Below are 144,179 nucleotides of genomic sequence, written 5' to 3' on the forward strand. Positions count from 1 at the left end.
TGTGTGCATAAAGAGAGAGAGCGAGAGCGATAGAGCAAGAGTGAGTGAGCGAGCGAGCGAGTGAGAGAGAGAGAGAGAGAGAGAGAGGAGGTGCTATAGTAAATAACATATTGTAAGTCCTTCAAACTCATACATTTTGGTGATTGAGATAGATTACTATTGTGTGGTGTGGATTGGCTTTGCTGGTGTATAAGCACTCACATGGGAATTGCAGGAACACTAGAATCTATGACAGTACTTTCATCAATATGATCTTAAATAATACACTGAATATTGATTGGCAGACAGTAAGTTTTAATTTTCCTTTTGTGGAGGAAGACATAGGAAATATGCTAAATTCTTTAAATTAACATTATTGCTAAGTGTACATGAAATCCTCGCAACCCTATATAGGTGGTGTTACTGTAACACCTAAGTTAAAGATGAGGAAAATAAAGAAACTAAAATACAAAGATGAGGTTAAATATTTAGGTAACCTCTCGCAAGCTAAGGCACAATGTGTGCCATGTACACGTGCAGCAATTCACTCTAGTGTGGATATTCCAAGGGAGTCATTGTCTTTGGTACTGAATATAAATTGGAGAGGAGAAATGCCCACCTTCTAGTTAACACTCTCCCTTTTTATTAAAGCTAATAAGATAAGAGGGATTCAGAGTTTTTTCTGGTACCACTGAATGCACTGGGGGAGTTAAAGTACAGAAAAGACTCCTCTCCCCAACCATATGTTGGTTTATTCATGTTTCCTGATTTGAGACTCCCAGTATGATTCTCTTTTACATGGAGCAGGCTCATTATCAGAGGTGGTTAAAAAGTGGCCTGAAGTTTCACAGTTAAGCGGCAACCTGGGATTCAGAAGCCTGGCACATCCACAGCTGTGGGGAAGGATTTAGCTTGCCCAGGGTTAAAGGCCTCCTGAGTCCCAGGAACTGTGCTGTGTGGGGCACTTCAATACTGTCGTCATTTTTACACAGCCAGGCATGGAAGATGGCTCAGCAGTGAAAGCTATTTGCTTGCAAAGTCTATTGGCCTGGGTTCAATTCTCAAGTCACCCATGTTAGCCAGACTCAGAAAGTGGTGTAAGTGTCCGTCTGGTATTTGTTTGCAGTGCAAAAGGCCCTAGTGCACCCACTGAGACCAACACACACACACACACACACACACACACACACACACGCCAATAAATAAATAAAAACCTTTTTTAGAAATATAATTTTTATACAGCCACACATTCTTGAAAATTAACAGGGAGTTATTCAATGGTGGTGTTGCTAATAGTCACATATTCATGCAAAGCTACCAACTGATAAGTGGGGCTCATTTCTTAGCCTCACTCTCAGAGTTATGAACCTGACCACTTATTTCCTTCACTTTGCATGCTATAAACTTGTTACAGTCAAGTTCATCCTTACAAAGTTGTGATTGCTTTGAACCATACCCTCACCAAAGATTAGTCCTTTCTCAACATTCCTAGAGCACAGATAATGCACCACCCAAGAAATATGATATCCCTTTTCCTAGATAAAAAAAAAATTGCATTCCTGTTCCCCTCTGGCTTTTATAAAGTCCATACACACAACATACCACTGCTCTGGATTTTCTTTTCAATCCCGAAATTATAAGCCCCACATCACTACATAGAGAGAAATTCTGTATTCATGGGAAAGTACTTCAAAAATGCTGATATTAAACATTCTTTGCATTGCTAACTATACTACATGGCTATACTCCTAGAGGCCAAAGTAGTAACGTTACCAATACTGTTTTACTTAGGAGTAGGAAATGGTAAATACTCTTTGAGCAGCCCAGTTACCCTTTCCTATACTGTAGAAATGTACAGAGAGTTCCAGTCTTCAGTGAAAAGCAAAACAGTGTATAGTTACAATTCAGGAAATAGGGGTTCTAATGTAGGCAAACAGTAGGACCAGGCCAGGTGTGGTGCCACACACCTTTGATCCCAGCATTCAGAAGGATGAGGTAAGAAGACTGCTGTGAGTTTGAGACCACCCTAAGGCTACATTGTGAATTCCAGGTCACCCTGGGATAGAGCAAGGTCCTACCTCGAAAAACAAACTAATGCAATTAATAATAATCATACCAGCAACAGGTATGTTTCCTTCTTCTTACTGTGCACATGGAATGATGGCCTTACCTCACAGGCGCTTTCATGTAATAGCACCCCTGACACACACACACACACAACTGTGAGTCCAAAGGTGAGGCTCTGTTCTCTGCCCAACCAAGTCAAACTACTTCGTTTGAACTTGTGTCTGTTTTTCTAGGACTCCTTGTTACAAGATCCTATTTACAACACCTGCTAGCTTGTCACCACAACATTCACATGACCCTTATCTCTGCCCTGGACCCTTCCCCACGGTCTGTGGCAGCCTGTAAGAAGCTTTCATGTTAGCTTTATAGAGATGTTTTGGGGGATATTGACTGCTTGGAAGAATATCCGAGGGCAATATTTTTTCCACTACCCCTGACACATTGGAAAACACCTGACTCCTTTCAGATCACTAGGCTTTAGAGCCCACAAAGCTTAAGATTTTTTTTTAAAATTTTTATTTTTTGGTTTTTCGAGGTAGGATCTCACTCGAGCACAGGCTGACCTGGAATTCACTAGGTAGTCTCAGGGTGGCCTTGAACTCATGACAATCCTCCTACCTCTGCTTCCCGAGTGCTAGGATTAAAGGCGTGTGCCACCACTCCTGGAAAGGCTTAAGATATTAATAACATAGAACATACTAGCTGCCTTCAAGGTCTCACTGAATCATAGCATTTCTGAGCTCTTTGTAGGTGAGGATAATAATGTCCCTGCTTCATGGAGGCTATGGGTAAGCTGTTTTGAGTAAAACAGGTACCCACGAACTTAGTGACCTAAAACATTTATTATTTCTAAAAAAATTTATGGGTCCAAAATTAAGGCAGGGAAAAGGAATGAACTGCAAGTCATCTGTTCCATGTGATATCATCTTTGGTCACATGTAAAGTCATTTAGCAAGGTGCTTAGCTGAGACTACAATAAACAAGATGGTTGGCCATTCCCCAGAACTTCTTCCTAAGAGGCTGTTTTCATTAGTTTGTTTTGTGTTGCTACAATAGAATACCTGAGGCCAGATACTTCATAAATAAAAGAGGCTTTTTACCTTACAGTTCGGTAGGCATAAGACCATGGTGCTAGAAGTCTAGCCAGGGCTACCCTGTGATGCATCAAAAATCAAACAAAGGGAAAAGAAAAATTGTTTTGCAAAGAAGAGGCCAAGCTGGGGTTAATCTACTTCCTAAAAAAGCTGCTCTCAAAATGACTAGCTCATGAGCTGGAAAAATGGCCAGTGATTAAGAGTGTTTGGTGCTTAAGCATGAGAGCCTCTTGGATGAAAGACTACTCTGGTTTATCCCTCTAGAGACCAATTAAAAAGGTAGTCATGACCATGCATGCTATAAACCCAGTCTCTAAGGGGCAGAGACTGCAAAAATCACTGGGGGCTTCTGACATATAGCAGCCTCAAGTTGAGAGGAAGAGCTAGACTCAAGAAAACCCATGAATGTGTAATGAAAAGGACACCTGGTCTTCTCCTCTGGCCTCAACATGCACATACATGCATCTGTACACACATGCACATATACCATGCATCACACACATGACACTACATACATAACTAAGAAAGTTAAATAAGCAAATAAATGAAAGCTGTAGGAGAATGAATTCCTTCTATATGGGCAACGTATTACCTGATTACCTTCTACAAAGCTACTCCTCTGAAATGTTACATCACCTCAACACCAACACACTAGAAAACAAGTTTCTAGAGCTCAAAACTTTTAGGGAACACAGTAAATGTATCTCCAGTATATTGGATCTGTATTTATTCAGGTTACACCAAAAGCATGTCTCCACGACAGAACCTGTGTTTATTCAAGTTACAACATGGCAGCTAGTCTCTAAGATGGAGTGTTACATGCAAACAACAGAAGCTAACGTACCTCATATAAAATGTGTCCAACCTCCTATTGGTCGGAACAGGTCACAAAGCCAACCTAGTGTCAATTCTTAATGTGAGGAGTGTCAAGTGGATCTAACAGGGGGTCTGGGGAGAATGATTTGTGACCATATTTGGAAAGTTTTACAAAAATAAACAGACATCATGATTTCTTCCTCTATCCTTTCCCACTTCCTACTGTCTAAAAAGACACCATACCCACTGTCCTTTCAGGAAATTTCCTTCTGGGGTGTGTGTGTGCATGTGTTTCATTTCATGGAGTATTTAGGAGAGTATAAACGTAACCTGACTAAGGAGTTCACCAGTTGGGCCTCTGGGGGTAATTAAATAATGTGATCAAGGTGGAACATCCATGATTTAACATCAGTGGTTTTGTGAGAAGAAGAGAAACTAGAAGACACACACATGTATTATTTATCTTGAAATGCAATCCTCTATGTCATCTCAGGATTCTGCCAGCACAAAAGCCATCACCACTTGAAACACTGAACAGTGAGAAAAAAGAAATATACTTCTTAGAGTTTCTTGGCTTTGGGTATTTCACTGTAGTAATGCAAAACAGACTAAGATATTCATACATGAAGAACAGCAGAACAGTTCTATCATTGATGACTTCCATCTAGAAAGGAGGCAAGTTTAAAGATAGGGTTTAGACTAAAGTCTAAAATTGCCATTTCTCACCCCTAAATAAGAAATACTTAACAAAATAGATGGTTCATGGCTTGAGAATGAATCTAAGAAATTGTATTATGCTCAAAGTGAGTGAATGACTTTTGGTGACATATCAAATGAAGGCAACAGCCTTATTAATGGGCTCCTACTAACAAAAGAACAGATGGAAAAAATGGTACCTTTTACAGTGAATAAAATATCAAGTATTTTTTAAATGCATAACTTTATAATTAAACAAAGACCTCCATGATGACCACTAGAGGTGTTTAAGGTACCAATTTATTATTCTCAGAAGATGCCAGGGCTGGAGAGATGGCTTAACAGTCAAGGTGCTTTCCTGTGAAGCCTAAGGACCCATGTTTGACACTCCAGAGCCCATGTAAGCCAGAGGCACAAAGGTGAGGCAAGTGCAAGGTCGCACATGCCCACTAGGTGGCTCAAGCGCCTATAGTTTGTTGACAGTGGTGGAGGCCCTGACGTGCCAATATTCTCTGTATCTCTCTATGAATATAAAAATAAAAGGGCTAAAGAAAAGCTGAAGGAGGAGAAAGAATTCACAATTTATACTGACAGCTTTATGAGCTCTGTGTTATGGTAAAAAGAAAAAGTAGTTTTCACAGAGGAATTTGGAGGGAGGAGAAAGAAAAAGGAGAAGGAGGAGAAGCATATGATGGTTTGGATGTGAAATGGCCCCTAAAGGCTCATTGGGTGTGAGCACCTGGAGCTCAGCTGGTGGTGCTGTTTTGATAGATTGGGGCCTGTGGTAAGTGGGGCTTCATTGAAGGGCATGGATGTTTGGGAGCAGGACTAAGGGTTATATGCCTGTCTAGTTCTGGCCCAGATTCTGTTATGAGCATGTAAGGACCAGCATATGGTCCAGGGACAGTTTAGATAAATAAGTTTGTTTTTCTTTGTGTGTGAGAGTAAAAATGCAAAGTCAAACTTTGTAAGCAAAAACTAAGAGTAAGCTGAGTACAATGACATAGTAAGAGATTAGCAGAAGGTGTGTGTGGAACCCTAGATAAGTAGTGGAAAATACAAAAACCCCAGCTGCTCAGCAGCCGTTGTCCCAGTCCTCCCAACACTATGACTGACTGAACGGCTGCTCAGCAGTCCGGACTGAGACCTCCGCGAGACACATCACCGATCCGAATTCATCTGCCCGACACACTGTCTGAACGACCGAGACTCGCCTTGAAACACCGCGAACCGAGAGAAAAGTCGGAGCACGGACCCGCGCCACCAGGTTGTAAAAGTCGGAGCACGGACCCGCGCCACCAGGTTGTAAAACGTCAGAAATCTCGCAGACTGAGTCTCGCGTTGAGACCGAGTCTTGCGATACTGCGTCCCAAGTCTTGCGATATCAGGTTGTATACATGTTAGACTCGTTAGAAATATTCTTGTGTTAGTAGTGATGAATATAATTTGGTTATATATTATATTAGCTATAATATTAGTTGTGATAGTTTGGACTTGCTTGTGTGTGACTTTCATCCCAGTAAACTCCTTTGCGAGTACACCAGCGTCTGAGTATTATTGACCTTCGTGGGCGGAATCCTCTCAACCAATCATCTTTGAGAGTGCTCGTGACAGATTCCCACTCCACCTCCTATTTAGTCACTAAGATGTGAGCAGGCTGACTCTAGCTCTCAGTGCCTGGGGCTGGAGCCAATCCTGCCAACCATGAACACTACTGGCCTATCCCACCTTGAAACTGTAGGCTAAATCCTTCTTCCACAAAGTTAATTTTAAAACTTTTTTCTTTTCATTGACAACTTCCAATATTATAGACAACAAGCCATGATAATTCCATCCCCTCCCCCCACTTTCCCCTTCACAAATATATTCTCCAACATATCCCTCCCACTCTGTTAGTCTCTCTTTTATTTTGATGTCATCATCTTTTCCACCTCTTAGGAGGGTCTTGTGAAGGTAGTGCTAGGTACTGTGAGATCATGGATATTAAAGCCAATTTGTTTCCAACTGATTGCATTATAAGTCGTCCCAACCTTCTTTTGGCTGTTACATTTGCTCCGCCACCTCTTCCGCAATGGCCCCTGAGCCTTGGAAGGTATGCTAGAGATGTTTCAGTGCTGAATAGTCCTCTGTCACTTCTCAGCACTATTTTTGTCAGATAGATTCTCCCCCCACCAGGAATGAGAAAAGTCACTAATATAGAGGAGAAGGAAGAGAGAAGATGTGTCAGGTCCAAGAGGTGGGAATGACATGCTTTTTGAATGGCAGAGGGTTTCTGATGTCAGACATCCAGAGGCCTCTACAAGCTGGAGAAAAGAAGGAAACAGATCTTCCCCGGAGCCTCCAGAGGGAAGGAGGTGAATGCTGGGGCTCAGCCAGCTCTCTCCTTTTAACACTGCTAAGATTCCCTGCCCATGAAATGCTGCTGTCCATAGCTAAACTGGATCTTCTCCCCTTAGTTCACTTAGTCAAGATGATTTCTCATGGGCATGCCCAGAATTTGATTGCCCAGGTGATTCTAGTTCCTGCACAGTTGACAACCAATATGAAACCATCACTGGGTGGTTTAAATTTAAAATGTCCCCTGTAGCTGGTGGAGCCTTTGGGAAGTAAAGCTTGGTGGGAAGAGGTGTCCTTGGGGATGGGCCTTAGTATTTATCAGTCCAGTCCCACTGGGTGTTCACAGGGAGCTCCCTTCTTCTTCCCTGCTAATGGGTAGAGGTGTACCGCCTGGCTGACTGCATTTGACATGCTTTGCCCCATCATGGTAACACTTGCTGGAAGCCTGTCCTTTAAGATCACCAAGATCATAGGTTATTAAATGCAAATCCCAGCACCAGAGGTGGCCTACCTTTTTATAAGTTGGGTCAGGAAGGCTCCTCAAGTTCCCTAAAATATTACAGACTATTGTCACTGCTCTTGGTTGACCACTGAAACTAGATGGTAAGGCCTTGTTGCTAAAGATAGCATACTATACTGATGCAGCAACTAAAGATGCAAACAGGGTATCCCTGCTGCTGTAGCCTGCTGGCTGAAAGGATTCGAGCCTGATGGGGAGTGAGGATTAAGGAAAGACAGAAGAAAGAGTGAAAGCATGGATTCCAGTCCAGGGCTGAAGCCAGGACTGAAGACATGGTTTATTTCACGGCATTCCTTTTTATATCTCTTTACAAACAGTTTTTCCATGGACAAAGATTTTATGAGCTTTACAAGTTCCTATCAAAAAACCTTCCTGTTACAGAGTTTTTGCATTTCAATCATTTCTCAGTACAAAGGACCAGCCAAATGGCTGAAGATACCTAATCTTGCTTACAGATAGGCTGTTTATGGTTATGCTAATGTCTTGCTGCCAGAGCGCTTCCGACACTGAAGATACACATCTTACTTGCAGGAAGGCTGTTAAAGTTTTGCTAATGTCCTGCGGCCAGAAGCCCAGGGATATGGATACAAGTCCAGCCAGAATGGCTCCCGACACCCTGCTCTGTAGGAGCTAGCTATGAGTAGAAGCAGGCATATAACAGTTGCCTAAGTCATCTGGGTGCTAGGTTATGTTTCTCATTTAGAGTCCCAGTGGCCCCCACCTTGCGCCTTTTTGCTCTTTCATTTGCACCATACTTACTCCTCTGCCATGACTAACTTTAAGCAAAAATTCTAAGTTTTGTGGTAATAACACATTTCTTACAATGTCCTGATTGATAACAGCCCAGACACAAACAATGAATGGAATTGGGATATTTGTGAATCTCTGGAGGAAAAGCACTCTGGTACTGTGCACTTCTGGGGAGCCAAGTTTCCATTTGAGATGATTGCATATTGATAATCTCTGAATATAATAATAGGTTTGAATGTGAGAGATATATTAGGAGCTTTTACTTTTCCTTTTAATTACAAGGCTAAGATTTGCCTTTTCTTTTTTTAAAATATATTTTCTTTAAAAAAATTTTTGGTTTATTTTTATTTATTTATTTGACAGCAATAGACAGAGAAAGAGGCAGAGAGAGAGAGAGAGAGAGAGAGAGAGAGAGAGAGAGAGGAAGAGAATGGGTGTGCCAGGGCTTCCAGCCACTGCAGACAAATTCCAGATGTGTGCACCCCCTTGTGCATGTGGCTAACGTGGGTCCTGGGGAATAGAGCCTTGAACTAGGGTCCTTAGGCTTCATAGGTAAGTGCTTAACCACTAAGCCATCTCTCCAGCCCTTAAAATGTATTTTATTTATTCATTTATTTGAAATAAAGAGGCAGAAAGAAGAAGAGAGAGACAGAGAATAGGCAAGGCAGGGCCTCCAGCCACTGCAAACAAAGTCCAGATGAATGCATCCCCTTGTGCATCTGGCTAATGTGGATCCTGGGGAATTGAACCTGTGTCCTTTGGCTTTGTAAGCAAATGCCTTAACTGCTAAGCCATCTCTCCCACCCATTGCCTTTTCTTTTGTTGACTATTTTCCATCAATGATTTCTCATTGTTCCTTTCTCTTGTGCAACTGCTTTCTAACTACTAAAAAAGAATTTTTTTTTTTTTAAAAGCACTAGAGGCAAACTAGAAGGACAAAGGTTTTAAAACTTTTGCCTAAATCTTAATTTTCATTCATTTATTTTCTTCTCAGTCAGCCTTATAATTACAATCCAACTTCTTTTTCTGGAATGTCCTTGAGATGAAAGTCTATGAATTTCCCCAAATTCAGAAGAGAAACTGCCTGCAAAATAGTAGTCTCACAAGGGGCTAGAGTTACATGATTTGGTGACATTGCAAGGAACTCAAACCAAAGTGACATCTCTCAGTAACTGTCCACATAAGAACAGAACACAAGAATAAGGAAGTGAAAGAGAAGGTGTGGTAAAATGCATGCAGGTTATGTGGGAATTCTGTGAACACACCCGTTATCTATGACTCAACCCACACAAGCTCACATTATGAAAGTGCAATAAGAGCTTAAATTAAGCTATACATGAGTGGATATTTTTCTCCTTTTTGGTTCTGTACTTTGTGGTGAAGAGGATATATGATAATTACTTGGTGGATTGGTTCTCACTAGTCTAGCAAATTGAAAAATGCAAGGATAGGGTAGCTTCTGGATTGTCTAGCCTGCTTTCTCACACTAATCATAAATATTGATGAAATCTGAACCTCACTTTGGTGCTCTTTAAATGCAGCGTGAATTATTCAGATTATTTGTCTATACTGTAATAAATGGAAACGTCTCCTTGGACCTTATTTTTGGTATTAAAAATACAAGTAACATAGGTACGGTAATGCTTTGAGTATAAAAACAAAATAAGACAAAGACTTCTGCCTTCCCCTATTATGGAACCCCAGTAACCATGCTTGTATCTATGAAATGATCTGTTTATGTTAAAACACATATTTTATGAGAGAGAGAATTGGCATGACAGGGCCTCCAGCTACCGTAGCTCATACACCACCTTGTGCACAGACGCCACCTTGTGCATTCATCACCTTGTACATTTGGATTTAGATTACATGGGATCTGTGGAGTTGAACATGGGTCCTTAGGCTTTGCAAGCAAGTACCTTAACCACTAAGCAATCCCTCCAGCCCCATAACTATGTTTAAAAGGCCATTCTAGGGTTGGAGGGATGGTTTAGTTGTTAAGGTTTTGGCCTATAAAGCCAAAGGAACCAGGTTTGATTCCCCAGAACCCATGTTAGCTGGATGCACAAGGGGGCACATGCGTATTGAGTTCATTTACAGTGGCTGGAGGCCCTGGTGCACCCATCCTCTCTCTCTCTCTCTCTCTCTCTCTCTCTCTCTCTCTTTCTCTCTCTCCCTCTTTCTTTGTCAAATAAATAAATAAAAAGGCCATTTTACCTTTCTATCAAGTCAGCTATTTATGATGGTGTGAATGATGGTAAGTTCAGAAAATTCCACCATCCTGAGCACAGCTTTGCTTTGCCACAAGCTTCCACCATGATGTTACTTCTAACCCAATCCCCCCCACCAAAAAAAAAAAAAAAAAGCATCAAGACACACTGACTACGGACTGAGACCTTTGAAACCAAAAATACTAAATTTATATCTTCTGTTGTTGAGTGCCTTCTCTTAAGTATTCATCACAACGATTAGGAAAAAGTCTAACAGAGAAACATTTCATTTGTAGATTTTGGGAGGGTTTTTGAGGTAGGCACATGCCCAGTTTTTTAAATTTTTTAGACAGTTTCAATATCTGTATGAGGCTGAACTAATTTTTACTTGAAGTTTGATACTATCCTCTTCTTCAAAAACATTTTGTTATTTTAGAAGACTACTAACATTAATTCAGTTACAATTCAGTTAGTAAAAATTTTCTAGAAGTGACCGCTTATTCAAAGCTTTAAAATATTAAGAAAATACTTTACATGCACATATATCTATATCTATATCTATATCTATATCTATATCTATATCTATATCTATCTATCTATCATCTATCTATCTATCTATCTATCTATCTATCTAGTTAGCATTTACAAGAAAACTCCTTTTAATTTTTTCTGTTTGTTTGTATTTTTCTCTTTTATATTGTATTATTTTTTCCAATTGATATTTTTTTTTAAAATATTAGTTATATCTGAATGATACTTGGCTTAATAGGGCCTCCTTTTGTATCTGTTTTATATTTTTGTCATTTTTTACCTTCACCTTTTTAAAATTGTTGCTTCTTTTGTGTTCATTAACAGAAAAAAATTGAACTTTTAAAATTGGAACCTTACCTCACTAATATCTATGCTTTCATTTTCTAGCAAACCATTTAAGACTATCAAAGCGTATTACTGTATTTTGGCTGCTATAACAAAATACCAGCTTATAAATAGAAATCTATATTTTATAGTCCCTGAGAACTGAGAAATCCAAGATCAAGGTAACAGTATGCTTAGATCATCCTTCCCTTCTACAGGTGCTAGCCTCAGTCATAACTATTTTATTCTTTCACTTTGAAATCACCTTTTTACTTTCACATATGAGAGAGAATGCAATATTTGTCTTTCTGTGACTGGATTATTTCCCATAATACCACCCAGTTCCATTTTGCCACAATGACAGAATTTCATCCGTTTCATTGCGGAGCACTGTCTTTATCAATCCATGGACTCTGCATTAAAAGCTTTTCTCATTGCCGTGACAAAATGCCCCACTAAAGCAACTTAAGGAAGGGTTTATTATAGCTCACAATTGGAGGGTACAGGCCATCACAATAGGACGTCATGGCAGGAGATTGTGCTGGGCACATTTCATCCATTGGCGAGGAGAGAAAGAGGAATGTTTATGCTCAGCCTATTTTCTCCTATATATTCAGACCTGGACTCAAGCCCATGGAATGGTGCCACCTGTTGTAAGGGTGAATCCTCCCACATCAATTAGCATAATCAAGAAATGTGCTCACCGACTGAAAATTTGTCTCCTACATGATTATAAGTCCAACTAAGTTGTCAATGAAGATTAATCACCACAGACATCTAGGTTAATTCCATATGATGCTATCTATTCTCAATAGTGCTACAATAAACATAACAGGAAGGAATCTCTTACATATAGTCATTTCATTTTCTTTTGCAATGTACCCAGAAGAGGTTAACTGCAGAGTTGCATCATATAACAGATCTATTTCTAGTTGTTTGAGAATTCTCCACACTGTTCTCATAATATCTGTAATAATTTACATGCCAATCAGCATTATGCAGGGTTTCTTTTCCCTCACAACTTTTTTTCTCTGTTTTTTTTGTGATAACTCCAGAATGACTATTTACGAAGGAATTCTAATCTCATCATTTATTTCCCCTTTCAGTTTCAGAAGGTGCATATTTTGTATGGTATGTTAAGAAAAAGAGATATAAGTTACATTTTTGTTTTGTGTGACAAAGTCTCATTATGTAGACCAGGCTGGTCACAAATTTGCAAAAGTACTCCTGCGTCTGCCTCCTGAGTGCTGGTATAACAGGCATGTGCCAGCACAGTAGTTAAGAACTATAATTTTGTCTGGGTAGACTTTTTAGCCTTTGATCTCAAAATCATTAGTCAGTTTTCAAATTAATGTACATGTTTCTTCAAAGTTATTGCTTGCCAACTATTTAAAATCACAGTGAAATAAGCTCAACACACACACTCACACACACACAAACACACACACACACACACACACACACACACACACACAACCTCCAAACATAGTCCTTGAGATTTTATATTATGGAGTGACTTGAGGAGTAAATATTCTCATTTAAAATGCAGTATTGAAAATAATAAGCCATTTTCATGGTTCTCATTAAATAAGGTTCTGTAAACAAAGGATCCTTTACATACTGTTCTCTGTAGTGGCTGGAGACCTTAGATAAATTGCAAATAAACAATTGGTTCTGATATAAAGTACACAGGTCTCCAAATGTAAGAACAAAGAAAATCTGAATTAAACAAAAAAATCACCATGTGTTAAAATACATATCTGCATCAGAGTTCTCACCTGGGCTTCATCCTCACCTGGTTTGTGGAGGTCAGCAGTGGTGGCGAGGGGCATGCGTAGACATAGACATAAAAAGACACAGTACTCAAGAGATTCCCTGGTGTTCAATGTATGGAAGACTGGAGCAAAGACTTCCTCATCATTATAGGACTTCAGCTCACTTCATAGGCTGCCTGTGGAGGCCAACACAACACTCCTGACAAATTCCCAACAGTTTGTCAGACATTTTATTCGAATTGCCTCCTTCTCCTTGCAGAGCATGCAGAAGAACAGCAATATCCCATCCCCTCTGTACCTCCTAACTGCTGTTTTAAGGGATAATGAGCAAATTTAGATCTTCATTACAATGTTAGTTTGTACAGCTTGGCCTATTTATTTATTTTTTTCTCTACCTTGCTATTATAATCACAAGACTAGGAGACTGACTCTGGATAAAAGAATTTATTTAGAGCCAGTATTGTAAAGACATTCATTTGTTGAAACAGTGGGAGCTGCAAAGCATTGTCCTGTGGAGGAAGTTCTGAACACTTGTTCTGTCTCAGCCACATAGAGCTCCTGTAATTTTCCTCTACAAACAATATTTCAAATCATAACTTTTTCCTTGAATGACTTCAAATAGGCAATTCCAAATGCTTCTCTCTTTTTGGAGGTGAGTCTTATTTGATAATTCCCTTTCCTACACCTCAATATAAATCTTATTAATATAATGCTCTTTAAAATCCAATATATAATTTAATAGGAATACTCAGGTAATAAAGAAATACTGAGCAAAAAATCATGATAAGCTAGAGAGATGGCTTAGTGGTTAAAGTGCTTGCCTGTAAAGCCTAAGGATCCAGCTTTGATTCCCCAGTACCCACATGAGCCAGATCCACAAGGTGGCCCATGCATATGGACTTTATTTGCAGTGGCTAGAGGACTTGGCACACCCATTCTCTGTCACCTGCCTCTCTCTCAAATAAATAAATATATTTTTTAAAAAATTAAGAATTAATGAGGTTTGGTTTTCATTTCACAAGAATATGTAAGCACCGATAACAAAAGCTTTTGGTAGGGCTCAGTGGGAGGTGGTCAAAACAGATTCATAACCGGTCAAGGACTAAAAGTAATGAGAGCTTGACCCTAGACAAGAAATACACATTATCTTCTTCTAGGGCTTAGAAAACATCACAGAAGTTAGAACAGAAAGAATGTAAGAACCAGAGGATGTGGAGGAGTGCTGTGGAACTTTAATGTTCAGACATGACAAGATCATTGCACACATGAACTCACACAAGCTACAGTTACCTGAACTGCACATGATGAAATGAATCAATATTCTGCTCTAGAAAAGGCTTGGGAGGCCACTCCTTTCCATAATGAACTCATGACAATTAAATATTGCCTGAAATAGTAAGAGACAAGAAGGAGTGCAGTAGAAATGAGGGGTCAGGGAGAGTAAGGTGGCATACATATGACCAAAAAGGTAGTATCTACAGTTGAAAATGTCAAAAAGCAAGTAATGAATTGACCCCCCCCAAAAAAAAAAAAAGATCATATTTTGAAAGGATGAAAACTTTCTGAGGCAGAAATAAAAAAAAATTAGCAATCTACATTATTTCTATAGCAGCTTATATACTTTGCAATGCATTTTCCAAACTATGCAATATTAAAAAGGCTTAGTGGCTAAGGCACTTGCTAGCAAAGGCAAAGGACACACGTTTCATTTCCCAGACCCATGTTAGGCCAGATGCACAAAGTGGCGCATGAGACTGGAGTTTGTTTCAGTGGCTAGAGGCTCTGGTGGGCCTTCTCTCTCCCTCCCCCTGTCTCTCTCTTCTCAAATAAATAAATACAATGTTTTCTTTTTAATATTCTCCAATGTGGCCAGCTGTGATGACACACACCTCTAATCCCAGCACTTGGGAGGCCATAGATTTAGCTGTCAACGGTAGAAGGAAAATGAGAATGCACATGAATAAGAGGAGAAGCCAGATGCGTAAACCAAGAAGAATGCTTCCCTCAAAGCAGAGGAAAAGAGTTTGTTACAGGTGACAAGGCAAAAATATGCAAGAACTGATGCCTGGTAGAATTCTACCCCCCTATAATTTCCAAACCTCTTTCTGAACTATACAATGCTTGCTCACTTTTTAAAGAGTCTTTCATGGCTATGTCAGATAAAGAGGGGAACTGGTAGAAAATGGATCAAGGAGGGGTGTGGAGATGGCTCAGGTGCTAAAGGCATTTGCTTGCAAATCCTATCATTCTGAGCTCAATTCACTAGTCACCCACCTAAAGCCTAATGAAAAGAGTAGCACAAGTATCTGGCATTCCAGTTTGCTATGGCATTAGCACATGTACACAGGCACACACTTGCATGTACACACACACACACACACACACACACACACACACACATACACACACACATGAATAAATGAAAAGTGTTCTGTCTGCCAGTTCTGAATTGAAGATGGAGTCAGGGGGCCATGGGCTAAGTAATTCAGTAGCTTATAGGAAATGGAATCAGCCCCTCAGCTCACAACCAGGAAGAGAATGGAGGCCTCCATGCTATAAGTACAAGGTATTGAGTTCTAGTATCAACCTGCAAGAGCAGGAAGCAGAAAGGAAGCTGTGCATTGATGCTAAGATGTTAGCCCGGTAAGGCCCATGCTGGGTTTCTAACCATGGGTAATAAATTTGTATTGTTTTAGGCAATAAGACTTGACAATTTGTTATGGTCACAAATTAAAATCAATTAATACCCGGTGCTGGGGTGAAAAACAAGAAAAATATATAACATATCATATAAAATGTGATAATATATCATATATTTTATAAATGTATCAATTAAGGATATTTACATTCTAATTACCCTTTCTGAAATAGTCACCTGATAAATACTCCAAGAAAAAATATTTAAGAAAGACAAGAGCAACATGATAAGACAAGACTTGATAAACAGTGGGAATAACTTATCAGATGTAACTATCAGATATAAAAAAAATTAAAATCCAAGCAGGACATGGTGGCACACGCCTTTAATACCAGCACTTGGGAGCAGAGGTAAGAGGATCGCTGTTGAGTTCAAGGCCACCCTGAGACTACATAGTGAATTCAAGGCCAGTGTGGGCTAGAGTGAGACCCTACTTCAAGAAAAAAAAATTAAAATTCTTGGGCTGGAGAGATGGCATAGCGGTTAAATGCTTGCCTGTGAAGCCTATGGACCCCGATTGGAGGCTCGGTTCCCCAGGTCCCACGTTAGCCAGATGCACAAGGGGGCGCATGCGTCTGGAGTTTGTTTGCAGTGGCTGGAAGCCCTGGCATGCCCATTCTCTCTCTCATTCTCTATCTGCCTCTTTCTCTCTCCGTCACTCTCAAATAATCAAATAAATAAATAAAATCTTTAAAAAAATAAAAATTCTAGCAAGATTAATTATACAAGAAGTTTGGAAGCCACTGGGCCATATGCAATATTGACCGTAATTTACAAGACTATGTTAAGGAAAATTGAAATGTATTTACTGCAAATGAGAATAAATAACAAAACTGAAAATTTTAGTAAAAAGATTAAGAAATTATACATTTTTTTCCTTTGAAAATAAGCTAGGAATTCGGTAAGATAAGCATATAGCTCAGCTAGGTAAGGACTTGTTGTTGAGGTCAGGTCCTCAGTATCCACCGTAAGAAGCCAAACACGGTGGCACACACCTGTAATCCCAGCACTAGGTAGATGGAGATGGGAGGGTTCCTAAGGCTTGCTGGTTAGCTGGTCTAGCCCAGTCAGTGAGTTTCAGGTTCAGCTAGAGACCCCGCCTTCAATGCTAAGGAGGCGAGTGATTGAGAAAGACACCCAATGTCAGTCTTCAGCCAACCACACACACGTACACAGATATGCTGCCCACACATACACCTGCCAAAAGCAATTACAATTACTGAGAGGAAATTAGAAGCTATAAGGAAGCTCCATATAGCATGTTATAGTGCAGACTAGAAGTAAATCAGAATGTGACAGAATACTGAGAAATTTTAGAGTATATGGAAGGAAATCCACTCCACTTTGTTGGTGGCTTCCTTCGCTGTAGTGAAGGTAATTTAACATAATATTGTTCAATTATGTCTATAATTTATTTTCAACCTTTAGGATGAGGGACAGACTAGGAAATAGAGGACTGGTCTCCAAGGGAGTGCGATTGAGCTATTTGGTGGATATTTAGGAGGAGGCTGTGGGAGGTCCAAAGCTCTCTGGGAGCATACCTGGGAGGGGAATGGTGTGTCCTTAGCTTCTTTCTCTGAGCACCCTGTTAAAACACACGACTGCCTCAGAATAGGCCCAAAGCAACAGGACCATTTGATTTTGGACTGCCACCCCCAAAACTGTGAGACAAAGTTACCTTTTCTCTTTTAGAGTGAATTATCTCAAGTATTTGATAATATTGATGTAAAGCTGATACATCAAACATAAGAGATTTATTTATTTTTCATTTTTTAACATTTATAAAATAAATATACATATGATGAAGCTGAGAAGGTAGGGAAAGAAAAAGGAGGAAGGGCCAATTGATGATGAATGTCACATATTTTTTGTCAGTCTAGAGTCAATGAATAGCAAAGAAGGTATAAACATAAGAAATGTGGTAGTGAAAAAATAATTGAAGGCAGAAGTATTTAAGTAATTATGTCTACAAAATGTGATCAATGTTCAAACAAAATGAAAAGAAGCTTTATTTTCTCACAACTATCAGACCCTTTTCAATTTTTTGTTTATTTGGATTATACTTTTAAAAATATTTTATTTGGGCTGGAGAGATGGCTTAGCAGTTGAGCGCTTGCCTGTGAAGCCTAAGGACCCTGGTTCAAGGCTCTATTCCCCAGGACCCACGTTAGCCAGATGCACAAGGGGGCTCACGCGTCTGGAGTTTGTTTGCAGTGGCTGGAGGCCCTGGCGCACCCATTCTCTCTGTCTCTCTCTCTCTCTCTCTCTCTCTCTCTCTCTCTGCCTCTTTCTTCCTCTGCCTGTCACTCTCAAATAAATAAACAAACAAAATTAAAAAAAATATTTTATTTATTTATTTGAGGGAGAGAGAGAGAAAGGAAGAAAGAGAGAGAGAGGATGCGCAAACACTGTTAGCCACTATATACAAACTCCTGAGGCACAAACCACCTTGTGCATCTGGTTTTATATGGGTACTGGGGAATTGAACCCAAGTCCTTAGGCTTTGCAGGCAAGTGCCTTAATCTCCTGCCCTTTCATTTGTGTTATCTTATCTAGTATGTGTACTGTCTTCCAAATCACAAAGGAAAGCTCAGCCTACAGTCATCTACTCTGCAAGAAAGTAGCTAATGTTAATATTCATGCAAAAGTAAAAGACCTTAACATTTAGTGGAAATGACTTTCTTTCACAGAACATCATAGAATTGGTGAAGTGCACTTGCAAGTATTGTACAGAACAGCTAAAATTTCACTTATGTATAGCTTTGCCCCATTGATTAAAATCCTAGTTGACAGTTTCAACCTATGCCCCTAGTGGACAAACTGACATTCTAAGTCATAGCTTGTAATTCCATGATTTCAGTCGTGTACATATTGGACAAGTCTAAGAGAGCTATTAAAACATGATTCTTTGAACAAAAAGTATGAATGAAAAATGAAAATATCCCTAAAGTTCCTACAAGAAATCCCAAAATCTGGTCCCCTGTTCCATAATTACAAAACTTTCCTTTTATTATTGATGACTTTTTCATAAAAATAAATCTATTTTATAATTTTTTATGTATTGGCTTTATTTACTTAAAAGTGAAATAGAGAGATAAAAGCAGAGGGATAGAGAGAGAGAGTGAAAGAGAAAGACAGAGAGAGAATGGGCATATCAGGGCCTCCAGCTACTGCAAACAAACTGTGCATCTGGCTTACATGAGTCATGGGTAATTAAACTTGGGTCCTTTGGTTTGGAAGAAAGTGCCTTAACAATTATGCCATCTCTCAAGCCCAAAGTTATTTAAATTTTCATTTTACCCCATACATATTAACCAAGAGAGTCACTAGAATAACTACACAAAAATAAATATAGGCATGTATTTCTAGGAAGTCAACTGAAAAAAACTAAACTTATGAAAACAAATGGATAATATTTGTATTAATGACATTAATTATAGAAATATTATTCATTAAGATAGTGAATGGGCTGGAGAGATGGCTTAGCAGTTAAGCGCTTGGCTGTGAAGCCTAAGGACTCTGGTTCGAGGCTCAATTCCCCAGGATCCACGTTAGCCAAATGCACAAGGGGGCACACGCATCTGGAGTCGTTTGCAGTGGCTGAAGGCCCTGGTGCACCCATTCTCTCTCTCTCTCTCTTTCCCCCATCCCTGTCTTTCTCTCTCTGTCTGTTGCTCTCAAATAAATACACAAAAATTTTTTTTTAAAAAGATAGTGGAAAATATCACAACATGACACAAACAAAAACTAAATTACTGAGAGGACAAATCATTAACTATAAGCATAATTGTAAAACCAACAAAATACTTAAGGCTGAGGAGATTGCTTAGTGGTTAAGGCACTTGCCTGCAAAGTCAAAGGAGCCAGGTTTGCTTCCCCAGATCCCATGTAAGCCAGATACACAAGTTGGCAATTGCATCTAGAGTTTGTTTGCAGTGGCTTGAGACCCTAGAGTGCCCATTATCTCTCTCTTTCTCTCTCTCCTTTTTTCTCTTTCTCTCAAATAAATAAATAAAAATAAAATATTTTTAAAAACAAAATACTTAGCAAAATAGTTTTATTTTGTATACATTCATCAAAGATAGTCCAATTACATATTTTGTAGAGAGTGAAATCCTCTTAAGTTTCCCAGTTTTAAATCCTAGAAATTTCATTAAAAATGGGAAGTTGCTGAGCAGGTAGAAATAGCCTGAGGCTCAGATACACACTACCCCACAGGGATTGATTGAGGCCTTCTTAACTTCACAAAGTTTACATAAACACACTGAGGAGGCCTTCCAGGTAATGAAAGTTGGGGCCAAAGTCAAATAATACAAAACTTGTTGTAATGTATATATCATAATAAAAAATTTGAAAATTGGCAAAACTAAAGAAAATGGGAAGCTAAATATAGAATTTTTTGTTCTTTAGTATAATCATATTCTACATAATTATCAGCCAAGGTCAGTCTACAAGTAAAGATATTCAATGGCTTTGATGATGGTAGTCAGCTATTAGCTACTGTCAGAAAATATATAACCTATAACTTCATTTCACTCATTGTGCTGATATTTGACTAGGGACATGCACACACAACAGCAAAACCCCAGCTGTGAACCAATATACCCCCAATCACAAGCTCTCTGACTTGTGACCTGCAAATCTTTCAACCTCATGGAGCCTCAGTCTTTTATCCATAAATGTTTTTCATACAAAATTATGGGAGTGGAACAGCTGGAGCAGGCTAATGATAATTTTCACAAAGAGCAGAGAACTCCATTGGCACTTATGTTCTCCTGTGCCCAGTAAGAAGAGATCTTTCTTCTTTTGATTCCCTATGGTATTAACTACATCCACTTCTTTCCAGACACCCAGCTTTGCTTACAGAATAGCCCAATCAGAGAACTCAGGAATGAAAGGCCATCATTTCTAGGAGACTAAGAAGCAAGAGCATTCTCTTTAGCTACTGTAGAATTTGTTATCCTCAACGAACATTTCTTATGCATTCATCATTGTCTTTGATAGAGGAGATGAAACACAAAATAGGAGATGGCTAACAACAAATTTTCTGGCCTTAATTTTTGGATACACCTATCTAGAGGTCACTGTGGAGAACTATAAAATCCATCACTATAACAAAAACCTGAGAACAATGAAGTTATGAAGTGCAATGTTTATTTTGCCTCACAGTTTTAGAGATTCCAGTTAAAGGTCAAGTTGCCCTATTGCTTAGAGCCTGTGGAAAGCAATTTATAATAGGAATATGGGATAGAATATAACAACTGACCTTAGGGCCAGGATACAAAAACAGAGACAGAGAATGAGGGCTGAACATTCCTTTTGAAGGGCATGCATCCACTGATTTAAAAAGCTCTCACTAGGCCACACCTCTTAACAGTTCGACCACCTCTCAATCCCACCACACTGAAGACTGAGCCTTTAACACATGTGTCTTTGGGAGACTTTAAAGAGTCAAACAATAGCATCTACCAATCTCCACTGGCCAAAACACAATCTCTTCACAAACATCTGAAAATTTACTTTGTGGATATATTTCTCTGAGTCTTCCCCCAGTAGCGTAAGCAATTTTGTACTTATTGAATCCATCCCTAGATGAACCTTCCCAAATTCTAGTTACCTCCTGGGAATAGTTTATTATTTATTTTTTGTCTCTAAACTGTAAAGGCATGATACAAGCAATGATATAAAATGTTTGGTGAGTGAAATATCCAATCACTATCATTCAATTTATTTTTTTTTTTTTGAGATTGTTTTATTTTTAATGATGGGAAAAAAAACAAACATCTAAAACCGAAGCTTCTGGAAGAACCACAAAAATATGGAACGCTTCACGAATTTGTGTGTCATCCTTGCGCAGGGGCCATGCTAATCTTCTCTGTATCGTTCCAATTTTAGTATATGTGCTGCCGAAGCAAGCACTCAATTTATTTTTTTTAATTAATGGATTCTTAGTACTCAATATGACGTGATTATAAAAAGCAGAATTAGGGCTGGAGAGACCACTAGTGGGTTAAGGCATTTGTCTGAGAGGCCAAAGGACCCATGTTAGACTCTCCAGATCCCATGAAAGCCAGGCACACAAAGGCAAAGTAAGTGCAAGGTCGCTCTTGCCCACTAGGTGGCACAAGGGTCTGGAGTTCGACTTCAATGGCTGAGGCCCTGTCTTTCCCTCTGTCTCTCTTGCTCTCACTCTCTTGAAAATAAAAAAAAAAAAAAAAGCAGAATTAGCTTTTATTAATAACATCATTGATAATTGGGAAAATAGTACTTTGGAACATTTGTGAACTCTTTGTATATCACTCTTTAGATCAACTGCTGTGTCTACTTTGCTCACTAACAAAAGTTTTGTATCTGCTGAAGTGCCTGGAACTGTGCAAAGACTCAGTAGTAGTTAATTCAAATAACTCAGATGGGAGTTCTTATATCCTATGGATTACATGCTTATTACTAGCTTTCAGAAGTTTATAACCAAATACATACCTACACAAGCTAAAATGAACAGAATTAATTCAGCCTCCTGCTCTTGGGAGAAAGATGCTATCTGTCACTTTGACCTGTCAGTTGGATAGTTAATAGTGCTCAGTCAAACACTAAGCTAAATGTTGCCCTGAAGATATTTTATAGGTGTTATTGGTATTTAAATTAAATTTCACTTTACCTGTCTCTGCCAGCCTCATGCTGGTGGGATGAACTTCCAAACCAGACACAGTTATGGATGAAGGGATTTATTGAAGCTTATACATAGAGGGGAAGTTCTCTAATGGCAGAAGAAACTGGCCCACTTTCACAGGTCCACAGAGAGAGAGAGGGAGAAAAATAAAAAAGCAACCACCACCAGCACAAGCAAGTACACTTCAGCAACCAAGGGAGAGCTCAAGCAATCTGCATTATCTTTTGCTGGAATTCGGAACCACCCTCTCCCTCCTCCTGAAGCAAACAGCTTAGCACTAGACCTCAGGACCCACCCAGTGACACCTCCTCTAGCCAGACAGCTGGAGACCTAAATTACCAACTTTAATAAGCTCCTGAACCTGTTGGGAGACATCCATTCAAACAATCATATTACCTAAGGAGATTATTCTGGAAAATCAGAACAGGACAGGGAAGCTAGTGGAAAAGGCTTTTGGAAGACAATTGCAATTGAAGTTGCTCCCTGAATTTCCATGCTGCCCTTATAGTTGATCCTACCCACAGTTTTCCAGCATCCTTAGTTGGCCCATGAAATCATGTTACTCAATTTTTTGCAATAAATCAATTTACACATATATTCAATTCTGTTTCTTGTGTATTGATATGATTTTACAATTTTTCATTTTATCAGAATTTTATTCAGCTTAAATTAATATACCAATTCCACAGAGTCTTTCTCATTCTCAGATAATATGTTTTGCTTTCTCTCTTTTCCACCATTTTATGGAAAAAGCCCCTTCCTCAATTTGGTAATTAATAGAATACTTAAAAGTCTTTGGCAAGCCGGGCGTGGTGGCGCACGCCTTTAATCCCAGCACTCAGGAGGCAGAGGTGGGAGGATCGCCGAGAGTTTGAGGCCACCCTGAGACTACATAGTGAATTCCAGGTCAGCCTGAGCCACAGTGAGACCCTACCTCAAAAAACCAAAAAAAAAAAAAAAAAAAAAAAAAAAAAAAAGGCTTTGGCAAAGCTCTTTGCTGGTCTCCATGTGTTTTCTGCATATGAAAACATACACTTTCCTTGTTCAACATGATGCTACCAATAACTTTGATAGTTCCTATCTATAAACTTTCAGTTTGATTTAACCATTACATAAAGTCTATAATAGCAAAGTATTGTGGTGTACACAATAAACTTACAATAATTTTTTTTTTTAAACTTAAGACACCAAAATATTTTCAGAAAGCAAAACAGTTTAGAAATAAACTCCTATCAGGTCATTCTCTGAATTCTTAGTGTTGCTTGATAGTTGCTTTCAAAATCTTTTTTTTTTTTTTTTGAGCTGGAGAGATTTCTCAGTGGTTAAGATACTTGCCTGAAAAGCCTAAGGACCCAGGTTTGATTTCCCAGGACCCATGTAAGCCAGATGCACAAGGTGGAACATGCATCTGGAGTTGTTTTGCAGTAGCAAGAGGTCCTGGCATGCTCATTGTCTCTCTCTCAAGTAAATAGAATTTATTTTTAAAGTCTTTTATTAATCATGTCCAAGCACATTTGTTATTCTGAGCATTGGCTTTATTGTGGCTGGTTATTTCCCAAGCATTGCTGTTGCCATTGCTCAGTATTATTTAAGAGATATTTATTGTCACCAAGCCCTTATAGGGAACACCTGAGCCACAAGACACTGGAGAGGGTATGATGAAGACTGACATTAATCTTCTACAGCTTTCCTCCCTCTCTCTCTATCTCTCCCCCACCTCCCTCTTTTCTCTCTAACTCTTATATAATAGTTATCTTTTTCTTCCTTTTCTTAGTGGGCACTGACCTGTAACTCCCAGCACCAGCATATGGCTATCATCCACAATGAGCTTTTGATCAGAGAGACCTGCAAGGTTTCTTAAAAGAAAGAAAGATTTCTTTTGGAGTACTTGATGACCCACCAAAGGTTAGTGGTAAGACCCTACTGCTGAAGACACTGTATGTGGTCGACAAGTAAAATGGAATGGCATGGCTGCAAGCTGGAAGAGAGTCAGTCCCCAGACAGTCAGCACGTCTAGTGCCAGAAGGTGCTACATGGGCGACTCGGGGAAAAAGACCAATATCTATCCAAGCAACTCATGGTCTAACCTACTTAGCAGTAAATAACCTGTTGTGATGCCCACACAAGTGCAATAGTGGCGCACAGCCATGGTGGGGAACCAACTGCTCTTGACTCAGCTAACTGATCCCCTCAGTGGTATGGAACCCTTAGCTGGAACTGGGAAACAAGTCAGAACCATATACAGACATAAGCCCATTCTCCATTAACAAGCTACCATCAATCATGGGCTACAAGAGGACTATACCTATTAAATTCTCTACAAAAAGTAAGGGTTATTTCATTTGTCCTGGTGCTAACTTACTCTCTGTTAGAGAATCTGCTTCTCTTTTTCAGATTGATGTAGATCTTAAGGATCTCTCCCCATCATACCTCAAAAGGGCCCTGGCTGAAACTAAGAAAAATTGTTGAAACAAGCAAGGGTGCTGTTTTCTTGGTGAACCGGGTACCACCACAAGGGAAGGAGATCAACACAGAGAAAAATCAACTCCTACCAAATCAGAGAGCCAGAGCCTCAGAGGCCCCCAACACCTCAGCACTGAAGCAGACTAAAAATTAACCCAACATGGCTCAGGGAAATTTTGCGGAAGAGGGGGCAGAAAGAATGTCAGAGCCACATGTTGAGTCATGATATGCAGAGACATTTCTCCTACCCATAACTGTGGTCTAACTCCACAATGCATGACCCATATACCTCAACAAGGAGGGGCCAAGGGGAGGAGGTAGGTCACAGATGAGCCTAATAATGGTACCAAACTGTATTTGCTGAATACAAAACTAATTAATAAAAAAAATAATAAAATAGGTTTGTGGAGTTTTTTTTTGAATTTTTCAGGAGAAAAATTCTTCATGCCTCTCAATCTGACTGCCAAATACCAAGAGGAATAAAATATCAAAGCAAGCCTGGCTCAGAAACTACTTTCCTATGAAACTGTTCTCATTCTTCTATGGCACTGGTTTAGAAGCTGTGGATTCTTTTAAGAAATCCAATTTAAGTATAATTGTGAGACATGAGTAAACACATTATTCAAAACAATAATAATCAGCACATCAAAATGGCTTCATGGACTTTAATTATTATAGCACAGAACTGTACGATCTGTATTTGCTTTAGCCTCACCTTCATCCATCAGAAGCTGTGATTATTGCATTTGTGTTTTGCTTGTTTTCCTTTGCTTTGTAAATAAGTTTTGTTTTTGCTATAGGAGGTCATTCAATATTTATTAAGCATGTTAATATTTGAAGCCACTCATCACTTCACAAATTCTGGTGGGAGAATCTTGTTAAACTTGTTGAACATTAGAATGATTTATCATGCTTCATAGTGCCTGAAAACAATGGAGCCTGGTCACCCAGTTGTGGAGGTTGTAAGCACCATGGAGACCCACCCGTTAGGCACAAATTTGACTGACTGCACATTCCAATTGCTGCTTAATTGAACAGAAGTTATTTGATTTTTTATAAGTTTCATGTTTCCATGTTTTTTTTAAAAAAGAAAACGCATGGACCACCTCCCTATTTGAATAGCTTTGTTGCTATTTTGCTCTTTTCTACAGAAATATCCATATTATTCTAAGAAATATGTCACATTGGAAATGTGGCATCATGGATATAAAGCAAAGCTAAAGACCTTTGCACTACAAATGATAAGTGGGGGAGAGTAAATAGAATTTGGTCAGTTGGTCTGTTTAATAGCAGATCCTCAAGTGTTCTGGTGTAAGTCTCTAGGAAGGCAAGCGTTGGCAGATTTATTCCAAATTTTTGTAATCACAGACCTTTGATGTACAGAGAAACATTTTTTAAAAATATTTTTAATTTTTATTTATTTGAGAGCTACAGAGAGAGAAAGAGGCAGAGGAGAGAGAGAGAGAGAGAGAGAGAGAGAGAGAGAGAGAGAATGGGTGCACCACAGCTTCCAGCCATTGCATAAGTACTCCAGATGCGTGCGTCCCTTTGTGCATCTGGCTGACATGGGTCCTGGGGAACTGAGCCTTGAACTGGCGTCCTTAGGCTTCACAGGCAAGCACTTAACCGCTAAACCATCTCTCCAGCCCCAGAGAAACATTTTGAGAGTTATGATCTGTAGGTATTTAATACCCTTTGCCTCTTTTTGTGTACTTTTACCTTATATTGATTTCAATTACATTTTTTTGTTAGTCATGTACATACTCAGTGTGTAAACACCCATATTGATACCATCTTTAATATCCTCCCTGTACTCTCTCCTCTGAAGGGAACCTCTTCATTGAGATTGTGGGTCATGCATTGTGGGGGTAGCTATCAGTTATGGGGAAGAGGTGATGTCTCTGTGAATAATGTCCCAACATGTAGCTCTAATAATCTTTCTTTCCCCCTCTTCCATGAATTTCCCTGAGCCATGTTGGGTTCATTTTAGGTCTAGTTCAGTAATGAGGTCTTGGAGAGCCTCTGTGTCTCTGGATCTCTGGTTTGGTAGGAGTTGAGGTTCTCTGTGTCTATCTCCTTCACCCTTGTGCTGATATCAGGTTCTCCAAGAAAGAAGCACTCTTGCTCATTTCCCCAATTACTCTGTGGTTTCACCTGGGTGAAGTACAATGGGCTGAATCTCTCCTCAGGTTTTGCATCCATCTGAAAAAGAGAAGCAGATTCTTCAAAGGAGAGTGAAGTCAGCACTGGATAAATGAGATAACCATTATTATTTTAAAGGGAATTTAATAGGTATAGTCCCTCTAGTAGTCCAAGATTGGTGGGAAATTGATGATGGAGAGTGGACTAAATTTTTGGATATGGTTCTGACTTGTTTCTAGTTCCAGCTAAGGGTTCCATTCCAATGAGCAGATCCATTAGTAAATTCAAGAGCATTTGACTACCCACCATGGCTGTGTGTCACGATTGCACTTGGGTGAGCATGACGTCAGGTTGTTTGCTGCTGAGTAGCTTAGACCATGGGTTACTTGGACATATGTTGGTCATTTTCCCCCAGTTGCTCATGTAGCACATTTGGGCACTAGACAAGCTAACTGTCTGGGGACTGACACTTCCAGATTCCAGCCAGGTCTCTCCATGTTCCCTACCAACAGGATATGGCGTCTTTAGCAGTAGGGTCTTACCATTAACCTTTGGTGGGTAATCAAGTGCTCTGAAAGATATCTGTCTTCTTTTGAGAAACTTTGTAGGTCTCTCTGATCAACAGCTTGTTGTGGATGTAACCCACATGCTTGTACTAGGAGTTAGAGGCCAGTGTCAAGTGAAAAGAAGGAAGAAAAAGATAGGTAATATAAAAGAGAAAGAAAAAAGAGAGAGAGAAGAGAAGTTTAAGGTTATTCTTCATCATACCCTACTGAAACCAGACCGACACTTACAGCTCTTCAAACCTTGCTTAGCAGGTGTTTGGCTGACCCATTGTCTACACATAGGTACACTTCATCTCCTGGCTTCTACAAGATTCTACTCATCTCTCAAGATCCACCCACCTTGCAATATCCTCTAGTGATTATGGCATTTATGAAATTTGATTTTTTGTTTTTTTTGTTTTTTTTTTTGAGGTAGGGTCTCACTTTAGCTCAGGCTGACCTGGAATTCTCTATGTAATCTCAGGGTGGTCTCAAACTCACAGTGATCCTCCTGCCTCTGCCTCCTGAATACTGGGATTAAAGGTGTGTGCCACCATGCCTGGCTATGAAATTTGATTTTAATCATACCATGTTTGCTACTATGTTTGAACTTGCACACCTGTTTTCCTATTAATATACTTAAGTTTTTGAAGCCAAGTATATATTAGTAGCTAATACTTTCCTTTGTGCTCTACTTGGATTTTATATAGCATTTTATGGCTCTAGCCACTATTCATTTTGTTTGTAAGCAATAAAGTGAGCATTTTGGTGAATGATATACAGGCACTGCTCACATCTAGGAAGAAAAAAAATAAAACACAGTCTCCAGAGATAAAAGAAATCTGTGAGTCTGAGACTTGTGTCATAGTTTGAATTGTTTAAGTTACCTTGCCTTTGAAGCCTAAGGACCCAGGTTTAATTCTTCAGAACCCATGTAAGCCTGATGCACAGGGTGGCACATGTGTCTGGAGTTTGTGTGCAATGGCTGGAAGAACTGGTGCACCCATTCTCTCTCTTTCTTTCTCCTCTCTCTTTCTGTCCTCTCTCAAATAAATAAATAAAATATTAAAAATGAAAGCATAAAATAATAGGAAAAGGAGGAACTTGAAAGTTATTGAGGAAGAGTTAAGTCTACAACCACAAAATTCAATATGAAAAGAAAAGAAAATGTAATCATTTCATATTTCCTATATTTCATATTGTGTTTCAAATGGTCTTGTCTTGAAGTTTTATTCTCACAACTCCTCCAGTAGGAAATCTACCAGTACAGTGGAAAGTAGTTAGAATTGGGGGGGGGGGAGAAGAAAGGAATTCTATTTGTATAACTACAAGTCATAGTTAAATAACACTAACTTAATAACCTGCCAATAGTTTACTTGGATAGTGAATTTGTTAAAACATATAATAATACAGATTGGTATAGAAGAAAGTATGACACTGGTGTCAGGATTTGAATGTGACAGAAGCATCTCTTTCTTCCTGTGATCTTAGGCAAGCATCCTTGGCACTGACACCCAGATGCCCTCATGATCTCCAATATATTATCCAGTGATGGGTTCAGCTTAATGAGTAAAAGAAACTGTCAGTTTTATTCCTTATGGTTTTCATTCACCTATATTATCAATATTTTAACTGTTTGATCATTATAATGCAAAATATTTCATTATTTCTAAAATGACTTTACAGTGTGGTAAATAGATAAAATGGGTACATTTTTATGGCAGATTACATTTCTTCCCACCTCATGCCAATATTTACATGTGGCAAACCAATGATAACCTTGCGCACATCTGGCCAAATGGATATAAAAAGGGAAAACAACAACATATTTCACAACATACCCAAATATGTTTGAGGAGTTTGAATGTCATTAGTCATGCTGCTGTCTCCCCTTGTGAATTAATCCTAATTTAGTGCTGTTCTGGATTGCAAACATTATGAAACATTTACACGGACTCAAATGGACTATGGCTTTTTTTTTTCTTCATTTTCAAATAAACCTTTCATATATGTTTTTTAAAAATCAGCCTCTAGTGTGATCTCCAGATCAAGGCAAAACCTCACACTCCCCTCTGGTGATCAAAGTTTGATGACCTCCAAATAACAGAAAACACAATAAGTGGACTTTAGATCACAAGAACAGAAACAATGCCCAGAAGCTACCCACGTCACTGCTGGTGTTCTTTACTTAGGAGTCTTTTCATGAGGGGAGAATAAAGCGCAGGCTGTCAAGAGGCAGCAACTTCCAATTCCTTGGTCTGAAGCCTCGTCTGAGGAACCAGACAAATAGGTTATGTATATACTCAGGAGAAAAGATGTAAAACCACAGAGGGTGGGGTAAGCCTCAAGGAATAAGGTTTGAAGAACAAAATAAAACAACGGGTCAGAAGCCAGAAATTCAAACCTAGCATTAGTAATCATGAAGCCTGCTCAGCACCACACGTACTGAGGGATTATCACATTCCCCAGAAGAGGATTCCTTACCCAGTGATTTCTGCAGTGATGTGGAGGGAGTACTCTTGCAGATACACTGATTTTGTATTATGTTTGTTCTTTGTTCTCATATTTGGGAGGGAGGAAAGCTGTCATTTCCAGAACATTCTGATCACTAATTAAGACTTCCTGAGTTTATACAATGTTTGAACTGCAATGGATCTGTGCCTGAAAGATTTTTCCACAAAAAAGATAAGCTTCTAAAAAGCACCTTAAAATTGCTGTTGGTGAATAACAGAGCTGTGTTTCTTTTCATGAAAGTGCATTTACTTTGATGAAAATCTGCCTGCACTTCTTGTACATGGTTTTAGGTATAGTTTTTTTTTTTTCCTGCTACAACCATCACCGCCATCACTGCCTGTTCTATAAGGGCAAAACAAGAGTTCACAGTATTTAAGCCCAAGAAGTCAGAAAACATGGGCCCACTCAGGATGTTGGTTTGACCATTGACCTATCTTGCACTATTCTAACACGGTCACCACATTAAAGAGCAATTCATGCCATCTTGTATCCCAATTCATCTGTCTTCAACCTTCTATTCAGAATACGCCGGGAAGGCTCATTTTGTCACCTGACATACTTGTCTTCTAGCATTCCCAAAAAGCCAGTTAACTGGCTCATGTTTTCTCAATTTATCTGCATCATCTTGGTGAAGGTTAGAAATTTTGCTTTACACGAAAGTTAAAGCTGCTGTGTCACCTTTTTCTAGGGAATATCATCTCTCTGCTTTGTCCTAGTCATGTTGTGCATGCCCTTCTTCAAGGGCGCTTACCACACTTGGCTCATGGGTGATTTATCTACATACCTGTTGCCTTTGTGCATCATGAATGTCTTGGTGCAAGGCACTACCCTTTTTACTCCTCAGATACTTGGCTTATACTTTGATCACAGTGAACTCCAATATTGTTAATGAACCTTGACTAAATTAAAAAATATATATATATTTATTTTGTTGGCTTCAAAATACTTGGCTTATCTAAACTTCTATATTGATCATTTAAAGAATAATAGAATTGACAGAAAAACCAACTTTGTTCAAGTGCTAAAAGTTGAACAGAAGGGAAGAAAGAAACCAAACTTGAATCCCACTTTAGAGAAATCATTCAAATATGCAACACCTACCCAGTCAAAGAAGCAATATAACCTAAGTTATTAGTATTCCGTGTTTTTGTCAGAATTAAAAAAGAAACTTAAAAGCAGCTCAGATAAGTATGTGTTCTAGACTTGCTTTGGAAGCAGTTTAAGTGTTTTCTGGATAAGATTCAATATAAATCTGGCATTATTATGGTTATTTTATCCCCTTATGAACTTTCTTGTGCATACATTGAAATATTCAAGATGCTAATGGCATGCCACTAAAATGAAAAAGTACCCAGGGACCAACTCCTCATTCTATGCTCCTCTAACAGAAAGCTCCTCTGCTCTCACTGAATTATGGGTACCTCGAGTGTGGAGGTACAATACTGCCAACACTTAAGACTTCTTGACAGGGTTATAACGTGAGGCAACGTACAGCCAGAAGGGAGAGCTAGACAAATTTTCAGCTTTTGCTCTGCAATGTTATTTACAAAAATCCCTTGGGAATGAATAATGAGAATTACAGACATAAGCTCCTGAAAATACAAATTAATAATTAGTGCTGAACTGTGAAAATAGCACCCATCAATAATAGCATACAGGAACCAAATTGCTTATAAAGGTGAAGTGATAATTCTTCTTTTCAAATAAATCTCTGGCTTGCCATCAGACAAATGGGAATTGCTTGTATTGTATATTTTATGTTCATGGCTGATAGTTTTCTTTCTGAAGCATGGAACTATGTGCATGTGGATGTGGGGAAAATCAAAATGTACACTTAGGCTCATTTAAAATCAGCATACTTTTTGAAGTTAATTTTTTTATTGCTTGGTGTTTATATAGGATACTAGTTACCAATTAATGTCAGGAAACAAATACTACTTTAAAATCCAGTACCTCAGCTTGTATTCTCTACTAATTTTTGCCTCCCATCTCCTTACTTATGTGAACACAGACAGAGTACATCTTCGTCTGAAGGGAGGGTCCCATTAGCAAAATACTGAACTTTCAAGGGCAGAATTCTGTAGTGCTTCTTTCTTGGAGGGTACATATCTTTGCTAAAATCACATTATTATTCATAAAGCTTGGGTTTTAGCCATGCACATCACTGGGAATCAAGGAGGACTTCATGGGCATGCAGCAAACACAGTCACTCGACACTCTTCGGTTAGAAACTCAAGACTTAGTAAGAAGTATTTTGTATTGCACTAAGCACTCAAATTATGTAGCTAGTCCTATCCAAAAAAAGAAAAAAGAAAAATAGAAAATGGACATTTATTTTCTTTAAATGCCAGTCATTTTGCTCTTTTAATGACTTCACAAAATTACTTCAGTAGACATTTTTGTTATTTGAGAAATATGCATTGTGGTATCCCCAGAACAAACCCTACCGAGGAATAGTTAAGGCCAAGTATAATGTGACTAAGAGAGGGCAATGCTAATCAGACAGACTTGTGAGCCTATTGGGCCATCTCAGGGGTTAAGAAAGACCTCTTTGTCAGCCATAACCCTGAAATGTCAGGGATATCGCTGTTTTTCTTTCCTATTATCAAATTGACTAAAATTTTATTGTGTCAAATTGATAAAATAAAAAATTGTGTGTTTGATTTCACATGGTCTCTGTGACTATAAGAAATATAGGTATGTGCATCCTCTCCTTTTTTAGCAGGTACCTTAAATTTTCTTGGGCGTTCATAACCATGTTAAGACTGAAGAAAATTAGTAGATGCCACCAAAAATACCCTATATCTAGTAACCACTTTTCCATTCCACATTTTAGAAGAAGACACATTGCTAAATGTTAATGTCTTTTGATATGTCTCTTTGAATATCATGTTTTGATGCAGGCATTTTTTAAAATTTTTTTTCATTTTTTACTCTTCTGTTTCTGACAACTCAGTAGATAGAAACCTTATAATTCTTATAATGTGACGAACAAAAATGTTGATGTTACTTCTTATATTTATCATAATTTAAATTCACAAGTTCTTTATCTTCCTAAATGTAGCTTTCTACCAGGTTAACGAAAATACCAAGCTGATTCTGTTGGTTGGTGCACACCTGTAATCTAAGCACTTGCAAAGCTAGGCAGGAAGATTTTAAGCTTGAGGCCAGCTTGGACTATAGTGAAACTTGTCTCAAAATCAATCAATCAATCAATCAATCAATCAATCAATCAATCAATAGAAAACATCTGTCAGAGTCCAGGAGAAATTGCAGAGGAAGTGGCAACATGAACACTGCTCTTACTGCTAGCCTGACAACCAGCTCCAGGGTGATGGTGACAGGGTGATCAACCAAAACTCATCACAGCAGAATTCCAGAGGCTACAGAGAACTCAACAGTAAATTGGACTGGCAACAGGCCTTCCATGGCTCAGGGAACACTGTGAAAGATGGGTAAAGAAAGACTGCAAAAGCTACAGAATGGGTCAGAATACCCTGATGCATGGATCCCCCACTACCCCACAGGAACTGACTTAGGCATTCAGTATATCTCACAATGAATACCATAACCTCACTGAGGAAGACACCCAGGATAATGCGAGCAGGGGCAATGGGATAAGAGTAGAAGATATTAAATATATATATATATATATATATATATATATATATATATATATATATATACATACATATATATATATATACACACATACATATATATACATATATATGCATATATACAAAAAAATAAAAAGTGAAAAGAAAGCAAAACAAATAGTTTTTAAAAAAGCATAGTGGCATTAATGACTTCCAGGCCACTAAATAAAAGGCTCTGTTGTACATATACTTCTTTGGGTTTGATTCCTCTTCATTGTTCTGTACCATGACACCACAATCCCTCACCTTCTCCACTGACTTCTACATAGTATTCACATCTAGGCTCAGAATAGATGTCACTGATCCTAAGACATCTTTGACATCAAGTAGAGGGTAAGTAACCATAATAACTCTGTTTACTCTGTCATTGACCTTGCCACACTGTATTGTATGTTATCTTTATCTTTCCTCCTAATTTCATCACCCACCATTGAATTTCTTAAAATACTACTATTTTATTGTACTTAATAGTATGATGACTTCAAAACACATTTATTGAGCAGAAGAAAGAAAGGTGAAAGTATGAATAAATTAATGTTTGAAATATTGCCTTAGCTACCAGTCCACTGCTCATTGTGTGGTAATATCTACACAGAGTCAAAGAATCAACTCTACATTTCTTGAAAGTAGTTTTGACTTGAATTCTGAATCATTCTTTTATTATTTGATCCAATATAAATTTATCATCAGACGCTTACTATGTACTCTACATGTTGCTACACTAAATTAATTGGGCACTTAGAGTGAATTAATGTTCATTGCTAAATAATATACAAATCGTGTTCTGCCCTGTCAGTGAATAAATCAGGATAATTGATTGAAAAAAAAAATCTTTTTAAATCTTGCTTAGACTATGTATTTAAATATCAAGTGTATTCACCTAATGGCACCTTATATTTTTCAAATCATCAAGTTAATATATTATAATTTTGTTCCTTAAAATTAACTATCAATTCAAATACATGAAAGTTTACTACTCAGAAAGTATTATTAACATGGGAAGTTCTTTAGCTATTTGGGATGAAATGATAAGAAAATTAATTGGCCCTTATGTAAATAAATAAAATCTGAACCTTTGTTAGCTAATGTACAGTGGAGACTTTAGCGATCCACAAGTAGTATTACATGTGAACTTTGTTAATACCAGTCATGGATGATGCTAAAATTTCACTCATATGTATTAGAATCCTTTATAGACATTGGTGAGATAGACAGCATCTTATTAAACTTGTATGCAGACACAGCCTCCCATGCATACTTACTTTCAAGACTTACAGGTTGTCCTATTTGGAAACTTCTACTACCATATTTGTGGGGCATGCAACTCTCCTGGTGATTTCCCCCCTTATTTTCTTCTATGAGACCTAAACAAAACAATATGCACCCTATACTTTGGGGTGGTTTCTTTCAAGATAATAAGCAAACACACACTTTAGACAAAAAAAAAAAAAAGCTGAAGTTCTAGAGAGGTGGCCTGGTGGTTAAAGCCACTTGCTTTCAAAGCTTTCCAACCCAGGTTATATTCCTCAACACCCACATAAAGATGGATGTAAAAGTTGGTGATTGTGTCTTACATCCATTTTCAGTGGAAAGAGACCCTACCATGCTCCCCTCCACACACATAAATATATATATATATATATATATATTTTTACAAAAAATAGCCAAGGTGGTTTTAAACAAGTTCAAAGTAGCCAAGTAATTTGTAATTAAATTCTTTATAATCAATTACTTTTATGTAGATACTATATTATCCACAAAATCTTGCGCTTTAGACATAAGAAATGTGTGTATGTATCATATAACAATAAATGAAGTATGTTATAACAAGACATTGAGATTTACAATGAAAGAACATGGGCTTACTTTCAGTAGTTTATAAATAGCTTTTTTGATTATGATGAGTAAACATAAATAATATACTCTAAATGTCTGTACAGATTGTATTTCCTATTGACTAAGGTTATTTAAGCTCTCTTTTCTCTGACTAGATTACTCAATACTCAATATGTCCATAATCTTGCAGATTTACTTTCACCTTTCCTTAATCTATTATTAACTAATATGAGCCAATGGATCAATAAATAATGCCAGTCTTTTTATAGAAATCCTCTGGAATATTATCTGTGCAAAAATAATATAAGGAACTTATTCACTGCTTGATAGTAATATCAGAGGCATTCAAAAAGGGCAGCAATAAGTTATCTAAAACTCAAACCAATAGAGAAGAATGCCACATTTAAATGACATTGAAAAAGAATCCTGAAAGAAGGTAGTGACCCAAGTTGGAATGTTGATGAGGCATCACCACTCTTTAAAACATGCTTAGGCATTTTTAATAATTACAAGCTCAGTTTGTTTGAACATTTCACCTTAGTTTAGCATGTCCAACAGTGGAACCCACCCTGAAGGAAGTGGTCAGCACCTATGCCAGGGGGAAGAGCGCCACCTGCTGCAGCTTTGTCAAAGTCCTTTGTATACTGTGTGAAATTCCTTGATGGGCTGACCAACTGTGAATTGGCAAGGCTAAATCTGTCCTGTCCTTCCAACACAATTACTGGGGCTGCAGAGAAGGCATAATAGTTTCACATAACTAGTCAATGGGAAAAAATGACATAAAGTCTGTCAACAAAGTTTTTTACAATATAATATATATAATATACCTTGCAAGAAGCATGAGATTGTAGATGTGCGTGTATGTTTTTTCCTCCATAGAGCTCTCAGCTTCATCATCAGAGATTTCCACCATACTTGAATTTGTCTATATCATTTGAATATCTTGACTATGTGACTTTTGAAGGTTTTTTTTTTTTTTTTTGCCATCCTACCATAAAGTAAAAGATTATTCCTGAGCTGGTTTCAGTTTTAGATGTTGGGAACAAAGGTTTTTCAGATTTTGTGAATTAGAGTCCAGTGACTCTTAAAATAATGCATTCTTAGGAAATCAATAGGAGTACATTGTAAAGTGAACTCACATCACCTCCCCATCAGCTTTCTCCACTTAGAGACTTACATAGAAAATCTACCATCCCACAGCCTAAAGGAGAGTCTTCCTTTCAGAAGAGTTGCAGATGAAGGGAAAGGTTAATTGGGTATTAGTAGATACCTCAAATGATGTTTCTGCTTCAATTTGGGCCTCCAAAGGCTACTGAGGGAAGGGTCCGTGTGTCAAGTTCCTTTTGAGAAAGACTGATGTTGAGGTTAGGAGATATAGCATGTCAGTGGTATCTCATAATGAATAAGGTTTTCAAAATGAAATTAAACAGAAAAGTTAAATACCATTTGAACCCTAGTAAGAATAGTTGTATATTAGTGTCACCCATGACAGGAAAAAGAAAGAGTACAGAGGGATTTAAATCTTAGCTTTACTTTACATTGTGAGGATTATTCCTTAAAGAATTTGGATGCTTTTTGTTTAAGATAAGAAAATCAACCTTTACCAAGCAGAATGTGAACAGATTCATATAGAAGCTTGTTCGTTAGACCTCAAGTTGCAACTTCAGACTTACATTTCACCTCTTGATTTTTGTGACAAAATGTTTAAAAAAATATCTAAAGTGTATTGACAGCATTCATTTTATGCTGGTAACAGTTGCACAAAATATCTTTGTTTAGAAACCTAATAAAATTGGTCATATAAAGAGGAAATGAGATTTTTAATGCAAAATGAAGCTGACAGTGCTCTTCTATTACCAGGGTCTTATTAGGGAAAAATTCTCTGACATCTGTTTATCCCCTGCAGCCAACCTTGTATTCAGAATACAGTAATTGATTCTCAGCATCCACTGGGGATCTAACTGGCTCACTTTTCCACACCGCACTACACAGGTACCTCTGCAGCTAATTCTGAATGTACATCTACATCGTTATCTCCTGGTGAACTGTGACCCTAAACACTTTGGAGGCCCAGATGAAAGTGCTTCCTCCACCCTCCAGTGCTGGGGGTGTAGCGGATTCTGCAGCATGGCAATTCACACAGGACATCCAATCAGAACCATCCCCTTTGAAGCCCTTCTCAGCTGGGAGACCATGAATGATTCATAGCTCCTCTACACAGACTAAAGAGGGAAGAGCAAAGCTAGTGTGTATTATTCAGGACTGCATCCTCAATAAGTCTCCATGTTCAGCAAATTGCTACAATGTTTTTTTTTTCTTTCTTTTTTTTTTTTTGCTTAGTCCTTACTTCCGTACAACATCTTTTTTGTGTACAAGTTTTAACAAAGAAAGGTCTTCTGTTTAAGCATACTTGTTGATTGGGTTACCCCCTCACCTCCCGTAATGAATGTTAGCATAGTCACAGATTTAATGCAAAGGAAAGTACCTGGTAGGGACTGGGGTTTCCAAGGAAGATCCCTAGCTCCCAACTTCACAGCTAACTTACAAAGTGTATTTGGTGCCAGAATCCCATGTGTTTTTTTTTTGTTTTTTTTTTTGTTTTTTTTACTTTTAGGGTCAAATATTAATTTCAGCTTGTCCATGTGCAAAAGCTAGTTTTGACGCTGGGCATACAAAATATTTTAGCCCTGGAAAATACGTGTTTTTTTTTGTTGTTCCAGAACTTCTGTGTGTCTAACAGCCCCTTTCTTTCAGCAACCATACAGAGTGATCATTGGGATAATGATTGCTAAGCATCTTCCCAGTCCCAAGATTCTGCAGACACAATAACTAGATATTACCCCCAAAAGTAACATCACTTCTGGAAGCTTCATTATTAAGCAAGCAGAATTTTCCTTGTGTCATCATTCACAAAGGGTTTATCTTTCAGGCTGAAATATAGCTCCAGGAGCCCAGAAATACTCCCTGAAAGGGGCAATCAAAGTCCTAGAAGTTTTGTTCTAGAAATAATCACTTTTACTCAACAAATCAATAGATCTGATGTTGTCACTCATACCTGTCACCTCAGTATATCTAAGCATTTTACTGGAATCCCTGATGCTAAAAAATTTTATTAAATTCTCTATTTCTTCTGTCATGTATGTAAGAATATTTTCAGAAGTAAAATGAACCAAAAAAAATATCTTAGCATAGGACCACAAAGTATTATTGGAAGTCACTTCATAAATTTGAAGAAACTATGCAGAAAATTAAACAAAGGTTTTAACACTATATAAGTAAGAAACTTCATTAAAATTGGAAAGCTACTTTTAAAAAATATCCAATTGAATTGTTTTAACACAGTAGTGGTGTTTTTTTTCAAAATTTTTGCTTTATAAAACAAATACACAAGGGTTTCCTCCACCTTAGATCACCTTGCATTATATTTTCCTTTGGCCCAGGTTCCCAAGTGGGCTACCTGATTTTCTCATTGCTAGAGCTGATTGACAGGTGTGGTGACAAAAATGCAAATGATATGCAAATAGACATATTAGGGCCATTCTTTGTAAGTGCAATTGCTGCTTATATACACGTGGTGCTTTATAACAATGGACTTCTACCTTTGCAAACTCTAATGTGCACAATCTCACTTATATCATTTGAAACCAGAAAGCACCATAAATAGATACTTATATAAGATTAACATATAGATTTCAATATCCATAATTATATCTTCTTAAATATTCTTAAATATTCTCATCACATACTACATTTGTCTAACCTATACCTATTCACACTGTGTGTGTGTGTGTGTGTGTGTGTGTGTGTGTGTGTGTGTGTGTGTACATTGCTCAAGGTACTACCTTACATTGTAGTTATAAAGGTGGGACTCTTAAGATAAACATAGCTCAGTATATTCCATATAGCATCACTTAATTTTGAATAGATTACTTCTTAATTCTAAAATTTGCCATTGTTCCTTTATATTTTCTGTGTCCTTCATAAAACATTTTATATCTTGTTGATTTCAAGTGTTCATGATGGATTATAGCTGTCAGATAATTTTAATTTCTGTGTCATCTCAGATAACTTAATATGCTTCATTATGAAATATGATCTTTTTATGATTTGAGATTTTTGTGGTCTTAATATGCTGCAGACATCGGGACTGTGAACTGAATGACCAGATGATCTTGTGAGACTTTGAGTACTGTGTAGCATTATGGAGCATGTTAATAGTTTCATTTTAGAAGATGAGGATCTTGGTAGGTACAAATTGTGTGCAAATAGAAATATAAAACTAGGTTTGAGCTAGAAGTTCAACTTACCTTCTATGGTCTATTAGTTGTTTCAAGTCCTTTACAATACTATAAGGAGCTGGTCTGCTTGTAAATCCCAGCCTGTGATACAAGAGATAGTCTCTGTGTGAGTTCAAGTCTCAATGTCTTCACTATGATGAACAGGATCAGTTCTATGGATGTAATCTCAGAACTGAGTCCATGCCATCACAGACAACTTTATGGAACCACATTCCTAATTACTCTCTGTCCTGAGGCTCTTCCTGTTAGTCTTCTGCATCCCTCCCTGCATGGTTGTATACTGCTGCAAGCTGTCCACATCTGATGCCAAGTGACACCAAGGAAAAATGAGGTGGACTCATCCCAACCCTCCCTATGCCCACTGAATGTAAAGAAAGACTCCCATCTTTACATATAACCTAGAGTTATTCTTTTGCAGGATCCTCATACCAAGCTCTGCCATTCACACTGAATTGTTTAGGGGCTCAGAGATAGGAGATGCAGAAGAGAAAATGAAGAATAATTAGGAGTTTCTCAATTTCTTTTGGCAGCATTAAATTCTTTACAAGGAGGTCCTCCTCTTTGCATTCATGGCCCTTCTACATTAACTAATAAATGCTAGAAGAATAAATAATGGAAAACTCATGCTGGCTTGGTTAGACTTCAAAACTATTATCCAAATCTCCAAACCACCTACTACTGCTTAGTTTCAGAAAGATACCTCATGTCTAGATGCTGTAATTACATTCTCTAGAAATAGAAGGATGGAGTGTGCCTTCTCCATCTTACCTGGAACTACAAATCTTTAGATTTGATGTGTATGCATGTATAATAAGGTTTTGCTATGTATCTCAGGCTAGACTTGAACTTGCCAACTTCCTGCCTTCACATTCCCAGTGTTGCATTACCAGTGCCCTCCACCATATCCAATTTCATTAGTATTTACAATAGAGAACATCCCTGGTATTGATTTAAGAGAATAAATTGAATTTTCTTGTCTAGACTCTGAATTGAGAGGAAGCATGTTAATTCATTAGGTGCTTTGGAAATAACTCCACTTTTGATGTCACCCATAGAGAAGAAGTCAAGGAAGAAGTTGAAAGATGACTGTTTGAGAGACCATGCCCACTACATAACCTCAAATATGGAGTGAGGAATGATTTCTGCTATACTACCTGCCGTGATGGCCACAAAGCTGATGGAAGGGGTTCTCGGTTAAAGTCAGCTATGGGTGAAGAGAAGAAACAAATTAAAAGAGGTTAAGATTGCAATATGTATTTCATAAATCTCTCCCCTCAAACTTTTTGATACTTCATAAAATGAAATTCTCTGGAAGTTCCATTTCAACTTGACTTTGGGAAAACAACTCAAAGGAAGACCTGCATTAATATTCATTCCAAAAATATTTTCAAGCTGTCAGCAATCCTATTGGCAGAGGATAGAGTCAGAAGAAATTCAGTTTGTGATTTTGTAGCCCTTATGTTCTTGGAGTATCCTGGTTTCTTGTTTTTCAGATCCTTTGTGTCCATAACTTTGACAGCCAAAAGTGATAATGTGGTGGCATGAGCCTGGAGAGTGAGAAGATACCAAGGAAAATGTCAACTTTAAATGGCCAGAGTAGGCCACTGATTACCCTGAAATTTTCCTTTGCATTCTGGGCTAAATTGCGCCAGCTCTGAATTCTAATTCCAAATGAAAGGCCATAGTCTTGGGCTAAGGAGATGGCTTAATGGTTAAAGGTACTTGCTAACAAAACTGGGTTTAGTTCTGTACCTACATAAAGCCAGATGCATGAAGTGGCACATGCATCTAGAGTTTGCATGCAGAGGCAACAAGCTCTGCTGGGAGTACATTCTTTCCCTCTCTCCTTTCTCTCCCTCCCTCACTCATAAATATTTTTTGAGAAAGAAAAATAAACAATAGTCTTATTTTCCTAGAAAATTTATATTCACAAAGTGTTGACTTATTGATTACCTGCAGAAACTTGGGTAAGTGCTGGAAACACTAAACTTGACATATTTAAAATATGATTCTAGCGGTAGAAAAGAGTGCCACTAGCAAAAGAAAGAAAGAAAAGGGTGCCACTGAAAAAGAGAGACTGGGAATAGTGAACTATTTTTTAATGTAACATAAGTTAGGAAATTGTGGTGGGTTTTTTTTTTTTTTATTATTGAGCACTGAGTGCTATGTAGATGAGTCGAAACCTAAGTAGACTCTAGAAAAGATAATTGAAGAAATATGGAAAGAACATTTATTTCAGACCAAAGGGAAAACAAACAAACAAACAAAAATCCCTACAGAGTAGTGCAATTTCATATTTTGACATAAGCTTTGGTGGGGAGGAATTAAGCTTTGAATTCCAAGTTAGTCATTTATTTGTTTGCAAACATGCACAAAATATTTCCTTCAAGTCTAAGTATGTTCATCAAATGGCAAAAGAGCGTCTACTTCAAGGATTAGGAGGCGCCCAAAAGATGAGGAGCACAGTCCCCTGTGCAGAATGCAGAGCGTCAGGCAGATGCCACATTCATGTGTGTCTCTCTCTCCTAACTCTTCTCTCCCTCCTCCTCTGGGCTCTTTCATATTAGGATCACAATATAAATCATAATATTTTATCACTACTAATGTGTCTAATGTGAGATTGAAAGATGAGAGCAATAAAGATGGGAGATTTGTAACTAGGTCATGGTTGGTCCTGTATATTTTCTAAGGCGCATAGAATTTATCCTGTTGTTTCAGAGAGAAGTAGAAAGATTATTATAGGCAAATAAACTCACTCCAATCTTCAGCTTATGCAATGGTCTTAAGTATAAGAGGGAAGATGATGAAATGTGGAAGTAGGAAATACAGCAGAGAACTGACTAAAACAGTTCAACTAATGAAAACCTTAAATGGGATTAATTTGAGAAATATTTTAAAGTGAACTTGTTAGAAATTTATGACTGCATGTGGAGTGGGTGCGGGAGAGAAGAAAGAATAGGAAGGTTTCAGGGTTTCCATTTTATCTTTGCGGATGAGTGATAGTGTGTTAATTGAGAATTAGTGTGGCCGCCGGGCGTGGTGGCGCACGCCTTTAATCCCAGCACTCAGGAGGCAGAGGTAGGAGGATCGCCATGAGTTCAAGGCCACCCTGAGACTACAGAGTTAATTCCAGGTCAGCCTGGACCAGAGTGAGACCCTACCTCGAAAAACCAAAAAAAAAAAAAAAAAAGAGAATTAGTGTGCAAAGACAAAGCTATTTGTGGGCAACAGGTTGGGAGCATAAAACAGCAAAATGTGAATTTAAGGTCAACAGGAACACACACACTTCAAACATTTACTATCTAATCTGGACCTCATGAGAAAGATAAGAACTTGAACACATATGCAGAAAACATCAGAAGGTTTAGCATTCCCTTTTTGGGGTGAGACAGAATAGAAAGAAAAGGGTAGATGGACAAGAATTGAACCCCTGGATCACTTGACTTGGAGGAACAGAAGCAAAGTACACTCTATAAAATGCAGACATGTTTCAGGAATACCCACAAACACAAGACTGGTTGAGAGACTCACATGTCCATTGGGGCATAAGAAGTATGTATATATTCCCATATATTCCTTTATTCCATATATATATATATATATATATATATATATATATGACAAAACATAAAGGAATATATGGACCTGGAAATCTGGCAAACTTCCCATCAGTCCTTGTCTCTCCAGAGATTGAATAATAGTCACCCGACACAATTCTGTACATCATTTTGACTCCCTAAACCCTGGTTTATTGGTAGCTATACCACTCTGCTCATGTATCATTTTAAATATTTCAATTGCTGATGAAGAAAATAGTTGACTAAAGTGCTATTTTGGTTAATCAGATAAATTCATAGAGCTAGGTATTAGACAGAGTGATAGCCCCTTACCAAAGAGAGGGAAAATGACAAAATAGACTTCCCTGCAAAACTGGCCATAAGTTCAGATAAAATATCCATACTAAATGGTTATTTGCCCTTAAAAGGGTAATTAAAAGGGTAAAAAGCTCCATATCAGACAAGTAAAAATATAAAACAATAAAGAATTGTACAATTTGAACGTTTTTTTTGTGGAGACATACAACATTTTAGAATTAGAAAATAAGTCAAGATGATAGGAATATTTGATGGGATTCTGAGGTGTTCCTATGTCTTTTATACTTAAGAAATGAAAACATAATTATCTGTAGGAATTCAGATATTTGGATTCATTGTTTTTATAAAAATTTTTAAAATCTAAAATGAAAGCAGAATTTACATTGTAAATAAATTTTCAATACTTCCACAAATTAAGTAGTTCATAATTATATAAACAAACAAACACACACTAAAAGAACCATTACTAGTATTTTATCTATTAGTTGGTATAATAATATTGATATAATATATATTTGGAGCCTGTTTCAGTTTCTTCAGCAACTTACTGGATTAATAATCATTAAATGAACAGCCATTGTGAACAAAATGTTAAGGGCAGATATGGCTATTGAAGGTAAGAAGTGGATGCTGCTAAATGGATTTGTAAGCTAGTTGGGTAGACAAGATATAACAAAATAAAACTGTAAAACAAAATAAGAACAACAAAATCTACCTTTATGGAAGAGTTACAGATCACAGTGGAATAATTGCCACTGTCAATATTTGTCATCTGAATGCCACAGACAATTCTGTCCTGTTGCCATTCTGAGTATGGGGCTGTCATTCCAAGTGGAGCTGATATATAAAGCTGCAGGCATTTTCACTTGATTTAAAAGATGGATCAAATTTAGAGAGATGGAGAAGAGAGCACTGTAAGTTCAGGGGCACAGGGAGACAAAGTTCAAGTGCAGAAAGTATTTAGGGAATAACAAGTAAGTCACTGAGCTGAATTTCAGTTTTCCGTGTAGAGAAGAAATGGAACAGGATCATTTAAATTGAAATAGCTTCCTAAACATGAAGAGTTTCAAACTTTAGAGCAAGTGCTACACAGTACTCTGAAAAAAAAATTGAAGGAAATTTGATGACTGTTTTTTATTGAAGATTTATATAGAAATACTGGACACACAGTCATAATACCAAAATATACATGTGTGTATTACACAGAACTATAACAACAACATATACATTCATGGTGTACTTACTTGTACATGAATCCATGTCAAATGTTCTCAGATATTATCTCATTTTTCTTATGGGCCCTCATAGAATTTTAGTTGACATGAAAAGTGTCTCAGGTACTGAAGCTAAAATCTGACATCAGAAACACTGCCCATGGTGTAGGAGTTAGGGTATAGAAAAGGTTAAAAGGATAGGGGAGTTTGGGTTGGTAGATGAGAAGAAGGATACAAACAGACTTCTCAAAATTCTCATGACAGGGCTGGAGAGATGGCTTAGCGGTTAAGCGCTTGCCTGTGAAGCCTAAGGGCCCTGGTTCGAGGCTCGGTTCCCCAGGTCCCACGTTAGCCAGATGCACAAGGGGGCGCATGCGTCTGGAGTTCGTTTGCAGAGGCTGGAAGCCCTGGCGAGCCCATTCTCTCTCTCTCCCTCTATCTGTCTTTCTCTCTGTGTCTGTCGCTCTCAAATAAATAAATAAATTAATTAATTTAAAAAACATTCTCATGACAAAGATAATCCATAAAGTTATAGATGGGTTTGAGACATGTCAAGATACATTGTCCCAAATCTTCCCATAGTGCCTGGTTCATGAAAGAGTTTCAGTACAAATGAATGAATGAATACATCTTGGAGGTTATCGAAATACTAAAAAAGATAAAACCATTAACAACTACAATAGTAAAATAGGATAACATTCCTGTTGCAATTATTTAGGTGATTAGTTGAATTAGGCTGCAATTGGAGGTGCCCAGGTAAAACAAGTCAGGTAGTCTTGTGCAAAGCCCCATGAAATATAACTGAATCAATGTGAATTGTTAAAGATATAAAGATATTAACCAAGGAGTAACTATTTCCATTAGTACTTAATGACTTTTTGACAGGTATATTTAAGCCATTTGCTTTTGTTGATGTGTGGGAGAAAGTGACATGAGTTTGCCATGGAGAATTTATAAGCTAATGACATTGTCATTGGTGGAAAAGAAGCAAGAATAACAACACAACTTTTTTCTCCCTTTTTTTTTTTAAATTTTATTTATTTATTTGAGAGCGACAGACACAGAGAGAAAGAAAGAGAGAATGGGCGCGCCAGGGCTACCAGCCTCTGCCAACGAACTCCAGACGCGTGCGCCCCCTTGTGCATCTGGCTAACGTGGGACCTGGGGAACCGAGCCTAGAACCGGGGTCCTTAGGCTTCACAGGCAAGCGCTTAACCGCTAAGCCATCTCTCCAGCCCTTTTTTCTCCCTTTAAATGCTATTTTATGACAACAAACGCCCGGGAGGGTATGGGGAAAGAGAAACCCGCATCCCCTGCTGGTGGGAATGTGAAATTGTATGGTTACTATGAAAATCAGTATGAAAGCTCCTCCTAAGGATGAAAATAGATCTAACATTTGATCCAGCTATATCACTCTTGGGCATAGACCCCAAAGACTCCACTCTTTACTACAGAAATACTTGCTCAGCCTTGTTTGTCACTGCTCTATTCACAATAGCTAGGCACTGGAATCAGCCCAGTTTCCCATCAACTGAAGAATGGATAATGATGATGTGGTAATACACACAATAGAATTCTACTCAGTGGTAAAGAAAAACAAATAATGAACATGCACTGTTTGTCTTTCTGACCCCATATAGCCTCACCTAAAATTCTCTTTCATATGTGGTTCCTAACTTGGAACAGCTTGAGTTGATTGTAAGTATTAAGCATCGGAGTATTGACACAGAACTAAAATGAAGCTAGGAAAAGGTGGGAATATGGATGGAGATGATGGGATACTGGACAGGCCAGTTGAGGAACAGACTACAAAGGGTGTAGCAGGGATTGATGAAGGAAGGTTAAGGGGATAATCACATAAAAGTAATGACAGCATTAGTCAATACGATATAGCCAATCCTCCCGGATAGCAAACCAGTGATATAACCCTTAATAAGGACAGGGAGTGAGAGGGATTTGCCCATGCAGAAGTGCCCTTCTATAGAAGGTGGGGAAAGTTTAATCATAAAACCACGGGATGTAGCTGGCAAATTCCTGTGCCAGAGCTGATTTACCCTCCAGAGTGAGCTGTTAGCAAAGGAGACCCATGGGGTCTCCCAAACAAAGCAGGCCATTGCCAAAACACTTGATTACTAGCCAGAGCTAAATGATAAGATCCTATTGCTGAAGACACCATAGGTCAGCAACACAGGACCTCAAGAAATGATGCTGGAACATAGAAGCCAGCTCCATACTGGGTTGTCCTTTCAGTGATGGAAAGTACTACGTGAGCTGCTGGGGGATAATGGTCCAGCAGGACAAATTGTACACACCTGTAAAATAGTGACATATAGACTATGTGGATAATTCATGGCTCTCTGATTGGACTGAGGTATGGTCAGCAGGCAAGAACTCATAACTGGTACTGAAAGCCATGTCAGAATCCTATGGATAGGAAGGTCATAGATAAGTTCTAATATTCTAGTGAGAAGCACTCCCACCCCTGCTGACCACACACACTCATACCGTTCCCTGCCTAAGATGAGTGGATATTCCCATCCAGAAAGTTTCGTAAGGGCTGGAGATTTGACTCCCCAGAATCCACATAAGGCAGATGCACAAGGGCACACATGCACAAAAAGTAACATACACAAGGTGGCAAAAGGGTAAGCAGTTTGATTGTGGTGGCTTGAGGTCCTGCCATGCCAATTCTCTCTCTCTTTCTTTCTCTCATGAAATTTTTTTTTTAAAGGTTCTTAAATAACCTTTTACCCCCTTTAACCCATGTTGCTCTCACTTTTGCTTGGAGAATTGCTTTTCTTTACAGATGGCAGCAGATACCAGGGGGAACCAAGATTCATCCTCATAATCATATAGCTGACGGCCTAGCATGACATGAGCCACTTGCACAGGAGACATCACAGAGAAAGTGGTAATTTAAACATGAGTGCTTCTCTCACTACTAGCTTGACAACCTGCTGTAGCGAGATGGTGGAAGACAATGAGGACACTCAAAGTTCATCAAAGCAAAATTCCAAAGTTGAAGGGATCTTAATACTAGAGCGGACTTACAACATACCTGCTACTGCTCAGAGATCATTGTCGAAGAGGGGACAGAAAGACTGGAAGAACCACAGGGTGATAAGGAATACTCTAAGTCACCCCCTCCCCCGCCCCCAGAGACTGACTGATGCACATTGCACCAAACAGAATACCAATAATACCACATATTAGTAGGGTCCTCATTGGAATGGGGCCAGGGGAGAGGGGCAATACATGCATAACCAAATGGGAATATGACCAACTTGCAATATGCTCCTATAGTAAAATTCATAATTAATAAAAAATGCTATTTCATTTCTCTTTCTGATACAAACTGAAAAGACCAAAATTGTATCTACATCACTACATGACATTAGTTCATTGACCACAGGAAAACTCAACAGCATATACTCATAGAATGAAATAAACTAAAAAATAAGACCCTTCAAAATATCAAATGTGCCATAAAGACTTATCACACTGATGTTCCAGATATTTTGATAGGACCCATGATGAGGGAAATAACAAAATTCGCACAAATATCTGTACTCATATCATAAGCTTATTAAAAATCTCTTAGGTTTCATCAAGCCATAAGTATTTTCAATGATTTCCAAATATACATCAATGGTAATCTTTTGGCATATGCCAAGGCCAGTAAATTGTGACCTTCATAATACACTTAACTCAGTTAGGACAATAGATGAAATAAACAGCATTGCAACTGTTAAGTGTTTTTTTTTTTTTTTTTTTTTTTTACAAAATTTCAAATGTGCAGTTTCTTAGCTAAGGAAACTATCATAGAAATGGAACTTTTGTCCTTCCTATTTTTGGACAGTTGTACTTTAGAATTCCTTTCCTATAAACAGAAATCTCTGATTTTGATCTGAGGTGCTTGATAAAACCTGACTAGGGATCTGACCCCAGATGCAAGAAATGAGATACTTCAGGAAGTAGGGCAGGAATGTGCCTCACAGCATGTGTCCAAAGTAAGTGAAATGTACACTCCTGTTTGGGAATAGGGCAGTAGAAAATTCTCTATGCCCAAAGATAAAATCAAGAGTTTGCTTCATATTCATATTTCCTGGTTGGTCCTCCTATCCTTATTTGCTCGTAAGGGTTGTGAAAGCAAGTTTCCTAAAGTGGGTTAGCATTCAATATTTTTGTGCTGTAGATGAGAAATGATTGCGAATACTATAAATAAAAATGTATTGTGAAATATGACCTACAATAATGTTCTTAATGAGTTAAAATTCACTGTCAATGTTTCATTTCTCTTTGACACCAAGGAAACACAAATAACAGGTTGCTACGAGTGTAGTCTTGGATAGCACTGAGGCACATTGTGGAAGATCTCTTCAGCCATTCTGCAGGTCCCCACAGAAGAGCATTACCATTCATGTGACCATCACCAGTATCACATATATAAGTTCAGACTGCTTTTCACTAATTGGTGTTACAATTATCGACTTAGGGGTTGGAGAGATGGCTCAGAAGTTATGGCAACTGCATGCAAAGCCTAAGGACCTGGTTCAATTTCCTCATCCCCATGTAAAGCCAGATGCATAAGGTGGCACATGGATCAGGAGTTCATTTGCAGTGGCTGGAGGTGCTGGCACCTGCATTCTTTCTCTCTCTTTCCCTCTCTCATTCTCTCTCTCCCTCTCAAATAAATAAGTAAATATTTTTAAAAAAGAATCAACTTAGCTGATGTGTTCAAGTCTTGAGATGGATGTAAGTTTTGGCCAGAACAAATCCTTTCTATTTTTTTAATTATATAGTTTGTGTGTTTTATAGCTCATGCTTTCTCAACATATAGCGTTCATACTTCAGTCTCAGGCTTACAGATGAGATGACAGCTTCATCTGAATTATTTTTCTTCAATAAGATCTTCTCTCCTGGTAGTGACTCAATGATAAAACAATAGTATATTGAGTAGTCTATAATTTATTTGAAGTAAATAATTTACAACACATTTAAAAAGTTGCTGTTTTTTCCTGAATTAGGACTTTTATTATTGCCATTATGTAACACAGTTTACAGTCATCTAGTGTTCACTTTATAATTTAAAATTGTTTTTCATGGATCATTCATGTTTACATGATAGAAATGATTAAGAAGGTATTTTAACTGATGATAAGTACTTATATGTTCTATAAAATAATGCCCATTTCATTCAGCAAGCTTTTAAAATTAGAAGAAAAAAATTTGTTGATAATATAAAGAATGGAAAGAAAAAATAAGAATAATTCATTCATTTTAATAGTATCATATAATATCCTAAATATTAACTCTGAAAATGATGATTATTTTTCTTTGATATATAAGTAACTTTCTTATGGGTTTACATTGTAAAATAATTTTGTCTTCCAGGAAATTAAGTATAAAACATCTCAATAATAGAACATAATGATTTTAATCAATTCAAGCTATCATCAGGGTCCTGACCTTGGCTGAGTTCTTATATTTCATATCTCATGCAAACCACTATTCATACATTTTTCCAGGAACTTCTGCCCCAATTTATCAGGTGAGATGGAAATGACAATAAAATCTTTTCAAGAAGATATATAGAAGCAAGATTTTATGTACATTCAAAAAAATCCTAGACAGTTTGGAAATTTTACTGTCTAGATATTAGCATGCATAATACTTTTAAGTCTAGGTCAAACTAAAACAACAAATAATGTCTCATACAGTGATTTTTCAAACTCATTTTCATATGTCACTATTGAGGTTATCTCTATGGGTACCAGATGCTAGAAACTGACAGCATTTTAAAATTGGAAACTGATGTATATTGACATGTGCTGTTTCTTGCTGTTCTTTACAGATTACAATGAGAAAATTCTCAAGCAATATTACACATACTTGTTATTAGAATCATCACTGAAAGTAACAAATTCTCCACTATTTGATGAGACGTACTCGGAAATTAGAATTTTACTTCGCATGATAGGCTATTTTCTGTTTTGTGAATGGGTAGTGGAATTAAACTTGCGATGGCCTTGTTCTGCTTGCAAATACTATAATGTCTTGAGTCATTTACTGAGTTGTCAGCGATGGATGGAGGTGCTTCTCAATAATTAGCTGGTAAACAATGTTAACTGAGCAGTAACTCACACTAGCACTGGAAAGGTAACATAGCAAATGATTCATCGTCACCATCCTTGTAAAATGATGCTAACCACCTGGGATAAATCACACTTTTTCATTGGTACAAGAAACATAATAAGGTTATCATATTTATAATCTGCCAAAGAATATATTTCTCTACCAAATTTGTCCCGTTTACAGGAAAGGCGAACTCTTTTAAGCTGTTCAGATTTGCAATAAAAATTGGCATATTTTTTTCAACGTGGTTGGACAGTTGACAGTATTTTTATCACACTGATTCAATTGTCATAGTTGGCATGAAGGACATATGAGAACACAAAGTAATTTCCACGATCTAGATAGGCATTCAGAAAAACTCAAAAATAAAATTTCTGATTAAAACACTTTCTCTTTTTACTTTACCCAGTTAGTTTCCTTTCAACAATCACATGTCATATCCAGGTCTGGTTCATAAATATAACTTCTTAATATTTTCCTTATTTATCTCAATGATTTGGTAGTTGACAAGTCCTCTGGTGCAGAATGGTCAAATGGCAAACTGACAAAACAATAGGTACAGAGATAGTAATCTAGGTCTCTAATTATAAATTCAAAGGCACTGTTTATGAGAATGCGTGATGGACTTAAAATTATCCCCTCAATAAGACTACGATGCCTACATCTTTTAGTTGATTCTTGAATCTGATTTTTATAAACTGGATGAACGCTAAAATGTTCAGAACATCAGGCCCAGAGCTACAAATGGAAGGCACTACAAAGGATATGATTCCCTTCATTTGTGCATGAAGAAAACTGAAAGCAATAACTTTTTGCTTGCCTGAAGACAGGTAGCTGATGACAGAAACTGGACCAGGGGCACATGGTGGCCACTGAGCAGAATGCTCACTGAAGCTCCCAGCGTTCTAATAGCCCAGAGCCCACTGATTTGAAGCTTTACCTGATGTTTACTTTGTCTAACTATGGCTATAGTTACAGTCACCATTTTATCATTATCTCATAAACTATCTTCCCCTTTAAAGTCATGTGTTGTTTTCTTTTTCTCTCATACATCAATATTGTTGAGTAAAATCAATGTTTTCAAAGTAAATTTGGAAGGAACTAAAGAAGTCTCTTATTGAGGTACACTTTTTACAATACAACAGTTTTAATTCTATGCTATTATTTTTACCCTTTTAAATTTTATTTAATGGATCCTGCGAGCTTGCTGCAAAAGTGAGTAGGTCGATCTCTCAGTCGCCACCCCAGCCCACTCTTAGGTTCCCCTGCTAATGGCTTGGGGTTGCCAGGACCCTACAAGCTTGCTGAGGAAACAGGCCCCTTGCTGGGGCCCCTGAGTCCCGACTGACTCCCAGATCCCCTGCTCTGGAGGGTGGTGCAGAGTGAATTGGCTAGTGCTCATTGTCCCCACTCCACCTCCCAGTTTCCTGGTCCAGGTAAGTTACCCCCTGCTGGGTTGGGGCTGCATGGACCCTACAAGCTTGCGGCAGAAGCAGGTCCATTGTCTGCCTTCCTGATAGAAGGGTACCTGAGTCCCCAACTCCTAGATCCCTGCTCCAGAAGATGCACACGCTGAGTGAATAGGCCAGTTCTCCCTGTTCCCCCTCCCTGTTACCCCTGTTTCCCATTTCCCTGGTCCTGGTTCCCATGCTGCTGGATTGGGGCTACCTGGACCCTGTGAGATTGTGGAAGAAGCAAGCCCCTTGCTCTGCCTGATAGAAGGTCCTCTGAGATCCCAACTCCTGGATCCCTGCTCCAGAGAGTGCGCACACGGAGTAAGTAGGCCAGAGCTCCTGATTGGGTCCCCACCTCCTGGCTCCCTGGTCCCCATACTCCTGCAGCTGCCTTGGGGCAGCCTGGTCCTCGCAAGTGGCCTCCAGAAGCAGCCCTTTTGCTTTGGTTTCCTGATTTACTAGCCCCTAGGTATCCAAATCCCCATTCCTCTGAGGCAGTACAGGAAGCAGCGGGTGCAAGAGCCACTATTGGAGCTGGAGTCTTGCCTTGGCTCTGCAGCTTCCTGTATCCTGATTCCCCTACCCCTGATCCACAAATACTGAAAGTGGAATGAGTAGGCCAGAGTTCTCAGGTCCCCAGATACCTTTGATGTGCCTGGAATCTCCACAGTGTGCAACATCTGTGGTTTTTGTATACCAATCCAGTTCATATTTGAAACAGAATACCAAGAGAAGATCCTACAAGGACAAATACTGCTTCCCCCTCAGTAGAATAAAACATTTCCTCAAGATGGGAAAATCAGAGAAATCAACAGAAATTTAATCCCCAAATAAAAACAAAACAACCAATGTGACCATGATCAAAGAAATTACTGAGCTGGAAGCAAGCCATCAAAAATCCCCAATAATCGCAGAAAGGAAATCAAACAGAATCATATCTTAGAGCACTCATCTTTTGACAGTAGGCTTAACTTGATTGACGAAAATATTAGAAGACTCAAAAGAGTTATAAATGAACTGAAAGTGTGCCAACAAATGGGCGATCTCAATAACCATTTGATTAAGCTTAATGAAGACTTGATCAAATACAAGAATGAATTCCAGGAAGCATCAGGAAAATAAGACCTCAAACTGAAATCATGCCTCAAAAAAAAAAAAAAGAGACAGAGACAGAGACAGAGAGAGAGAGAGACAGAGAGAGATTGAGAGATGGACATGATGCAACATAATACAACAGAAAACAAAAATCAAGTAGAGCTTTAAAATCCTCTCTAGAACTTCTCATTAACAGTTATTCATGTGGAAGATAGAACCTGTGATCTGGAAGACAAGACAGAAGAAATTGACAGGGAGGCTAAAAACTAAGCCAAGTTCAAAAAAATCATATGAACAGAATTCGAAGGAACTGTGGGATGCCCTATAACGACCAAACAGTGGGATCATGGGTATACCAGAAGGAGAAAAAATTCAGGCCAGAAGTATAGAGAACATCTTCAACAAAATTATTGAAGAAATTGCCCCCAATCTCTCAAAAACGAGGCACATCCAGTTACAAGAAGCTCACAGAACACCAAACGGACAGGATCAAAGAAGAAACACTCCAAGGCACATCATAATTAAAGCTATTAACAGTGAACTCACTACATACAAAGGCAATCCCATTAGAATTACTTCATATTTCTCAGTGGAATCCCTGAAATCCAGAAGGGCCAGGAATAGGAAATTAAAGTAACTTCCTGCATCATATCAGATCACCATGCTTTGAAGCTACAAAATAACAACAAGAGACACTTCAGAAACTCCACCAGCTCCTGGAGACTGAGCAACACACTTTTAAAGAACGATTGGATTGTGGAAGAAATCAAAAAGGAAACTGTGAAATTCCTAGAATTGAATTATAATGAAAATACAACTTCCTGAAACTTATGGGAAACAATTTAGGTAGTCCTAAGGAGAAAATTCATAGCACTAAATTGCTTTCATAACAAAGACAAGAACTCCAAAATTAGCAACCTAACTGTCAACCTAAAGGCATTGGTAAAACAAGAAAAATACAGCCCTAAAAGCTCCAGACAGAAAGAAGTCGTCAAAATCAGAGAAGTTAATGAATTGGAAACTAAGAAAACAATTTTAAAAATTGAGAAACTAACAGCTGGTTGTTTGAAAAAAAAATTAAGAAGATTGATAAATCCCTGGACAATTTGATCAAGTGAAAAAAAAAAAAAAAGAATGGTCTCAAGTTAACAAAATCAGAAGTGAAAATGGAAAAGTTACAACAGACATCAATGAAATTGGAAGAATCATCAAGGCATACTTCCAAAATCTCGACTATACAAAATTGGATAATCTGGAAGAATTAGATGAATTACTAGCCATATATCACATACTGAAATAAACTAAACTCAGAGAAGATTAATCTCCTAAACAAAACTATCATGTGCATGTAGATTGAAAAGATGATCAAAAACCTCCCCAAAAAGAAAAGTCCAGGACAGGATGGCTTCTCAGCCAAATTTTATCACATCTTCATTGTAAAATTCAAACCAACTTTTCTCAAATATTTTTGTATAATCAGAGAGCAGGGAGTCATCCCCAACTCTCTTTATGAAGCTAGCATCACCCTAATATCAAAATCAAATGCAACAAGAAAACTAGAGGCCTATATCCCAGAAGAATTTAGATGAAAAGTTCGGAATTAAATCCTCTCAAACTTAATTCAACAACATATCAAAAGTATTATCCAGCTTGATCAAGTAGCCTTCATCCTATGGGTACAGGAATGATTCACGTTTGGAAATCAGTCAACTCTGTACCCCACATAAATAAACTCAATTATGAGCACCGTATGATTATTTCAATAGATGTAAGAAGGCCTTTGACGAAATACAACACCATTTAAGACCCAGACCTTAGGTCAAATAACTTTAGCTACTTTATCTTTGACAAAGGTGCCAACAAAATAGATTGGAGAAAAGACAGCATCTTCAAAAAATGGTGCTGAATAAAATGGGTAACCGTATGTTGAAAAATGAAACTAGACCCATTCATCTCTTCATATGCGAAAATCAAGTCCAAATGGATTAAAGACCTCAACATAAGACCTGAAACTGTTCTCCTACTGGTAGAAAAAAAAAAAAAAATTAGAAGAAACTCTTCATGAATAGGAGTGGGGAAAGACTTCCCAAACAAAACCCCAGTAGCCAAGGAAATTAAACAATCCCTCCACAAATGGGATCTCATGAAGCTAAAAAACTTTTGCACAGACAAACATAGCATAAGCAGAGCCAATAGACTACCCACTAAGTGGGAAGAAAATCTTTGCCAGCTATACCACTGACAGAAGCCTGATACTTAGAGTCTACAAAGAACTAAAAATACTAAACAATAAAAAAATTCAGACAAGCCATTCCAAAAATGGGACAGAGAACTAAATAGGAAGCTCTCAGAGGAAGGCGGGCGTGTTGGTGCACACCTTTAATCCCAGCACTCGGGAGGAAGAGGTAGGCAGATCGCCATGAGTTTGAGGCCATCCTGAGAATACAGAGTGAGTTCCAGGTCAGCGTAGACTAGAGTGAAACCCTACCTCTAAACACAAAAAGAAAAAAAGGAAGAAAGAAAATATTCAACATCTCTAACCTTTAGGGAAACGCAAGTTACAATAACTATGTGATTCCACCTTATTCCAGCAAAATATCTGACAACAATAAATGTTAGTGAGGATGTGGGGAAAAAGAATCCCTCAGCCACTATCATGGGAATGTAAACTTGTACCACCACTATGGAAATCATTATGGAGATTCACAAAAAAGGATAAACATAGAGCTCTCAACAGACCCTGTTTTGCCTTTACTGGTCATTTATCCTAAATGACCCATGCTTCACTACAGAGCTATTTGTTCAACCACGTTTATAGCTGCTCAACTCATTATACCTAAGAACTGGAATCAACCCAGTACCCATCATTGGATGAATGGATAATGAAGTTGTGGTACATTTACAAAATGGAATTCTACTCAGCAGTATAAAAAAAAATGATACAATGAAATTTGTAGGAAAATGGATGACTTGGAAGAGATCATATTCGGAAACCTCATACAATCACAGGAAGGCAAACACTGCATGGCCTCATTTGTCTGTGGTTCCTAACCTGGACCAGCTTGAGTTACTGACATACCCGATAGGCAACTCAAGACCCAGACAACAACAATGGAAGGGTTTGGGGGGCAGAGGGCAAAGAGAGGGTGGGAAAAAACAAACACAAAAATAAATCCAAAATGAACTGGTACCATAGAAACCTTTAAATTGGAGACAGACTAAAAGATATAGCCCTCAAAAGGAGTGTAGGGGCAGCACCTGAGAAGAAGGCTCTGGGGGGGTGGGGGTGGGATGAAGCCCAGGCTTATTTTTCTTTCTTCTTTTCTTTTTTCATCTCTGGTCTGTAACTCTCAGTACCAGAAAGCAGTCGTTACCCACAATGAGGTATTTATCAGAGAGACCCACGAGCTTTCTAAGACAAGACAGTTTTCTGTCAAATCACTTGATTACCCACTTGAGGCAAAAGGTAAAGTCCTATTGCTGAAGACACCATATGCTGTTGATGCAGAGCACCTTGCTGGAATCTGGAAGGGAGTCAATTCCAGACAGCCCATCTAGTGCTGGAATGTGCAATATAAGGTACTGGGGAAAGTGGCCAACAATGGTCTGAGCAAGCCGAGGTCTACGCTACTCAGAAGCAAACACCCTGACAGGACATACATGCAATAGCAGTACACTGCCTCAGTGGGTGATCGCTGCTGGATTGGCTAAGAGATCCACTCAGTGTAAAGGAACCCATATCTGGAATTGGTAACTATATCAGAATCCTATGGAGCAAAAGATTATGCTGTCCAGTATCAAGCTTTTACTAATCTTTGGCTAAAAGAGGGGTCACATACATCAAATTCTCCCTAATTTAATAATGCTTATCCCATTTAACCTATGCTGACTTCACTCTCCATTGGAGAATCTGTTCTTCTTTTCCAGGAGGTAGCAAGGCCTGAGGAGATAAACTACCCCTTATACTTCAGCCAAGACACACCTGAAACCACAGAGTAATTGGGAGACTAGCCAGAATGCTGCTTCTATGCTGAACCTTATAATCAGCAACAGGGTGCAGAAGGCAGAACCTGAACATACTCAACACCTACCAAAGCAGAGATCCAGAGGCTCCTAAGAGCGTATCACTGAAGCAGACTTAAAACTCTCCCACCACGATTCAGGGAATCTTGTAGAAGAAGGGGCAGAAAGATTGTAATTGCTATAGGTTAAGACAGCATACCCAGAGGCATTGCCTCCCCTCCCCCCAATATAATTGACTGCTGCTACCACAACGCATAACCCACAGCCCCACAAGGGATACCTGCAACCTCATTGAGGATGATCTTCGGCAGGATGGGGGCAGGGATGAGGGAAAAGAGGGTACCAACAAATGATGTATCCATACAAGGTATGTTGCTAATATTAACAATAAAAAATAAAATATTTTTAAAAATTACTTACTTTATTAATAAAAATACATAATGTATGCATTTGTAAATGTGTAAGATTGTCAAAAGCTATCACTTCGCCTGCACATATTGCTCTTAAAACTCCTCTTCCACATTGCACCTCTTAAAATTGTCTTCCCTGTAACCACCTTCCTTCAGGTTCCATGATTGCTTTGCAGCATTGCTTCATTAATTTCTTCACTTTTTTCCTGGGGAGTTATAATAGTACTATTTTTTAATTTTTACTTTTTCTTTGTTAGTTATACACATACTCAGTGTGTATACAGCCATGTTGGTATCATTCTTAGCCTCCTTCCCTGTCCTCCCCTCTCTGAAGGGACTCTCCTCATTGGGGAATGTGGGTCATGCATTGTCGAGGTAGCCATCAGTTATGAGTAAGAGGCAATGTCTCTGTGCATAATATCCCAACTTGTGGCTCTAACAATCTTTCCGCCCCCTCTTCTATGAATTTCCCTGAGGCACGTTGGGTTCGTTTTAGGTCTATTTCAATGATGAGGTCTTGGGAGTCTCTGTGTCTCTGGATATATGGTTTTGTAGGAGTTGTGTGTTCTCTGTATCTATCTTCTTCAACGTTATGCTGGTACCAGGTTCACCAAGAAATCAGCACTCTTGTTCATTTCCCTAATTACTCTATGGTTTCAGCTTGGACCCTGATGAAGAACCATGGGCTGATTCTTTCCTCAGGTTCTGTGTCGATCTGAACAAAAGCATCAGATTATCCAATGAAGAGTGAAGTCAGCACTGGATAAATGGGATAACCATTATTATTTTTGAGGGAATTTAATAGATGTGGGCCCTCTTACAAGAGGTCTACAGACCAAGATTGGTAGGAGCTTGATATTGGATATGGTTCTGACTTGTTTCCCAGTTTCAGCTATGGGTTCTGTTCCACTAAGTGGTTCTTTTAGCCAATTCAAGAGCAGTTGGTTACCCACCATGGCTGTATGACATATTGCACTTGGGTGAGGTTGCTTGCTGCTGAGTAGCTTACACCATGAGTTGCTTGGACAGATGTTGGTCATTTTCCCCCTGGTGCTCATGTAGCACCTTCTGGAACTAGACAAACTAACTGTCTGGGGACTGACTCTCTTCCAGATGCCAGCCAGGTCTCTCCCATGTTCCATACCAACAGAGTATGGTGTCTTCTGCAGTAGGGGTCTTACCATTAACCTTTGGTGGGTAATCAAGTGCACTGACAGAAATCTGTCTTCTTTTGGAAAATCTAGTAGGCCTCTCTGGTAAACAGCTCATTGTAGATGTTAACTGCATCCTAGTTCTGGGAGTTACAGGCCAGTGCCAAGGGAAAAGAAGGAAGAAAAAGATAGGTAATATAAAAGTCAAAGAAAGAATATATAGAGAGAAACAGGAGAAGATTAAGGTTAGATTTCATCATACCCTCTGCAGGGCCCTTTGATTCAGTTCTTCCCTCTAAGGACATGATGAAGATTCAACCATTTAGTCTGTCTGTCAGGATATAGGATTTTATGGTATCATTTCCATTTGGGTCCAGTTTTGTGTCCCCCCCACTTTGCCTTCCCTTCCTGCTCCACCCTCCCTATTGTCTGTTCCTTGAGATGCCTATTATGTCAGGATCTCAGACAGATTCAGGTTAGCAGCCAGAAATGAGTGATGAGACCATGCAATGATTGTCTTTCTGTGATTGGTTGAATTCACTTTTAATTTCCAACATTTAATAGGGTGTCTGACTTGTACTATGTATTCAACAAAGGTTGGCCCACTAAAATTCAGGACTAGCATATGTCAAAATGGATAATAAAATGTGTTTATATATGTAGCCTTCTAGATCCAAGAACAGTATTCTCAAGTACCAAGAGACCTTTCTCATGAAAAAAAAGAGATGCCCATTTACATTTGACTTTTGATTGCCACTGGTATTCAGGGGCCATGCTTAAAGATACTTAAAAATTCAATTTATTTATGAAAAAATGTTCATTAAATTCAGTGGGGGAGAAACTTGACAATTACAGTGAGAATTGAAACTTAAAATTGATTTTTATAGAGATATATTCTCTTTTAGTATGTATGTAAGTGTCAGAGTTGCATGTCTTGTTTGGTCTCAGCTGTGGATTTGAAGGCCAATGTCTCTGGGGTTATAAGGGAGGATTATCTGTTAGTGTATTTTCTATTTCTAGAGTCATAATTTCAGGATGTAAATGTTGCTTTGTGCATTCAATTAAATTCACTTTCTGTATATAACATTAATTGAGATGGAAAGAGTAACTCTATGAGAGTTTTCATGTTAAATCCTTTAGGAAATGAAGGATAAGTATCTGAAAATCAGATGCAGTTATTGGGGCATTAGTCTTTGAACATAAGAAGGAAATTAGAAATTATTCATCCAACAGAAATCACATCATTTCCAAAAATTTCCTAGCTCTCTGCTGAGAGTAATTTAACATGTTTATAAAATCTTTTTTTTCATTTTCTTGTAAGCTGAGAGGAAACAAAATTCAAAATATTGTGGGGTTAGCTAAAATGAATATTTGCTTTAAATTGAGAATGCTGTTGGTCAGTATTTTGACCATGTTTTAAGATTTTAAGAGATTTTAAGATTTTAAGGATTTTAAGAGAGCAAGAACTCAAAATCAATATTGAATTACTGGGGTTATTATATTGCCTGCGTGAATACTTTTTATATAATGTTTTTGTAGAATGCAACTTTCACCTAGTAAAAGTCAAAAATCATAGTCAATGTGCTGTCATAAAATGAATATAATCAGTTAACTACCCCTGAGATGTAGAGACAGATTGTCATTGATAGTATGATTACTGTCCACTGATATATCCTCTTTTCTGAGATTTATGTTTTCTTTTCTTCTATTGTTGTCTTTCCTTTTTCTATTGCTTTGTAGCTTTTTAGAAAATTCACTTTCAGTATATTATAATTATAAATGCATCATTTATATTTGTTTCATAGATCATAACCATACTGCTTACATGCCTTTTAATGATAAACTATGATTTACAATATTTTGTCAATGGTGTGAGGGAAAGATCTTTTTTCCCTACATGTATATACAATTGAGTCTATGAGAAAAAATTCATAAATCAAATGTCCACATATTCATGAAAGTTGAAGTATTTTTCTTATAAAGGCTGTTTCTGGGATATAAAATCATCTTTCAGGGCTGGAGAGATGGCTTAGTGGTTAAGCACTTGCCTGTGAAGCCTAAGGAACCTGGTTGAGGCTTGATTCTCCCGGACCCACGTTAGCCAGATGCACAAGGGGGCACACACGTCTGGAGTTTGTTTGCAGTGGCCAGAGGCCCTGGCATGCCCAATTTATCTCTCTCTCTGTCTGCCTCTTTCTCTCTCTGTGTCCATCACTTTCAAATAAATAAAAATAAACAAAAAAATTAAACAAATCATCTTTTATCTGTAATCAGTGTGTTATAAGCTTCCAGAATTCTGTGCCAAGAGTGATTTGAAGGTCAGATATAGGCTATGCTCAGCAAGAGAGTATAGTGACTGATAAGCTGTACATACCACTCACTTAGGAAAAATGATAAAGAAACCAATGTTTTTTTTTCAGCTAAGCAATAATTAAGTATTGCATAGGTAAATAAAATCACATGAGGAATAAAAAGTAAATTAATATATAAGATATCTCCAATTTTCTGCCCTCCTTTTCTCAACTTCCATCTTGTGCTACAGGGTAAACAGAAAAGAACTGTTAAAGACTGGAAGTTATATGTTTTAACCACAAAAGTAGAAGGCTCATAGAGCATATATTTTTCTTCCTCTGCCAATGTCATCTTCTGATGTAGGTGGCCTCCATCTAAGAAGATCTACACAACACCCAGCATTCTGGATCTCATAGTATACCCACCTTAAGTGTGGAATAAATGTAATGACTCACTTTTGATGATCCACATATGAGAGAAGTTATGTGGTAATATACTCCTTAGTTTATATTGTAAAAAGTCCTAACTCTGTCATCATGTAATACCCCCTAAGAGAAGCCAGCTGCCCCTTCCTTAGGCTGTTCTGTGTAGAGACCCCAGTGACTAATCATTTATAAAGATCTTTTGAGGTCCTCATTCAAGCGTCCTCAGTTGATTAAGCCTTTAAAAGAGGATTAGTTCAACCAATAACAAACAACAGTCTTTAGAGCACCCAAAATCAAACCACACTGCTCAGTTAGTCCTAAACACCAGTGAAATTGAAAGATGATTATTGTTCCTAATTTTGTGTCAGAAATTTAAAGGTAATTTGTTATGTTGAACAGAGAAGATCAAATAGTTTAATTCTGTTTTATGTTAGCAGCACTTCTCTGTTTAACCATGAGAAGTTACCATGAGAAGTCTGCAACACAGCTTCACAAAACTTTATAAAAGGTGTTGCACTCCAACCACGTGTATTGTTTCATGTATGTGTGGATTGTACTTGTCTGTGTGTCTTTAGTACCTCCTGACTTTCGATACTCTTCCCCACTACCTAAAATGTTTTCAACATTACCCTCCACCTTCTATAAGTCTGTCATTCTCCAAGCTCTCCTTCAAGCATTGCCCTTTGCATGGAGACTCAATCCTACCAAATCTGTATTGCCAATTATCTCTAGATGTATGCCATAAGATATAATCTGAGATATACTCTTCACAGTACATTCTAGCAGGAAAATTATCCTGTGATGTTTGCTATGATCATGCATTTTTGGCTTTTCTTCATAGCTAAGCCATAAGCCCCTGAAGAATTATATGATGTAAGTTTTATACGTTTTAGAATTATCAAATATTATATTGAGTACACATTGAACATTTAAGTAATTTGCATTTGTTGACTTATTTCAAACAGTATCTAATTATTTTAAATTTTACCTTCTGTCTCTGGGGAGATGGCTCTGTGAGTAAAAGCAGTGCTGAACCTGTGTAATAACCCCAATTTGGGTCCCCAGAACTTACTGGATGTGGTGGCATGCATTTACAATCCCAGTGTCCTTATAGCCTGATTGAAATTAGAGAGAGACAGAAGAATGCCCAGAAGCTCATGCTCCAGCATGCACAGCAGTGAACAATAAGATACTCTGCTCAAAACAAGGTGGAAGATGAGGAGCAACACCTGTGGTTGTCCTCTGATCTTCATACATGTACTGTGGCATGTACTCATCCACACTCTTGCCTCTTGCACATGAACACACACACACACACACACACACACACACACACACAGAATTTTTAAAAATTAACTCCCGGCGAAGTTTTGTTAAATTATTATTTTCCCTTCATGATCCTCTTACCTGGTTCTGTTTGGGGAGTAACATTAATATAATGAATTCAACTAATATTTTATTAATCTAGAACATGTATGTATATACATATATAGTGGCACATGTTCATAATCCCAGCACTAGGGATGCTGAGTCTGGAGGACTGTCATGCATTTCAAGACAGCTTTGGCTATCTCATTCAATTATTTCTCAAAAGACAAACAAAATACATGTGATGTACAGATGTGAGTGTAATCAACATTCCAGCATTAGTCTTTAATTAAAAACTGAGTGCATGAGTGTGTGTGGATCATGGGCATTTAATCCAGTGATTTTAAGAGTAGGATGTGGGGAGAGAAATAAACCATGAATTACTATATATAATGTTCCAATTAGAAAGAGAAGTAATTTAATTTACAACTAAGATAGCAACAGTGAATACTCTAATGATTTATAAAATGCTATTTTTCTTCCTAATTTCCCATGGGCTGTACAGGTATTTTAGTCAAAGTTGAAGGAAGTAATGGACACTTCACTGTGGTATGGGTTTTTCTTGCTTCATGATTTTGCCTTACACTTATAAGGGCCAATTTTAGCCTATTTATGCATATGTGTACTATCTCCTTTATGAGAAACATTCAGTTCTATAGGAGCTCTATAAAGATTTCCAATTAGAGTATTTCTTAATTATTAGAAATATATTATATACCAAAGGACTAGTGGCTGATCTTACTGAGAAGTTGAAGATTATAAGTATCATTTGGGGAATGAATTAAGGGAAAAATATTACAAGACATGTTCTGTAGAGGTCAGTTTCCAGTTCAATAGTATTTAGTGGTTTTCCAACGATCAGTATGATAGAATATCCTACATGCTTGTTAACTCTGCTGATGACATGAGGTAGAAAAACAGCAGAAATATTTGAGAATATAGTTAAAACTAAAAATTACCATAGTAAGTGAACAGTAGTCAGAATAGACAGATAAGAGAGATTGAATGCATATGCTCTTCTCTTGCACATATAACATATATATAGGATATTTAAATGAAATAAAAGTGGATAAAGAAAATACAAACAAATAGGTAAATTTCCTTTTAAAGATCAGAGGAAGTAAATACAATAGAATGTTACTTCAATTTGAAGCCATCTGTTGTTTTTGAAAAATAAAAACAAACAAACAAAAAAAGGAGTGAATAACAACTTCAAAAATGGCATCAAAATCTTTGTGGTTTTTGCTAACCAATCCACTGACAAGGTAACTTTCAATTAAGAGAAGCTTATTGACATATGGTGCTGAGAAGTCCAAGATCTAGGGGCAAGTCACTTGGAGAAGATCATCTCACTGCATCCTAACATGATATGGAAGAAAGGGTGTAGCATGATCATCTTATGGAGACATAACACCTGACCAGAAGAAGCTTATAGAAGGAACAGATTTGCTGCTGCTTACAAGTTCAAGAAGGGTTTCCTTCTTTTTTATTGATAATTTCCATGATTGTAAACAATGTCGCATGGTAATTCCCCCACTTTCCCCTTTGAAACTCCACTCTCCATCATATTCCCTCCCTCTCTCAATCAGTCTCTCTTTTATTTTAATGTCGTAATCTTTTCCTTTTATTATGATGGTCTTGTGTAGGTAGTGTCAGGCACAGTGATGTCATGGATATCAATGCCAATTTCTGTCTGGAGGAGCAATTTGTACGGAGTCCTCCCTTCTTTTGGCTCTTACATTCTTTCGACCACCTCTTCTGCAATGGACCCTGAGCCTTAGAAGGTGTGATAGAGATATTTCAGTGCTAAGCACTCTTCTGTCACATCTTCTCAGCACCATGGTGCCTTCTGAGACATCCCAAGGTCACCGCCATCTGAAAAAAGAAGGTTATCTAACAAAAAGTGAGAGAAACATTAATATATGAGTATAAACATTAAGAGATGTACTTACTTGGCAGTTTGGTGAGCATGGTATATACTTTTAGCCAGATAACAGCAATGTTACACCCCTAGGGCTCATGACTACCCCACTGTAGGTCTTAGTATCAGGCATGTATTTCCTCCCATGGAGTGGGCCTCCAGTCAAATTAGAGGGCGGTTGGTTTCCCCATAGTAGATGTGCCACTATTTCACACAGCTCATTTGGCCTGGCTTGCAAAATATAAGTATTGCAGTGCCCACTGTTGGGTATCTTCACTGGTGATTTCCCTGACATTGAACTGCATGTAGCACAGCTTTTTCCAGCTTTCTGTCAGCTGGTCTACATGGAGGAGGTTTTCAGCTCAACTCCAGCAGGATTTCTCAGTGACCTGGCAGCCCAAGTATGTGGAGTCTTCAGCAATAGGGTCTTTCCATATATTCCTGGTGGGAAACCAAGGGCCTAAGCAATGCCCCGTTGTGGGAAGCCATGCTGGCTTTATCAGGCTTTGCTGTGTCAGCACTGTGGGAAGCCATGCTGGCTTTATCAGGCTTTGCTGTGTCAGCTTGTTTACTGCTTTTGTATCCTAATTGTCTGTGCATGAGCACATGATGTTATCCTAACATGGCTGCTCACCTATCCCGATTGGGTGATGCATAGTCAGCTGATGAGATTTAAGCCAATCAGACGACACTGCACAATCATCTGACCACTAGTATATAAGCTTGGGGCTCTGTAGGGTCAAGGTCCTTCTCTCTTTCAGTCTGGAGCTCCCAATAAAGTGTGCTTGAGAAGAATCCTGTTGTTGTTGTTCTTCCTGCTGGCGGGAGGGGCGCAACAAGTGGTGCCGAAACCCGGGAACTTGTCAACAAACGGCCAATTGAGAGGACCCCTGAGGATACTTCCGAGGGAGGATTCAGAACTCAACATACGGAGCGGCGGTACCGGTAAGTTCCCCTGGTGCTATATGATAAGTTTTGGCCTGTAACTGATCTCTAAGTAACATACATAAGGTTGCAAAATGGGACAACACCACTCCACCTTTTTGGAGCCACTTCAGGAAGTACTAACACAACGTAGACTTAAGATTTCAGATAAAACTCTTAAAGGGTTTTTGGAAGAAGTGGCTATGATAGCGCCTTGGTTTGAGCTGACTGGAGGTTTAAATTTGACCTGCTGGGATAAATTAGGCAGAGACATTGACCGTGAGTCAAAAACGCAAAAGTTGCGCGCAGGTACACAGCCCTTATGGCGTTTGGTGCGATCCTGTTTGGAGGACAAACATTGTGAAGAAGTGATCAGGGAAGGTCAATGCATATTAGCACATCATCAAGATAGTATGTCAGAGTCTAAAGAAAGTAAAAGGGGAAAACAAAAAAAGGTTAAAATAAAAGGAGAACCTAGGTTTCAAATAGAACAGAATAAAAGTGCGCAGAATAAAAATGAATCACAAAAGGAAGGGCCAAATTCAGGTCCTAAGTTATATCCAGATTTAATGGAACTTACAAATTTATATATAGAAAGTTCTAGTGAATCTGAGGGAGAAGAATTAACTCCAGAGGAAGAACAGGATTTTGAGGAAGTAGAGACTGAATGTGGTCGGAAGTGTTCTAGACCCAGACAAGATGGCGTCTTTGCTTCTCCTCCAGCTTATGCTTCTATGAGTAAAAAGTGTAAACAACAAGATGGCCGACTTCCGTTTGGGGCACGTCCTTCGTCCGGATGTAGTCTGATAAAACCAGATACTTGGAAAAAGCTGGCTAGTGCTTATCCAGTCTTTGAGGATCCTAATACCAATAATAGATATCATGAAGCTATAGGATATAAGGATGTACTTGAAAATGTCTGGAAAGGCCCGGATCCAGTTATAGCCAGATCCAGGGGAGCTGTTTATGTTTTTCCACAGGGCCAAGCTGATCCTATCTGGGTGCCAGAGCGGTTGACTCGAATCGTGCGTCATGAGACAACAAGGAATGACAACCTCCGTATTACTACTGATGATCCTGAGCCTGTTCCTGCCGATGATGATAAAGGGAATTAAGATGCAGTTTTGGGCTGTGGCCAGAACATGGCCTGTCCCTATGCCAGTTCATTCATATTCTAGTGTCTTACCTACTCTATTTTCCACATCTTGCCAAGGGGAAATGCCTTGCATCAGGGATCCTATACAAACACCAACAATTTATAATCAAACTTCTTTTCATCTGAATGGCACTTTGTGTTTTTTCCAGGGTAATAAGAACCTAGCTCCCCCATGTATTGTATTACAAAAACAAAATCTTAGTACTTGGCAGGACCCATTAGAAAAGTCTAAAGTTGATATGAGTATAATACTTACAACTTTAACTCAGATTACTAAGGAAAAACAAAATGGGTCAGGAGAGGGAGGTAATGTTACAAATGTTAATATTACCACATTATTGATACAGAGTAAAGTGACTGTCCCTTCTAGACAGCCCAATCTTAAGATAAATGCTAGTAATGTAAAAGGTGCTCCCTGGTGTGAACCTAATTATGCATTTCCTCCGATTTTTACTCCATGTCAGAGTTCAGATAAAATCCAGAAACAGATCTTACAGGGATTTCAAATGACCCCTCCATTAAGGCGTTACCAATTTAAAAGTAAAGGAGATGATACTCTTAGTAATAGTGCTGGTTGGCCCTGGTATAAATGGCTTCTGTCCAATGAGGCCGGTACAATGGCAGATGTGTCAGCTTTAGCAGGATTATTGGGAACTAAACATGCATTATGGAATGTTTCAGCAGTTAGAGTTAATATAAATGATAAAATTTATATTAAAGACATAAATAAAAATCACCAATGGATTAATAGTAGCTTTAATCCAGCCTCAATTTGTGTACAAGCTCCATTCTTTTTTCTGACAACAAATGTTAGCACTAACATCTCTTTGATAGATTGTAGAAATATCACATGTTGGCTTGCAGAGTGCTGGAATGCTAGAGTTAATCTAGCTTTAATAGTAAAATTACCTACTTTTGTCCCCATTCCAGTAGAGGCGGATCCAAATACCTTTCCTTTAGTAGGACTTATTCGTCATAAAAGAGATTTTGGTATTACTACAGCAATCATTTCCGCCATCATCATTTCAGCTGCAGCAGCAACTACTGCTGCTGTTGCCATGACATCTCAGGCCCAAACTGTAGAAGTTGTTAATAATATAGTAGAAAAGACTTCTACAGCATTAGAAACACAAGAAACAATTAATACACACCTTCTTGCTGGTATTCATCTAGTCAATCAAAGAGTAGATTTGATGCAGAATCAAGTAGAGGAATTATATAAAATAATACAACTTAGATGTGTGTCTCAGTATCAACATTTGTGTATTACTCCTTTGCAATTTAATTTTACTGCTTCTTTTAATCAGAGTCGCAAACTAGCTAAATTTTTGGCAGGAAACTGGACACGTAAAGGAGAGCAGCTATCTCGGAAGTTACTGTTCCAGATTGTACAGCTGAATGGAACTCATTTGGAGCCAATCTCTTTGGGAGATTTTACTTCTTGGTTATCTTCTGCATTTTCTTTCTTTAAGGAATGGGTGGAGATGGCTATGTTTGGAGCAGCCCTTTTGTGTGGTATGGTGTTCTGTCTCTGGCTTATCTGTCGAATCAGACGACAACGTCACCAGGATAACATAAGGATTGTTCAGGCACTTATAGCTTTGGATCAAGGAGCATCTCCACAAGTGTGGCTGGCAAGCCTACAAAATGATTAGTTCCACCCTGCTTACTGTAAGGCCTTTGCACACCAAGTGACCTTGTTGTCATTGCACCTTGGAAGGCTTACATTCCTGCATGAGCAGCCTTTACACCCTGAAGGGATTTTTCCATTGCACTCGGGAAGGTGCTGAAGCAGGCTTTTGGTCTTGGGCTCTACCCTTGATCGGACTGGCCATCATGAGGGCTGGTCCTGGATCGGGTATCCTGAGGTTCAAAACAATTTTTAAAGGGGGAACTGTGGGAAGCCATGCTGGCTTTATCAGGCTTTGCTGTGTCAGCACTGTGGGAAGCCATGCTGGCTTTATCAGGCTTTGCTGTGTCAGCTTGTTTACTGCTTTTGTATCCTAATTGTCTGTGCATGAGCACATGATGTTATCCTAACATGGCTGCTCACCTATCCCGATTGGGTGATGCATAGTCAGCTGATGAGACTTAAGCCAATCAGACGACACTGCACAATCATCTGACCACTAGTATATAAGCTTGGGGCTCTGTAGGGTCAAGGTCCTTCTCTCTTTCAGTCTGGAGCTCCCAATAAAGTGTGCTTGAGAAGAATCCTGTTGTTGTTGTTCTTCCTGCTGGCGGGAGGGGCGCAACACCCCGTAACTTGGTGGGCGTGGGGGGGGGGGGTCATCAGAGACTTCCCTGGCCAACAACTCACTAGAAGGTATCCCATCCCTGGCACTGAAAATTTTATAGTAACAATCTAAGGCTCCTGAGTGTTCCATTGTCCAAAAAAGTAGGTTTCCATAGGATTTATTTATATCCTCTTAGATTTTGATTAGCCCTCCCCCTATCTCTCCTTTACTCCCTCTCTTCCCCTGACCTCATTTAGGCCTTTTCACCCCCATTAATCTGTTCTTCTCCTTACATGTATACAACATCAAATGACAGGGAAGACATCACACATCATAGCCAGGTAAGCAACAGGAAGAAAGTAGTCTGAGCACTGGGCTTGTGATTGGGCAATATTACCCCAAAGCTCACCTCCAATGACACACCTCCTCCAGAAAGGCTCCATTTTCCCAACCCTCCATAGCTTTCCCAAATTACTACCATCTGGTGACCATATATTTAAAACACATGAGACTATGGGGGACCCTTTATATTCAAATCATCACAGAGGCACACCTTTTCATACAGACATGCCCCTCCTGCAACAATGGCATTCCTTTATTCATGAAGGTAGTACCACTGGTGGTACCACTAAGAAACAAATGTGTTGCCACTTCCCAAGACAGAACTCGCAGTGATGCTCATAATTTTGTCTCCCAAAATGTTGGGGTTAAAGGTGTGCACCACCATGCCCAGCTCTCTCTTAGCACTTTGGAGACAGAAGATTTGCTATTTTTTTTGTGTGAGCACTGTAGAAATTTGTTTCATTATGCCAACAGTTTTCAAGGTGTGGTGTAAGGACTTTTGGGGAACCATAAGAGTGGTACATGAGATTAGAATTGGTTTCCAAGATGTTATTTATATTTTTCATTTTCATTGTCATATAAGTGTACTATGAAACTTTTCACACACATGTTACTGTAATAGATTGAGGTAAAGCAAATACAAATGTCCAGCAGCCTCCCACTGAAGCAGAATGTGAAGGAATTTGCAAAATATATCCCTAATCTATTTCTCTTGTAAAATATAATTTTAAATACAAATATTTATGTTAGCCGGGCGTGGTGGTGCACGCCTTTAATCCCAGCACTCGGGAGACAGAGGTAGGAGTATTGCCCTGAGTTCAAGGCCACCCTGAGATGACAGAGTTAATTCCAGGTCAGCCTGGACCAGAGTGAGACCCTACCTCGAAAAACCAAAAAAAAAAAAAAAAAAAAAAAGAAAAAAATATATATGTTAGTCTATTTTGGCTGCCTGTCCATCACTCCTGATCCTCCTGGTTCTGGTAAGCCTTTGCTCCTCTCAGCCAACTGCAAGGAGATGAGAATCCCCTTGATCCCTCTCTACCCCCTCCTGCCCTCCATGTGGCAGGGGCTTTCTGTACTTTCATTTCTTTTCTCTCTAAATCTCTTTTCACATTTCTTCCAGGCCCACTGCATGGGCTCTCAGATCATATGGACATATCAATATTTCTTCCCTTGGTTTTGTGCTTCCCTAAATAGATTTATTAATTTAGGGCTGGAGAGATGGTTTAGCAGTTCAGGTGCCTGCCTGCAAATAATAAGGACTCAGGTTCAGTTCTCCAATACCTACATAAACCAGATACACATGGTGGCATATGCATCTGGAGTTCATCTGCAGTGGCTAGAGGCACTAGTGTTTCTATACTTTCTCTCTTTCTACCTCTCACTCTCTCTCTCTTTCCCTATATTCCTCTGCTTATAAATAAATAAAAATCATTTTTTCAAAATAAAAAAAACTGATAATTAAAAATATATATTTGTCAATGTATCCTGATTCTCTTTTGTTTTTAAGTTTTGTAATGATTGCCTTTGAATTTCTCTGTTGTATTTTCTAGTGTAGCAAATGTCATAGACATAAGCTGACTATATCAATACACTCTTCAATGTCCTTAGTCACTTTTAAGACTAAAAATAAGGCTTGAAAGCAAAATAGAAAGGAGAATGTATGAGTCCTACTGAATTATACTTTAATAATTTCTAGTAATTTGGGAAGTTCTAATTCCAAGAAACCATTTAATGCTATCTTGTAGATTGCCAGAAAGAGAGGAGAATTGGTAGAGATAATCACTCTCAATCTTGACTGCACATTGGTGGCACCAGAGACCTTGAAGGTAATCATTAATGTTTGGATGCCTTTTGGAGTTTTCTTCTGTCCTTCCCTGCTTGCTTTCTCTCTCTCTCTCTCTCTCTCTCTCTCTCTCTCTCTCTCTCTCTCTCTCTATTTCTTTCTGATTTGGGTTGCACTTAGGCATTTAGATTTTATAAACCTTCTTGCACGACTGAAATAGTTACGGGTATACCCATGCACACGTAGGGCATATACCACTGTGTGCATCTGGCTTATGTAGGTACTGGGCATTCCAAACTGGGTCCTTACGTTTTTACAGGCAAGTGCCTTAACAGCTAAGCCATCTCTCCAGTTCTGATATTTATGTTTTATTTAATTTTATTTATATTAATTATGGACACAGTGTGTATACAGCTATGTTGGTACCATCATTAGCCACCTCCCTGTCCTCTCTCCTCTGCAGGGACTATCCTTGATGGGGAATGTAGGTTGAGTATTGTGAGGTTAGCCATCAGTTATGGGTAATGTCTCTGTGCATAAGGTCCCAACTTGTGACTCTAACAATCTCCTCCCTCCTTCTGTGAATTTCCCTGAGCCATGTTGGGTTGTTTTAGGTCTACTTCAGTGATGAGCTCTTGGGAGCCTCTGTGTCTTGGGATATCTGGTTTGGTAGGAGTTGAGTGTTTTCTGTGTCTATCTCCCTTAACCTTGTGTTGGTACCAGAGTCACCAAGAAAGCAGCACTCTTTCTCATTTTCCCAACTACTCTTGGTTTCAACTAGGGCCCTGTTGAGGTGTTATGGGCTGATTCTCTCCTCAGAATCTGTGTTCATCTGAAAAAGAGAAGCAAATTCTCCAATGGAGAGTGAAGTCAGCACCAGACAAATGATATATAACCATTATTATTTTAGAGAGAATTTATCCTGTTAGTATGGAACATAGAGTGCTCTGGCTGGAGTCTGGAAGAGAATCAGTCACCAGACAATTAGCTTGTCTAGTGCCAGAAGGTGCTACATGAGCAAATGGTTGGGGGGGGGGGATGATCAACATCTGTCAAAGCAACTTGTGGTCTAAGCTACTCAGCAGCAAACAACCTGGCATGGTGCTCACAAAAGTGCAATAGTGGTGCACAGCCATGGTGGGTAACCAACTGCTATTGATCTGGCTAATCAATCCATTCAGTGGAACAGAACCCATATCCGGAGGTGGGAAACAAGTCAGATCCATATCCAAAAAATGAGCCTACTCTCCACTATCAAGCTCCCACCAATTGTGGGGTACAAGAGGGCCTATACTGATTAAATTCTCTCTGTCCTTTTAAATAAAACCATTTCAGATAGAATTTAGTGACTTTGTTACATTTAGATAGTAGCATGATGGGAATATTTTGGAGTTGTTATTGCACAGCAAAGTGACTATGGGAAATGCCAATGTCTAGGCACTGAGTTTTCTATCCTCTGCTTGCATTGGCTATACATTTAGACATATAGATGCTGCTTTAATTAATGCTAATTTCATTGTCATCAGTATTTAATAGAATAAACCATTTTAAAATAGAAACTATTGGATTTAAAAAATTGTTTATCATTTATCTATACAGTACTTGGTTCATTAAGATATTTATTACAAAATTGGTTTTGAAATTATTTCATAGTCTGATGTTTATTATTTGAACCATGCAAACAAATCCCTGTTGGTGTTGCTTAAATGCTGACAATACATGTAGCTTATGATAAAGTAGTTCTGAAAAGTTGAGGATTGCTTGTGAGATGTTATGTTCAGATCAAAACATTTTATTCCATGAAATGTTTTCCATCTGCATTGTAAATACAACTATACTAGTTGGTTAATTTTCCTATATTTATATTTAATTCCAAGTTTTTCAGTATTATGGAATGATTCCTGATGACTTTTGTCATTCCTTTACTTCCAGTTTGCTATTCAAAAGGCATCTTTTGCTAAAAGATTGGTAATAAAATATTAACTTGCCTATTAAGATACTTTAAATGATTTTTCTAGATATAAGCTGGTTTATGATGGAAATAGAAGAAAACTTCCTTAATATGCATAAAATTAACCATAATAGACTGCAGAGTAATATGTGCACAATTTATATCTATATATAAACATATGTTTTTATTAGATGTAATCTATGCACAATTTACATTTTATATCAATTTCTAGGCAATTAGTGAGATAAATTCTGGTTTGTTATTAAAACATGATATTATTTACAAGTATATCTTGATTTTAGTTCACTATTTTATTTTACTTTTTTTCTTCTTGGTTACTGTTTCCTTCCTTACTATAAAATATTTTATTCTCTGCAAAACAAAATAAATCCTTCATTCTTTCTTCTGCTAATTTAACTTACTGCTCACAATCACTTAATTTTTCTGTCCTTTAGAAAATGAGCATGAAATGCTCATTTTCAACAAGTGCAACTCATAAATTCTATTGTTCCCAATAATATAATAGCTGTATAGAAATAAACTTCATTTTATAGTAACTTTCCTTGGTACTAATATGAAAGTACTAATTAAGATATAATACTCTGGGCAAGATTAATGAGTGAAATTATATAAAGAAAACTGTATACTAAATACTTTAAGAATCAATACAAGCAGAATGCATTCATTAAATAAATGAACACAATTAAATAATTAAATAATGTGTACAAGTAAAATATGTTCATTGAATAAAGACTTTATTAATTTGTGGTTAGTCCAGATTCCATTTTTATTGTTATTCATTATTTACCTTTTCATGTGAATTGTTATTATTCATTACTCTACCTTATAATGCACAATGGTTTAAACATTGTAAAGGAAAAAGCATTGTCAATCTTGTATCTCCACCTTTTAATAGCATATATTTACATATCCACTTTTGGAGTTTCCCTAATTTTATATTGGCTTTTTTTGAATATTACCAACTGTGTTTTTCCCTTTTCATTTTTTAAGTAGGAAAGAATATGTTATGTTCCTCGTGGTTGCTTTTTCCTTACAGAATTCCCCTGACTCAACCCTGACAGATCTTGATATCCAAGAGGGAGTCAGCTCACAGGATTAAAGGCAAGAACCTCAATTAGACACTCTCTGATTTCTTCAGATGTTTTTTCTAATCTTTTAATATGGGATTATAGGCAGCTAGAACCTACACTGTAGTTATAAAAATAGTGAAGATGCTTTGTTCTAAATCATAATCACTCAGCTATTTAAAGCCTCCATTTTTCTTAATTTGAATTAATTCTGGTCTAGATGAGGATAATGAACTTTGTTCAGCTCTTAGCGATTCAGAGTACAAACTAGCAGGATGAGCACAGGGAAGCTCACACACTTTCCTCAATATCTGCTGGAAACTCCCTGAGAGACTGATTAGCTCACGCTTGTCACAAATAGGGGAGATAATTACAGGGCTTAACCATCTATGTGGTGGATCTTTTGAGAGGCAATGGGTAGATCTAAGACTGTCTTTGGATCAACCCTAATTCTTATTATTACACATATCTTGTGAGACTTTTTCTTTTTTAGCTCATCCCCAGAGACTAAACATTGTCTCCTTCCAGAAGATGACATCACATTTCTTTTCCAGAAGATAAAATTGTCCAAATTAGATTATCCTTAATTAGTCTAATCCTATGAGCCATTCCATAAAGTTTATTGCACCCGTGCCAACACTGTATCACAAATTCTTATTAAATGAACTAATCTTTTGCCATTGAAATGATGCTTAGGAACAATGTAGTTGATTCCTTTATTACAATAAAGATTTCTTTCTCTGAAGCTCCAGGTTTCAATAGCTATTTTATGGTTCTCAGTAATACCAGATGACATTATTTTAATGAGAATGTGGACTTACTCCAAATTTTTCTTGTTACTAAGTTTTTCTACTAAAAATGCCTTCATAGTGATAAAAACAAATAATTGAAGTTTCAGAAAATTTCATTTCCATAAAAAGTTATTGAGAGGCGTGCCATTTTCTCCTAGAACACAAGAACTGCCCACTTCAGTGAAGCTAGTTTCAACTTGCTCTCATGAGAAACTCTGGTGCTGAACTTCACAGCATGAAATAGCTCCATGTAGATTTTAGTAGAATAAATAATTCATTGGAAATTAATTTCTATTTTAACCCATCTTCCTGCCTTGTTTCCTGCTATCACTTTTTGACTATGTTTCACTAAAAACAAAAATGTTTATATTTTAAAAGTCAATTAAAAATTACATCTTTGGGGCTGGAGGGATGGCTTAGCGGTTAAGGCACATGCCTCCGAAGCCTAAGGATCATAGTTCGATTCTCCAGGTCCCACGTTAGCCAGATGCACAAGGGGGCACATGCGTCTGGAGTTCATTTGCAGTGGCTGGAGGCCCTGGCGCGCTCATTTTCCCTCCTTCCCTCTCTCTTTCTCTCCCTCTTCCTCTCTCTGTCTCTAATTAATAAATAAATAAAAGTAAAATCTTTAAAAACAATTACATCTTTAAATGAAAACTGTTAATAAGATGATCCTAATGACATCACAAATCACACTAAAATTGCAATGATTTAAACTTTTTTAAATGTATTGTTAATTTTTCTTATTTAAGTGAGTGAGAGAGAGAGAGAGAGAGAGAGAGAGAGAGAAAGAGAGAGATAATGGAAATAAGAGAGAATGGGTGCACCAGGGCCTCCAGCCACTGCAAAGGAACTCTAGACATATGTGTCACCTTGTGCATCTGACTTACGTGGGTATTTGGGAACTGAACCTGGGTCCTTGGGCTTTGTATGCAAGTGCTTTAACTACTAAGCCATCTCTACAGCACCAATTTAAACATTTTGTTCTTTAAGAATTTCAATTGACTTTTGACATTTACCAAATCCGTAACTTGGAAAGATGGGGGGACCTACCAGTTCTGTCCTCTATGTAAGCAGAAGGTTGCAAAGATGTTCTGAATTCTCTGAAATACTAATTCTATCAAAGTCAATGCTATTGTGCTCTGGAGAATGTCTCCTTCCCAGAATATGCTTCCCAGTCATTGAGAGTTGGTAAAATCTCTTTTGCTAAAGAATATTCACCTTCTCCTTGCCCACAGCACCTACCTTGCATAACTTCCCACTAAACACTTTCAACATCAGATTCAGCTGTTTAGACATGTATTTTTAAATATCAAATAATAGCCAGGAATGGGAGTACAAACCTTTAATCCCAGCACTCTGGAGATAGAAGTAGGAGGATCCCTGTGAGTCTGAGGCCACCCTGAGACTACATAGTGAATTCCAGGTCAGCCTGAGCCGGAGTGAGACCCTACCTCAAAAAAAAAAAAAAGAAAGAAAAAGAAAAAAAAAAAAAGACTGCTTCCTTGTCAAATACTTACCTCCCAAACAGAGTTATTTAGTTATTTCTTTCCCCCTACCTCTAAAATGCAGAATGGTGACCACTGGGGTTCTTCACTCACAGAGTAAACAGGGGAAAAAAATGCTTCTCGTTGTATCTCTTTCGAAGTACTTTTTGTAGATTGAAAAAATAAGAAAAGGCATAAACTTATTTTTCCATGATGACTTCCCTAGGAGGAAAAATATCTATATATTTGAATTTGAAAGTTTAGAATTAGTGTTTTATATCTGAAAAATAACATAGTACAACTAAGGGGGGAAATTCAAAGTGATAATAGCTGATAATTTTGAGTCTTATTTAAAATAAATGCAATTATCTCATTAGAGAACTTGAACAATAAAGAGATGCCACTCTAGTTCTTTGCTCACAGAGATCTCTTCACATTCTCTTTCCTCCATATTGATCGTATTACTATTTCTCTCATTTCCTCCTGAATATGTGGATTTAGAAGGAATAAATGCTTCCTGTATGCCTTAGTTTGCATAACGAGGGTATTGGCCAGCATTAAGCTTCTCCACCAGGCCAAGGAGACACAGTTAATCAGACTCATGAGTCACACTTTCATTGATTTTCGGATCTGAGCCACAGCAGTGCCTGTCACAGTGAGCCACCCTGGTGGAGCTGACCAAGGCTGCTAATCTTAAGCAGCAGTCAAGAAATTGAGATAAAAGCTGCCAATTCAATTTGTTCAAATAACAGATTTGACAAATTAGGAGGGTTCAACCCCATGATAAAAAAAAGTAATAATAATCCTGGTGGTTCATGTATGCTATGTCACAACAATATATAGATAAGATATAAATCAGAACATTACAAATGCATTGTTGGATGTAATTTAAGCAAAGGAATTCCCTTTATTTTGTGTCATGAAAAAGAAATGACTAGATAAGTGACTCCATAAGTGAAAGTCAATTCAAGGGAAGGAAATTCCTTGGGATACTAAAAGCAAAAACTAGATATAGCAAACTGACAAATTATTTTATATTATTTTATAGAAAAATATCATGAAAAAAATTAAAGTTCAAAGAAATTTTAAATTTCCATATCATGTACTTTGGACTGAATTATATCTCATTTATTTCTGTTAACAACAGCAACAACAACAAAACCAAAAACATAGTCAGCAGGGCACTTTCAGTGTCTGTGGTGGAAATGTTTATGATAAGTCTAATAAACTAACAAATCAGTCAAACCAACTGGTATACTGAACCAAATATCTTACTCAACAACTTTATGCAGCTTGCTAAATTACCATTCTATCCAGTGGAAAAAGTTGAGATTCATCGCATACTACATTTTGTTTTCATCTATATTTGAAAATAATTTTCACATTAACACAACTCATTAAGTACCTTAGAATATGCTTCCTACATATAGGAGGAAAAAAATCCTCATTGTCTAATAATAGTTCACATTTTATTTTCTTACTTACTTAAGAGTGAAAAATTGAGCAACACATGCGTACCACAAAAAGGCAAAAGGTTTTTATTTCTGTATTTCATAGTTGCTTGATTTCATGTGGACTCTTTACCTTTCCCAAACTAATATTTAAATATCTTTTACATTTGTTTCCCTCCCTCTCTTCCATTATTGCCTTTATTTTAATATACATAGAATTTAGAATAACAGCCAAAACAGAATTCCTTGATAATATCTTTCTTGTTCAGTGAATGAGGAAATAAATGAATTAAATCATGTACAACTACCTAGGCAAAATTTAGAAACAAAAATTGCAGTGGAGGGAATTCCACAGCACCCATTCCAGATCGACAATTATACGATTTCCTTGGCATAAATGAGGCTCAACACTGCACATATTTAAGGAATAAACTATTCTCTAAGAATGTGAAATTAACCATTTGTGAGCCTATCAAGTACTGTGATATGTGGAAACCTGAAATCATATGCTCCCTGTGACCAAGGAGTCAATCTACTTTTTGTACATATTTCTGGCACCTGGTATGCAGCAGCAACACAGTACTGTTCTTTTAAGCAGATGTGCTGAGTAGTAAGTAGTCTTGTGATACACTCAATATCCCAAAATAATGAGTATCCCATTATCAATGATCAGTATACCATTATCGAACTGCACTGAGAAAATGAGGTTATTTGGCCCAGGAGCCACCTGCATGCAAGAACAGGTTTAGGAAGTCAATGTTCATTCAATTTAATTTTCCAGGCATGTATTGAACAGATGTTCAGCAAGTGTTATTTTGTCCAGAATTCCATAGATGATAAATACCTAGACATAGATACCTAGAAAGATACCTAGATATAAGGAGTCTATGTATAATAAAAGGACAGTAAATGACAAAAGTTGTATTTAAGAATACATTAATCAGGGCTGGAGACATGGCTTAGCAGTTAAATGCTTGCTTGTGAAGCCAAAGGACTGTGGCTTGAGGCTTGATTCCCCAGGACCCACGTTAAGACAGAAGCACAAGATGGCACATGTATGTGGAGTTCTTTTGCAGTGTCTGGAGACCCTGGTGTGCCCACTACTCTCTCCCTCCCTCTCCCTCTCTCTGTCTGTCCCTCTCAAATAAATAAACAAACAAATTTTTAAAAAGAATATATTAGCCTGGCCTGGTGGTGCATGCCTTTAATCCCAGCACTAGGGAGGCAGAGGTAGGTAGGAGGATGGCTGTGAATTCGAGGCCACCCTGAACCTACATAGTTAATTCCAGGTCAGCCTGAGCTAGAGTGAAACCCTACCTAAAAAAAAAAAAAAAAAAAAAAAGAATATATTAATCAAAATTTCCTAAATGAGCCACCAGGAGTATACTACAAAATGATATGAAAAGAGGATCTGTGTAGAAGTTTTAGCTAGGCACTTGTCTACTTGGAGAGTTTTCACATAAAGCTGGCCTATCATTCTAATTTTCTACCATTGCTAACTTATTATTTTATTTGATCATAAATCCCTCCCATACACCTGTTTTCAAATGAAAATATTTTGAAAAGAAGTTAAATAAATCCCCAATACTTGTATGATTTTTTTTTAAGAATGATACTCAAAGAAATTTTGGGAGTTGGGATATGAATACTAATAACAGAATAAATAAGTTTAATAGAGGTGTTGGCATCAGTAGCTTACTTAGTTTCCAGGTAAAAGGCCCTAGTTGATATTGTAAGAGTATAATCTTGCCATCTAGAGCACCAAGCATGTTTGATCCAGCTCATAGCTTTCACAGAATAAGAATATCTCTGTCCTGAAGGGCATGGTGGTGCATACCTTTAATACCAGCACTCGGGAGGCACAGGTAGGAAGATTAACATGTGTTTGAGGCCACTCTGTTACAACACAGTGAATTCCAGGTCAACGTGCACTTCTTAGAGTGAAACCCTACTTAAAAAAAAAATATATATATATATATATATATATATATATATATTTATATATATATAAACAAACAAACAAAAAGCCTAAAGAATAACCCCACCCTGAGACACTGAAAATCTGTGGTAAATGAAAATAAGACAAATAAATTTTTGATGGCTATTTTTATGCACTCTCAAATTGAACAAAGTGACATAAACAATACTTATAGCCAGCACCTTTAATGTTGAAGTGGGAGACTTACACAAAATTGTGGCATTCTCTTTGCCTTTGTTAAGTAGGAAAGATTTGCTGAATCTGGTATTTTCATCACCTATTGAAGGCAATTCCAATAAATAGTTATCAAATATTCCCAGAGGAGATTGTTTTGGCTAAAGACATCAACATACTGATCAAATCAATACAAATAAGAGCAGCATAGCTGATTATAGCTCTTAGGGAAATATACATTCATAAAACATAATGAGAGAGCAGTGATTTGACCACAATAGAATCCCATTAACATAGCTCATTATTTGGAACCATTAACAAAATTGCATGGATCAAGGTTCTGCTGCTGGAATTGTAAACTGATCAGCATGCTGTCGAAACTAATCCTATATAACAGTATTGTAAGATGAGGAAAAACCCAAAGTAATGCCAAGTTACCACAATGAGTAAACATAGCAGGGTGCTATGATTCAGGAAAAGCAAAGCATATAACCTTATGCCTGGATCTGTGATGTAGTCATGCTGGAACTGTACGCTAAATAAAACACTTTTGCTGCCACAAGTTGCGTCTGGTCAGGTATGTTGTCCTAGCAATGGGAAAGTAACTATATAGTATTCCTCTTATTCAAAGTTTTTGCTTCAGTGCTGAGAACAGGGCTTGAATATTTGTTATTTTCTACTCTAGCAACAAGTCTAAACCACATCCTCTGTTACTCTAGCGGTCAAGCTCTGTACCATGCTGCTCTCCTTCCCTCTCACTTTGGTATCTTCACAGAGACCAGCCCTCTTGCATTTGCCATTGCTTGAAGATGAAGAAGGTTGATGTGTCTTTTAGTTCATGGTGAAGTTCTAATTAGCTCTAGCAGTTTTTTTTTTCCCCAAATAATGGCAAATCCTATTCCAGATCTTATACTTAGTTTAGAAGTATATTTAAAACTCCTCCCACAACCTACTAGATTCCTGAGGGTTTCTGAGAGATACAAATGATTTCTTCCTTGGGATCTCCTAGTTCTCATTCTCTTCTCCGTAACTAGTTGGAATATGATATTGATGCAGGGTTTGGGGTTTAGAAGGTATCCCACAGGTTTGCTAACCTCAATTTTGGGTCCTGTCTCATCTTTAGTTTTAAAATATTTTTATTTATTTATTTGATAGAGAGAGAGAAAGAGAGAGAGAGAGAGAATGGGCATACCAGGGCCTCCAGCCACTGCTGATGAACTCCAGACACATCTGTCCCCTTGTGCATCTGGCTAACATGGGTCCTAGGGAATTGAACCTGGGACCTTTGGTTTTGCAGTCACATGTCTTAACTGCTAAGCCATCTCTCCAGCCCCCACCTTTATTTTTTAGTTCATTTTTTATTAACAACTTCCGTAATTGTAAACAATATCCCATGGTAATTCCCTCCCTCCCTCTACTTTCTCCCTTGCAATTCTACCCTCCATCATACCTCTTCCCCTTCTCAATCAATCTCTCTTTTATTTTGATGTCAACATCTTTTTCTCCTATTATGATGGTCTTGTGTAGGTAATGTCAGGCACTGCGAGGTCATGCATATCCAGGCCATTTTGTGTCAGGAGAAGCATGTTATAAGGAGTCCTACTCGTCCTTTGGCTCTTACCTTATTTCTGCCACCTCTTCCACAATTGACTCTGAACCTTGGAAAATGTGATAGAGATGTTTCAGTACTGAGTACTCCTCTGTCACTTCTTCTTAGCACCATTGTGCCTTCTGAATAATCCCCTGAGAAGAGAAGCTTCTCTAACCAAAAGTGAGAGTAGAATTAATATATGGGTATGAACATTAAGAAAAGTGGTCACCTGGCAGTTTGGTGAGGATAGTACATACATTTAGCCAGACACTAGCAGACATTATACCCCTAGAGCACATGACTACCCTTGTCATAAGTTTTCAATATCAGGCATGTATTCCCTCCCATGGAGCAAGACTGCAGTCCAATTAGAGAGTGGTTGGTTTCCCCCATAACAGACATGCCACTGTTGTTTCTATTGGCTCAATTAGTCTGGCTGGCCAAATTTAAGGCTTGCAGTGTCCACTACTGAGTATCTCCACTGGTGATTTCTCTCTTTCCCATTGATCTGCATGCAGCCTAGCTTTTTCCAGCTTTCTGTCAGCTGGCCTACATGGAGTAGGTTTTCAGCTCAGCTTCAGGAGAATTTCTCAGTGACCTTGCAGCCCACATATGTGAATTCTTCAACATTTGGAATCACCATCTATTTCTTTGTGGGAAAACAAGAGCCTCTGCAATGGCCTGTAATGTTTGGTGGGGGGGGTATCAGGGATCTCTGTGGCTAACAACTCATTAGAAAGTATCTCATCCCTGAAACTGAAAATTTTCCAACAATCTATGGCTTCTGTATGTTCCATACTACAAAAATGTAGGTTACTATGTGACTTAGTCATACCCTATTAGATTTTGATTAGCTCTCCCTCCCCCTTCCTTTACTCAGTGTCTTCTGCTAACCTCACTTAGGCCTTTCCATCCCCATTAATCTGTTCTTCTACTTACATATATACAATACCATCCTCCTACTAAGTTGCCCCTTCCTCCCTTTCTATTCCCTTTATATCCCCCTTCTGGCTTACTGGCCTCTGCTATTGAGTTTTATCCCAACTCACATAGAATTCCAATCATTTGTAGCTAGGATCTGTTCCACCTTTAAAAAAGAATAATACTGACTCGAAAAGGATAAGTTATGAATTATTAAGTGCCAGGCTCCCCCGGCAGGCAGTGCTGAGAAAGGACCAGGCTGGCTGGTTCCTCCCAAGGGGTTGAGGAGGAGGATGAGTGTTGGCTAGGAACACACCACCAAGCCAGAAGTTTCGTTGAAGCAGGAACTCACTTTATTGTTACAGGCGGTTGCCTATATAGTGTTGAGAATGAGGGTGGGGATTCTAGGGTGCGGGGGAGAGGTAAGGGCCAATAGCATACCACAACTTTTGAGATGATTGGTTCTAAACGCTACATGGAAGTAACAGACCAGAGGCCATTAGGCATCTTGCTGAGTCATAGCTGGCCAGAGGCAGATGCCAAACTTTAGCGAGGCTCAGGAAGTTCCACTAGGCCTCACGTGCATGCCTCTCAAGGCCCAACAGTTAAGTTTACTTAGGGAGAATTAACAGGTTGTGGGCTTTAGTTAAAGGAAATTGTGATCTAGGAAGAAGGTGAGAGCAGTCATAAGTACATGGGAAGTTGGGAACACACTCGTGTGGAAAGAAAGGCATAGTCAGTGAGATTCATTTAAGAGAATTTGAAGATTTTAGGAAATAAACGCATGGAAGATAGAATCTAGGTGCTTATGAAGGGATATTTAGAAGCAATACCCATAGCATCAACCTTGAGTTTACCCATGGAAGAAAGTTAAGAGGGCACATAGTGGTAGTTTAAGGAAGAAAAGCAGAGAGAAAATATCAAAACAGAAACCAAAATATTTAGTGGAGTATCAAAAAGAATTACACTCATAGTTTAGAGAAATTATACAGGTTGTAGCCCTAGAGTTACAGGAAGCACTCATATGATAGACCTTTAGTTTTAAGGGAAATATGCACATGGTAGACTCAGAGACCAGGGGAAAATCACACATGTAATTAAAGTGAAAAGTTACCCCAAAGTATGAAGCAGAGGCAAGTAGAAAAACAACTCACACCATGAATTAGTTCTTTGCTCTATCTCCACCCAGCTAGGCTGGGAGGATGGGGATCAGACTCACAGGGTAAGGCCAGGAGGAACACAGGGAAGGAAAGAAAGTGTGGGAAAGCCTTTTTAGTTGATTGGAAATGTATTCTCTTGTCAGGTTCAGGGATGCAAAGGGAAGACCTGTTTAGTTTGTAGATTTGAAGGGACAGGCTTCAGGGCCAGCCCACCTGGGTAGCAGAGGCTGTAGCATGCTATACTGTGGGCAGCAGGGGGCGCTGCAGCTGTTGAAGATGAATCCGGATCCATCACAAGTTCTAGTCCCAAGTTCCATTTGTGCCAAGGTGGGTTGGCATGTGAGTGCCATCTTCTGCTTTTCTACTTTGGACTTCTGTTTATAACGTAAACTGCCCAAAAGAAGCTAGCTTTCTCCTATTTCTCCTTCAGTATTAGGTCTAATCTTGCACCATGGCTGCCATGAAGTAGAGGAGTTAGATTTGCCAAGGAACATATTGTCATATGGAGAACATCAATTACTTTCTTGTTACTATAAGCAAATACCTGACCAGAAGCAATTTAGTGTAGGAAAAGGTTTATTCTGGCTTCTGGTTTCAATGAGCTGTTTCATGGCAGAGAAGTCATGGTAGCTGGAATGAGAAACTGGCTCATCACATTGCACCACAGTCAGGAAACAGGAGAAACAGAGGGAACCATGCAAGAAGAACCTCAAGGCTGGTCCCCACTGACCCACTTCTTCCACGAAGGCCCCTCAACCCTAATAGTTCCACACCTTCCAAATGGCACAACCATTTGGAAACCAAGTGTTTAAACACACGGGGTGACAGCAGACATTCAAACCATAGCTCTAAACTTAAGAGTAAAACCAACTGTATGACAAACCGAATCTCTCTCATCACAGAGCTGGCAATCTACTGTGCATATATATTTGAGAACTGAGAAATGGAGAAATGGGTAGCATTCCTATCCATGATTCCAGGCTTTCTATTCCATGCTTATTCTATAAATTTCATAATAACCCCCATATACAATGTTTTAACTAATTTAATTTTATTCATGCTAATGACACTTGACAAACCACTCTCATGTACTAACTTGTACAACCACTGTTTAAAAAAAATCACTGGCTGGAGATCTGGCTTTACAGTTAAAGTGTTTGCTATGAGGCCAAAGGACTCAGTTTTGATTTTCCAGGACCCACGTAAGCCAGATACACAAGGTGGAGCATGCCTCTGGAGTTTGTTTGCAGCAGCAGCAGCTGAAGGCCCTAGTACATCCATTCTCTCTCTCTCTAGATGCCTCTTTCCCTCTCTCACACAAAATTAAAAAAAAATATTGTTGCATCTCCTTTGCTCATCAAATCAATGAATTAAATGAAGTTAATAGAATTAGACTAGTGGAATTAGCATACATCAAAATACCTTGTGTGATGTCCATCATTAGACAAATGGATAACCAAGATGTGGTACATCTACATGATGGAATTCTACACATCAGTAATGAAGAATGACACAATTAATTTTGAAGTAAAATAGGTGAACTTGGAACAGATCATTCTCAGCAAACACACCCAGTCACAGAAAGACAATCATCGCTTGGGCTCACTCATCTGTGCCTCCTAACCTGGATCTAGCTGAGATGCTGACATATCTTATTGGTATCTCAAAGACCTGACAATAGGGAGGGTGAGGTGGGAGGGGAGGGTAAGGGTAGGGATGGGAGAAACAAAACTGGACCCAGATGGCAATGGTATCATAAAATTTTATATCCTGAAAGACAGGCTAAAAGGTTGAACCTTCATCAAGTCCTTAGAGGGAACACCTGAACCATGGGGCCCTGGAGAGGGTATGATAAAGACTCACCTTAATCTTCCCCTGTTTCTCTCTCTCTCTCCCTCCTCTCTTTCTCTTTTATATTATCTATCTTTTTCTTCCTTCTCTTCCCTTGGTGCTGTCCTGTAACTACCAGTACCAGGATGTGGTTAACATCTACAGTGAGCTATTGATCAGAAAGACCTACAAGATTTCCCAAAAGAAGACAGATTTCTGTCAGAGCACTTGATTACTCACCAAAGGTTAATGGTAAGATCCTAATGCAGAAGACACCATATGCTGTTGGTATGGAACATGGAGAGACCTGGCTAGAATTTGGAAGAGAGTCAGTCTCCAGAAAGTTAGCTTGTCTAGTGCCAGAAGGTGCTCGATGAGCGACTGGGGGAAAATGGCAAACATCTGTCCAAGCAACTCATGGTCTAAGCTACTCAGCAACAAATAACATGACGTGATACTCACTCAAGTGCAATAGTAGCACACAGCCATGGTAGGTAACCAACTGTTCTTGAATTTTCTAACAGAACCACTCAGTAGAATGGAACCCATAGCTGGAACTGGAAAACAAGTCAGAATCATATCCAAAAAACAAGTTCACTCTCCAATATCAACATCCCACCAATCTTAGGCTATAAGATGGCCTACACCTATTAAATTATCTCTAAAGTAATAATGGTTATCCCATTATCTGTTGCTAACTTCACTCTGTGTTGGAGAATTTCCTTCACTTTTTCAGATGGACCCAGAACCTGAGGAGAATCAGCCCATCGCACCTCACCAGGGCTCCAGCTGAAACCATAGAGTAATTGAGGAAATGAGCAAGAGTTCTGCTTTCTTGGCGAACCTTCTACCAGCACAAGAGTGAAAGAAATAAAGAGAATGCTCAACTCCTACCAAACCAGATATCCAGAGACACAGAGGTTCCCAAGACCTCGCCACCGAAGTAGACCTAAAACGAATACAATGTACCTCAGGGAAATTCATGGAAGAGAGGGTGGAAAGATTGTTAGAGCCACAAGTTAAGACATTATGTGCAGAGACACTGGCTCTTCCCCATAACTGATGGCTACCCCCACACTGTATGGCCCACAATCCCCAACAAGGAGGGTCCCTTCAGAGGTAGGAGGACAGCAAAAAGGCTAAGGATGGTAACAACATGTGCTGTTTACACACTGAGTATGTTCATGACTATTACAGTCCGGTTCATATTGCTGGTAGAAATCACCCAATTAAGAGCAGCTTCTGGGAAAAATAAGTTTATTTTGGCTTACAGGCTCCAGGGTAAGCTCCACAATCACAGGGGAAAATGATGACATGAGCAGAGGGTGGACATCACCCCCGAGCCAACATAAGGTGGACAATAGCAACAGGAGAGTGTGCCAAACACTGCCATGGGGAAACTGGATATAACAGCCATAAGCCCACCCCCTAAAATACACTCCCTCCAGGAGGCCTTAATTCTCAAATCTCCATCACCTGAAAACCTAGCATTCAGAACACCTAAATTTATGGGGGACACCTGAATCAAACCACCACTATAACTAATAAAGAAGAAAAAATACCTGGTGTGATTTTCTAAACACAGAACTATTAGGGCTCCACCTAATATGCTTCTGATGGGAATAAGTGCTAAAATTTGTATTTCTAACAATTCTGTGTATTGCTGCCTCCAGTGCCATACTTTAAGAAGCACTATCCACATTTTCAAGGGCGAGGATATGTTTTCCAAAGATGAGAAACATCCTCTTTTATCACAACGATTGTCATGGAAATATTGTTCTTGTAGAGTAATATAGAAAATAGTCTGAAATAGATTATTAAGAAATGAAAATGTTTTTCTGGAACCAAAGAGGAAGATACTTCTAGAATAAAAGGAAGAAGCCTACTGTCCATTCTGGCAGCCAAAAGTGGCTGGGAGGACATGATTTCTGGTGTTTACTAAAACATAGACATAAAAAAAAAAAATAGGAAGGTGAATTTTCTAAAAAGTGTGCCTGTGAAATATTTAAAATGTAGATCTGCTCATCTTCTATTGAACTTTTGGGAGGTGTATGTGTGTGTGTGTGTGTGTGTGTGTGTGTGTGTGTGTGTGTGTGTGTATGCACACATGGCATGCCGAGGTCAGAGGATAACTTTCGGTACTGTTCTCCATCTTTCACATTGCTTGAGGCAGGGTCTTCCAGGCTGGCTGGTCTGTGAGCTTGTGGCCATTCACCTGTTGCCACCTCCCCTCCTTGCTGTACACACACTAGAATATGAAATCTGCTTGTGTTCAGCTTTGTACAAAGGTTCTGGGGATATGAACTCTTGTGTGTACGGTAAGAGTTTTATCCACAGAGCCATTCTCCAAGCCCCCCTACTCCACTTCCTTAAAAATATATTTTTAGCTATTCATGAGCAGAGGAAGGTGGGTAGTGAGAGAGCTAGACTATAGGCATGCTGGGACCTTCTCCTTCTCGTCACTACAAAAGAACTGCAGATGCATATGCCTCTTTGCACATCTGACTTTACATAGGTACTGAGGAACATAACCCAGGCCAGCAGGCTTTGCAAACACATGCCTATAACCACTGAGAAATCTCTCAGTTCTTCTTTCTTTTAAAAACTACACAAAGTAATGTTTGACCATTCTCAACTTAGATTGTCCATTATTGATTGAAATGCTATTAAAACATTAGGACTGAACTGGGAATTTTGGTTGTCAGCAACACTGATAAACTGATATGAAACACAGGCACGTGGAGGTTGCCAGCAACTGCTGTCGTGGAAGTGGGTGCTGTGTTTTTCAATAGCTCAACCTGGGTTTTAGCCACATGGAACCAACGACATAAAGGAGAAGAAAATGAAACTAGACAGGCATACTGGCACGTTTCCTGAATATTCTCAGCCATAGGAGGCTGAAGCAGGAGGAACCCAAGTCCATGGGCAGCCTGTATGAGCTTTCATGGTATTCTGTGTGGCAGAGAAATAAAACAAATTTTTTTTTTTTAAATCTTTTTAGATGAAGTACCTGAAACATATGTTTGGTTAAAAAGTCTTTGGGAGGAATTAAATTAAGAAATCTCATAAGGTCTTAATATTTAAATTTATTTAATAAATTTCAGTAATGATTCTGATACTTCAGAGATTAATAATTCACTTGAAAGTTGTTTCCTTAATTTGTATTACTTTAATGAAATATTGTTCATTAGGTGAATGAACAAGGAGACCACAATAAACCCCACCATATGAACATATTCTATTGGTTATGTTTCACTGCAGAACCTTGACTAATACCAACCATATATAAAATTCTTCCTTCATCTGACCTCTTACCATTTTACCATTCCTTAAATATCATTTCTAGAAATTCAACTCTTATAAAAAGAACAGGTGAGTTGAGTGGTCCTTCTTACTGTGGATTTAAACAAAACACTTCTGGGGAATGGAATCTCAAAGATTTAATTCTTTTGGTTTTGTTATATTTTGTTTTGAGGTAGGGTCTTGCTCTAGCCCAGGCTGATCTGGAATTCACTATGTAGTCTCAGGCTGGCCTCAAACTCATAGTGATCATACTACCTCTGCCTCCCCAGTGCTGGGATTAAAGGTGAGTGCTGCCATGCCTACCTATGAAAGATTGCATTCTTTATCAATCCTGATATACCTACTATCCTGTTATCTACAATCTACCAAACACAGGTTCAGCACTATAGACATAGTACTCTAAAATAAAGATCATTTTGAAATATACATTTTATATAAATGTAACAGAAGGAAACATAGCAAAACAAATAAGAAATTGTAGTTTTTGAAAGATATATAACCTGAAATCTCAATGAAACAATTTGATAAACCTTAGAAAAATGTAAAATCTATCAAATCCCTTGTTTCAAGAGAAAATACATGGGCCTACATAAATAAGAGACTAGTTTATTGCAGAACTAAAATGCTTCTGTGTGATTACTTCAGGTTATAGTGAAGGGGCAAGAGCCCATAAAGCTGTTGCACTAAATCTTTCCAAGATGACATTATAATTCAAGATGCTACATTTCCCACCCCCAGAGCCTTCAAGGGTGGTGGGAGAAAGAGCAAACAAATGCAGGCAAATATTTCTCTATGAGTATATATGCAAGCATGTATGTATATGCAGACATATATAAGTGATGGTTCGCAGCAAGGAGACCATAAGCCTGTGTACGCAGTGGTGGAAAACCAAGCTCATATTTCCAAAACAAAGACACACTGGGCAGCAGCAGGAGGCCTGACAGAGAAGCAGTATCACTTTAGAAACCAGAGGCACCTGTGCAATTGCCCCCTCGGCAGAAAGACGGTTCTGGCAAGAGACCACAGAGCAGAATATAAACCTTTGCAATAACCATGGGATTGATGGGCAAGCACTTTTTTTTTTTAAATTTGCTCTGGATATAAATATCTGCAAAGAATGGATGCACAGAACCAAAAACAGAAGCCTCAAGACATTCTAGGTCCCAGAGTTCAAGGGAATCTCAATATCTTCTATAATTTCTACCATCTGGACAGAAGACTATTTTATAATTATCTGTGATTATTTGGCTTTTAGAATAACTGCACTCAGCAAGAAATATAATTTCCCCTCATCTTATTAGTATTACTATTATTATTAGAGAATGGGAAACTAAAAGTGACTTTTATAGGAACTCTCTGGCAAACAACCTCTTCAGTTTAACAAGTGAGACATTGGTATCTAAGACAGATGGAGAAACTCTCTCCCTCTTAGGTGCAGAGTTAGGACCAAGGGCCCTTTTCTAGTTTCATTTTTCTAGATCACTGTTCTGTTTTCTGTACCACTTTATTGAAATACCTTATCATGCATTTACCTCTTTAAAATTTTATAGCTACTTGCTGTCACCTGTATTCTCATTGTACTATGGGTATTTTTTTAAGTCAAATTAATATCCCTCCCTTTTATGTTCTACAGTCAAAGTCACATAGTATGTGAAATTTAAGAAGCAAAAGGGTGGGTTTTGTCCTGATAATGCTTGAGAGTCTACTGACTTCTTTGAAGTCCAAGAGCAATGTAAAATTCCTTAAAGTTGACCCAGACAGAAAGCAGATCAACAAAGAACTTTGGGGGCTTTGGGTATCCAGATGGATTGTTCAATCTTGAGCGTGGTCACAACATTGTCCCTATGAAGGTACATCAAATATTTATCTTATGTTATGTTCTTTCTTAAAGTTACAAAAAACAGAGTTCTCCTACACAATGCCCAGCACTCACAGGTGACAATGGCCGAGGTAGAAACTGGACTCTGTAAAGATGAAGCTGAGGCTCAGAGTAGACGTTGCAGGTTTGCATACAAAATCAGAACAATGCTAAAAGAAAATGTGTAGCCCAGGGTTATGAGACGTCAGTGATTCATTTATCAAGAAAAAGAGAGGGAAAAAAGTAGAACTAGCTCATTGGGTATTATCGGTATCAAATTTTGCAATAGATTTATGACTTTATTTTAGCAAAAAGGGTCATAATAATGACACTTACCATGCCATATTTTATATGTGTAAGTATGCCTATAGTTAATAGAATTCATCAGGCAGTAGGACTGGGCACTATTTAAGACAAGGGTCAGAGGGGCATTAATTCTATTCAAAGTGCCCATCTGTTGCTGCCCAACGTGCACAGAGGGGTGCATAGCAACCCATAGTACTGTGTGGATGTGGTTGGCCTCCCTCTGTTGCTTTTGTTTGCCCTCTGAGAGAGTTGCCCTTGATGGAGAAACAGTAGGTGTTCTTTTATTTATATATTTATTTATTTATTTATTTTTGGCTGGAGCCTGGCCTCTGAGTGGGGGCTCATTATAACCCGCAGAGCAAGATAGCATTGTGAGGCAATATCTGACATATGAATGTAATTTATCTTCCTGATTCTTAGTTCCAAACTGATTCCCAAATTCTTAGGACTATGGAAGTATAACAATTAGAAAGATAATACCAGGAGCTTTTACCTGTATGGCCTGGAAAAGCAGCTGGAAGAAGTATTCTGGAAATTTTATTCAATTTTGAGGCATATAGTTGAAGAAATTACACTATTTAATTTCAGAGCACTTCTGGATACCTGAACATTTTAGCTCTACATACCATGAAATTTGTTAAATTATAGTATTCCTTAGGAAGTCAGCTATTCTTAAAGGCTTCTTTATAACATGTGTCAATTATAAGTACTTTTTTGATCATTACTACTTTCCTTTTGCTATTCAGTAGAATTTGCAATAAATTAGAGCACCTGTAATTTTACATAAAGAATGTATTTGCCTGAATCACTTTGGTTTTAGTATCAGGCAGTTTGAGGGTGATCAAAAACAGTTTCTGTGCATAACCTGGGTCTTCTAGATAAGACTATTGGCTGCTAATAGATAAAGAACCGTTTTAACAGATTATTGAGTCATGACTGACCAAATTGTTCTTGATAAAGTCAACTTTTAGAACTGAAAACACCATATTTTAGAGACTGTTATACTGCATCAATAAAATAATATAATCAGGACACCAGACTATTATCTGTTAACCAGTTATAACTTGACTTAGCTGTTAATAGTATTTTTAATGATATAATTTCAGAACTGTCTTTCTTCATCTCTAATAAATCAGTATAATTTGATTTCAAACAACTGTAATAGCTTGTTTATTCAGTTCATAGTCTTTAAACTAAGTTTTTATTTATTTATTTGTTTTGTTTTTAGTGTTTAGAAAGAGTATTGGGCTGGCTCATAATCACATATCACACTAATTTCAGTATCTATCTTTAGTGCTTTTGGTGAGAAGACTTTATAATTTACTTTCCCTGAAGATCCTAACCCTTTTGAGAATTAAAGAGGGGCTGTGATGATTTATACTAATTGTCAACTTAAAAGAACCTAAAATCACCTAGGAACCTAAACTCTGGGCAGACTTGTTAGGGATTTATCTACATTAGCTTTTGGGCATGTGTGTGAGGGATTGTTTAGATTAGGTTAATTGAGATGGGAAGACCCACATTAACAGTATACAGCAGCTTCCCATAGACTGGAATCCTGGACTGTATCAATAGGAGAAACCTGGCTGAGCATCACTACTCATCACTCCACTTCCTCACTCGGACTGAGTGTGACCATCTGCCTCAAGCTCCTGCCCCCGTGCTTCCCCTGTTATGTAGATGGTAACATTGAGCTACAAACCAAAACAATCCCTTCTTACCTTAAGTTGCACCTGGTCAGTTATTTGGTCACTGCAATGTGAAAAAGTAGAGGAGCTAACGAAACAATGTCCAGAACAATTGACACAAAATCATTTGGGGAAAGCAGAACCTAAATCAGATTCCATGTAAGGAAGAAGATATAGATGCTGTGATATAAGTAGACAGCAATAAATGTTATACATCAAGTTGAAACTTGGTGAATATAATGTTATGTGCTCTGTAGTCAATAGCTCAAGACTTACACCCACAGCTTCAGTTCAAATTCCTATTGTGAGTAAATGTCATCTTGAACAAATCATTTAGTTTCTCTGAGATTCTTCGTTGCTTGTTTTCTCTGTAAAATGCCATCATTATACGACCTCCATGTTGTTAAGCTAAATAGAAAAACTAATTTAAGGTGCTTAGTGAGAGACTTGGCTACAGTAATCTCTCAATAAATAATATCTACATTCAGGTAATTTTCTTCTATCTAAACATAAAAGACAGAAGAGGCCATGAGGATCAGAAAGGGAAGTGAAGTCTTTACTGGGCTGGGCCTGTCTTATTTATTTATTCATTTAATTTATTAGTCTTAAGTATCTTTGATGAGTCTTAAAAATGTGGCATCATTCTTTTGCTGTAGAATGGTGCTGCTCTTAGAGGTGACACTGTCACAATCAGCAACAATATCTCACTGTAAATAAGACAATGAGGACAGGATTCAATAAGTTGTCTTCTGGGCTGCAGGGATGGTTTAGTAGTTCAGGTGTTTGCCTGCAAAGCCACGGCACCCAGGTTCGATTCTCCAGGTCCCATATTATCCATATGCACAAAAGGGTCCATGCGTCTGGAGTTCATTTGCAGTGGCTGGAGGCCCTGGTGCACCCATTTTCTCTGTCTCTCTATCTTTCTCTGTTAAATAAATAAATAAATAAATAAATTTTAAAAGTAGGTACTTTCTTTATAAATTCTAGAGTGATTCTGGTGCTACTTAAACTTTCAACTCACATTATTCAATTATACAATAAAAAATCCTAATAGATAATCCACAATGTTTTTATAAGATTTAAGTAAAATACATACTCAAAAAAAAAAAATCCATAAGGATTAGATACTCACAGAAGAACAATTAGGAAGTGACATTTAGGGCTGTGGAAATGGTTCAGTAATTAAAGGTAGTTGCTCATTAAGCTTTCCCACCCAAGATCCCAGCACCCACTTAAAGCCAGATGCAAAATGGCACAGAACTCTGTAATCCCAATGTGTCAACAACTGTAGGTGGACCCCTTATAGTGGGGAGGGAGGGAGTAAGGGACGGTGGGGTAGGGGGAAGGAAAGATCTTGTCCACCACCAAGGTGGAAGAGAGAACCAACATCCCAATATTGATGCCCAAATGTGCCCATGTGCACTCCCATATTTACACATACATATGACTACACACACTCAAAAAAGTAAACACAAACAAAATAATAAATAAGCAAACATGAAAAAGAAGTGGCATTCCTGTTTGGTAAGTTTATCAACAATGTGTCACCCACTAACTAGCATTTAAACAGTTGTAGTGTTACTGCATTAAGGAAGTAATCCAATTCTCTGTTTTCTCTCTCATATTGTCTGAATTCTCAATATGTTAACATAAACAAATAGAGCCATGTTCACCAGTTATTACCATTGAAAAATGACCCCCAAACCTGATCTCAGTTGGCTGAGCTTTTCTTATTAACTGCCCTCCATTACTCACATTACAGACATAGGATTCAACCAGGAAGCCTTGTTTAATTTAACACAAATGATGTCCCAGCAGGGATCTGAGTTTCTGAAAGACAAGAATTATTTAACACTAAAGATTAAATGCTAGGGTAAGCCCCACATGCGTACTTCTAGCTCTTAATTACAGAGGAAGACTCTCCCTCAGATAGTTGTGTCACCTGACTCTAGACAGCAATGGAAACTCAAATTCATTTGTCTGATACAATTGCTACCCTAGAGGAGGCATAGTGGTCATTTAGATTAGGAATATATGCAAGACTCACTCAATATTGGCACAACTTCAGATTATCATAAAACACTAAAAGATCTCATTTAATCAGTAGGTAGATGGTGAAAATTCTGATCTTGTGCTTCTCAACCCTTTTAGTGAGGGTTTAGTATGTGCCGATACACGACTAAGAAAAATAGTATGTCTCTTTAATCAATCCTCTTAAAACTCTTACATGCCAATTTTATTGTCAATATTGTCTACACATGAGCAAATGAGAGTTTAGTCCATTGCTAAAAATTTTAAATCTTATACTTGTTAGTCATAATTTCAACCCAGGCAATCAACCTCCAGAATTCTAGCTTAATTTTTTTCTCATACTTTTTCCCCATGTATTACAGGCCAGTATCTGCATGATTGTAAATTCTGACCTTGATCTTTTAATACCCTGTGATATAGATGTTACAGAGTGAAAATTATCTTCACAATCAACTTAAGATCTAGCTAAGTAGGTTGTTCATCTAGACATTCACTTACAAAGTCAGATGTATTATTAAATATATTTTCTGTCCATGGGACATAGTTTTGCTTTATTAATTGCCAAGAACAGATAAATCATCTCACATTCAGGTTGGCTTATGAACTGGTATATATAAGATCAAAGCAAAATATCTAACCAGTGTTATTTAAACTACAGTAATGAAATAGGAGCACAAGAATACAGGAACATGTCGATTGGTTAATGTACTGTGTATGTGTGCAATTACATATGTCCCCTTTTTCTTTTGCTGTTTTTAATGTTTTTTCTTTATTACCAATTTTCAGTAATTTTGACTATTTAATACGACTTGGTGTGATTTTTTAAATTTTTTATTTTATTTTGTATTAGAGAGAGGGAGAGACAGGAGGAGACAATTGGCAAGTCAGGGCCCCAGCTACTGTAGTTGAACTCCAGACACTTGTACCACCTCGTGGGCCTGTGTTACCTTGGACTTGCCTCACATTTGTGTGTCTGGCTAAGGTGGGACCTGGAGAGTTGAGCATGGGTCCTTAGGCTTTGCAGGCAAAAGCCTTAACTGCTAAACCATCACTCCAGCCCATTGTGATAATCTTTAGTTCCCTGGTGGTGTTTTGTGGAGTTTGTTCACACTCTGAGTTTATAGTTTTCATAAAACATGGGCAACTTTAGATTATCCTTTAAAGATTCTCTCTTCCTCCATTGACATATTCAAAAATATACTTAGTCAGTCATCCACATAGTAGTTCCAAACTACTTTCTGGGGTCTGAAAATGCTCTTTAGATAGTATTCAGCCAATTCTTGCATTAACCTGACCAATACACACTGGTAATAAGAAAGACATAGAGGTGAGTATTTATATGGAAGATGTGAGAGTGATCAATAAGACCAACAAGGATCAATGGAGATGATTTATTTGCATTGACATTGACCAGTGATTCAAGAGTCAATATTCTGAGAAGAACATCCATGACCTGTTCTGTAGTCTATTTGTGCAGCTTCTAGAAGTTTGTATGCCATGATCGTACCTGGAAAATGAGTTACATATAAAGGAAAGAATAAAGAATAGAAATCTTGACCAGGTGTAGTGGAGCATTCCCATACTCCCAGTATTTGGGAGGCAGAGGCAGGAGGAGTACCACAAGTTCAAGAGCTGCCTGATCTACAAAGTAGTGAGTAGCAAGCCAGCCAAGGCAGCCAGGGATACATAGTAAGATATTGTCTTAAAAACAAAAAACAAAAAACAAACAAACAAAAAAAAGTTCAAAACTAATAAAGCATAGAAATATCAATGGGTAGTAGACTCAAGAGTGGAAATAGTTGTATCCATATTAGAACAGACAACGTACCAGCTGATAACTTTATGAAACACTAGTTTCTGCTACCTTTACAATTACATAAGATGTATCATAGTGAGACTGAGTAATACCAACTTCTTGAAATACCTTTACTTCTGCTTCTCATAGATTCATGCTAACTATATGAGACAAAATCTATTACCTGTGGTGATAATTTAATCTTGTAATGCAGAAGCTATGTGGTAGTACTTAAAAGTTGAAGGGAAGGGCTGGAGAGATGGTTTAATGGTTAAGATGCTTGCCTGTGAAGCCTAAGGACCCATGTTCAACTCTCCAGATCCCATGTAAGCCAGATACACAAAGGTGAGGCAAGCACAAGATCACATATTTCCACTGGGTGGTAGAAGTGCCTGGAGTTCAATCTCAATGACTGAGGCCCTGGCATGCCAATTCTCTTTCTCTGTTTTTCACTCTTTTTTTTCCACTACACCTGGTTAAGATTTCTATTCTTTAATCTTTCCTTTATATGTAACTCATTTTTTCACACACACATTCTCTCTCTAAAATAAGATAATTTTTAAAAAAAAGTTGGAGGGAAGTCTGATATAGTGTTGAGTTATTTGTAACCTCTGAATTTCTGCTTTTCTATGTTTTGATTAATCTCTGTCTCTGGGTTCATCACCCTGGAATAGGTTATGAGGCTAGCAGGAAGAGCAATCTTCATGACATTGCTTCCTCTGAAATTATCCCTGCCTGCCATGGCTCAGGGAACTTTGTGGAAGAGGGGGAGGGCGAGAGATTGTAAGAACCACAGAGTGGGTAAAAGTACTGCGAGGTACAGTTACCCACTACCTGTAGGGACTGACTGAGGCCTTCATAACCCCACAGTGATTACCACAACCCCACAGAAGAGGGCCCTCAGGGTAACAGAAGTTTGGGCAAGGGAATAAAAGTATATAGCCTGTTATGAATGCATACGTGTGTCAGAGGGAAGATAGACACACTTCTATACTTAATGATAAAGCCAGAATGACCTACCTGAAGAGTACTTTTACTCAGAGATATTTGTGGCTTAATTCAAGTATTATACAGAATCTAGGGACAAAATAATGAAACCACAGTGGCATGGTCAAAATATATGTTTAAAAATTGTCCCATAGAATATTAATAAGTAGAATATGATAAGAATATTAATGTCAAAGAGTGATACATGAATGTCCTAAATTTAAAATGAACTATGTAAAGCCTTAAGACCCTATTGAATTAATAAAATTTTTAGGGATTTGAGAGGCAAGTGAGGACAACTTCATGATATTGTTTATACATTTGGTATTTGGCCCTGTTTTCTGACACACATCTCTTAAAAATATTTATACTCTCCAGATAAATCACTGTGTTTTATATTGAAGTGAGATGACTGGTGACTGAAGGGTCTTAGATGTATCTTCAGAGCTTGATATCAGAAAGACTAAAACAGAGTTAAACGATCCAAACACCAGCCCCGCTGCCAAACCTCCAGGGATGAAAAAGAAGTCAAAGACTGAAATGGTTAGTAACGGCCCATGATGTGCCTTCACTCCATCATACTTACGCAAGGAAGACTCTATAAAACTCAAGAGAACAGAGCTCATCAGAAGGAGCAAGGATGCCGTGCCATGACCTATAGACCTCTTCTGTGTGGCTATTGTGGCTATTGTTCATCTGATCTTATGTCACATCATATATATGCCCAGCATACAGCGCTACTCTGAGTTCTGTAAGCCTCTCTCACTCACAAATGACTCAAGCCCCAGGAATGCAGTCATGAAGCAGTCTTATATCCTGCGGCTTAAATGCATGGATTACTATCTCGGACAAGTGATTGGCATCTGAAGTGAGAGGAGAGACTTGGGAAACTAAGCCCTCAGTTTTTTGTGTCCTGAAACATCTTCAGGTAGACACTGTCATGATTGAAGTAAAGGACATTCAGCTACTGTACAGCTCCCTAGGATGGAGGTGACAAGGCATTTTCACATAGGTACTAAGAATCAAGCTCAGCTTCTAATGCTTATAAGGCAAAAACTTTACCCACGGTGCTATTCCCCCACAGCTCTCCTTCAAGTATCGCTTTTTCAATGTTTTACCTTCTCTACTTGTTGAGTGAGGCATTTAGAGTAGATAGATTTTTTTTTTTCAGAGTCAAAAGACCTTTTCTGTTAGAACACTTCTTGTCTAATATGAGACACAGAACTTACTAACACAAATATCACGAGTGCCGTGGGAAAGCTATGACCAGGCTGCCAGAGGTGACAACGTGGTCCTGGGTATATGTGTCTATGACCCTTGCTCTATAAACTACAGCAAGATCGGAGCCTCACAGACAGGGATAATGATTCTCTGTAACAAGTAGGGTCAATAACAAAGAATGCATATGCATGATTTCAGCATGTCCTGATGCAAAAACTCCAAGATTTTGAGTGGAAAGTAGCTTTTAGCATTATTTCTTTTCTTTCTCTTCTGCAACCCCCCTTCCAAGGATGGGTCTCATTATAGCCCAGGCTGTCCTGGAATTCACTATGTAGTTTCAGGGTGGCCTCAAACTCATGGCAGTCCTCTTACCTCTGCCTCCCAAGTGCCGGGATTAAAGTTGTGCTTGCACCACCATGCTATTTTATTTTTTGAGGGAAGCCCAGCACACTGGCCATTATTTTTTTTATTTATTTATTTGTTTTTATTTATGAGCGACAGAAAAATAGGGAGAGAGAGAGAGACTGGGCACGCCAGGGCTTCCAGCCACTCAAAATGAACTCTAGGCACATGTACCCCCTTGTGCATCTGGCTAACGTGGGTCCTGGGGAATCGAGCCTCCAACCGGGGTCCTTAGGCTTCACAGGCAAGCGCTTAACCACTAAGCCATATCTCCTTCCAGAGCATTATTTTTATTTGTAGAAAAAGCTTTGCTAGCATTTGTTCTCCTTTTTGTTCTTTTCTAAGTCAGTAAAAAAAAAAAAGAAAAGAAAAGAAAAGAAAAAGAAAGAAAGAAAGAAAAAAAAAACCTCCTAGATGAGATGGAATTGTTTCCGTGCCCTATACAACTTTGTTATCCACATATTGGGTCATTTTTTTCTATTACATTTTAAAAACAGTCGTTTTCAGGTCTATAGTTTTAAGAAGTGGCTTCTTCTACTGGCATTTTATAAGTAAAGCCATATTTCTCTTTAAATTCAGCCCTTGAGATGAGATTATATCCTTTTAAACTCCCCCTACACTTTACCTTCAGAAAACATCCTCCTCTCTCATTACTAATTCTGTTTACTTAGTATCCTGTCCATGGAGTCTCCTGTGCTGTCCTATGTGGTAGGCTGCAGGCAGAGACCTCTATTCATCTGGACTCTTACCTATTTCTGTCCTTTCCTCCCAGGAGTAAGTGCACACATTATTAAGTCTTTAGACTTCTTTGAATTCTCTTTGATATTGAATGAGGTTGTTTACTTCACAGTTCTGGAGGTCCACACATGTAAAATTGAACAGTTCGTAGAGTGGGAAAACTGTATGTGGTTGTACTCTTAGCCCAGAGTACATTTGGACGGAAGGAGCATATGTCAGCTGCATGCAGGTAGCAATAAGCTTGCGTGGGCTGAAGACAGAAGAGCAAATTTGCCTCCTTACTTCCTGCTGAACACAGAGCCTCTTTTGTCTATGGTTTTCTTCTAGCAAACAAAGTCACTTGGCCACATATAGCTCACCATTTATTTGTTTAGCCCCATCCCCCACACCACCGTGGTGTTTTCAGACCAAGCTGCCCTACAGAGGGAAGGAATCATGTCTACTGATTGGCGAGGCCGGGCTGTTGCTTGGGAAGTTTCTTTGTGACCTCTGTCATGGATTGTTTGCATAAGAAATTCTCTTTTTAACCTTATGGTATTTCCATTTTTCTTCTCCAAATGGTAGAAAAGGAAAGAAGGAAAGTGTGTAACTCCCATTACAATAGTACTATTTGTGCAAATTAAAGTAATTCAGGAAAATTCCAGAAAACTACACACTGGTCAATGCAACGATTTTTCAGTCTTACTATTTCGTTTAAATTTTTCATTTCTTCTAATAAGAAATTTGTGGAAAATGTACTTTAACAATTCTTACTACTTCTGAATCATTTTAAAAGGATAAAAAATGATTTTATCCATGGCAGGTTGTTACTGAATATATATAACTCTACAAATGGAAAATAAATGTGAAGACCATAGCAATAGTTCATGTCAGAAATAAAAATGATGAATATAATTTTACAATGCCAAAGTCTGACTATGTATTACAGAATATACTAAACAGGAATGAGTACCAAACACTACAGGGAAAAAAAGAAGCAAATAAAACAATCCAGATTATCTATTGGTATGCTGGCCCAAAAAACTTGTTCATGATGCCTTTAAGGAAAAAACAAACAGAGACCTCTTTCTGCTAAATTTCCTTGATGCCATGAACCTTTTGACTGATATAATTGAAAAAAATGGCTTTAGGGCTAGAGAGATTGCTTAGTTAAGGCTTTTGCCTGCAAAGGCTAAGGACCCAGGTTCAATTCCCCAGAACCCACATAAGACAGGTGCACATGTTTATGCATGCATCTGGAGTTCGTTTGCTATGGTTAAAGACCTTGTACCCATTCTCACCCTCTGCCCTCTCTCTCTCCTCCTATCTCTCAATCATCTATCTATCTATCTATCTATCTATCTATCTATCTATCTATCTATGTATCCTCTTCTCTATCTCTCTCATTATAAAAAGTAAAAATAAAACATATGTTTTTAAAAAGTTTTAAAAAATGGGTTCATTTCCTATTCTTATATGACTATACATAGCACCCTTCAGGCTGCTTTGATATTCCATATGCCATGTTTAGAGTTACTCATGGTTGGAATCTTATGTTTCCAAACAGCATCATTTCATTTTCAGGTGTAAAAGGGTTAAGATGTCTATAAGGTACAGGAATTGGAAGAGACAGAAAATGACTATTAGCTTGGGATCTTCTTTTCTTATTTAAAAATATTTATTTATTTATTTGACAGAAAGAGACAGAGAAGCATTTATTGATGCTCATGCTGTAAAATACCTCATTTCATATATAATTATTTGGATAGAGTTTTAGTTAGTGATATAGAATCATCCTCTGTGTGTTTCTCCCAGTCCAGTAAGTCAGTACTTGAAGAATCTTGAAACCTGGAAACCTAATCCTGGCCGTATATAAAGGAACATTTTTTGTTGTTGTTGTTGTTAGTTAGGTCTCACTCTAGCCCAGGCTAACTTGAACTAACTGACCTGAACTAACTCTAGTTTCAGGCTGGCCTTTAACTCACAGCAACATATGCTCAGCTTAGATGAGCATCTTCTAAGTGGTCTTGTTTGCTTACAAATGTGAGATCTTGATTATCCAAGGAAGAATTGTATTGTCATACAGGAAATAGTAAAGGAAACAATATATTTGTTTATGGGTTTTAAAGGCCTCTTATCATTTAGATTTGTGCTGATATTATTGAATTTTAAAAGAAAAGTTTAAGAGAATAGTAGATATGAGAATTGCTATGAGTTTGAAACTAGTCAGAGACTACATAATGAATTCCAGGTCAGCTTGGACTAGAATGAGACCCTACCTCAAAAAAAAAAAAAAAAAGATTTTGTTCATAAAGAGCTGACCTCTTTAATTAAAAATGTAGATGGGAGATTAGAGAAGACATTGAGGGCATTGAGAAGATGAATACAAACAGAATACATCACACATTTCTGAAATGGTAAAAAATATAAACAGTTGTCAAAAATATGAACTTATAAAAGAAAAAACTATGGTGCCTGCCATGCTATTGCACAATATAAATGAACCCTATTATTGAAGACACCACAGGCTGCGGTCTCAGGACCCTGAGACATTATGCCAGTTAGCTGGCGTAATCTGGAAAGTATACACCTTAGGACTGGATTTAAGATCTGCCTCCACCCAGTAACTCACCTCTTCCTCAGCATGGCTTTGTCCATTGGACACTAAAGTTGCAAATGCTATTTTAATCAAACATATCTAGGGCTATGGGGGTGTCAAACATTTCCACTCAAACATCACAACAGTGGATACTGGGGAGACCCAAGACCTGCCAGAATGATGAGAAGAGAAAGCTAAGTGCCTAATGAAGATGACTCATCTTGATCATACACATCAAGGCTCAGGAAGCATTTCAGAGGAAATGATGGATTAAATATGGATGCTGTGCTCACTGCTAGCCAGAGAACCTTCTTCCAGGGAGGTGGGAATAGACACTGAAGAAACTCAAAGTTCATAAGAGGCTTTCAGGAGCTCAAAAACTAAGGAGACTTCTAACAAACCCTCCAAGGTTCACAGAGCATTGTGGAAAGGCGAGCAGAAAGAATCTCAAAGCCACAGGAAAAGAAGGCACACTATGAGGCTTTGTGCTTCCTATAGGAAAAAAATGGTGCAATTTTAATACATGGCACAGGTAGAAGTTTAATTTATTTGGAAAATTGTGATGATACAACTGACTTCTGATTTGAAAGACTATAAAACTATGTCATTATCTCATACTATATTCAAAAGCCAAACCACAAGTTAATGAAAGAACTAAAATGAAAAAACACATCTGCAATTCAGATGAAATGCAAAATGATTAGTATTTATAATGAAACAAATTCACAATAAGGTGAATGTTCATCAATAACGGAATTATGTGAATATTTCTGGTGTATATCTCAAAGATTAATACAAAGTTTTTAAATGTGAATTAGGGCAATGTTAATTGACTCAAAGGAAATTTTGCAAGTCATGATAAGAAAATCCAATAATAATGACTAGACCTATAACAGAAAATGATATTCTTTCATGTTTATATACATCTTCAAAGATCTTCAGACATGATGGATCATGCCTTTAATCCCATTACTCACGAGAATTGCTGTGAGTTCGAGGCCAGCCTGAGAATATATAGTGAATTCCAACAAGGAAATTCTCAATGAGAAAAAAAGCAATGAGTTTCCATGAGTGACATCTGGGCTAGAGTGAGACCTCAAAGGGAGAGAGAGAGAGAGAGAAGAAAAGAAAAAAGGAGAAAACATAAAAGCAAAAAGCAAAAAGAAATCTGCAAAGATCAATTATATCTCCTATTGGGAGGCTTGCAGGCAAGTGTATTTGTTTATGTGTTGATGTTAGAAATTCAAGTTAGATTTTTTGTGTTGTTGTTGAAAGTTCTTGGACTTAATTGAACTGAAATGAAGCAAATCAATGCAGCTAAATTGGAAGGAATAAAATGCAAGTTTTTATTCTTTTTGTCTCAGACTCAATCTTACAAACAAATCATTAAATAGAAATTAAGGACTGCTGGATACATTTTAGAGTTTTACACAGCCAGTCTGAAGTTGACGATGTAAACTTTCTGACCTATCAAATTTGTTTAACTTAAAAATGCATGTGTGATGCATTTTGGTCATATAATTCTATTAACTACATGAATAGGTAACTCAATCTGTTGTATTCTGACAATTTATGGAATAGTTAAACCTACTTACTTTAGAGATCGTTAGAAAAGAGCAGTTTGTGAACACTTCTTTCTGTACCAACACTATGACACAGACATTCATCTAATAATATAAGCCTAGTCTGTTTTTTTTTCTTTGAGTATTCATCAGACTGGATGGATATTCTATGCTGCTGAAGTAAATTCTATGCTGTGTTCTCAATGTCTTATAAAATTAAAGTTTGCCAAGTGTGGAAGTGCACCTAGCATTTGGGAAGTAGACGTAGGAGGATCTCTGTGAGTTTGTGGCCAGCCTATGACTACTTAGTACATTTCAGGTCAGCCTGGGATAGAGCAAGACCCTACCTCAAAAGATCAAGATACATAAATAAAGTTTATTTTTACCCTTACATATTCCTCAAGGGTGAATTCCCAATATCTAGCCAAGCATTCTAGACTTGGGAATCTTCACTGTCTTCATACAACACATAGCATATTCTTGGGAAGGCCCCTCCGGGGACCTTAGCATGGGAGAAGGGTTACTGCAGTTCTTCAGAGCAGTCTATCAATTCTTTGGCTGGGTTGCTCATGATTTATTGGATAGAACTAGTTACCCTCTACCTCCTGACTGTGAGGGGTTCTGGAGGTCCTCTTTTCCATGTGCTCTGTAGGCACTTGGACTTGCACTGTGATTTCTGGAATTCTTTGCCAACGTTTCTCTTGAGGATTTGGGTTTTTATTTGTTTTCATTTTGCTTAAATACAGTTCTAACTCATAAAAAGGGTAGTTGAGGAAGAAGCTATAAATATATTCAATGACATTTCTGTGAGAGAATTTAGATGCCTGTTGACATGGTTGAAAAGAGAGGACATGAACTGGGCTTGTTGGTACACAGCTATAATCCCCACACTTAGGAGGTTTAGGCAGCAGGATTGGCATGAATGTGAGGGCAGCTTGTGATACATACTGAGTTGCAGGTTAGCCTTAGCTACAGTGTGAGATCATGTATAAAATTTAAAAAAGAAAGTGGCTGAAGAGATTGCTTAGTGGTTGAGGTGCTTGTCTACAAAACCTAAGGACACCAGTTCAATTTCCCAGTACCCACGTAACCCAGATGCATAAGGTGGCACATGCATCTGGAGTTCATTGGCAGTGGCTAGAGGCCCTGGTGTGTCCATTCTCTGTCTCTCAAATAAATAATTTTTTTTAAAGAAGGAGGGTCTGGCTAGAGAGATTGTTTAATGTTTAAGGCACTTGCTTGCAAAACCTGAAGACGCATGTTCAACTCTCTAGATCCAACATAAGCCAGATGCACACAGTAATGCAATTGCTCAAGGTTGCATATGTGTACAAGATGGCACATGCATCTCAACTTCGAATACAATGTCTGGAGGCCCTGGCATGCCAGTTCCCTCTCTTCCTCTCTCATAAGAAAGGAGGGGCTGGACAAATGACTCAGCAGTAGAGATTGTTTGCCACCTGAGCATGAAGGCCCAGGAGGGCCTGAGATGGCCTGAGTTCAACTCTCTCAAAGCCACATAAAAAGATGGATGTAAGCCTTGGTGGTTAACCAATGGCCTTCAGATTAACTAAGAGATCCATTCAATGGGCAGATACCCATAGCTGGAACTGGGAACCACGTCAGAATCTTATGGAGACCAATATTATGGTCGCCAATGACAAACTCCCTCTAATCTTTGGCTAAAAGAGGGGCTACATGCATCAAAATCTTCCTAAATTAGCAATGCTTATCCTATTTAGTCTATGCTGAGTTCATTTTCTACTGGAGAATCTATTTTTCATTTTCAGAATGTACTGAGACCTAAGGAGGTGTGCTGCTTCCACCTCAAGCCTGGCCACCTGAGGCAGGGTGATGGGGACAGACTCTGAGGAAACTCAAAATGCGTCAAAGCAGAAAGCCACAAGTTGCTGAGAACTCAACCTGAAGGCAGAATTAAAGCACTCCCGCCACGGCTCAGGGAAGTTTGTGGAAGAAGGAGTGGAACAAATGTAAGAGCAACAGGGTGGAAAGGAATATTCAGAGACCTAGTCCTCTCCACAAGGACAGGCTGTTGCTCTCACAACTCATAACCCGCAACTCCATGGTGAATACCAGCAACCCCACTAAGGAGGGCCCTCAGTGCTATGGGGACAGGGAGATATCAACATATGATGTGTCCAAGCAAATTACTACTTAATAATAATTTAAAAAATGAACAGTGGGACTAAATGGAGACGTCTCTAAAGAAGAAATAGAAACGGCCCATAAATATACTAAAAGTGCTCAACATCTTAAGCCACCAGGGAAATGCAAATGAAACTACATTAAGATTTCATTTCACTTCAGTCAGAGTGGCTATCATCATCAAAAAAAAAAAAAAAAAAAAATCAAATAACAAATGTGAGCGTGATTGTGGGGAAAGTGAGTCCCTCATTCATTGTTAGTGGGAGTGTAAACCGGTTCAGCCACCGTGGAAAACAGTGTGGAGTTTTCTCAAAAGGTTAAATCTAGTCCTACTTAATGAGTTGCAGTAAGAGTCAGTGGAGACCAGGAAGGTAGAAAGGCCTTGTGGGGAATGCTTAAGCAGAGGGAACAGCAGTTAGGTAAGCAGATGTGCAGACATAGTAGGGCTCTAAAGGGTAAAGTACAACCAGGAAAGGGGAATGGAGAAAAGAATGGGGTGGAGATGAGGAGATAGAAAGGTTACCCGTTGGCAGCTCTGGATGAATTGGATTCTACTGAAGTAAAAAGAAGCATGGAATTAGGTTATGGGAACAATTATAGAAACTGCAAAGGAGAACCAAAGGCAGGCTAACAGAGACAAAGGAAGCAGAGGCGGCTGCTATCAAAGTGATGCAGCTCATTATGACATCTCCGAACAGTACAGCAGAGAATAAAAGATCTGGATGCTACTTGATCACTTGAGCTGACACTTAACAGCTGTGCACCGCTGAGCCCTCTGTTTGCGCCACACCCCAAGTACAGTCGTCTAACTTGGCATCTCATGTTGGAGGGTGCAACTTGAAGGCAGGCTGCTAGAGACAGCCCAGAATTCTGAATAAGGTGTTAGCTTGTTTTCACTTGAAGTGTTGAGATCATCCTGAAGTTCTTTTTCTTTTCCTCTCAGAGTACCAGTTATGCAAGCGTACAGGAGTACACATACATCCTTGAATTAACTTCAACAAGCACCATATTTTCATTTTTAGTTTCTTCAGACACTTTACTTTTATAGTGCTCTGCATGCAGAATGTATCATTGAGAATTTTTTTTTCCCAGTGAACTATATACATAAACAATAAATTTCCCTGGAAAAAAAATGAGATGTCAATGGTGTATGTCACCTCATTAATTCCAAAATTAGATATCATAATCCAATTAAAAATTCAAACTATGTATATACTTTGTCACTCACCAATTCACTTTTCTTATGTTTTGTTGCTGGTTTTCCTTCTACTCTACTTACTTTAACTATATTTGTCTGGGTATACTACCATCGCTGCCTTCATACTACTAGAGAAATATAAGCCACTGCTATGCTGTTAATTGTTTGAAAGGCAAATCCTCCTTCTGTCTCACATACCCTTGGCCTTAAAATCATTCACCACCAAGAAATACAAATAATGTAAGTTCCCATAAACTCAAAGGTGGGTAAACATGGCAGATATATATATATAATGTGCTGTTATTCAGTGGTAAAAGTGATGAAATTCCAAAAATTTGTCTGTGCCTGTGTTCCTTTGTGTATCGCATGGCAGAAGGTGTGCATTGTAATAATAACACTTAATATGAAATTGAAGCATTTAACACATTTTTTCTATACCCTGTTGTTAACTCTGGGCCTATAAGTGAGTTGCACAGTATACTTTCAGAAGTTATTTACTTTGCATATTGTCTCATGTCCAAACGATACAAAATTTGTCAAAACATCACACTCATCAGATTTTGTTTTAATTTTATACCATTACCCACTTTGCATTGTTCCATTTTGAATTGATATTAATTATCCTGACTTAAATGACACCAATATACCCAGAACAGAATTCCCACTTACGTTATCAGAATCTGTGAATTACATGTAAGTGCATAATGTAAAAACTCAGCTGTTCGCTTTTCAGTCCACATATCCGTGCAGAGTTGTGGCTACATGTCATGATCAGAGACAAATCACAATGCTTCTATCAACATATGTTGGTGATTGGCCAGGATGTTTCTGTAGTCTGTTATTTAACTCATGTAGACACAAGAAAGTATTTAGTTATGCATTCCCCCCTTGTCAATCAGTAATGATCACACATGGCATATTATAAAAATGGATCATGGAAAGAAGAACTTGGACAAAAACAATGGAGTTGCACCAAAGAAAGAAAAGGCAATTGTATGGGAAGTGATACCTGAATAGGGCAGAGATCTGTAAAGATCTGAGCATAAGAATGAGAATGCTGCTGCTGCCGGGGACAGCTGAGAGATGGCTACAGAAGAACCAGCTGAAGACGAATTCATTCTCGAGAGGAATGTGGTCATGAGGCAAAGGACAAGCAGTTCCCCCAGGGGAAAAAGTAAATAAAAAATCCCACAGTGAACGACTCTCAGATAGTTCATGGCATGCAAAGTACAAAGGAAAGTGTTGGGAGTATTAGGAGAATGACTACTCACACAGACAACAAGATGTTTTCTCCACATCTTAGTTTACAGGAGGAAGAGAAGTGCTATTCAAATAAGTCTTTATACATCCTTATCAAGCTATAGCGTAAAAGAGAAAACGTTAATTCTTAGTCTTTCTATCGTGTTAAATTGCAACACACTAAAGACATGTTAGTTTTACTATACTTTCCCTATGTATTTTGACAAACAATAAGAGAAGTTTTAAATAGTAGAACAAAATTATTTAAAAGTCACTGAAATCATGTTTTTTGTATAGATTATGAAGATCAATTTGTACATTTCCAGTCTTAAGGCCACACACAACTTGCATTATTAAATGTGATTGCATAAGATAGCGCCATATTCCCATGTTTCAGGCACTTCCTACCTGCTTGTTCAATGAATTGAACACCAAAGCAGGTTATTTAATATACAATCTGCTCAACATCAAGCTTTCATGAAAGAAGGTCATCTGAAGTATAACACTGCCAGATTAGAAGAGTGGAGACAATTCAGTACCCATAAAAAAATAAAATACCATAGTAAATATAGTTTATTATGTTGTTCATGATAAACAACTATGTAGACATCATAGTATAACTTACCTTTTGGGATAACATAGAAAATACAAAATTCTATGTATGTGATTTGAAGTGTAAAACTATACATCTAAAATTTTGAAAGAATGCAGAATAAAAAGGTTTACAGTTGCACACCTTTGAGAAAGACCAGGCAAGGGCAAAACTAGGAGTTCAACTGACTTGTGTGTGACTGTTGGAGGAGAATTGTGGGTGTGTCAGCACCTGTGTGCTATGAAGAAGTGGACATGAGTCTAAGAATCAAAAGCCTCAGTTCACTGTGCAGCTGGGAACCCTGAGACAAGAAAGGGAGGAGAATCAGAATTCGGCAGACAAAACCTCAGGCTGCTGTGTCGATCTAACGAACTCCCAAAACAAGGATTACTCATTAGAAGAGCACTGTTGGGGAAATAAATAAATAGTCATCACTCAGATACAGGAGAATACATGAAGATTCAGCAGTCAGTATATCCAACCAAGAGCAACCTATATAAACAGAAATCATTGTATTCATTGTGAAACACTGAAAATACTCCCAAGAAGACAGCAGTGTATCCAACTTTATAACTTCTTTTTTAAATTTATATGCGATATCCCAGCCAGAACAGAAAGACAAAAGAGTTTAACTATAAATGTAGCATTTGGAAAGAGAAAGATGGAAATTGTTTTTATTTAAAAATATTATGGCATACATAGAAAAACACTAAAAAACTTACACGTAAATTATGAGACTTGCAAAGGAGACAAATTGATTTTTTTTCCTAAATACATACATGAGGGGCAAAGTTCTTGCCTTATAAACAGGCAGATCTGAGTTCAATGCCCAGAACCCAAGTAAAAAGCCAGGCACAGTGGCATGCACTTGTAATGTCAGCCTTAGGAAGAGAGGGAACAGGTAAATTCCTGAGGCCCACTGGCCAGACAGTTTAACCTAATCAGGTAAGTTCTAGGCTGGTAAGAAACCTTGCCTCAAAAATGGTACAAAGCCCTTTAGGAAAAACTCCCGAGATCTTTCTTTGTCCTCTCCATACATCCACGTGTTTCCACACATGTGCAGTATTATGCAGATATAGATTATATATTATAATATATGTTATATGTTATAATTATATTACAAACATACATTACATATTAGTAAATTATATTACTATATAACAGTAGTAAATATTTATGAATCTATTATTTGACTATATAATCTATGATTTTCAATGAAAGTATAGGTACAAAGTTTCAATTGGGATGAAATATATGGTATACTGATGAGAATTAGCAATAATGTACGCTGAAAATTTACCGAGAGTAGATTTAAATGTTTTTATCACCAAAATGATGCTTGTGAGGTAATATAACTGATAATTAGTGTAATTATTATTTTTCCAATCTCTATATATTAAAGTGCATCCAATATATAACATCATATACAATTTGGGTGTAGAAACCATTTATCTGTTTGTTGTTGTTCTTGTTCTTGTTTTTACTTGTTTTTCGAGGTAGGTTCTCACTCTAGCTCAAGCTGACCTGGCATTCACTATGTACTCTCAAGGTGGCCTTGAACTCACAGCGACCCTCCTACCTCTGCCTCCCGAGTGCTGGCCATGCCCGGCGAAACCATTTGACCACAGAACATACCGATCATCACTGGTCGCAAAGATTTGCAGCACTTCTACATCACACTGCACACCCTCTTCCTGCCTATTGCCAGCCAGCTTCCTCAAATCTACCCCAGCCCTGGAGAGGACTATGATGAGTGGGTCCTCAGGGCAGGGGTGACTCACTGTGATGCTTGCTGATCACGCAGAGAGAGCTGCTCTGCCGACAGGGGAGCAATGACCTCACGGAGGAAGCAAGCAGCAACCTTTGGGCTCATCCTGGATAACGTGTCCTTGACACATCTGAATTGCGAGGGAAGGAGCTCACAGAAGCAGTGGAAGTCAAATGGGTGGCTTAGCAGGAAGCAGAGAGGGCCAGATTTGTGGTGGGAAAGGCTGAGCAGCAGAAGAAGGCAGCCATCATCTCTGCTGAGGGTGACTGGACACCAGCTCACCGGCCACTGCGGGTGAGTGCCTCATTGAGCTGCAGAGGCTGAGGGTGCCAGGGACAGCACCTACCAGTTCTCTCGCCCTAGGAACATCACCTACCTTCAGGCCAGCCAGGCAGTCCTACTCCTCCAGAGCCCCAGTGAGACCTGCCCTGCTTGAGCCTCCTCGGTGGACCACCAGGTCACAGCCCTGATGACTGTGAACACCACGACTGTCCTCCTGTCCCCACCTCAGAAAACACTGTAAAATTTCATGATTGACTTAAAGTGAAGGAAATAAAAGTCAAATCACTTCAAAAATAAGAATGGCTCACTTCTACAAGAACCCCCCCCCATGGACAAAGAGCCACATGAGTTAACTGGTCCCCATGTGATGGACAAGATGCATCAAAGATCAGTGAGAGGATAGATTTTCAAAACTGAGATGTAATACCGGACAGCCAGCACACGGAAACCTGAATTCACAAACATTTAATTCCAATTGGGCTAATAAATGACTTTTTTATAATTATCATCTGATAGGAGACAGCATGTTTAAATTCTTTTGTAACCATGAAGTAGAAAATTAGCACTTAAAAGGGGAAAGAAAATACAAATAATAAAGGAAAATGGGAAAATTTAGTTCATTAATGGTGAAAATTCTTTTTTTCAATATTTATTTAAGAGAGAGAGAGAGAATGTATATGAGCATACCAGGACCTCTTGCCCTACAAATGTACTCCAGATACAAGCGTCACTTTGTGCATCTGGCTTTACATGGGTATTGAGGAATCAAACCCAGGCCATCAGGCTTTATAATCAAGTACCTTACACCACTGAATCCCCTTTTCAGACCATGAAAATTCTTTTTCATCCATTTCTCCATAGGAAAAAATAGTTTTATTATAAAAGCCTTCTATTTGGCTTAATAAAACCTCTCACACATCAATAAGAAAGTGATAAATGCCACAACATGGGCAAAAGTCAAATACATTGTAGACAGTGAAATCCAAATGACCTTTAGCATAAGGGGAAATTCCACAACAGCAATCAGGAAAGTGTAAACTCTGGTGATTGTGATATTTCACACTCCTCATATTGTGACTTCTAAAGTTTCACATTGGTAAAGATGATCCCTTGCTGGAGAATATATTTGATTAGAGTAGACTAGTTGCAAAATCAACAAATTCATCAATAATATAATGATCAAAAAGCTACAAATACTTTTTCCTTTCTTTTCTTTTTGTCCATTTTTTTTTTTTTTTAGATGAGGACCCCTTCTGTTACCCAATCTGTACTTGAACTCATCATTCTTTTGCCTCCACCTACCTAATGCTGGGATTTCAGATATGCAAACCACAACCTTAATTTGAAATGTCTTTTTTATTTATATGCAAACCAAAATAGATGTATAATTATAAAGTGATAGGGATTCAGTAACTCTGTCATCTTCAACATATGACATCTTAGACCATTCTGGGATGTTCTACTCCTAGCCAACAAGAAGGAAGGAGTTCAGAGAGCTTATGTTTGGTAGAACTTTCTAGTAAAATTTATATAGTGCATTTCTACAAGTTAAATTCCATTGAAAAACATTTAGCCACGTGTCTCAATAAAAGAGAGATGATTAGCTGAGCATGGTGGCACTCAGCTTTAATCAAAGCACTCAAGAGGCAGAGGTAGGAGGATCGTCGTGAATTCGAGACCACCCTGAGACTACATAGTGAATTACAGGTCAGCCTAGGGTAGAGCAAAGCTCTACCTCAAAAAACAAAGAGAGAGAGAGAGAGAGAGAGAGAGAGAGAGAAAGAGAAAGAGAAGACTACTAAACACTAGGTACCTATGTGCACAGGGAAAAGAAGAAAGAAAAAGAAAAAGGTAATCTCCATTATATTGTGTATGTTAGTAAAACTATCTTTATAAAATAATTTGGCAAAAACCCCATGAGGCTAGCACTGAAAAAAACCTGTTATCCTCTCTTTCATATATATGTATGAGCACACCTTGGCAAAAATATATCTTCATAGCATTATATTATATGCCTGTCAAGGTCTCGGTGTGTTTTCCATAGCCTTGTGTATGTGAAGGGTTAGTCTATAGCTAGTGACATGTTTTATTTTATAGTATTATTTATTCATTTATTAGTGTGTGTGCAAACAATGTGCATACCCACACTCGCAAGGGCTTCTTACTTCTGCAAACAAACATCAGACACATTCACATTTTTTTTTGTTTGTGGATTTTATATGGGTTCTAAGGCATCAAAATTGGGCACAAGGATGATATTGAAATACCTACCAAACCAGAGATTCAGAGGCTCTTATGTGTCCACCCCTGAAGCAGACTTAAAATGCACTCAACACAGCTCAGGGAATTTTGAGGAAGAGGAGGCAGAAAGACTGTTGGAGCCACAGGTTGTGACATTTTGCAACGAGACATTGCCTATCCCCTCTAATTGACTGGTGTCCCTACAATGCATGACCCAAAATCCCCATGGGGTTGACCTGCATTCCCAAGTAGGAAGGCCTCTTCAGAAAAGGGGCAGGGAGGAGGAAAAGGATGATACCAACATGTGTTGTTTACATACTAAATATGTCCATATCTAATAAAAATATTATCATTTAAAAAAATGCACTTGCTGGCAATGTCAAAGGAACCTAGTTTGATTGCCCAGCACCTGTGGAAAGCTGGAGGCACAAGGTGGTGCATGCATCTGGAGTTCATTTGCAGTGGCTGGAGGCTCTGGTGCACCCATTCTTTCTGTCTGTCTCCCTTCTCTCTTATCTCTCTCTGTTTGCAAATAAATAAATAAAGATATTTTGTTTACAAAGAAAAAAAAACTTAAATGTCCATCAACTTTAATAGATAAACTATAGTATAGCCTTACAGCACAGCATGTAATTTAAAAAGTATGAATCTGAAAACCTACCTTCATGAAGGGACCACACCAATGAGATACCTCCATTTGTAAATCTATGGACTTGGGTTCTTTTGCAGTGAGTGTTTTGTAGTCTCACAAGCATCTCAGTTTGGAAGGTTAATAACTACTATTAACTTGGCCATCATGCTTTAATTTAATGCAATCACTCAAGTTAGCACCCAAGTCCTTCCTATTAGAATTATGTCCTTGACCATAAACTAAATTTTCATTAAAATCCTATCTTATTAAAGTAAGCCAACAGTAGATTATCTATTTCCCTTTCTTTTCATATGACTTTACTTTACTGGTAGTTAGCTATCTTTAGAAAATTGTTTCCACATTCCCTCTAAACAGTTTCCTTATTTCTTCCTCATTCTAATAATTGTGGAGTAAAACTTAAATTATTATCTCTAGTATCAGAATTTTCAGAAATGCAGTCAATTTGAATTTTAATATATTTTGATGTCTTTGTACTTTAACTGCAAAATTTAATATGATGTCCTGTATTTAACAGCATGTTACTATATTATTTCTGCCATAAAATGGCATTATTCCTCCATACAGTTTCTCATTTATCATGATGAAATACTTTTCTTGCAATTAATTATTAATACAATCTTAGCATAAAGAGATTCTGTTTCATACCACATGATTTTATAAGAACTGTATTCTCATGAAAATTTTCTTCTCTGAAAACAAAATATTATAGCACATAGTAAATTATCCAGTCCTGATAATTGTGGACATTAGTTAGAATATATTATGTTAAATAAAATTGCAAAATAGGTGAAAATAATTTTCTGGAATAGGTTAAGATATCTGGCTTTAAAAACTTCTCTTACTCTTAATTTAAATGAATTAATAAAATAAATATTTGAAATTCCATTTACAATTGTTTCTGTACTTACATACATGGTATTTTCTGGGCTACTTGTGTATATGAGAATGACATATATTGCTGCCTAAAGGTCATTAAGAGGGTATTATATGAGCTGGGGAGATGGCTCAGCAGTTAAAACACTTGCCTGAAAAGCCTAAGGACCCAGTATGGTGCCCCAGTAGCCATGTAAAAGCCAGATGCACGAGGTAGCACTTGTGTTCATTGGCAGTGGCAAGAGGCCCTGGCACACACCCATTCTCTCTATATATCTACCTCTCTCTCTCTTTCAAATAAATAAATACAGTTTTCTAAAACTTATTTTTACTTCAGACAGACAGGGAGAAACAGAAAGAGAGAGAGAGAGGACATGCCAGAGCCTTCAGCCTCTGTAAACAAACTCCAGACACATGTGACACCTTGTTCATCTGGCTTATGTGGCTCCAGGGAAATCAAATCTGGGCCTTTTGGCTTCTCGGGCAAATGCCTTAACTGCTAAGCCATCTCTCCAGTCCAATAAAATATTTTTTATAAAGGGGATTAAAGTTGAAGTAAGGTTTGATAGAGGACATGTAAATGATAGATAGTAAACACATAAATGACGAAAATAGATGACAGATAAAAAAAAATAGATGGTCTATAGACAATAGGTACATAGATACATAGAGGATAGATCTTTAGATAGGTGATAGATAAGAGAAACAAGAAATGGAAGTAAGTATAGAAGAGAGGAAGGGAGGGAAGGAAGTCGATAGACAAATGCTGCTTTCATTCTAAGTTTCAGTATGTAAGGAAATTGATCTGGCTAAAGAATGTATCTGGCTATGGGACATTCTATAATGAAGTCTCTGTGCCTAGGCTTTCCCCACAATGCCAGTCTTATCCTCAATTTCCCTGGTTTGCAAGATGGTCAGAGAGACATCCTAATGCACAAAAGACTCTTGTCAGTTCTCTGTCAATGCCCCAGTAACATCTAGACATTGCCTGACGGAGAAATCAAGTTGCTTTGGTCAAGGATTCCTTCCCTGTACAGCCACATCAGACTAATACTGAAAATGTTTATTCATGCCTCTTAGTTTCAAGGTCAATTTGTTTTTCTATAAGTACTCCTCAATGGAACATACCTTAAAGCTGACCAATGACTAAAGTTGGTTCTCAAAGTCTGCACAGACCACAGTTCCTCACATGGATGTGGACTATAACCAGAGTGCAGGGGGAAGTCAGGACTAAGACTTCATTGACTGGGGCCCCATTGCCAACATTGCCCTGGAATCACACTGTGGCCCCGTGTCTTACTTTGTGGAATATTTTTCCAGAAATCACTTGTGGACAGGGGTACATGCTTCTAATGCCAGCATTCTGGAGGCTGAGGCAGAAGGCTCACCTGTTTGAAGCCAAAATGCTCTACATAGTGAATCTGAGGCTAGTCTGGGCTCTGCAAAGTGACACTCAACCTCAAAATAAAATAAGCATGGACTGAGGAAATGGCTTAGCGGTTACAGCATTTGCCTGTGAAGCCTAAGGACCCAGGTTCGATTCCCCAGACCCTACGTAAACCAGATGCACAAGGGGGCACGTGTGTCTGGAGTTTGTATGCAGTGGCTAGAGGCCCTGGCGTGCCCATTCTCTCTTTCTCTATATATCTTTTTCTCTCTCATAAATAAATAAATAAAATAGTTTTAAAAAATAAAGCAAAGAAAACAAAAACAAAACATGAGGGAAGTTTTTTGTTTGTTTGTTTGTTTGTTTTAACTCTTGGAAAGGGGAGAAGAGAGATCTTTGAGATTTCCTTCCCAGGATTCTCACCACATTCATAGTCCCTGGTCCTCTCCCAGGTTTCCATTAGCTACCAATAGCACTGCAGAAAAACGCCAAGAAGAGAACACTGGAACAGAACATGGTAGTCTAAGACATTTTCTGAGCAATGAGAATGCTGAGAAGAGGTTTATGAGCCAACACTAAGACTAAGGTTTTGCCAGTGGGTTGTCTCTCCAGCCCTAGCCTAGAAATGAATTCCATATACCTACTGTGAGTCATAATTCATTTGAATCAGTCTTGAAAAGGGGGAAAGAGCAGGACTGGCTTTGGCTGCATCTTTTTGATTTGGGGGTAATCTCATCTTCGGTGGCACCTTCTCTGGACTAAGAAATAAGACCATCCCTTGCCTTTCCTCACCCTCAGCCCACAGCACAGACTTGGACATAGGCTCTTCCTCTGCATAAGGAGCAGGAGATGTTAGTAGATGCATAGTCAGAGACCAGGCAAGCCAGTTACACACTAAAGCTGTGTGTCCTTGCAATTTTGTTTTTCAAAGTGCAGGGCCCAGATGCTTAACTTTTTCCAAACTTCATTTCACTTTCTCTGGTGGTGCCTCTGGGTACAGGATATATTTTCAACAAAGGGTTATTTGCATAATATTTTGGACACATGTCACTGTCCTCACTGAATGCTGAAAATAATTAAAATGCCTCAGAAAGGTATGGCCCAAGGCACTGACTCTCTGGTTATCACGTTTACCTTCTTATAAGACTCCTATGATGGCCCATGAGAAAGCCTGAACTGTTATAAATGATTTTAATAAATACAAACTATAATCAGATGTTTTAGGTCTTACTGGGTTGTCCCTTTAGGTTGAATATGAGTTTATGTTATTTTGTAAACCACTTAGGAATTTTCTACAAGTAATGATATTATATGTAAGAAGCCTTTATCCATCAGTGAGATGCCACATGACCCAGTGTTTAACTGCTATGACCCTAGAAATGGCAAAGGCTTAAGTAAGCGAGAAGCTGAGAACCACAATGACAGTCAGCTCTGACTCCTTGAAAACAATGAGAGGAAGACAATATTTCTTGTGGTCACTGGCTATGTATCAACACCTTCCTTTTGCTAGATTCTTTGGTAAAAGTCACTTACATTTACTTAACTCCACTGCAAAAGTGTCCCTTGTGGTTGTGATACTCTTTTATATGAACTGTAATCTCTATTTATAGCTTTCCCTAATTGCGTGTTCTACGTCTGTTCACATTCTGTGTTGTACATCTGTTGTTAAATGTATGGGGTTCATGTTCAAATGTTCATTTTTTTTTTCTTCTAGACTTAAAAGAACTGGTTGGCTTTTGTTTTACGGTCCATTTTCCTGTGGAGAAAACTGCTTTAAAAAATATCTTGTAAAAATTATGTGTGAGAACCTTTTTCATCATAATAGATGAAATCATAATTGACTTGATGGGACACTAGCAATGTGGCAATACTATTATTTAGATGAATTTCACAGCTTATGTAACAGTCTACACAAAGGGTATAAAATGTTGTTTAACATTTCTCTGGTTCTATTTGAAGGCAATATAGAGTGTCATTAGGTATTACATGGATTCATTCATGTGCCTAAATTTAAAGCTTAAGTGCAGATACCAAACAGTTTTTAAATAGTTTAACTTCTTTTTGAACAGCTTTTTTATTCTTGTTTTCACTGCCAATGGCTGAGTACATCACAAAGAAGATAACTTATTGTGATAAATGTTATGATAGTAATAAGAACATGTAGAAAAATAACACAAATTAAGTAGGGGATGAAAGGCAGTTTTAAATAGGACCAATTGTAACAACATCTTTGTGTTAATCTTTCACTTTTTTATGCTTTGTGACATGTGTCTAAAAGAACCAATATATAAATTTTATTAATATAAATAGCTGAGCTACCTGAAATCCCTTGCATATCTCTAAACATTTCTGTCAACTTGTAACCAAACTGTGTATTTGTTAACTTTGCAAAGGTGCATGTGGAAGATAAAGCAGCAGTAACTTATTGTATCTATAAGGTTTTGGGTTAAGCAATAGTAATGGTTGGTTAATGGCTTAATGAGCAGACTACAAGCCATTTAAGCATGCAATGAACCTTAGCTTTTCAATGACTTTCCTAATGAAAGATCTATATGACTGCATGTCTCATGTCACAATAGAGATAGTAGGGAAGGTACCTAATCAATGGTGATGGTAAATCAATTGATCTGTAACCCTGTTTTCATACAGTGAAAAAGATATGGAGAGAGCATTTTACTACAGCCTTATTTCTAGCTAGAGATCAATAAATAAAAAAGACAGCTCACTATTTGAAAATGTTCCCTTTTACGGTGCTTCAAAAGCCACGGCAGGCAGATTAATGTCCTATTTCATAGATGTGTCGCTTTCTTTTGTCATTTCCAAAAGATTTAAAGTTCTTCAAAATTAAATATATGATAGAGAATATCTATGAGTCTAGACTTATTGTAATGACTAAGGTTCAAATTGAAGATAAAATTGTGGCAGGATAAAAAATTTGCTCTTTTCTATAATATTCATGGATATCATTTTTTAAATGTCCATCAAAAAAGGTTTTATTAGTCTCATAAGTTGGTTTCCTTTTTAAAACCTAAAGAACATAGGAAGCCAAACATAATAATAGCAGAGTCAACGTTTTAAAACATGATACTTTGAGATATTGCTAACAAAATGAAAAGCCAAGGATGTAAGAGAAATACTTGCAAGATACATATCTGGTAAGCAGTACATATCTAAAATAAGCAAAGAACACTAAAAATACAACAGCAAAAAGATGGGCAAAAGACTTGGACAGAATTTTTCACCAAGAAAAAAAATATGGAAAATCAATAATTATGTAATAATACAGTCAGCATCGATAGAAGAAGAGGTTTCCTAACCTTTGTTCTAAGGCTAAACACTCTACTCATTAAAATCCTTGACTCAGGGTTAGGGAGATGGCTGAGCACATGCATGTGCTGGTCACAAGCATAGGGGCCCAATACCACTTGAGTACAGTTCCCCAACCTTCATATAAACAGCTGGATGTCATCATGCACATATGCAACCCCAGTTACAGAGAGGATTGGAGAACTGTCGGGGTTTACAAAAAAAAAAAAACAAAACAAAAACATAGCTTCACATTTAAGGATACTCCATCTCAAGGAAATATGTGGAAGAATGAGAGAGGAAGAACAGTTGCACTTCCCCCTGAAATCATTGTGCCTGCCAGTGCACCTGCACACACACACACACACGCACATACTACAAATACTGTACATACCTAAAGGAAACCTTTGATCTTTTTATAAAAGTATTTTCTTAAAGATAACTACAGGGGCTGGAGAGATTGCTTAGTGGTTAAGGCCCTTGCCTGCAAAGCCAAAGGACCCAGGTTCGATTCCCCAGTACCCATGTAAGCCAGATGCACAGGGGTTACATGCGTCTGAATTTTGTTTGCAGTGGCACTAGGTCCTGGAGCACCCATTCTTCCTCTTTCTGTCTCCTCTCTATCCCTCTCTCTCTCTCTGCAATAAATGAGATAAATTGAAAAATAAGCTAACTACAACTTAAACATATGCAACTAGAGGAAATGCCATAGTAGAAAGTCAATTAAAAATCAAAATTTTTGTTTTTAATTTTTAATATTTATTTATTTGAGCGACAGAGGGAGAAAGAGAGAGAGAGAAAGAGAGAGAGAGAGAGAGAGAATGCCAGGGCCTCCTCCTGCTGGAAATGAACTCTAGATATATGTGCCACTTTGCACATGTGGTTTTATATGGGTACTAGAGAATCAAACGTGGGTTATCAGGCTTTGCAAGCAAACAGCTTTAACCTCTGAGCCATCTCTTGAGCCCCCAATCAAACCTTCTAATAAACATTGATTCAAAATCTATGTGGTGGGCATATCAATATAAAATACTATGCTTGCTACTATGTGAAATTCTGTTCATGAAATCAAAAGTATTTCTTGACACGTGGAGCTAGATTGAGGAAATACAAGGATTATTTTGCTATTGCATATCTCATCCTTGCTTTCCATTTTCATTGTTCCTGTCTAACCTCTGGATCTTTAAGAAGCACCTACTGTGGCCTTACTCACCAGCTCACCCACCATCATACCTGTCTCCAAGAGCCAGAGAACTAAAGATGGTTATGCCCTTCCTCATGCAAACCAGTGCAGTTCAGTGATGGGCTCAGAGTTGTTTCAAACCCTTCAAACACAGAAACATCTCTTTCTTGTCATTCCCTCCCATACCAATTTTCTACTCTCTTTCTTACATATCATATTTCTACCAATGTGGGCTATTTCTGGGTCTCAAACATACTATGTTTTCTTCACTAACACATTGATTTCTTTACACTGCGAGATTGTTTTCTAGCTGTTTTGCTTTAAGGACTCCAATAGCTCCTCAAGGGCAAGTTCTTTTACCAAATTCTGTGGTTTTGTTTAATATCCTATATGACACAGTGGCATCTTCTTGAGGGTTTTCACAGCTATAAATCTGACACTTGCATCATGTTGCCTTAGGATTCATCTAGCATTGGTCTCCATGTCTTGATTACTTATCTACTGACCAGCAGAGACTGAGCCCTATCATTTCATCAACTTCCTCCAAACTACCCAAGCTTATACATTTCCAGTAGTGATCAGGGACCTTAGGCAAGAAGAAAAGGTTGAAAGGGCCAACTGAAGGCCTTTCCTTCCCATGTCCCATGTGAAGCAGATGAAAATCAACACGTCAGCTTTCTGAGACCAATGGCATCATTGCTGGTGAGTAATACCCTGTTTATAAGTAGTTTAAAAATGAAGCTTTTATTTATGTGTTTGTTTGTTTGTTTTGTTTTGTTTTTGTTTCAAGGTAGGGTCTTGTTCTAGCCCAGGCTGAATTTGGAATTAGTCTCAGACTGCTCTCAAATTCACAGTGATCCTACTACCTCAGCCCCCGAAGTGCTGGGATTAGAGGCATGTGCCACCACACTCAGCAGAAAGCAGATTTTAATCACCACCATGGCAAATACCCAAGCTGCCTGTAACTCACTTTCAAACACTAACCCTCCACTGTTGCATTAAAACTAACAACACTGGCTGGGCACGACGGTGCATGCCTTTAAATCCCAGCACTTGGGGGGCAGAGATAGGAGGAACATTGTGAGTTTGAAGCCAGCCTGAGACTATATAATGAATTCCAAGTCATATTGGACTACAGTAAGAACCTACCTCAAAAAATAAATAAATAAAAAGTAAAAATAATAACAGCATTGCCCTTTCAGTAAATAATAAAGGTCCTTGGGCTGCTTATAACTTATTGGAAGGATAAGGATGAACTAATGGTAGAGGCCACAGCCTAAAGAATGAACTGATGACTTGTAAATACAATTCACTCTTCTTTCCCCACAAAATGAAAAGTAAATTCATGGCAATAAATGTATGTCGCTACTGATCCTAGGCTACAAAGCTCAAAGATAAACAATAAATGCTGTTCATTATTGCCCTTTATTATTTTACACATACTGTGAGTCATACAAAGCAACTCTCAGCCAATCACCAGGTGAAATAAAATGTTAAAGTGAAATAGTTCCTCTTTGGTTGACCCAGGGGTACAGCATTACTTTCATGGTCAAAATTCAATTCACCCTGGGTGAAGAGCAATTCTGTGCTTCCTTCAATAGCAACTATGAGGAACAGGAGTCCTGGCACCCATTTCTTTCTCTTTTTCCAGTGTGCCAATCTTGGCCTTCAAGATGCATCTTTTTCCTGAGCTCTATGGCGAGTAGAATGTTCTTTTTCCATCTTCCTTTTTCTGGAAGCTGCTGAGATCTCAACCTTGTCTACCCTTTTGTTTTCTATCTCTTAATTTGAATAAAATCATTTTCAAGTTCCCTTCTAAGTCAGTTTTTAGATCATTTTGTCAACAAGACCAAGAATCTGCAAAGTGCCTTCTGTGCCCCTTGCAAAGGTATTATTTCATAATTCTCCAACTTCAATTTAACTAATTTCAAATTTTCAGTAAGCTATTTTTATAAAGTTTTATGAAACGGATGACAAACTCATATGTCACCTTATATTTCCTGCACCTCCACCAGTGTTATATACCTTCAGGCTGTCATCCTCAGTCTGTAGCAATCAGATATGTGGAACGCTTAATTTATTTTTACATATGTAGAACTTGATGCTTGCATTTATTCTCTTCATTGAAACTCATCTGGTCTTCTCAATTTTCCTAATCATTTTTGGTTATTGTTGATGGTCCTTTTTAAAATGCCTTTGTGTTGTTTAGCTCACACAAATTCACAGAGCAACTGCTATGGTTTTGTTTTGAAAGAAGCAGAAGAAACAGAATACTCTGACAATGTAAGCAGGGTAGGCTTTTCCCTTCTCCAGATATACCTGGGACTACAAGGTTACTTTCACGTGTACAGACCTGCTCATGCACATGAATTACATCTCATCACTATCTTGTCATCTCCCGTTAGTCACTACGGTGGTATGAGAAATTTCTTTGCTTTTAGGTGTTCCTCTTTTTTGCTGTCACAGTGAAACATTTTCTTTAGATTAAAGTGAAATACCTTTTCAACACTTAATATAGTGCAGGGTTGTCAAGCATCCTGTTCTCTGAAATATAATGCTTAGCTTCGCCCAGCTAGTAAGTGGCACAGTCTGGATTTAGACCAAGCAGCTAGCAGGCACCAGGAAACACTATGTGCATACCCTAGGCCTGCACTGGCTGTCTGTACTCTTATCATGGAGTCTTCTGGAACCCAGAGTAGACAAAACTAGATGTGTGAAGGATCTCTATGACATGTTACTTTAAAACATAGATATATTATTTCTGTATATGGGGCATGTTACCTTGCCATTTGCTAGGGTTTTTTTTTTTTTTTTTATAATGCTCCAGTTGTGTGACATCACATTTAGTCAGTTATTTATGTATTTGGATACCTAGCATGTTGTGGAACCCTTTAAGGATCAGCATTTTCATTTCCTTGGTACATCTACCATTCACTATCTTATAGAAAGTTCATAGTACACATTGAAAAGTCAGTAATTGAAACTCTGGCCTTAGTTTTCAGGGTTCCCTGACCTTCAGTAGTTCTCATCCTTGTTTTCCACACTAAGAATTCATCCTTATATCTCTTCTGTTATATATACATGGAAACCCTTATCTATTCTTTATAGTTTCATAGTGCATATCATCCCCAACTATGGTTCAAGTATAAGGTTTAAACTTTAAAATGGTGAAAAAACCCAATTTCAATATAGATTATACTTCAATTTTTGAATATTGGCATTTTACTGACCTAGTGACATTTAGTACAATGTTCTCACCAGCTTAGGGGCACATGACCACAAAGGGAAATAATTAATGCCTCATTGTGCTGGTAGGCTATGATATTCAGTAGGTAAGATATAATAAGCACATTTATGACTTATAATGCTTTCCGTTTATATTGAGTTTATAAAGATATAACCCATCATAAGTCAGGAAACATCTGTATTCTAATTTATGGATATAATGTAGCTCCTATGATCAACTTCCTGGGTTATTTCCTTGAGTTGTTAGTTAGTATAAGGAACTTCATAGTGATCCACTTTATAATTGAGTTATGTAGTATGTCTATAGTCTAGATTTTCTGAAGCAAAGTGTGTGGGTTAGAGGACATGTGTCTGTAGTTTTCAGAGTGAATGCCTAGTTTTTACACACTTTCCAAGAACGTCTAACCATATTTGTTTCTCAATTTTCTTATTGACAGACCGTTGACAATCTGACATGTTTAAAAATGTATCTAGTTTCCATTTCCATATCTCTTTACTAGAATGAAGTTTCTTTTCATATTTGAAATTCCAGTTATATTTCTTTTTCCTCCTATGAACTATTTGTTGTTAGGTTATTGGTTTATTTCAGTTCCATTTTTAGTAGTGCTTTATATCTTATAAATACTGACTCTTTCATTTGATATGCTATAAATATGTTTCTTAAATTTGGCATTTGTCTTAACTCTGCACATGGAGAAATTTTTTGATTGTGTTGGGTTTTATCTTTTTGATTTTTAAAATCTTATATAACAAAATCCTTTCTTCTATGGCTTCTGGATTTCTGGAATTATAAGTTTAAAGTTGTCTTTTTTTTTTTCTGTGCAAGATTTTATAAAACAACCCTAAGGTTTTTTTCTAGCAAATTTGATGGTTTCTCTTTTCACATATAAATCTTGTACTAGTTCATGTTTATGTGCACTTTTAAGCTGAGTAAAGATCTGCCTTTGCCCTTTTTCAAAATAGCTGCCATTTGCTCTCATGCCATCTATTACATCATAACTTCAGTGGCATCAATCTCCCTTTCTTACAATACAAATTCTCAGATATGTTTTAGACTTGTTAATATATTTCTATTTTACTTCTTTTGTAAAAATAACTATTTGTTATTATTATTTATTGAGAGACAGAAGCAGATAGAGAGAGAAAATGGGCATGCTAGGGCTTCTAGCCAATGCAAATGAAATCCAGATGCATGCACCACCTTGTGCATCTGGCTTATGTGAGTAATAGGGAATAAAACACGATGCCTAGGTTTTGCAGGCAAGTGCCTGAACTGCTAAGCCATCTCTCCAGCCCTTATTATTTTTTCATTTTTGGCCATCTTGTCTATTTTACAATCTAATTACATCTTATTTCATGTTTCTTTTAGCTAAAAGAAGAAACATGATTGATGCAGGGAAGGTAACTTGTGTTTCAGTTAACAACTGTGACAATTTTTGTCACTTGTCTCCAGCTCTTCCTAAAGTTGAGTCTACCATCTGGATCTCATTTCCTAATTTATCATTGGCATATATATCTAGAGAGACCACACTGCAGTGTGGAAATTCTTTTGGAACTCAGAGCTCTATATCACCTTTGGGGATCTTCAGGCAGGTGTAGGGTTTCTCTGGAGTCAGCTGGTACATCATCTCTGCCCTTAGAACTCCTGCTGCAGGCCTATAGCTCATGCTGACAGGGCAATAGCATCAACGATATATTTTCTGTCCTCCCATGTGAACTAAAAGCCTGGAAATATCATCTTTCCTCAGACCAGTGAAGACATGGAACGAATCATGAATCTACTATCCACATAACAAAACATAACTAGCTATGCCTCTCAAGTTTCCAGCCTAGGTGATTAAATAGTTAGAAGGGAGCCTACCAATTCCCTGAATCTGGTCTCATAGTAATAGGCAGATGCTTTATTCAGTCTAATGTATTAATGTATATGCTGAAAAGCTATGTTTGGCATCAGTCATGTGACTGACATATTACTCAAATTACATTGACTTTTTTTTAACTAAGGTAGGTCTTAACACCATATTTTTAGTCTGATTTTAGCAAAACATATGCATACTTACAGATATTAATCATGGACAATGGAGAGATACAAACACTGACATGGAGAAAATATATGCATATTCACTACCATTGCTATTAGCCACAACTCTTGTTGCTTTCTTAAAACATGCCTTTGAGAAGATGCTTAACAATAATAATGGAAACCAAGATTTTGTTTTATTTTGTCTTGCTCTAGCCCAAGCTGACCTGGAATTCACTATGTAGTCAGGATGGCCTTGGACTTATAGCAATCCTCCTACCTCTGCTTCCCAAGTGCTGGGATTAAAGGTGTGCACCATCATGTCTGGCTTTCTCCTATATGTTAGGGATATTTCTATTTGGTAATGTTGACTGAATATTGACAAAACTATTCTGCATTGTGAAGTCTGTATTTCTTCATGTTTCTTTAACTTCTTGGACTTATAAGAATCATGTGTTTAGACACAAGTTTTTAATGTTTAAAATTTACTAAATCGTTTTCAACCTCAACAATTGGATATTTTAAAATTTGCCTGGCTTAAAAATCTTCTGAGAATTTTTTAAGTATAAATTTTATTTTCAAAGTGTTATAATTTTACCACAAAACTCAAATCAGTTTTATGATCTCTGAACTTTTAAAATTGGAACCATCAAAAATCCGTGTCTGAGTAATGAATTGCTATAAAACAGTCACTAAAGTGTTTCTTGGAAACAGACAATGAGCTTTGCCACTGAATTTTAAAATCTAATGTCATTTCTATGTTCTTCTTTCTTCATATTCCACATGATAAGGATATGGCTTGACCCCAAAAACATAGAAAACTCTGAGTTGAATTTAAAAATATACACTTTTGTTACTGCTATCTTTGCCAAAAGCAGCAGTATATTTGTTCACAAAAATGACTTCCAGAGATGGGAGATGGCTTAGTGGATAAAGATGCTTCTTTGCAAAGCCTACTGAACTGGGTTTATTTCTCCAGCACCGGCATAAAGACTACCTCAAAGTAGTTCATATGTCTATGATTTCAGAGAGCCTAAGATAAGGAAAGGCAGATCCAGGAGAATCCAAGCACATGGGACAGACTCATTGGCAGCAACAAGAGACTCTGAAGCAGAGACAACTCCTCTGAGCTCCAAATGTGAGCTGTGGTGCCCGCGCGCATGCACACACACATGCAAACAAATAAATATAAAGAACTATTTTAGAATTGAATTTTAGGGGCTGGAGAAATGGCTCAGCAGTTAAAATGCTTTCTTGTAAAGCCCAAATACCAAGTTCGATTCCTCAGTACCCACATGAAGCCAGATGCACAAGGTGGCACATGTATCTGGAGTTCATTTGCAGTGGGTAGAGGCTCTGATGTGCCTGTTCTCTTCCCCTTCTCTATCTGACTCTCTCTCTCTCTCTCTCTCTCTCTCAAATAAATATAAATAAATAAAATATAATTTATTTTAAAAACTGAATTTCAGGGTTAGGACTATAGCACAGTAGATGAATCCTTGAGTAGTGCATGTAAGGCCTTGAATTCAATTCTCAGCACCACTACAAGTATGACTTTAGCATTTATTTATTAAAAATTTAGAAAGCTGGGCTGGAGAGATGGCTTAGCGGTTAAGCGCTTGCCTGTGAAGCCTAAGGACCCCGGTTCGAGGCTCGGTTCCCCAGGTCCCACGTTAGCCAGATGCACAAGGGGGCGCACGCGTCTGGAGTTCGTTTGCAGAGGCTGGAAGCCCTGGCGCGCCCATTCTCTCTCTCTCCCTCTACCTGTCTTTCTCTCTGTGTCTGTCGCTCTCAAATAAATAAATTAAAAATTAAAAAAAAAAATTTAGAAAGCTGGGCTGCAGAAATGGCTTATCAGTTAAGCGCTTGCCTGTGAAGCCTAAGGACCTCGGTCCAAGGTTCGATTCCCCAGGACCCACATTAGCCAGTCGCACAAGGGGTCGCAGGCATCTGGAATTCCTTTGCAGTGGCTGGAAGCCCTGGCATGCCCATTCTCTCTCTCTCTCTCTTTCTCTCTCTCTCTCTCTCTCTGCCTTTTTCTCTCTCTGTCTGTTGATCTCAAATAAATAAATAAAAATAAAATAAAATAAAATAAAATAATTAGAAAGTTACTTTCAGATAAATCACTTTGGAGGCTAACAAGTGTGACCTAGCTTGTGTATAATGGAGACATTAGAGCTCAGCTTTTGCTTCTGCTCCACTTGTCTGGATGTGAACTAAAGATAACATTCCTAGCCATAAATAATTGTAGCAATCTGAAATACATAGATGGAAAATTCTCCAATGTTTCAGGACTAAACATCTCAAGTTCTTTGCAATGGGGTTGTTCCTAGAAGTGTCCAAGAGCAGTCTACTCAGAAAGGGCTCATCTGAAAACAAGAAGCCAAGATTTGATTGCTAAGTCATGAGCTCCACAGCCACCACCCAAGTATTAAGAGATGGTCAAGATACATGGAATGCTAAATGAAATATCACCATTTTCCTCTTGAGATCAGATGGAAGTTTACCAGTCCTCTTTTTCCAGATGTATAAGCAAGATTTAAAAGAGAGAAATGCATCTGATGCCCCACAGCTAGGTAACTGCAACTTAGAATGCAAAGCAAGTCATTGGGAAATCAGAAAGGAAATGGAGGAACCGTCAGGACATAAGAGAATTAAACATTAAGTGGAAATTTGTCATTTTGATAACCTGATGATATAGCAATATCTCCAGAAAGTGGACATTTTTCCATGCTATAATTCTTCTTAAATTTCATCTTTATATATAGCCATTATTAATATGATAGCAATATGGAAAATTGAAGTTTGAAGCTCTTTCTTCTTTCCCTTACAAAGGGAACAACATTCAGTTTTTCAATCTAAACTAAGATTGAAGAGTGAAGAGATAGAGCCAATAGAAATTTCCTCAAGCCTTATTAGTAATAATAGCATTACATTACCAAGTATACCTGATTTATAAAATTGGCCTAGTTTGCAGGTGGAGTCTCTGAGGTCCAGAGAATGAGATTGTATTACTTAAGTGATATAGCTTCTTAATGGTAGAGGCTAGGTTTTATTCAGTGTGTCGGGATTACAATGTCCGATTTGTTTTCTTTAATACTTTCCATATGCTCTCATTAGGGCACTTGTCTTAACAACAACTCTTTTGCTTATAATGTATTTCATAATTAAATATTGTTATCTACAGTAAAACTTTCACATCTATGAACAGGACCTACTAGAAAAGAAAATGTTTCCAGTTATTTCTGCCTGTGCCCATAGTAAAAGTATGAAAATAAAAAAGATAAAAACTGGCATACGCTGACAATTGGAAGAAATAGTTACGTAGAACAAGCTGTTCTTTCTTCATGCTTCTAGCCTGTACACTTCTATTGCTTTGAACCTAGTAGCTGTCAGCAACTGTCAGTGTTAAGTAAAATGTCTGTTCAGATGGCTGTTAATTAAGATTGACATATTATGAAGCAGTAGGTGATGTGAATATGCATACTTCCATATTTGTAACTATTCTCATTGACTTCTGAAGACAGAAAAGTTACCTTCTAAAGGAATGCATCTAAAATGGTAAAGATTCAAGGGGTATGACCAGCTTCCAAGCTACAGATGTTTGTTGAGAAGTATTTCAAGTTGGGTACAAAGCTATAAAATACAGTGTCTACTTCAGCACTGATAGTTTATAGGTAGGGATCCTGACTCCCTTTTCCCTTCTCATCATATGTATCCCTAGATAAGAAAATTCCCAAGCCCACTGGTAAGAAGCAAGAGGAAAGCCTAAGTTCTAAAAGAATGGAACCAAATTCTGGCTCTCTTACTTTCCTATTATATTTCCTTTGTAAACATTCTTAATTTTGATGAGCCTCTTACCTAGACAGATGGATATTTCTGCGTTAGGTGTGAATTAACAAGATCTTCCTTTTTGTCTCTCGGCAGATTTTCATTTTATTTAATTATATCGATGATATAATTATATCGATGATATGTTTTCTTTTAACATCTTGGATCGAACATGCCAATTTCAGAGTGATTGTAAGATTTAAATGCACTATGTATGTACAAACTTACTACTGTGGTGGCATATGCACGCAAGAGTTGGATGCAGTAGGATTGTGAGTTTGAGAGTATCCTGACAGTATGGGTTACATACATTTCAAAAGACAAAAAATAGCTGCAAGAAAATGACAACAACAAGACTTTGCCAAAATTTATAGGTATTGGTGAGCTGGAGAGAGGGCTCAGCAGTTTAAGCCACTTGCTTGCAAATCTTGATGGCTTGGGTTGGATTCCTTATTATTCAAGTAATGTCAGATGCACAAAGTGGTGCATACATGTGGAGTTCATTTGCAGTAGCAAGAGGCCCCAGTGTGCCTCTTTTTCTCTCTCTCAATCCTTGCAAATAAATTTTAAAAAATTAAATGTTCCTTATAACAAAGTATAGAAATTGAATTTTAAAACAACTACCCAATAAACTACTAAGATCAATAAATAGCGGATGTTTGGGGCACTTTAAGAGATAATCAAAACCTCAGCATGAACACAAACTCATTCCTTGCATCCTGGGTACAACTGCTTTCATAGCATGACCATGCGTTAAATGTTTGTCCTAGTACCAATATGTAGTGAAGATACTCTGCGTGGATTAATTGATTTTGAAGCCCTCTAAGATGTAAAAATATATAACAATGTAAATGCCATTCCTTTGCAAATCATAGAGCTTTGTGATTTCTTTCTTTCTCCTTGGCTAGAAGGTAGGTAGCATAGAATATTCTCTCTGAATTGCATATGAAAAAGCATAGACTTTTCTTTTAACGCAAAACCCCAGAGGATTATTCTGCTTGAATAACAGCACGTGAAAATTCTGCTATAAGATAATACAACTTGAAAAGGATGGCCCAAGATGACCTTTAATTACCATCATTAGAACTTAAAGCTCTTGGAGATGCTGAGGCCTTTTACCTTCAATACTCAGCTAAATAAGTTAAGATCATAAAACAGCCTAAACAAACTCAATATTGATATTGTTGAGGAATTTGGGAAAATAAGCTGGAAATTCGTAAACAGCAACCTACTAAAAGTGACAGCCTGAAAAATCCCACTTAGATAAAAGGTAACAGCTTCTCTCTGACCTTTGTCCCAATACTCCCGGTTTATGGCTTCTCCACTCACCTCCAGAAAGTGGTAATTGCCTTTATTTTCTGAGCAGGCAATGCCTGCAACAATGTCATCCTCTGAAAAATCACACCAATCACATCTTATCAAAGCAGTGATTCAATTAACTCACTTCACCACACAATTTATCAAGTTACAAGATCAGAATATTTGAATATTTTCATATTTTAATAATTGTTTCATTAACATGAAGCTAATTAAGTGCCAGGAAGGCTCAGATGTGGGTTATATTGTCCCTATACAGTTTTGTTTTGATTTTTCTCATACAGATATGACTCTTGTGTTCTATTTGTTGTCATTATTACTCCTTCATTAACATCTAGATGGTTATTGAATGTGGCAGGTTTTCACAGAAGCCAAACATAACATTATGGAATAAAAAACTTAATGTTGAAAGTCTAGACAAGTTATGAAGCAATTTAAAGGTTTGAATACAAGTGCCATCAGTTTAATACAGGCATGTGATTCTTATTAAAGAGCTACACTAGTAAATTTATTCTAGAAATTTTAAGAGATGTCTTAAAAATAAAAAAAAAATTATTTAAACTTCTCATCTAACCATAACAATAAATAATACTGTTGGCCTTTTTTTCTTGCACAGTTAAATGAAATGGAAAAAAGTATTTGATAAATATCTGTTTAATAAAATTTAATTTTGGAAATTTTGAGTCAGATGTTTAAAGAATGACAGCCACATGCCAATCATTCCATAGAGCCCCCACCTACAAAGAGTTGTACAACTTCAAATTCAGAGTGCTAATAAGTAATATTGTCCAGCACGCGTCAGTTTTCACAGGATTTCACTTTATTTTATCCTTGAAACAACACTATAAATTATTAGTTGTTATTCTTTAGACATTACTATAACAAGAACCAAGATTCAGAAGGGTTAAATGCTCAAAATTAAGTTCTGCAGAATGTGGCCATGCTAAGACTAAAGAACAGATGTCCTAGCTAAAAGATGCCAACCTTGGAATCATAAGGAATAATTATTTAAAGGAAAAGTTATTGGGAGCTTCAGTATATGAGCCTCTGGTGAATTGGTCATATTCCCACTATGCTATACTCACACGTTTCCTCTCGGGTGTTTCCATTCATAGAAGAGCCTTCTTCAGGGCAGTAGCAGTTACTATGGTGTCATGGCTGTGCCAGTCACTGCCTTTGGGGCAGACAGTGACTCTTAGCACACCTTCCCACCCTGTGGCTCTTATGTTTTTAGTACCTCCTCTTTGAGTTCCCCAAGCCTGGCAGGGAGTGTTAGAAGTCGACTTTTGTGTTGAGTTCTCAGCAGCCCATGATTTTCTGCTTCAATGAGTTTTGAGTTTCCTGAATATCTACTGCCACTTTTGTGAAAAAGATTATCTATGGCTAGTCATCAAAGCAACCCCCATATTTAATCTGCCTCTCCCTATGTAATGTTTCCTGGGCCCTAGTATATGTGACAGAGATGACTCACTTAGCTCTCTCTTCTTGTCATTTGAGTGGGTCTTGGGTCTCTCTCAGATTTGCGACCTTCTTTAAAAAGCAGGCCCTTTAACCAAAAGTAAGATCAGCATTGATCAAGAGGGATAAACATGTAGAATTTGCAGACATTTTGATGGGCATATTGTCTCTATTTAGCTAGAGAACAGCGGAAGCTTCCCTCTGCGATCTAGGACCTTCTAAACCACAGGCTTTTTACTTGGTTCTTGGTACTCACCATGAATTTCCTCCCACTGACCCTACCTCATTTCCAATCAGACAGCAGATGACTACCCCATAACTGATGTGCCACTATGGCACCAATGGGTACATCTTGCCTAGCTGGTTGATTTTGCAGCCTGTAGGCTCCACTATTTTTCAATGTTGTTGGTGACTCTTGTGCCCCACCAGATTGTAAAGCACTTCCCAGCACTATGATAGCTAGCCAGTTGGGAAATAGATCCCATCTCAGTTCCAGCTGGCTTTCTCAAAGTCCTGTAACTAAAGCCTGTGGTGTCTTCACCTATAAGGACTACCATCTAGTTCTGGTGGGTAATCAACTGCTTTGGCAATTGTTTTGGGGACCTCAAGGAGAACATGAATTTTATTAATTGTAAAGTCTAAGTTTACTTAAAATCTGTTATTGCCATATTCCTCACTTCTAACATAAGGACTTTACCACCCACCATAATTGTGTTAAATACCATGTGTGAAAGCAAGCACCTGTATGTTGCATATGCATTCAGACATGAGCCTTTATCTTTCATTGTGTGATGCCAGGCCACCTTCCTTATTGACCTAATCCCAACAAAGTGCACTGAGCCTTTAGCACAAGTTTCTGGAAATGACAACGGTTGATTTTATGCTGGCCTCTGTTTCCTTTACTCCAAGTAGCAGATTTTCTTGTTTATTCCATTTAGGCTTTATTAAAGAAGCTTTCTGTTGCTGTGACAATATATATGAATAAACCAACTTTAAAAAGAAAAGATTAATCACACACCATTGACGAGGTTTTAGTGATTATAGCCACTTGCCCATGTATGGCAAAGGAAGCGGCTCACTGCATGGTGTCCAGGTAGAGAAAAATAAAAAGCCCAAAGGGTCAGAAACAAAATATACACTTCAAGGTTGAACTCATAGTGATCCATTGCTTCCTCCTATACCCTCTTCCTAAGTTTCCTGGAGCATGGAAATATACCATTAAGACCATGAATGGATTAATTCATTCATGAGGTTAGAGCTCTCCTGATCCAGTCATCTTCCAATGGCCTTACCTCTGAACACTGCTATACTCAAATTTGAGCCTTCAAAACAGGAGCTTTTGGGGTAACAGTTGGGTCCCAAACTCTTATAGACATAACCAAGTATAGCATCCTTCACCACCTCCACTTGTATGATTGTGAATTGAAGACTCCTTATACATAATTCATTCCTTTAGCAGAATACTAAATAGGACCCATAAGATACTATTTAGACATCCTTTCTTCCAAGCAGATTTCATCTCTATGTGAAGTTTAAAAACAGCCTCCCTATCTTTTCATTTAATTCTCAGAACAGATATTCCTATTTCGAGTTTGAACTCATTTTATTACTATTGGCTCAGAGGCGACTCCAAGGATACATGCTATCAACTCTCTTCTCTACTGATTACCCAAATATGATCAGGCACCCACTAATTTGAGGCTAACTTCAACTTTGAATTTCCCCTTCCATCCTTCTCTTTCCTAACATCTATACCTTCCTTGCTCTAGATTGGACCTTCTAGCTATACAGATGAACTGTTGTAAAGATCTTCCACTTTGGGGGCTAGAGAGATGGCTTATTGGTTAAGGTACTTGCCTACAAAGCCAAGGAGCCAGGTTTGGTTCCCCAGTACCCATGTAAGCCAGATGCACAAGGTGGCACATGCATCTGGAGTTTGTCTGCAGTGGCTGAAGGTCTTGGCATGCCAATTCTTTCTATACATGCCTCTTTCTTTACTTCTCTCTCTCTTTCTCTCTCTCTTTCTCTCTATCTATCTCTATCTCTCAAATAAATAAAAAACATTTTAAAAAGATTTTCCATTTTTTTATCCTCTGTTTATTTACTCACCATGTCCGCAGCATCATGCTAATTTCTGATTAATTAACCTCCTAAAATAGTACATTAACCATGCTATCACTGTGCTTTTTGTTGTTTTGTTTTTGAGGTAGGGTCTCACTCTAGATTCACTATGTAGTCTCAGGTTGGCTCCAAATGCATAATAATCCTCCTACCTCAGCCTCCCAAGTGCTGGGATTAAAGGCATGCACCACCACCCCTGGCTTTTGACCATGCATGCTATCACTGTATTGAAGACCTGTGAGTAGCTTTCCACTGCTTCTGAGACCAAGTCCAGCGGTTTAGCATAGCACTAAAGATTCACATTCAATTTTGCTATTTCATCCCCCATCTGATCATATAAAATGCTCTAATATTACTCCCCAGATACATCTTGCAGTTGCAGCACTCTGAGATATTATTCTTACCATTTACATCTTAAAATTACTTTTCTGCTTTTCCCAAACTTTCTAATACTAAGCTCTTCAAAATCCTGTGAAGATCTCATGTTTTCCATAGTCCTAACTAAAACACTAAACCATTATTAAGACCTTCATTGGAATCATATAACAGGTAGGTAAGTTAGTTGGCAAGCCTTGTAAATATGAGTCTCTTATGGTCCAGAAATCATAGAATTATGGAAACAAAAAATGGATAAACCAAATTTTGACAAATAAAATCATGTTTTTCTTTTCATTCTTCCTTATTTTTCAACCCTGTCATCCTATTCCTTTTCTTCTCCACTGTATACTAAAACATGCACGAACTAAGAATTTCACTAATTCTCAGACTCCCATAGTGCCTAACAGATAGAATGTGCCAAAGAAAACATGGTAATTATATTGCAAATGACAATATCCATGGAAAGAGAATGGATTCGTAGTATGTTGTAGTAATTTCACTTGTGACAAGGTGCAAATCCTTTACAAAGAACAAAACAGTCAGCCAAATTTTGTTTATGTAATATAAGCATTAATTATAAGAAAGAGCAATCAAATGTGCTGCCAGTCTATTGACTTGTGCCAGGAATTAGCCCAGGGTTCCACATGGTCTAGTTTATTTAATAATGATGTAATAGATGGTTTAGCTGCAATGCAGTTACCCACAAGTGAATGAGAGACTAGTCAACCTAATTATCTTGTCAGTTTGAGAGAAGGCCAATAATTTTACATTACTTAGTTCTCTTGGCTCTATCTAGACCCATAAAAGAATTTATGTTAATTGTGACCAAAGTAGTTGATAATGCCTGAGAAGCTTTGTCAGATAGACCCCAATGCTTCTACGTGCTGTGGCTTGCCTCCTCCAGGGCCCTTAGAGTCAAATGCCCTAGTACTTCCACTAAGAGCATCTTAAAAATAATTTTAAGCCGGTGTGCTAGGAAGTGTTTTGACAAGTTACCACAGCATTGCTGTTGCTCTGAATTTGCCATTTCCTTCACATCTCTCAAGTGAGAAATCACCAGAGATCTAACCAGTGATTTAGTGTTCCTCTGCGCCAGAGAGAAGCTTCAATGGTTCACTAATGTAGGCTGATTCCCTCTCCTGCTGCCTTTGATTCTGGCTTTAATATAAGCTTCCTATCACTCTGACTGTCGTGGGCATAACCCAAGCACAGATCTGCCAGCTAAGAAACCAGCAAGTTATTTTTCAATCATATATAGGCAGCCTCATTAGTTACTTCAAAAAATCTAATAATAAAACGTGGAACCTTTTCATAACACCCAAGTGATCAGCTGGAGTACATGGCTTACAAGTGGCTATCGGTGTGTAAAGCTCTCTCCTCTTAAATATAGAATTAAAAGACATTTTGTCTTTTTGATCCCTTTTAGACATATAGTAAAATGCCTGTTTATAAAAAAAAAACTACATAAAATTCTTGTTCTAGGTCAGCTAACAATTACATTATGTTAGTAATAGAGAATTGTACCAACCCATTTTGGATTGATCTTGAATGATTGGAATGCTGGAAAACTTTGTGAGGAAACAAAATAAAATAGCCAAATCAGAATACTGAATTTCATATATCAAACAGATTCTATCATAGTAAGACCTCATTAGTAGTCTTCCCAAGAAACAGTAACTCACAGGATAAATCAAGAAATAGAAAAGATGTGTCAATGAAGTTGCTTTAAAAATTACACTTACAGGGCCATGAAAATGGCTCTGCTATTAAAGACACTTGCTTATAAAGGCTACTTGACTGAGTTTAACTCCCTAGGACACAAGCAAAGCCAGATGCTCAAAATGGTTCATGCCTCTGGAGTTCATTTGCAGAGGCAAGAATCTCTTTCATGCCAATGTTCTCTATTTTTGTCTCTCTCCCTCTCTCTTTCTCTTTCTCTCTCTCTATCTCCTTTCTTTCCCTCTCCTTTCTCCCTCCCTCCCTCTCTCTCTCTCTCTGCCTAGCAAATAAATAAGTATTTCAAGTCCATTTGGATTGGCACCAATTGGAGATTAATATTTTAAAATAGTGTGAAAAGTTCTGTTTTGGTATAGTTAAGTGAGGTGGGGGCATTAGGAGGTACTTTAAGGTAATGCTTTTATTTTTCTTTTCAGTTAACATGGAGTTCAGAGGACATAACATTTAATAGAGAAACAGAAAATTGCAATGTAGGGGGCTGCTGTAGAGAGAGCACAGCAGCTAAAGGCACTTGCTTATAAAGTCTGAAAGACCAAGTTCACTTGCTCAGTACCCTGGTAAAGCCAGATGCACAAAGTGGCACATGCATTTAGAGTTCCTTTATAGTAGCAAGAGACCCTGCATGCCCATTCCCTCCCTCCTCCCTCTCTTCTTGCAAATAAATAGATAAACATAGTTTTTTAAATAATTGCAATACAGGTACATTGTATCAGAGCAACTCTGAATAGTGCTCCTTTGGGCAAATACAGAGGAGGATTTTGATAGGGGATTTCCATAGTAGTGGTTTCCAGAGGCAGTTCATTGGCTGAGCAGAAACACTAAATTATAACCCCATTCTAATTGTTTGCTGCCAGCCGAGAGATGCTGATGGCAGATGTGGATAATGATTTCTGTGGCTCAACCAAGTCTATGGTGGTTTAATCTTATGAGTGGATGCACTTTCAGGCTCCCAGCTCCATGATAGAGAGTGGTAGGTTGGATTAATCCTAATGGACATGAAAAGCCCTGGCCTAGGTGTGCATACACAGAGTTCCTATTTGGCTCAACATCCGTGCCATCCGCATTAGATCCTGGGTTTCTCAGTGGGTGGTATCAAAGCAAATGGGCAGCAGAAGAGGAAGGAACAAGATAATTCTACCTCATTGTGCATCAGCTCTAATTAGATAGAAAAGATGAAGAGAGGTATAGCAATTACCTGCTTGTGGCTGCGACCAAACACCCAATCAGAAATGGCTCATGAAAGGAAAATGCTGGTTTAGCCTTACAGTTCTAAGGGAAAGGTTTTGTCCTGGTGGGGGGGAAGCATAGCCCAAGCACGAAGCTGGCTCACATTGTCACAGAGCAGTAAGGAGGTAGCAGAGAGCGTGAACACACAGTGGGCTAGCGTAGTAAGCCTCAAAGCCCACCCTCAGCTCCACATCTCCCCCAGCAAGGAGGCTCTTCCCAAAGACTCTACAACCTTGCCAAAGTGTCACCAGCTAGGAATCAAACATTCAAGACACTGAGGCTATGGGAGACATTTCCCATTCAATCCCCCACATCTGGATTTGGATCTGAGAGCAGAGGAGGACCATTAGTGGCAAACTGGTAAATCTGAATAAAGCTTACAGGATAGTAAATAGTATTGTACCAAGGTTTTCGCTGATGTGTCATGTTAAGTGATGTGCGAGAAGCAGATGCTGGCTTCAGGGGAATGATTCCAGTATCTTAGAAACTGTTTTCTAAATCTGAAATTATTAAAAACAATACAAGATAGTAAGAGATAGCAGTTCTCAATCCCTCCTTAACTGAGGAGTCATCATTATAGGAGAAATATAAGATTGAAATAAACTTAGTGGATGGCACATCTAACATAAGCAACACCCAAGGTGTTTCTCTAGCCTCCACATGTACTTGCACACAAACATCCATCTGAGCACACACACGAATGCAAAAATGCACACACATATGCTTGTGCATAAAAACAAAATAAAGCTATCCCTCAATAGCACATTTTGTCAAGACAAACCGAAGTCACAGTGACAACGGTTTATGTAGCTACAAAGGAACAGATAACAATTATTCAGCTGTGTTCACATAGCCGTTCATTGCAGGTCCATTTTCATTCTTCAGGTGTGTATGTAACAGTCTAACCCCTCATTTCATGTCTGTTGGAAAAAGAAGAGTCCTGAAGTCTAGATCATAACTAATTGTGAACCCATAGTGTATACTAGCTGTGTTTAAGTATTGGCATACATTATATATTTTATTACAAGTCACAAGAAAATGTAAAATATACTCCATAGGTAACAATTAAATAGAGATATGGTATTTACAAAATTCAAACCCAACTAAGAAAAAAGGAAGAAAACATTGTTCAATAAAGTAAGATTGAAATTGTTCTGAGTTGTTCTATCTTCCGAGTCTACTTCGTAGTTACTAGCTATGTGTCATTACATGTTTGTGAACTGCTCTATGCTCTATGCCGAAAATGGAATTGGGTTATAGAAACTGGGCCCTGGGTATGGATCAAAGATGAAGAAATGAAGTCTATTCCTGAATGAATAGTATCCAGTAAGTTATTCAATGATGAGATAGGATCCTACTTTTCAACACACCAAGTTAAGTGTGTTCTCTGCGATCATACATAAGCAATACATTTAACTTCAGACCTGTAGCACTGTGCACATTCTCCAAACAGTACAGCCCCATTAATAAGTGGAGTTGGCTGTGCAAAATAAACCAGTTTAATGAGCACATGTGAAATGAACAGCTAAAATCTCAAAATGTAGGTTGCTTTTTTGAAGACCGAGTTCTTTTATATTTTTTCATGATGTTCATTGAGCTCTTAAGGGAACTTTCTAAAGCTACTAAATAATGATAGTGTGATGAATAATTGCCCATCTAAACTCAAGGTGAAAACTAAATAGGTAATCTGTCCACTTATAGTGGCCTGAACGGAGCCAAGTTGCCACCAGAGAGAATTCAGACTTCGTAGACAGTAGCTTCTCAAAAGATGCTGCCAGTATTCTTGGTACAACAGTCGAGCTGTTTGGCTTTGAAGGTGCTGGCCCCTACTGTTTGGGACTTCGCTACTTCTTGAGCTAGGACCATCAAAGGCATCCCTTATCTCCAGTGACATTACCACAGTGTTGAACAGGCAAACACCATGATGCCACTCCCTAAAGTATCACCTCCTGTACATAGTAAAAACAGTGCCAATGTGGACAAGATGGGGTCAGCGCTCTGTGGGCAGCTCAGACATCATACTGTGCCAATTCTCCCAGGACCCTCCGCTGTTGCACCAGGAGTTCGAGGTCCCAAGGCATAAGGTACTAGTCTACTGAATCAATTCTGCCATCTAGTGGACACTTCCCATCCTCTTACCCATCCTTGTGGGCTTTCCGGGTATGATATAATTGAGGGGCAGGTATATGATGCTCAAACCCTGGGGTGCTGGCTGGTAGTGGGTGGGGATGAGGTGAAGGGAAATCATAACCCTACCATAGGAAAAGTAATCACTGAATGTAAAAAAAAAAAAAAAATGAGTGACTCCTGGGGTCTCACCTCCAGAAAGCCAAGCAGGTAGGAGGAGTCGTGCTGGGTTCTGTGGCTTCAGATCCGCAAAGAGCAGCAGGCACAGGGACCACCTGTTAAGTGAAAATCCAAAAATCTTCAAAGACCTTCCAATGCCAAAAACCTGTGATGAAAATCCTCCTGGGTTTCAACCATCTTTGAAGGCAGCCCCTTGTTAGCTCTAACCCCACCCCTTTCTGAGAACTGAATGTGCCTCCCTTCTGGGCTACAGACTGACTTTTTTTTTTTCCCCTGCAGAAAAAGGAAGGTTATTTGTACTTCCTACAGACATTCAGAGAACACACATGATTACTTTTAGCTCCTAAGTCTGCTTCCCAAAGTGCCTTTATCATGTGTTTGCCAACTCTACTATTAATGAATTACCATGTACTTCAATCATCAAATTAAGATAATGAAGATTGCAGCAATAAAAATATTATCTTATAATTGAGATCGCAACACCCTTTATATTGCTGACAGGGAAAAGGTAGAGAGGTTTTGAAAGTGCAGTATCAGGTCAGAAAAAGAATGACTCCCATCAGTTCAGCAGTTGTTCCCATGATCACTTGAAGCATTTCCAGAGTGGTGATTAGAAAGGGATGGGGCAAGAAAACATTTAAATATAAGAATAAAGTTTCGTTACAAACAAGTGTATTGCTATTGCCTAGAACATTCTAGCTAAACCTGGGATTTAATGGAGAAAATATTTGTGTTGCTCTTCATCTGAGAGCTTCTTCAATTTATTGAGTCATTATATTGAATATAGCAAAATGGGAACTTTCATGATATTTTTCTTCTTAAAAATAAATCATCTATTAAACATTTTATGAAATAGAAAAACATATAACATAGGAAATAACATAGAAACTAATATCATTTATATCCCTACCCACATGATTGGCTTCATGCTTAAAACACACTTATTTTATCGGAACTGTGGATTGTTTCATTATTGACAGAAGTTATCTTCTGCCGATAATCCACTGTGGTTATCATTTCTTCAGGTAGTTTATCATTTTTATTGTATGGCCATTGCTATTTAATTTTCAAATAAAATTGTATATATACTTCTGGTGTCCAACATGATATATATATGTATGCATGCATATATATATATATTTGAGGAATGGTTAACAAATTAATACATATATTAGCTTTATATCCTTAGCAGTTACTTTTTAAAAAATATATATTTTATTTATTTGAGAGAGAAAAAGAGGCAGAGAGAGAGAAAGAGAAAGAGAGAGAGGGAGAGAATAGGCGCACCAGGGCCTCCAGCCACTGCAAATGAACTCCAGATTCATGTGTCCCTTGTGCATCTGGATTTCATGGGTCCTGGAGAACTGAACAGGTTGCCTTTGGCTTTGCAGGCAAACACCTTAACTGCTAAGACATCCCTCTTCTTAGCAGTCCTTAGCAGTTACTTTTTGTGAGAACACATAATCTTGATTTTCTAGCATACACTACTTAGGTATTAACTATACTTGCAAATTTTTACAATGGAATTCCTGAGTTGATTTTTTTATCTGAAATTTTGCATCATTTGTCTCTCCTCCCAGTCCAATGCTAGTCTCTTATGACCTCATCTTAAGTTCATAATTCATTGTTGCCATTTTTTTTATAGTCTTTCCCCACGGCAGGAGTTCTTCTCCACTCTTCATAATGGAAGAGCCCTTATATTTGCTTTCCACGATGTTTTAGAGATTTTGTTGGTTTAGGCTCACATAGACCATCCACTAATTTCTCTGTTTGGGAATCATACACAGCATGGCTGCATAGACCTGTATGTGAGATCTTTCTTTCCCCTTGAAGAGATGCTTATTCATCTGGAGATACATTCTCTCAACCCTTGTGATAATTTTTTCCCCTTTTTCTTTTTTCTTTTTAAGAAAGACATGAAACTTCCAAACTGTGGCTCTGTACGCCAGGCTACTTGCAAGCCTGAGACTCACTCCTCCTTTCCTCTTGGAGCTCTGTTTGACTGCCAGCATCTCTGCTGTGATAGGCCTAATGCATATGCTTGTGCTCTGCCTGTGGTATCCTCCTTGACTCTGCACCTAAGAATTTTCTCGTCTTTCTAATTCATCTTTTATGTTTTTACTAGAACAACATTATTATATGTTATATAGCTTTTCACGAGTCTTATTTCCTCATTGTAGATCAGTCTGCCAAGTTACTGAAACCCAAATATTTTCTTGTCCACATATTGCCTCACATAATTGAAATAGTACACTTCATGCTTGGACCAAATTACTTTTAAATCAGAGAAAAAAAAAAAAAAGTCCTGTCATTCAACCTCTTCAAAGCTTCCAGGGTTAGACTCTAAGGCCTCCTCCATCTGTCCTTTTACTTAAAGATATCCATGCTGCCATCTGTTTCTAACATGTTTCGTATTATAGTGTGGTAGCCATTGCTTTTTGATACTGACCAAGAGTCATTATGATATGAAAGTGCAAAAATGCATACATTACAAACTGAGCTTTCTTAAATAGCAAGGCATTGACCATGCAACTATAGAATAGAACCTTAAAATCCATGGATTCAGTAGTTGAGATGTGGAAACCACCTTAGAAAATCATTTCTTTGCTACCAACTCACAAATAAGGAAACCTCTCACCCTGAGAGCTCAAGAATGCCCTCAGCAGTCTGAGACACTTAGTGAATGTGCAGAATTAAGCTAGCATTTCACTGTTCAAATAAATATCAGGATTCTCTCTTCCTTAACTGATGAGTTAAATAAATTGTCTGGGGTGTGGACAATTGCCAAAATAACAAAACATGTTTGGTTTAAATTTTGTAATACAATAGAGTCTACTTATGTTGCAATTGGTTAAAATAATTCCATACTTGCTGCTTAAAATGTCTACATAATTAGTAGGATGAAGTCTAATGCCAAAGTAACCGTAAATAAATGAACCCAAGCCATTTGCACCCACATTTTTACACTTCACCAATTTATTAAAAGCTCCAAATATCAGTCAATATATTGTTTTCTCTTAGTTTTAA

The 144,179-nt window shown here is 38.1% G+C and overlaps 1 non-coding gene and 1 pseudogene across 1 annotated transcript; one reads left to right on the plus strand and one right to left on the minus strand.

The window, feature by feature from the left end:
- Positions 1–21,609: 21,609 nt before the first annotated feature.
- Positions 21,610–21,716, minus strand: LOC123459611. The gene has a single exon (XR_006636370.1). It is a non-coding gene; the product is annotated as a U6 spliceosomal RNA (small nuclear RNA).
- A 26,264-nt stretch (positions 21,717–47,980) lies between these two features.
- Positions 47,981–112,022, plus strand: LOC101615882 (annotated as a pseudogene).
- The last annotated feature ends 32,157 nt before the right edge of the window (positions 112,023–144,179 follow it).

Source organism: Jaculus jaculus, chromosome 3, assembly GCF_020740685.1.
Source record: "Jaculus jaculus isolate mJacJac1 chromosome 3, mJacJac1.mat.Y.cur, whole genome shotgun sequence".
Classification (NCBI taxonomy): domain Eukaryota; kingdom Metazoa; phylum Chordata; class Mammalia; order Rodentia; family Dipodidae; genus Jaculus; species Jaculus jaculus.